Consider the following 144179-nt stretch of genomic DNA (forward strand, 5'->3'; position numbering starts at 1 on the left):
CTTGTGTATGTGTGTTGTAAACAGTTCCTATGGCTTGAACCTCTTGGGTGGCATTTTTACAGAAAATAATCAGAAATAATACCAATGGGTGTTAGTGGGCTCAGCTTACAGGCAATGAGATCTAGTTTCCATATTTCTAGCCTCACTTGTCTTCCTTAGGTGACAGGCCCTGGCTGCACTGAGCAAAGAGCCAGGTTGCCCTGCTGAGGGCAGAGCCAGAGTCAATCTTCAGGAGCAGGTTTGCAGGAATGAACGCTGCAAGATGATGGGAAGAAAGGGCTTAGAAGGGAACAGATTTAGGTTAAAGTTAGGGAAACCAAGAAAAACTGCAAGAGTCCAAAGGCACCTCTGAGCTATTTTGGAAAAGTGAGAATATCAATCTTTGGGTAGAATAATTCCCTGTCCCTGCCCTTCTGTTTTCTCAGCACTGATGGACTCAGCTAATTTCTTTGCTAGAAGAACAGGAACTCATGTTTCCAGTCACTCGCAGCATCATTTGTAAGTTTCCTTATGCATGCTTCCAACTGGTTTGATGCATTGTTGCTCTTCCTAAAACTAAGTTCTGACTATTCAAATTCCTTCACCTAATTCAGATTTCAGTACTGAGAGGGATGTGGGGGGAAGGGGGGAAAAGGGGAACTGCCACAGCAAATAAATACTAGGTAAGGGATTTTACCTTTCCCTGCTAAATAAATCAAAAAGTTTGTCTGTTATTGTCAGTGTCACTTTAAATGGAGTGACTTGTCCTATCACCTGTGAGCAGCTTAGCTACTTGGAGGATGGGGTAGGCAACGTCACGACTGAGGGTGTGTCACAAAGTCCCTCAAACAAAGTCCCACATTACTAGGTTTTAGTCAACACTTTCCTCTAAATTCTCAGACAACTTCCCCCCCTTCCATGCCTTTCTCTAAATATGGGTGAGGGGGAGACAGGGAAAGATGGTGAGAGCAAACACCACAAATTTAAAATCTTGATTTTGTTTCATTTATTTAAATAAATATAAATATAAATTTTATATAAAACTATTCACATACAAAGGGACTTCAGCAACTTGAATTCCAATCTCTCCCCAGGCAAATTTTCAGAAAGCGAGACCTACAGGGTTTAATTTTCTAAATTATTTGCAATTCAATACTTTCATTTAAAAAACAACAACAGAAAATAACCAAGAAACCCCGCATTCTTCTTAGGTTCTGAAAGACAGTAGGGAAGGGGAAACGACATGCGCTTTCAAAAACCCCCATACAGTGTTAAACCAACTGTGGTTTTTTTCCTCTGTTATATGACGAGGTTGAGTTGAATCTAGATTATTTACATTAAAAAACAAAACAAAAACAAAGACCTATAACTTCGAGTGGAGCTTCAAACAAATAGATCAAAGAGACTTGCAGGGTCAGGCCGGGCATATTCGCCCGGAGAATGCTCAGCTCCGTCCTTCTGCAGATGGGACCACAGAATGGGCAAGGATTTGGGCCCCTGGGTGCAGGCTTATTGGTGTTGTGGGGGCTGCCAGGAGCGTGTGGTGAGAGGGAGGCGGCCCTCCCTCATAAGGGAGAAATCTCCTTGTCATCGTTGGCTGAGGCCGGCGACAAGGAGTCCTCATCCTCAGAGCGCGCGTAGTGCGCCTGGCTGCCGACACACTTGCAGCCCGCGTGACTGTTCCTCTGTGTACCCTTCCCTTCTTTCTTATGCTTCACCCGGCGGTTCTGAAACCAGATTTTCACCTGCTTCTCTGACAGGTTCAGGTATGTCGCGATTTCGATCCTCCGGAGTCGAGACAGGTACATGTTGGAGGAGAATTCCCGCTCCAGCTCCAGGAGCTGCGTGCTGGTGAACGCCGTCCTCATCCTCTTGCCATTGGGTACCTGGCTGGCGTCCGAGCCCCCTGCAGACCGGCCAAGAGAGGGCAGAGAGGTAATTCTCGGGCGAGGTGTTCCCACCCTACGTGCTATCCCTTGGAAAGGACGCCTCTCCAGGACCCACCCGCGAAGCTCAAACAAACACCTGTATCCATCCCTCACTCTTTCCCATTTCATGGCACTTCTTCACTCAGCGGGGAAGGACAGAGAAGCCCACAGCAAGTGAAGGCCTTTGATGTGTGAGATGTAAAGTCAGAGGCTTAAAGAGGGGTGGAGGCTTGCATTGTCCGGTCGTCTCCCTTCAAGCCTAGCAGAGAGGCAGGCAAGCTTGGCCAAAGGCATCGAAATGCTTTAGCTAGCCCCGACGACGGAATGCCACACTTAAGTTCAAACATACCCACCCGGAACCTCAGCCAGTTTAGCCTTCGGTTTCTCAACCCTCAAGTTCGAGGTCCCAAAGGCCCCGATAGTACGCAAGCCTCAGACACCAGGTACCGGGAGTGCACGCACCAGCCTGCTTGGAGAGGCTCGAAAGCTAACTTTCACCTTCGTGGAACTTCTGGGGACGACTACACAGTTACACGAAAAGCCCCTCCTCCCACCCACCCCCCAACTCCCCAGGCTGCCACTTCCTCCACTGGAGGCGGAAAGTTTGCTCCTGGGAGCCGGGAAGGCGCGGCGCGTAGGTGCCCAGAGACCCCGCCCTACCCATGGTGAGGCAGTGGAATCTCCGCGGGTCCCCCACGTTGTAGGTGGTGGCGGCGCAGACAGGTGCGTGGTGCTGAGGGTGCCCCAAGGCCGCCGCGGCCGCCGCCGCGGCCGCCGCGGCCGCAGCAGCAGCGGCGGAGCCGGGCTGCTGGGGCTGATGGTGGTGATGGTGGTGCTGCGGCGGGTGGTGATGATGGTGCGCGTGGCTCACGCGTGGGCAAAACTGCGCGTCCCCGGGACCCGAAGAGAACTGACCCTTGAGCAGTGGCAGGGCCCCGGCGCCCCCCGGCGCCCCACCACCCCCGGCCCCTGCACTCCCGGTCCCTGAGCCCGCGCCGCCGGAGCCCGCGGGCCCGCGAGAGGAGTGCAGGTGCGAAGTGACGCAGAGTGGGCAAACGCAGAACGCGCCACTCTTGCGGGACGGGCAGCCGGGCCCAGATACAGACATCACCAGCGGGGACGGCATGCCCAGCGGGATGAAGAAATCTGGCCCGGGGTGCGGCTCAGGCAGCGAGGGCGCGGGCCGCGAGGAGTCCTTGATGATGAGCGAGTCGACATAGAAGGAGCGCGACATGTCGGGAGGGGTGGGTGGCTGGAGGGCCGGGCCGGCGGTGGCGCCCCCTCCCCTCTCCTGCTCTGAGCTCTGCCCCGGGCGCGGCGCGGACGCAGGCGGTCAAGCCCTCGGGGACGCGGAGGTGTTCGGCGTCTGGGCTGCGAACAAAGGGGTCCCTGGAGAGGGCTGGTCCTCACGTCCCCCGCCCGGCGCCCCGGCTCCGGGATTTTATAGCCCCCACCCCGGCACGTGATGCTGCGGAGTACCGCTCGGCTCAGGCTCCTCAGCAGCTCCCCACCCTCGGGATAGGCTGCCCGAGTCACAACAGAAGCGGCGAGGAGGGGCGGACGCGCGGCAGGGAAGAACTCGAAGGAGGGGGATGGGGGAGACTTTGCAAAGTGTAGGTTTTGTTAATTTCGCGGGGAGGCCGGCCTCCTCCCCCTCTTTCTCCACGCTTTCTCGAGAAATCAGAGCTGCATCCTCCATCCTACCCCTTTCCCTAGCCTGGGCCCCAGCCCAACTCTTCCCCACTCCCGGCAGAAAAGCGCACCAGGTGGGGACCTTGAGGCCTTTTTAATAGGGATGCCCAGTGCTCCCTGCTCCTCTGTACCAGCCGTGGCTGAAGCGCGCAAAAGTGTGAGGCCTGCTCTCCGGAGCACGATTGTCTGGCGGCGGACTGGCAGCGGCCCAGTCCCGCATGGTGGCTTGGACCATGGATACACACAGACACACACAGAGTCCCCCAGCATTTGGACTTGGCCAAAGTCATTCAGGTGGTTAGTTCGTGACGGATTCAGGGCGCAAGAGTGAGGCCTCCCAGCTAAGAACCTGCAGAGATTTTCATTCTAATGCTTGAGAAGCTCTAAAATGCCTTTGCACTTGGGGCTTTCCTGGGCCCACTCAGATCAAGGACACTTCCTTGTGCTCCTTTGTAATTGGCAGTGTACCTTTTGGCGGAGAGACACCCCAAAGAGTGTCCACTCTCCTTTCTCCAAGCCAATGCATTTCCAGGACAACCCTGCAAACTCCATCCCAATGATTTTGGTGAGAGAACCCAAACCCCAGCCCTCCTGGAGACCTGGCAGGCTTGGGGAAGGCCTTTGCTCTAGGTCCCGTGATTTTCTGCACCTTTATATTTTACAGACCTTGAGCATCTGGCAGGCTAACCAGGAAGCACTCTCCCCACCCCCGTGTACCCCTTTAAAAGCTGAAAGAGGTTGAAGGAATTTGAGCCACTCTAGGAATCCTGCCTCAGGATGGGAGAGGTGGCTTGGTAAAGGAAATCTGAGGGCCACAGGCTCCCGCAAAAGACTTGTGCATTAGTGGTTATGTGAGAGAAGGGGGCTGCCAAGATAGGGGCTATTGATCTTTGGGGAAGGTAAGGTGGTAGAGGTGACAGCTTTCTCTTTTTTGCCCCTGTGGAAAATCTGGTTGGAGCAGGGAGAGTGAGCAACCAACCGCTACAAGGCTGATCGTTTGTTCCAAAACAGCAGACTTCAGGCCTGAGTTCACAATGGTGTTAAGAAACTTGAGGACCGGACTCCCTCCACCTCTAAGAACCTAGTGCCTTAATCCTAGGGGAGCATCAGCTTCTCAGCTGGAGGCATGGCTATCTCTCTGTCTTCTGTCTGTCTCTCCTTTCCCCTTTTTCATCTCTGGGACCATTTCTTTTGCCTGCTAGAGAAGTGTAATTGGGTTGTAGGGACGCCCCGCTCTGGGGAGCCCAGGATTTATGGATGGCAATTAAAGTTTTATGAATTGCAGCTGAGGCTGGTTATTGAGCTATTTGAATGTGATTAGAATTCAATTAGAAAGCGGTTAGTGGACGGTAGGTCTCCAGAGTGTAAACAGACAGCTATTCCAGAAATGTGCTAATCCAACATCTTGTGACAACAATTAAGGAGTCTCAGGGCTTAACTCAGGGCAGCTCAGCTGTAACTACTTTTGTACCACAAGGTTTACCGATGCAGACATCACAGATGCTCAGCCTCGACCCTGCCTGCCTGCCTGCCCACCCTCGCTCGCGTGGGGAGAATGCTGGTAGTCCCGAATCATTCCAGCCCCAAGAAGAATGGAAGCTCAACCACTAAGAGATGCTTACAGCCTGGGTGTTTTTTTACAGGCCTAAATTGTCCAAACAGGTGACATGATTTCCCCACTTACTTTGCAAGTGTGTGTGTAATTTATATAATATATACTTATGAGTATTTATTCACTTTGCAAGTGCTCAAAGAAAGTAATAGTTTTTCCCTTTCCTTTTTCCTCTTCTGTATTGGGTAGAAGGTTATCTGAGGTCTGTTTTGGGCTTACAGTTCGGATCACTGTGTTCCCGGTGGTTCTGGGTATGCTCATGGGAAGAACTCCTATGCTAATGTGCTGGAATTTGTGCTTATGTGAGGACCATTTTACTTTAGAGAATCCTAATTATGAAGCTTGAGCAACTAATTTATGTCTCAGTATGGAAACATCCAATTGGAGTGCTAAGGAATTTTGAGAAAAGTGAGAGGCTCATGGGGTTACTGAGGGCTGCAAGGGGTGTGGTAGCTTGGGGCCAGACTTGAGGTGGAAAGCAGACCAAGTCTGAGAAACTTTGCCTATTACGAGAGGACTTGGTTAAATTGCTTGAACCATGGTGATAAGCACAGGGTGATGTATGGAAGTGTTAAGTAGGTATATTGTACGCCTAAAACTAATATAACATTGCATGTTAACTAAGTGGAATTAAAATAAAAACTTTAAAAATTTTTTTAAAAATAAATTGTTTGAGCCCCCCAAGAGCAAGAATTTTACGGTCACGTTCCAATTTGGTGGCTCTCCTCAGATTCTCCTCATTAATTCTCTTTGGATCTCTTAGTCTTTCTTTCTTTTCTCGACTCCAGCCCCATCTTCAGAAGTTGGCCCCACTGTGTGTTGCCACCCCCATTCCTGAAGGAAGCCTACCCTCCATGGCCCCGAGCAGCTGTGTGGCCTGCCTGCCCAGCCAGACCCTTCCTCAGGATAGCAGCTCTTCGAAACTGCTCAAAGCAGAAGGGGACCCCTGAGCAGCCTGTCAGTGTGCCCCCATGGTGCCCCCGCTGCCACGCAATTTTATTTCTCAGTGATTCTGTCCGATAAAATTTCATCGTCCATTAAGTAATCCCTGAAATGAGAGCTCTTATGAGCCTATAATGAGCTCTAATTGCCACGACTCGGGGAGCCACGTGGAAGGATTTATTCGGTATTAAGCAGTCGGGTACAGAGTACAGGCTGTTACCTAAGCCATTACTTTCATAATTCAAGGAGAAAATTAGTTCTTTTAAGGGGCAGGGGGATCCTTTGATTTCCTCCCTCTTGCTGGTATGACAGAGGATGGCTTTGTCTTCCTTGAGTGCGAGACAATGTCACAAATACGAAGGTAACAAAATTGCCCCCCCCACTCCCCCAACACTTACCAGTCAGGGCACCCCACCCTTACCCTCAAATGAGAAAAAAAAATCAAAGCAGTTCAGAGGTGCCACCTTCTTGCCCCTGGACTCTCCAGCTTGAGCCTGAGTAAGCAGTTTCCTCCTAGCTCAACCTTGAGATTCGATTCTTGGCTGTAGCTTTCAAGAGGTCTTCCAATACTTCCCCCATCCGGGATCACACCTGACCTGGACCCCACATTCCCCTCTTGTTTCTCACTCTATTTCCTTTCATGGACAAAGTCAGGGAAAGCAAAGAATGTGGACTTAGCGTTCCTTATTCCACAGGCCCTAGAGTTCTGACCTGTTGATGTGCTTAGCTGTTTCACCGGCTGTAACTCCCACTTCGCCCTTCCCTCTGCACACCCCCCCAAAGAGCCCCCCCATCCCGAGTCCTTTTTTCTCTCATTTTTAGCGTTTGCCCACACGGTTCTCCTGCCCCAAACGGAGGCTGCGAGCAGGGCGGGACAGCCCAGGAGTTGGCGGGGCGGCCTCGGATTTATTTGCTCCTCTTACATTGATTTCATATTAGTTTCCAAAGCGATGAATGATCTCAAAGCTGGGTTTTGTTAGCCGAACACAAACAGGAGACAGGACTTACTTGCCCCCAGCTCCCTTTAATGAGGTCATTATCAAAGCGTGAACAAGTCTATGAATGTTTTATTGAAAGCGCATCGTTAACTTGTATCCATCCTTTTCTCCGAGTGGCATTGTGATATTGCTGTCTGTGGCACATCTTACCCGATATAGCCCGAGATTTCCCCATTCTCTGTAACCAGGCAACCCTTTCTGAATACCCAAAAATTGAAAAGAACCGCTTAGTCTTCAAGAAAGTCCTCAATAATAGTGGAAAAGAACAAAGATCCAGGAGACAACAAAATGCCACAGGGGTGACTTTTCATGAGCAATTATCTCTCATTAATCAGAAGAACAGCTGCAATATTAATTTTCTCTCTTTCTTCCTCTCTTTTCACAGTCCCCAACATTTGAATAATCATAAATTTTGATTTTATGAAGGAGTCACATTTTCAGGGGCTGGAGGAAAGCAGCTACCTAGGTGAAGACAAGGAGAAAACGCTCTCGTTTTATTATTATTTTTTTTTTGGTTTGGGTAAAGCTGCCAACAAAGCAAAATGAAAAAAAAATAAAAATAAAAACAAGAGAGATATACTGGAGAAAATGGTCCTCCCCCTTTCTTCTAGATGGCGGCTTAGAATCGGGATTCTTTTCCCGCGCCGCCTCCTGACAACTCCCCCTCCCTCCCTTCCTTCCTCCCCCCTGCCCAGACCCTTTCCCCAGTTCTGCTCTGAACAGGGCGGAGGGAAACGTCCCCGGCGTCTGGCGTGGGAGTTTCAGCCGGGTTTCTGCCCGTTTAACTTGCAAACGTGAAGCCAAGCGTTGTCGATCTGACCAAAGAGACACTCTTTGGGCGTAACTCGCATTGTGGCCATCAAAAGCCCGCCAGCCTTGGATGAACTGAGACGTGCATTCAGCAGAAATGGGGCGCTCGCTCTCCTTTCAGGAGCCGGAGAGGCGATTGTTCGCAGAATGTGTAGTCAGGGTGGAAAACGAGGATCCCCAGATAAGGCTGTAACCTGCAAACCGGATTGGGGGGAGTTAAAAGAATCTCATTAAAGCCGATGCTGCAATTAGCAAATACACACTCTTAGAGAACCCAAGCCCCTCTTGAAAAGCCTTGAGTCGGGATGAAAGCGGGGCAGTTTGGAGTCAGTCCCCACATTCCTACGCTGGCAGAGTGAAGAGGGGCTCCGGCGCCCGGCTCTCGTGTCAGCTTCCCGAATATTACTTTGAACGCAGTGCAAGCGAGCCCGTTCAGCCTAGAGGGCAGGCGGCGGGCCTCGTGCTCACCCACCACCAAAAAATGGTCTTGCTTCTCCCTAGTGTTTATTCAGAGCGGATGGGCCTTTGAGAAACCTCAATTCGCCTTTGTGCTCACGACAGGCGCAAGAGTTCAATTGGGCCCTCGGAGAAGGGGGTGGGAGGAGGCTTCTGGGAAAGGAGCGAGGAGTCTGGCTCAGAATTTCGGGAACAACCGAGTCTCCGGACCCTCTGAACAGTTTTGATGACACCTAGTCCCTGCCACACAACCCCTCTGCTCCCCACATCCCCTTAATTAATATTCGCCCACCCCCAAATCCGTCAGCCTAACAGGGCTTCCCTCCCCCACCCTTAAAGCTCTCCTCTGTCATCAGAATAAAATTTATTGAGCGCCTACTCAGTGCCCAGCGTGTGCTAGGCCCGGCGGGGAGCACGCCTGAAAAGGCCAAGACTGTATCCAATAGAATATTGTTTCATTTCAGTAACAATGGCCTGAGGTGGGGAACAATTATCCGGATAATTGAAGCAAATGCTCCACCTCCCTCCCTCCCTCTCCAGATCCCTTGGCGCTGGCCTTTTTTTTTTTTTTTTTTTAACTACCTTTTTCAAAGTTGGTGGTTTTTGTTTGGTTAGGGAGGGTGTTGCTGAGAGCGATAGAGGAGGGCTGAATCATTCACACGCACGAATCCCCCACTTTCCTTGGCCTAAAGTTTGCTGAAAGCCCTGGCCTGAAATAGCTGCTTAGTAATGGAATTCAAGACAGTTTTTTTTTTTTGTCTTTTGCTTTTTTGTTTCTTATTTTTTTTTAAAGATTTTATTTATTTATTCGACTGAGATAGAGACAGCCAGCGAGAGAGGGAACACAAGCAGGGGGAGTGGGAGAGGAAGAAGCAGGCTCCTAGCGGAGGAGCCTGATGTGGGGCTCCATCCCAGAGCACTGGGATCACGCCCTGAGCCGAAGGCAGACACTTAACCGCTGTGCCACCCAGGCACCCCTGTTTTTGTTTCTTAAATGCTACCAAAAAGAGAGTGAACCTTTGTAATTTTTAGCGATCTAGCCTTTTGGTCAAACTTGGTCATCTACAAAAATCACCCAGACAGCGTTATAAAAGTATGGATGCCTTCAAGATTTTGATTTAATGGTGTGGGGCCCAAGCTTAAGAATTAAACAAAAATGCTTGCTGTGGTTCTGATGCAGGTGAGGGTTGAGAAATAATGGATAAATGCTACCCTGCTAATCCTGGAACCTGAAGAGAAGAACTTAACCTCTCTGAGCCTCACTCAGCAGTTGGTAGTTGGAAAGCATGTATGGTGCACCTACTGTATTTGGGGCTCCTGGCATACAGGGAATGCTGTTGCACAAGACAGTCCCTTGGGAGTTTCCAGTACGTTAAAAGGAATCAACAATTCAACTCAGTGGCAGTGAATCGCAAAAGGTCGAATGAGTATGAGAGAAACGCCCATTTGGCTCCAGGAGTGGGTAAAGCTGAAGTCTGAAGGTGACTTGCAGAATGAGTGGCAGTTGGCCTGGGAACGAGGGATGGGGAATGTGTTCCGGGCCACTGAAGGGAGCACACAAAAGCAGGGAAGACTTTCTCTTGGTTAATTGCAAGAACTGAAAGGAAGCCAGGGAGATTGGTGGAACAATCTTCAGTTTCTGAGCCTGTGAGATAGGAAAATGCCCGCCACCTTCCAGTCCTTGGGAGGAATTGAGGACTGCTTGGCGCCGGGCCTGGTGCCTGGTAAGAGCTGTTGGTGGCTCTGGGTTTTATTATTATCTGGGATCTGCAGGGCCATGTGCCCTTGAGGCCAGGGAATGAAGTATCAGAGCGCTAGGCTTCACAGAGGAAAACCAGGAAGCTGGAGCAATGGCCCAGTCGTCTCTCCGAGACAATGCACCTTTTCTGAGCTGAGTTTCTACTCCCAAGGCTCCTTCGCAGCTTGGCGCCCACACCCTGAAGGTGCCCAACCTGGGGTTTCTCTAGCCTTTGATTTCTGGATGAACCTGTCTCCTTCAGCAGCCCCATCAACCTGGGCCTGCCAGGGGAGTTTCCCCAGGCTCCACTCTCCACCCCGCTCAAAGGCCTGGCATTCTGGAAGCCCCTACTTGGGACTATGCCTTAAAATTTCAAAGCTCCTTTGGCCTGGAGAAATCTTCAAGCATTGCAGGTCTGTTTGGGGTTTTTTTTATTTTTAAAGTTTATTTATTTAGTAACCTCTAAACGGAATGTGGGGCTTGAAATCAGGGCTGGGAGATCAGGGGTTTGTGCTCCTCCAACGGAGCCAGCTGGGCGCCCCCTTTGCTGGTCTGTTTTGCACAGGAGGAAGCAGGTGCCATTCCAGTATGCCAATCTTCATAGCCACCATTTCTTTCCTGAGCTCCCCCATGTGCCTGGCTCTGAATGAGGAGACTTGCCCACATGACCTCATTTGCTCTGACAGATAAAACACATTATTATGGCTGTTTCTTGTAGGAGAATCCTCAGTCTTAATGAAGTTCAAAGACTTACAAGGTCAGACAACTAAAGATGGCAGAGCCAGGATTCAGATCCTGTCTATCTAATGCAGGGGTGTGGAGTTTTAGGCACTAGGTAAAACCATCTCTTAATGATACCAACATTTATTGAGCATCTATTATGTGCCAGGGTATGAAATAAGCTTTTTATTTTTTTAATTTTTTAAAATATTTTATTTATTTATTTGACAGAGAGAGAGACAGCGAGAGAGGGAACACAAGCAGTGGGAGAGGGAGAAGCAGGCTCTGCGCTGAGAGGGAGCCCAATGCGGGATTCAATCCCAGGACCCCAGGATCATGACAGGAGCCAAAGCCAAAGGCAGACGCTTAAGGACCGAGCCACCCAGGGGCCCCATGAATTAAGCTTCTTAATGTATCTTTAATTTTTCACAATGACCCTGTGAGGTAGGTACTTTTATTATTTACTCATTTGGCTTTTGTCCACTTCTTGGTTAGTATGGTTTTCCTATATATTAAAGATCACAAAGGCCAGTTTAATGTGGGGCACATTATGATGGGGCACAAATTGGCACTGGGATGAGGATAGGGAATGTGATTGTTTTTATGCCCCTACACCCTGAACATAGTTAAGTGCTGAAAGATATTTGAAGTGGGTAAAAGCAACAGCTTATTCCTTTACTTCAAAAGCCTTCATTGTAATCAGTACATAGGTCCACTGGTTGGTTGGGTACGCTCCCCTCCCCAGATGACTGCAAGCTGCACCTGGACAGAAACTGGGTCTGTTTTGTTTATTCACCGTCTGTGTCAAACACCCAGCCTAGAGCTGGCATATATTGGGAGATAAATATTTGTTGAATGACTTCCCATTTTACAGATAAGGAAACAGGCTCAGAGAGGCTATGCAATTTGCCCAAAGCACAGAGCTTCCAAGTGGCAGAGGAAGGATTCAAACCCAGGTCTTTCTCATACTAAAACCCTGCTCTTTCCACCCCAGCCCACAGGGACTGAACGGGGGAACCCGGGCTGCGCGGCTGGGGGCCGGTCCGAGGTCGGTCCTCACTCAACCCCAACCCCAGACGTGGGTGAAGCCGAGGGAGGCCGCTCCCTAGAGGGGATAAATAGACTCTGAGAGGGTGCGAGGCGCTCCCAGAGCGTCCGATGCTCCTGGCGCTTTCGCTGCGGGAGCTGGAGACCCACACCCTACCCCCTTCCTGGTGTTTTGTCTCTCCGGGTCCCGGTCTCTCCTTCTCCCTATTTCTCATTGGGAAACGAAGCGACTCTAAGGGATCGTACTGAACCCACAGCCCGAGAACACCGCGACCAGCAACGGCCCCAAAGACCTGCCATCCACGCTCTGCGATGTGTCCTCCCCACGACAGGTGCGCATGCGCGAGCGTGTGTGCCCGAGGGAGAATTTAGCATGTATCTGTGTGCGCCAGCGCGTGTGAAGTGTGCGTGAGCGTGAGAATGAGTACGTACGTGACCGTGGGACACGGGGTGTGTGCGAAGCGAGTGTATGTGTCGGCAAGTGTGTGAAGAGTGCGAATATGAGGAGTAGCACGTGCGTGTGTGTGTGTGTGTGTACCGGGGTAAGTGAAGCGTGTAGGTGTTTCAGAGCTTGAGTGGGGGCTGTAAGCTTGACTGTGTGAATGCAGGAGTGTGAATATATGAAGGGGCGAATGAGAGAGGCTGAGTGTGTGAGGGAGAGTGTGTGTGAACGGTATGCGTGTGAATGTGCGGGAGAAAGTGTGTGCTCCTGTGAGTCTATGCGTAGGTGTATGTGTAAGAACATGCGCGCCACGGTGTGTGTGAAGAGTAGGAGCGCGGGTGTGGGAGATCGAGCGCGTGAAGTTTGCCCGGGAGAGTGTGCGTGGCTGGGACGCGTGCGTGGGGCGTGGCTCCTGGAGCCCCACCTCCGCCGCTCACCCCCACCCACCCGGTGGGCGGCCGCAGCAGCCCGGCGCCTACCTCTCTCTGCGGAGCAGCGAGGTCCCTGAGAGAGGGAGGGAAAGAAGGAGGGGACAGGAGTGGCCCCTCACAGCGGAAACCTGCAAGTAAGTGGGGGGCGCTTTGGGGGCATCACCAGCATTCCCCTTTTTCACCTGTCCCCCAGTTTTCTTCACTCACCCCCTGGATCACCTTTCTGGCCATTTACCCAACAAGTACTTATGGAGTGCCCACAGTATAAGAGGCTCTGCTCTACACACTGGGAAAACCAGAAGAACAAGACAGCTTAGGTCACACTCATCAGGGAACTAACACGGGGCTTTCCGTTCATGAGTAACTGCTTTGCAAAATGCTGGTGTTATAAATTTTGGTCTCTGCCCTCAAGCAGAGGGGGCATGGAGAGCTTAGAAGACAGAATATGATAGCAACAAGACAGTGTGTTGGAATAAGTGCGAACGCATTCCATCTCCATCCAAACCACAACCCTTCCACTGTCCTCTTGAGCTTGGGCTTCAGGTTAGGCGGTCCTGGGTGTGAGTCACCCTCCTTGACAGTGGAAGTTATAATAGCACTCTTCTTATCGGGTGGCTGTGAGGGTTAAATGAGTTGTCATGACAACCCTTGGCGCAGTGCCTGGCACATGGTTAGCACTCAATATATACAAGCTACAGTGATGCTGATGCCTAAGAGTTGCTGGCCTGATGGAATGCTGTGGAGAAGGGGAGATGTGCTGTAGGTTTTTAAAAAAAGATTTATTTATTTATTTATTTGAGGAGGGAGGGGCAGAGGGAAAGGGATAGAGGCAGAGGGGGCTCCATCTCCCAACCCTGAGATCATGACCTGAGAGGAAATCAAGAGTCCTATGCTGAACCAACTGAACCACCCAGGCACCCAATGTGATGTAGGTTACACAGTTTGAGAGATTATCTACAGATTCAAATTAATTTGTATATATTTATATTATATTGCTCTGTAGTGTCAGGTTGTGAATATCAGATGCTTGGTCTTTATTCCTGAACCAATGTTACTACTAGTGCTGTTGTTAAGGGGAAATGAAAAAGTATTGAGGGGAGACAGCAAGAACCTACAAGAGCCAAACGTCCTTTCAGGCAGCCTTAGAAGCATTTTTAGTCCACCCATGTGCCTTTAAAGTGAAAGGGAATATTTTCACAGTGACACAAAATGCATGCTGTAATTTAACCTTGTGAGCGAAACTTCCAGTTAAGTATGACATAGGAAGTATGTTTCCTGATTAGCCATGTACCTCCCTGGAACAAGGTACTGTATAAACAATTACGGGACATGGTAGTTTTGTTTTGTTTTTAATGTCTGACTTACTAAGGTACTAAGGGATTTTGTTTTGTTTTGTTTTGTTTGTTTTGTTTTTAGTGTTCAACCTAGGACCACAAGATAATTTTGTTTTAAACTGAAAAGGGTATCTTTAAAGATTGAATTTCCTTATGGAGACTTTTTCAAGAAAAAAAAATATATTTAAAAAAATCTTGAAAAATATGAGAATTGTTTGCAGCATCTAGGCTCTCAAATTTAGCAGCTGAAAATGAATTTTGCCATTATTCAGCTGACGCAGCCATCTTATGTTACAATCAGAGAAACTGAGATCCAAAGAGTAGTGTTATAAGCGGTCAATCCCTTCCAGCAGTCACTAAGTAGGACCATCTTAATTTTGTTCCTCTGTCCGCTCTGTCCACACTTAGACATTTGTAGGAAGATGTCCTGGCAATTAAGAGGAGAAAACGGGGAGGATTTCCAGCTCCCTTCCAGACTGGCACATCCCTGTTTCTGGCAACTCTCTCTTCTGGGGTCTCAGACCCAAACCCTTGGAACCTTCCTCAAATCCTCTCTTTGTCTCTGTACATTTAATTTGTGGGGAAGGCTTGATGGCTCTATCTTTAAACATATCCAGAAACTGACCACTTACAACATCCCCACCGCTATCACACCGGTCCAAACCACACTCTGGTCTCCTGCAGAGCCTTCTGACTGGGTCCTTCTTCCCATCCTTGCCTCTACAATCCGTTCTCAATTTAGCAGCCAGAGGAAGCCTCTAAAAACAGAAGTCAGATTGGGTCAGAATAAGAACCAAAGACCTTACAATGGCCAAAAGTCCATCCATGGTCTTAACAGTGGCTGTCTCTCTGAACTTCTCTCCTCCTGTTGGCCTATTCACTCGCCCTGCTTTCCTTTCTTGTCTGACCCTCTCCTGCATTGGCCTTCCCCCCCCTGCTGAGAACTCTTCCCTACAAGTGCCCTTGTTTACCTTCATTGAGGTCTTCCCTCAAATGTCACTTGCTCACTCTTTTTAAAATTTCGAAGCCCCTACTGTGCCCTCTGCACTCCCAACCCCCTTACCATGTTTTATTTTGTTCTCCATAGCATTTACCATTTTCCAACATACTATATAATGTACGGAGTTTATGTGTTTATTGTCTGAATCCCCCTTTGAGAATGAAAACTCCTGGAGGATATTTATGTCCATAGAGTCACTAAGAACAGTGCCTGGCATAATAGTTGCTCAATAATATTCGATGAGGATTCACAAGAAGAAAGCCAGTGTTCTTGGTAGACGCCTGACCACAATTCTATCTTACCTCTACATAGCACTTTGGAGTTTACAAAGACTCTTAAATATGTTATGTCATTGGATGTGCACAGTTATATAAGCTGGATAGGACTTTTTTTTACTTGTTATTTCCACGATGAGATATTTAGAATTTAAAGAATGTGTCCAAATCAGATCCAGGACTGGGATCTAAATCAGAGTGTCATTTTTGGTAGTAGACAAGTTCTCTGTTCTAAACCTCTTGGCTAAATGAGGAAAATATAGGTTACTGGATTCACTGTGGATCCTTCTAAATTCTGGCCCTGGGATGAGGGCTGGGTCCTTCTTCCACTGCCTGCCTTTGGGATTATGTAGCTGTTCAATCCCCAGCTAAATAAATGATGTTTGGGGGAACATTCCACAATGGCCACATCCTCTTGTTTTTATAATTTGCACAGGGTTGAAAACAAGAGATATTGTCTTGTTGTTAGCTCAAGCTCATTTGGAGTCTGGCCTGAATCTCTTGACTTGGCTGGATGCCCTCCCTCATCTGACTGCTCTGGGCAAACCAACATACTGTCTTAGTCAGTGCATTACAGTTCCTTCCTCATGTTTGAGTTCTCTGTCAGTCCATCAGATTTAGCTGATGAGCTCACTGACTGAAAACTGATTGAGCAAGACAATGTCCCTTATTCTCTAGGCACACACAGCACCATTGTCTTCCACAGATACTAGTAATAATTGACATCCTCTTATGAGGACATTAATAGCTCAGGAGTCATTAATCAATAAATGCTGTTAGGGCAAGAATTTATCATACTGAACTACAAAGGTAGCAAAAAAAGTAATATGATTCAGAAAATAGATGTAAATATAAAATTACCAATTCTGAACAAATTTTTAAGATAACACTATTTCCGGGACACCTGGCTCACTCAGTTGGAAGAGCATTCAAGTCTTGATCTCGGGATCATGGGTTCGAGCCCCACTATGGATGTAGAGATTACTAAAAAAAAAAAAAAAAAAAACTAAAAAAAAAAGATAACACCATTTCCTCATGGATGTTCACATGTAGTAAAATGACAGTTACTTCCCTGTTATCTTTCAGATCCCATGAATTATTACTTTTTTATGTGAATGAGGAAAATTTCAACATTTTGAGACAAGAAAAGGAATAGAATTATTTGTTTATTGAAATATTAAATCAATGTTTGGTTATTCATGGATTAACCCATGCCATCTCCACTTAGAATGTAATACATGTCTCAGTTATACACGGTTTCTGTGTTCCAGGTGCTCTAAAGCAACAGAGATGTTAATTATAAATGCAGAAAGCATAGTTCAGAAAGGAGCAATGTCAGCCAAAGTTAACTGCATCATTGCTATTCTGCAGGGGGCTTTTTTTTTTTTTTTTTTTTTTTTTTTTACCTTGGGTGGTGGTGGCGGTGGTGGTGGTGGCAGTGGTGGTTGTTGTTGTTGTAGTTTGAAACTGAGCAAGTTAATGGAGTTCCAAACAATGTACCTAGTTCCAAACAATGACCATAATACCATGTATATTGGCCAGAGAATGACCCCTAGCCAGAGAAGTCTTTGTATTTTTAGTAGCCAACAAAAGACAAAGTGTATCGGACGAATGGCTACTTTTAAAGATAAGGCCTAGGTCATACTGTTAGACGAACTTCCAGAAATAGAGCTACAGTTGCTATCGAAATTCACCATTATTTATCAAGTGCCTGCATGTGCTGGACGCTGGGGTACAAAGATGACTAAAGCCTCATCACAGCCCTCAATGAATTCTAATAGGTGTGTCATAATGGAATGCAAGAATCTATGGAATCACGGAGGAGAGAGCCATTCTGTCTTCCAGCTGGCATCAGGGACCCTAGGATTGGGCCTTGAACTATTTATAGGATATATTCAGATTAAAAACAACACGACAACAACAATAGCACAACAGTGAGAGAAGAGACTTCTAGAAGGGTGCATGAGTGAGCACAGACCTGGAAGATACATTCTATGGAGGCGGGATGGCCACCTGCAGCAGGGAAAAACAGCAAGGGCTGCTTAGCAGCAGAAACAAAGGGTCTGAGTGGTTGGTGAAGGAGTAGGAGGTATTATTAGATGGATGGTCTTTGAGGCATGCTAAGTAGAAAATTGAAAAGATTATATTGAAATCATTATAAAGGATGGATTGGAAGAGAGAAAAATCAGAGGCAGTTAAAGTCTTAGAGTCAGTCACAAGACGATGAGGGTTACATTAATCAGTAGTGGTGGGAAAGGAGAGGAGAGGTGAGGATGAATTCAAGAGTGCCAGCAGCCCTCAGTTGCTCTTGGGTTGTGAGATGTGGGTACAGAAAGATAAATGAGTCAGTGGGGAGTTGGATTTGTGGCTCAGGGATCTGGGTTAGTGAGGGCACTGTTAACAAATATAGTGGTTACAGAAGATAACAAGTGTTTTATTGTTTCGGATGGGCTTGTGGATACAGTGGGGAAGAGGAAGAAGGTAAGGTTTTTGGTGTTAAGCATTTTGAGTTATAAGTACTGTCAGAAGAGCCAATGGGACATTTTTGATGTGTAATAGCAGTTGGAAATATCGATCTGAACTTCGGAAAAATTGGGGTTGGAAATAAACATGGCATCAGCCTATAGCATTAAAACATATATAATTGTTGGAACATCAAGGTGAGATGAAATTACTGAAGGCTGAGGTGATGGTTAGGATGGCCAAGCTCATTGTCTTGGCATAGTATCTTTCCAAGTAATTGGCACATAGTAGTTAACATATTTGTTAAATGCTGACTCTGTTCCAGAGTCTCACTTCCCTGCTCTGGGGACTTATCTAATCTCTTGGTCATTCTATCTAGAGGTAATCAAGTACCTACCACTTGGCAGTGGGACTGGAATACAGTGGATTTGGAAAACAAATCAAGGTTGGAAGGCAGCTTGGTGTGAATATAGGATCAGAGTTAAAAATAGCCTCCTTTAGGGGCACCTGGGTGGCTTAGTCAGTTAAGCATGATGCCTTGCTCAGGTCATGATGTTAGGGTCCTGGGAACAAGCCCCCACATGGGCTCCCTGCTCAGGAGGGAGCCTGCTTCTCCCTCTGCCCCTCCCCCACTCAAGCTCACACTATCTAATAAAAAAAAAAAAATCTTAAAAAATTTTTGAAATAGCCTCCTTTAGCCAACCAGGTGCCTTAGAAAGTTGGCCTGAGCACTCAGCCCCCATCCCATCCAACAGAAATAGGGTTATGTAGGGAAGTCCTGATGTCATATTCAGGTACCCTGCCCTGTTTTCATTCCAAAAGACTTCTTTTCCCATGCAGACCTTAGATATTTTCTGATAGATTCAACCTTATCTTCACAGGGCTTGCTGACATTTGAACATGCCAGGGATCCATCAAGTAGGGCAGCCAGATGTTTATAGCCTGGTTCTGGCTTATTAGCACAGTGTTGCTCAGACTCCCTGTCTGAGTCAGAATCCTAAGTGACTGTTCCAGGTCACAAGATGTTTGTGTTTCCCGAAGGATTTAAAGTGCTTGCAAAATGGTCTGTGATATCCGCCTCCAGAAGGAAGATTGCTCATCTTTGAGATCCTATGTAGATGGAAAAAATGAGGGACAAATGGCAAATCAATACAAAAAATCATTTACAGTGTCACCATTTATCATCAGCTGGAACTTGGTATTGGTCCTGTAATTTCCTGTCAGTTACCACATTACCTAACTGTCCTCATCCTATGATGTTCTGGATCAACCTCTCTGCTTCAACCAGGCAGACCTGCTTGTGATCATAGCACAGACAGCCCCCTATGTGGGACTTCTTACCCACACGTTTCTCCACTCAAAGTGCTTCTATCCTTTTCTCACTCATCCAGTTTTATCTTTAAAATGCTCATCAAGGGATTCCTAGGTGGCTCAGTCAGTTAAGAGTCTGCCTTCAGCTCAGGTCATAATCTCAGGGTCCTGGGATTGAGTCCTGCATTGGGCTCCTTGCTCAGCAGGGAGCCTGTTTCCCCCTCTGCCTGCTGTTCCCCCTGCTTGTGCTCTCTCTCTCTCTCAAATAAATAAATAAAATCTTTTAAAAAAATAAAATGCTCCTCAAAATGGTACCTTCTTCATATGACTTCTTCCTATGATAACAACTCAAATTATCCAGAATTCCTCAGTGTTTCCATATGCGCTAACTATAAGTTTTATCTCTATATAGTATATCCTATTTTTTTTAGGACTTATGAATACCCTTAATTTTTCCAGAGCAATATCTTATAGACTAGCCCTCAGCATCACCTACAAAGATCGTTGAGTTGAATGGACTATTCATCTAGTCAACTGGAAGTTTTTCGGGTGATGGGAATAATGATGACAATGATTCATTCACTGAGTGTTATAGCAGACACTGTATTAAGGATTTTGCCATGTTATTACATTTGATTGTCACAATAAAGAGTGAGGAGGAGATCATCCTCATTTTATAGATGGGAAAATAGAGGTTCAAAGAGGTTAAGTAGTTTGCTTGAGGTCACATGATTAGTAAAGAGCATAATCTGTATTCAAACCCCAGCCTTTGAGACTCTACAGTTCATAATCTTGCCATGTTTTCGGTGTCTGTTTTTTAAAGGACAAAAAATGATATTTTCTTCATCTCTTTCCATTCCTCCTTGTACAGGGCTGTGTCCTGAATGCTGTAATTAAATTTGAGGTTGCAGGAACACACGGATGCTAACTTCCTTCAGCGGGTGAGTGTTTTGGTAAGCATAGATGGGGAAGTAAAGGAAAGTAGGGTCTGCTTCAGCAACTGCAAAGCCAGACCTCATGGAGAATTGAAAAAAAACCCACTCCTCCTCCTGCCCATTTCCTCAGAAGGGGCTTACTTAGAGTTTTATGGATCCTCTTTCCCTGTGAGAACAAAGATTTCAGATAAAAGGCCCTTCATTAGAAACCAGTTCTTTCATTAATTCAACAAATATTTGAGTGCTTACAATATGTCAAGCACTCTTCAAGGCACCAGGGAAAAGTGGTGAGCATAACGGATAGATTTTGTCCTAATAGTGTTTCTGTTCTAACAGTCTTATATATATATTTTTTAAAGATTTTATTTATTTATTTGACAGAGAGAGACAGCCAGCAAGAGAGGGAACACAGGCAGGGGGAGTGGGAGAGGAAGAAGCAGGCTTCTAGCGGAGGAGCCTGATGTGGGGCTCGATCCCAGACCGCAGGGATCACGCCCTGAGCCAAAGGCAGATGCTTAACGACTGAGCCACCCAGGCGCCCCAACAGTCTTATATTTTTAATGATAATAATTTTCATGGTGCTGTTCTCTTCCTGATGCTTATTCTCTGGTTTGAAGACTTTCTCATTTTCAGGATTGTGCTTGAACTAAGAAGTGGGTAGAAGCCAGTATTTTTCAAATTTATTTATGGTGGGCACCTGTTAGTTGCTGCTTTTTTTTTTTTTTTTAAGATTTTATTTATTCATTTGACAGAGAGAGAGAGAGAGCACATGCAGGGGGAGCAGCAGGCAGAGGAAGAGGAGAGGGAGAAGCAGGCTCACCACTGAGCAGGGAGCCCAATGCAGGGCTCAATCCCAGGACCCTGGGATCACGACCTGAGCCGAAGGCAGCCGCTTAACCCTGGGATCATGACTGAGCCACCCAGGCGCCCCTGGAAAGGAAAGCTTTAACACTAATCTGGAAGAGAAAGTATACAGTAAAATTTCTAAGATTGTATGATTCAATGTCACATAGGAAAATGTGAAGATAAAAGCTAATAAATCACAAGAAGATCTCTTTAAGTTTGAGTGGACAGAAAACTGAAAGACAGGCTCAGTACAGATGAATATAGTTCGAACTATATTAATAAAGTTGTTTCTATGTTATTTTAATTAGGATCCAGAAACAAAAGGGGAATTAAAAAGAATTGTAGGACTATTCCCTAGTGGTATGAGCCTAACCTGGCTCAATTAAATCTGACTGAACTGCTTTGTTCAACATGACCATCAAAATGTTGTTTTTGATCATCTTAAGAACGAGAACAGAAAGTAATCTAAGCCTTCAGCAATGGCATTTATCAGAATGGCATTTGACATGTGTGTGATGATAGGGTCCTGAGCCATCTAACATTTGTAAGCTCATTTCAATAACCTGAAAAAGCCTCTACATTAGTGGGCACTAATTATAAAATCAACATGTGAGAAACATTACATTCATGGGTTGATTGGCATCGCTTATAGTCGATCTAAGATTATCATCTAAAGAGCTTTTGATTTTGGATTCATTTGCCAAGTTACATCGTTCCTGAAGCATCTCAAATCAGGCAGGACAGGGTAGAATCGCATGCTGATGCCACAGGGTGTAGATGGGTCCGAATGGCCCTGGTTCAGTCAACAGTCCTGCTCCAGTCATGAATGATCAGCTGCTCTGTGATACCAACAAGAAGGGTCACCTGCTCATGTGACACACCATAAATATCAGTTCCTCGTGGTTGGCAGTGGGGTGGCGGAGGGGTGCTGCGGGAATGAAGTTACAGGGATCTAACAGACTGCAGGCAGAATGAGATCTCGGAGCCAAAGTGGGATCACTTCTAAGGTGAACAGCAGCCACAACAGCCTTGCGAGGACATTTGGAGGACGTATCTCCTTGGGGACAAACCTCTCACAGGCTAATCACTAAGCTAACCTATGGCAAACTGATCTGTCTATTCCTTTGATGATACATGTATCGCCCTCTCAGTGAACCTCTTACAGATGATATGGGCTGTTCGTTTGAATCTCGGAGAACAATAAGTCAAGTTGACTGTTCTTTCCAGTGTGGCCATTGCATTTTTAAGTTGCCCGGCAGCTGTGCGGGTCTGAATGGGTGACCACTCATACACCCTTTCCACCTCTTTGCCGTATGACTTTACTCAGAAGGGCAAAGAGAGAGAAAACCCAGGAGAGAAATGGTTGCGGTATTTTCTTGTCTTTCTATGCGGCTTTATAAATGCTCAGAACATGATCTGGCATGATGAATTGTTTCTGTGATGGAGGCAGCTAGACAGGAACATTGTCTTCATTCTCTAGATAAGAGAATGGAAGGAAGATAATTTAGGGTAGGCTGATTACAATGCAGCATGAAAATGCATATCTACCGCTCTTTATTCTAGTATTCTATCCACCCTGATTGAAATAACACTGTCATCAATAATAACAACTAACACTTATTGAATACTTACCATTCTTTACGTATATTATCTCATTTAATCCTCCCAACTCTATGCAATGAGTGCTATAATTAGCTCCACTGCACAGATGAGGATAACAAGTATTAAGTCAACCCAGTTTCCTGTTTCTTAAATATCATCCTGGGAATGTTAAGCATTTGGGGAGGTAAATGAGCTTTTTTATAACCACTCAGCAGTTCCTCATTATACTGTGTAAAAACGGTTAGCCTCATTTTCTCATTAAGTTTGTATTTTTTCCTTCTTATTTATCTTCCCTTCCTGGTAGTGGACATTTACCCACAGAAACAAAAGGAGTCTTTCTTTGATCTTCACTGTATCTCAGCCTTTCAAGAGCCACTTGAGCTTGAGTAAGTCATTTACCCTGTTTCCTCTGAAATTTATAGAACGGAAATAATATCCCACTGTTTATTTCATTGGAGTGTTGGGAGGGTGAGAGGAGACACAAATGAAAGTGTTTTGTAAAATATTTAGCACTATGTAAACACTGATATAAATATTTTTTTCCTTGTAGATGGTCTTTTCTCTTTACCTCACTTTTCCCCTTATTTTTCTGAATAAAGACTGCATTCTTTTACATGTTCATATTTGAATGTCTTCCTGTGGTGCAATTAACTACAACAATAAAGATAATAGCAAGATTTCTGAAGAAATTCACTTACAACTATTTCATGCCTCCAGGTGTAAGTTATTTTCATGGTAGTAAGGTGCATTTCATTTTCTGAGCCTCCAGAAGAACTCACAGCTCATTACATCTTCTAAGGATACACTGGTATCTTTAAATACACCATGTACAGAGTTATTAGTTGATCTCCCAAGGCCTAAAATTGTTCTTGCATCTTCTTAAGTGCTTAATGTCACTAGGACCAACACAATACCTTGAATACTGAAGCCCTAAAGTTAATTTGAGAGGATTCTACCTTCAAAATTTAGTTCCGTATAAAAGTAACTCACATTTTAAGAAGAGGTTGAAACACAGTAGCCAATGACTAGAAAAGAAAGAAACTTCCAGGGGCGCCTGGGTGGCTCAGTCGGTGAAGTGTCTGCCTTCAGCTCAGGTCATGATCCCAGGGTTCTGGGATCCAGCCTTGTGTCAGACTTTCTGCTCAGCAGGGAGCCTGCTACTCCTTCTGCCTCTGCCTGCTGCTCCCTCTGCTTGTGCTCTCTCTCTCTCTCTGTCAAATAAATAAATAAAGTCTTAGAAAAAAAGAAACTTCGAAATCGTGAAGGTAAAAAGCAGACGTTCAGAGATAAAATGGTATGAGAAAATGTTAAAATGATATGAGAAAATATTAAAATGATATGAGAAAATATTATAAGAAAAAATTAGAATGTGAGTGAAAGCACACCATAGTAAAGCTAGTGCATATGTGTTGGGGTGGGTGAGCCGTGAGACAGAACACAGAGGCAGGCTGACTCCCACGTTCCCCATCCAAGTACTAACCAGGCCCGACCCTGCTTAGCTTCCGAGATTAGATGAGATCAGGCCCGTTCAGGGTGGTATGGCCGTAGACCCATGTTCCCATATGAAGCTGGGCGCTGGCTAACCTCAATCACGTGAGAAGTCCAGCCTGACTGTAACTACTAAATCCAAGTCTTCACCGTACCGTGTTCAAAGAAGTGTAGAAAACTTTTAACATTGGTGAGTAAGAAGGCCATTGGCTCCCAGTTAAGAGTTCCAAAAGGATGCAGAATAGATTATCATCACACCCATTCAGGAGCAGAAATTGGTCGTGCCCCAACTCTATGTAAAGTATGGCATTATGGCATCACTACATAGGCATAAAATAAAACAGCGTAACTAAAAAAGATACCAAAGAAACTTTGACAGATGGACACATACACACACACACACACATGCACGCATATCCCCAAAACCTTCAAAATTAATGGTTTGATCAATCTATTCAATCTATTTTTCTTTGTCTTCCTACCATTTCTTATGATATTCAGGGTCAAGAAGGAAGAGTGAGTTCCTGTTCCTTCTGACTTGGCTCTAGTAATCCTCTATTGCTACATAACTGAGTACCTCAAAACTTTGTGATTGAAAGAAGAATAAATAAATGCTGGCTATTTCTGGCAGTTTCTGTGGGTTAGGAATTGGTAAGCGGCTTAACTGGTTGTCTGACAGTTAGTTAGTTGGGGCTGTAGTTGGGCTGAAGGCTTGACTAGGGCTGGAGAAAATGCTTTTAGGATGGCTTAATTCACATGAGTGTCATGAGGCCTCAGTTTCTCTCCATGTGAGCCTCCCTACAGTGGGATTTGAGTGTCCTCATGACATGGCAGGTGACTTCCCTCAGGTGTGATTTAGGAGAATATGGATACTGCCATGTCTTTTACAACGTAGACTCAGAAGTCACATACTGTCACATTCACAAATCCTATTGGTCACACCAGTCAGCTCTGTTCAATGTGGGAGGGGACTACAGAAGGGGAATACCAGATGATGAGGCTCAGTAGGAATCATCTTGGAGGTTGGCTGTCACACTGGTCAAATCAGATTTTGAGCCCCCAATAATACAAAGGCTATTCACCAAACAAAGCTGTTAAGAGTCAGATACGGTCTCTGCAAAGAGTCAGGAACTTGAAACTACCTTCTTGAAGGAAAAATAGTTGAAGTAAATGGGCATGTTTAGCTCAAAGAAAAAAGATTTCAAGTGGGGATATCTTCACTTATTTGAAGGCGGGGATATCTTCACTTATTTGAAGGACTGTCACCTAGAGGAAGGAATAAACTTGTCTCCCTAGAGATTGGAATGAGACTTAACAGATGAAGATGTATTGAATGACTCTTAGAGTCCAGGTAATATTCAAGGAATTGGAAGAAAAAAAAAAGCCTAGACATAGTCTTAGACCTTAGAGAATGCAGTATTTAAAAACTGTGGAAGAACATCATCTTTTTGCATATGCTCAATATGCTATAGCTATTTAATGTAATTATTGAGATGTTCAGTAAAGAAGGAAACACCGCATGATTTAGACTGAAACAAAGTTTTGGAGCCAGTGTGGACAAGATGACTTCTGGGCTCCATTCTGGTTCTGTGACCCTATAATTTTAGGAGTAGTCTCCAGACACGTGTGAATTTAAAAGATGGCAGTGAAGAAAACCCAGTAGAACTTGTATGCCATATTTACAGCACTGCTTTAAATCAGGTGAGTAGCCATAGATATTATTCTAGGGTAATCTAAGAGAATCCATATGGACTTTACAGTTTTATTATAAAAATATTTGGGGGCATAGTAAATATGTATATACAGTGTGAAATCATCAAAGAAAAATGGAAGCAGGATGATTTCATATGTGTAGCCATCTATGTAATATTCATAAGGCACTAACAATATGCCAAGCACGGCTGTAGAAGAAAATAATCTGAGTATTTCTCCGCTGGTGTTCAAGACTGTAGAGCAAAGTGCTAAGATCATGGGATAAGGAAACATACTGTTTAGGCTCAAATCCTGGTTCTACCACTTTCTAGTTATGTGACCTTGGGCCAAGTTACCTAATTTTCTTTTGCCTCAGTTTGCATATATGTAAAATAGGGATGAAGATGGTACCTACATTATAAGGATGTCTGTGGGTTGATATGTGCAGAATTCCAGGAGAAAAATTTTCCACATTGCTTCCTTGGCCCATGGGCAGGGTTTTTCTGGTTTCTGCCTTGCAGCTCTTCTGGTTGAATGCTGTGCTCTTGCCTTAAACCTACCCAGGGCCAAGTCTCCTATCACAGCATGAGTGTTAGAACTCCTGCTTTAGCTCCTGAGAATTACTTCTGGTCCAATAACTCTCTCCCTACCCACTTCCCCCTCCCAGCTCCATGGTATAGGTTATGAGTCAATCACTCAAGCTTTAGGCTTCATTTTTTCTTCCGGCACTAGAACGTTTCTCCTCTCTTTTGAATTTAGTGCTTATTATATTACTATTTTTTTTAAAGAGACTATTTTTTAGAGCAGTGTTAGACTGTAAGAAAAATTGAGAAAAAATAGTCCAGACAGTTCCCTATACTCTCTATTTTCCCTATTATTCACATCTTCAGGTATGTTTGCTAAAATTAATGAACCAATATTGATACATTATTATTAACTAAAAAGTCCATAGTTCATTCAGATTTCTTTAGTTTTTACCTAATTTCCTTTTTCTGTTCCAGAATCCCATTCAGGATACCACATTACATTTAGTCACCATGTCTCCTGTGGCTCCTCTTGGCTGTGAGAGTTTCTCAGACTTTCCTTGTTTTTGATGACCTTGACAGTTGTCAGGAGTACTGTTCAGGTATTTTGCAGGATGTCTCACTATTGGAATTTGTCTAATGTTTTTCTCATGATTAGAGTGGGGTTATGGGTGTTTGGGAGAAGATCAGAAAGTTTAGGTGCCGTTTTCACCATATCATAACAAAGGTACCTACTATCAACATGATTGACAGCTGTTGATGTTGACCTTGATCACCTGGCTGCAGTAGTGTTTGTCAGGTGTCTTCACGGTGGTTAGTCTTCCTTACTTTCCATACCACACTCTTTGGAAGGAAGTGTCTCCACTCACTTAAGGAGTGGAGAGTTATGCTCTCCTTTATTACTGTTTTTTAGTGGTTAGATTTGATTTAGGATTTTTTAAAAAAGATTTTATTTGAGAGAGAGCATGCATGTGTGCACACGCGTGGGGGGGTGGGGGGGCAAAGGGAGAGGGAGGGGAGAGAATCCTGAAGCAGACTCCCCACTGAGTGCAGAGCTGACAAGGGGCTTGCTCTAAGGACCCTGAGATCGCAACCTGAGCCCAAACCAGGAGTCAGTCACTCAACTGACTGAGCCACCCAGGCGCCCCTATTTGATTTAGGATTTCTATGTGTTTGCAGAGCCAAGGGGTTCTGGATTGACTCTGTCAAATTGCTGGTTATAGATATTGATTGAGCCCTTCTCTAGGATCTAGCGGACACTCCCCTCTTTGGTTCCTATCTTGCATCATCTCTGCAGTGTCTCACATGGATGGTTACTACCTCCCTTTTCTTTCCTTTTTTTCACTTATAACACCATGCTGTCTCAGTTTGCCTCTTGCCACTTTGGCTATTTCCTCTCAATTTCCTTTGTCAGTCCCTCCTCCTCTCCCCATCTGGAATCAACTGAAATTCTTTCATCCTAGATCCTCTTATCTTCTCACTCTCCCCTAGGCAGTCTCACCTCTTCGCTTTTGAGCCATCTCAGCCCGCCTGCCCCTTCTCTCTTTCTTTCTCTTTCTTTCTTTCTTTCTTTCTTTCTTTCTTTCTTTCTTTCTTTCTTTCCTTCCTTCCTTCTTTCCTTCTTTCTTGTTTATGTATTTATTTATTTGAGAGAGAGAGAGAGAGAGAGAAGTGGGGAGAGGGGCAGAGGTAGAGGAGAGAATCTCAAGCAGAGTCCCCACTGAGTGCTGAGCCTGGCATGGGGCTCGATCCCATGACCCATGAGACCAGGACCTGAGCCAAAACCAAGAATCTGTTGCTCAACTGACTGGGCCACACAGGTGCCCCACCATCTTGGTCATTGCTATGGTTACTTTTATCATCTATTGGCTGATGGATCCCAACGTATTTATTTCCTGCCAAGACTTCTGATTTGAGACTCCTCCTCCACTTTTCTCCCTTTTCCGCTCTCTGTATTATCTGTCTATCCATTCATGCATGTACACATCTGTCCCTCTATCTGTCTAATATCTTTATGTTCTACTGGGCATCTCCATTGGGTGTCTCACATTCTACAAACTGAATCCATTATCCTCTCCTACAAACCCAGGAGATCTTTAGGTGTGGCTGAGCTCAGGGGACTCAAACATGATTATCAAGACAAAGTCATGTTTGCATCATCCCTTGGCCCTGCTTTCCTCAAGGTTGGCATCATTCCCAAGCATTTTCTACCATTGCAAGGACAATACAGCTCCTAGTAGATTCATAGAAAAGGAGATTTTCCCCATTCCCCATAGTTCTCTTAAAAGTCCTGGTACTGAATCTCATTGGCTCTATCTGAATCATGTGTCCATTCAAACCAAACACTGTGCCCCAAGGTTATCCCATGCTCTCTGATTTGCTAGCTTTAGACCATGAGCTTACTCTTGTAACTGGGGATATGGTCAGCTTAACCCAGTCACATGTACTGGGAGTGGGGGAGGTATGATTTCCCACAAATCATCTTGGGGATGTGCTGTTTTCAAAAGAAGTAGGGGATGCATTCTGGGTAGGTTGGATTACTGGTCCCATTTGGGAATTTTAAAATGCACTGACTTTCTTGGGCCCGCTGCCTGGCTTCATACCCTCAGTGTATCTCCTCTACTTTCAAGATGCACCTCAGACTCTTTACCAAGGCCTTCAAGTTTCCATCAACCTCCTTGACCCCATCTCAGTTTGGCTCTGCCTTCCTTACGATGGTCCAGCCACACTGGCTTTAGTTTGTACCTGATTTAGGTCATTCTCTTTTCTGCCTTAGAGTCTTGAAACATGGCTATAGACTGAATGTTTGTGTTTCCCCAAAATTCATAGGTTGAAATCTTAACCCTCAATGTGGTGGTACTGGGAGGTGGGGACTTTGGTAGATGATTAGGTCACGAGGGTGCAGAAATAAATTTCTGTTGTTTTTAAGTCTATGGTATTCTGTTACAGTGGCCCAGACTGTTGCTGTAAACATGCTGGTCCCACCACTTGGAGCTTTCTCTTCTCTTCTATTTCCCCATCCTCATAACTTTTGCTTCACTCATTAGCTTCAATGTCATTTCTCTAGAGAAGAGATTTCTGATTTCTCAGGGTGAGTTAGGACCATTAACTGTTCTCTCCCTATACTTCTCCACAGGACTGACTACAATTCTAATAGTTAATCATTTTTGTAATTACTGGTCAGCCCTCCACAATGGACTTTATGCTACATGAAGGCAGGGATTGTGTTTTGTTTAATATCTTATTGCTAAACCCTAGTCCCTGGCACAGAACATGGCACATAGGAGTAGTTCAGTGCATATTTGCTTAATGAAGGGATGAGTGAAAAAGTGAGAGTTTACATGCTGTCATAGTCAGATTGGGCTGTCATGACAAAATCCCATAGAGTGGGTGGCTTGAACAACAGAACAACAGAAGTTGATTTCTCACCGCTCTGGAGACTGGAAGTCCAAGATTAAAGGGCTGGCTTATTTGGCTCCTGGTGAGAGATAGCCTCCTGTCATTCAGGTGACAGTCTTTTTTCTGTATCCTCACACCAAGGGGAGAGTGGTGGGGAGAGCAAGCTCTTTGGTCTCTTCTTATAAAGGCACTAATCCCATCCTGAGGACCTACACTCATGACCTTATCCAAACCTAATTACCTCCAAAGACCCTACCTCCCAATACTATCATCACAATGGGGGTTAGTACTTCCACATATAAATTTGTTGGGGGACACAGTTCAGTCCATAGCATTACGTCATTTGATCTTTGATAACTTCATGACAGATTCTGTTTCAGGATGAAGAAAAGGAGGCTTAGAAAGTTGAATCTGCCCAAAGCCACTTAGCTAGGTAGTGATAGAACTTGGAAGTTTTCAAATCTAGGAATATCTGCCTTAAAATCAACTGAAGATCTGTTGCCTCATGAGGCTCCTGAGGCATTATCTTGTTTGGTTTTGAGCCATTTAGTCTGAAGGGAAATGTGATAGTGTGTGAAGCAGAAATGTAAAGGGGATCGCAAATGGAGAGGCATCTATGCAGTAGAGAGCAGGGGAACACCTGGACACTGAGGGAAAATATATTGAGAAAGGGGAGTTTGCCCCCAAGAAGAGACTGGGGCAGGAGTTTGACAAGAAACTGGACCCTGGAGGGTTGGGGGTGGAGTTTGGGATTATGATGTCAACTATCATCAGGGAAATATTTGACTCATCTTCTCTCATCCTCTCCGCCTCGTTCCCAGGTCCCACACCCTTTTGCTAGCTCTGACAGATTTTTCAGAGCACTAAAAGAAGAGCAAAATAGGAAGAACAAAAATAAGACAGCCCCCACCTTACACTGAGGCAGTGGGAGATACAAAGACCTCCCTGTTGAATAGATCTTAGAATAAGAACATTTCTCCCACACAGAACCAGTGTTAAGATAAAGGGTGACATTCTCACAGTCCTCAGAAGCCTAATTAACTCATGATGTTGTAGAGCTAGCGTGAGTAACAATATGTCTCAATTCAGAGAACATTGATTAGGCTCCTTTTCGGAAGCAGGAACTTAGGAAACTGCTGGGATGGAAGGAGCTGTGGGTGACTTCCTCTGCCCTCAGGAAGTTGTCATCTATGTGATGATTTAGACACTTTGGGGCATCAGTCCCTTACCTTGGCCACTGTTTCCACAGAAAGGTGAATTCTCAGTTATGGTGTGGGCCAGGCCTGGAACATACTGACCTTCCTTCCTCTTGTTCCCTTTTCTCACCCTCCCATTCGCAGCCACTCCTTCAACAGAGTGCAGCCACTGGCCTCTTGGTTCCTGCCAAGAAGGAAATTCAGGAGCTTAGCTTATGAGTGCACTGAAGTTGAAGCCCTGAGTTGACTATTAAATAGCCATTTGGCCATGAAAAAGTCACATAGCATCTCTGAAGGGAAGGAAGAAATTACATCCTCCTTGGTTACCTCATTGGGTTCTTGAGGATTATTAAATGATTTGTTATGTATGTGGTTTATAAACCATAAAGCATTACATAATGCAAACAACTGTGCTCATCTTCATAGAGCTGATGAGTGGGACGGGGCCTTAGACATCCCTTCTTGCTGCCCCACGGTTGCTGTGTGCCAGGCACTCTTCTAAGCGTTCCTTATATCTACAGAGCAGACTAGTGGGGGTAGGTACTTTCATCCTCATTTTACACATGAGGAACAGAGAGGTTAAGTGACTGTTCAGGGTCACATAGTAAGTGGCAGAGCTGAGATTCAAAGGCAGGCAGTCACGCTTCAGAGCCCATTGCTAACCACCAAGCTAAGCTGCCTTCTGTGTGCTTCATTAGTACCCTCCGTAAACTCCTCTGGGAGCACTTGACAGAATTATAATTGCTTACCTTAGTGATAAATAAACTACTAGATTAGAGGGACTGTATCTCATTCACACACACACACACACACACACACACACACACACACACACAGCCTGACACATAGTTAGAGCTCAGTAAATATTTGTTGGATGAAAAAATGAATAACTGTCCTCTGGGGAGATATACAGCAAGTCTGATACAACTACTGTGTTTTTCCTTTATCTTTTCTTGGCTAGCTACACTCATTTCCGTCAAGTATTTCCAATAGGAAAATGGTATTTCTTGCTGTCTTTATCGTCCTCTTTTGCATTTTCTCAAGTTCACCAGTGACCCATCTCAAGGGAAATGTCAGAATGTGAACACTGTACTTGGAGAAGAGTCTGACCGGCACTGGATCCAATATGGCTATCTTCTCCTGCCTCCACTGTGTATAATCATTATCCAGGACTCTCAGGAGCTCACTCCTGCCGCTGAACTTTCTGGATGTCTGGACAGTTTCTTGACTATGAAACTAACTACCCAAAGTGACCACTAGGCCTTTACTAGTGGTCTAGGTAGGTAAGTAGAATCCATCATACACTTCCTCCTCTCCCTTTCTCTTATCTCCCCTCCCCTTCCCTCCCTTCTCCACTCTTCCCTTTGGTGGGAGGAGCTGTAAGGAGGGAAAAGGGATTCCCTAAAGTCCTAATGGAAGAAAACAGGTTATGGTTGATGAGGGAGTTGGGGCAGAAAATTGCTTCTTTTAATCTGGAATTCAGAGAATGTGTCAATTTTGCTTCATGGCATGACTACAATGAGTTTTCTTATAAACAAATAGCATCCTTGGCTTCATGTATTGGACTATATTTAAGGGGATGATAAGACCACAAGGTTTGAATTTGGACATGTTTTGAAAATTCCTGTATTAAAGTGGACAAAAATATTTGCACTGTTTCTGTTGGGCTCCTCAAATTGGGAAAGTACTGACTCTGGTTCTCATCAAGACTAAAAAAACCTGACAAAAATCGAGATTCGATTATTAGATAAGTAGGCAGACACGCACTATAAATTCTCTATTCCAACCAGTGTTTTTATTTTTCGTTGTTTTGATTCGAGATTACTTTGGGTGACTAAGTGCTCCACTGGACACTCCGAGCTCCGTCCTTTGAGTCGGGGTCAACGCCTCCTGTCCTTAGAGCCATCCCTTGCGGAACGCCGACCCAATTGGTGCAGGGCGGGACCGCGCCGGTGGGAGCGCGCTCACGAGGCGGCGGCGGCGGGGGGAGTGGAGGAAGGAAGCAAGGCGCCCTGGGAGCGCGCGAGGCCTCACGTGCGCGCTCCCGCCCGCCAGCCTGCGCACACCAGCGCCCACGCGCCCGCCCGCACTCCCGGGAAGTCTCGCGATGCCGTAGCCGGCTGCTCCCGCTGCGGGTGGCTCTGGCTGTTGCTGTGGTTGCCTGAGTTGCTGCTGCGGCTGCGGCGGCGGCGGCGGCGGCAGCGGCGGCGGTACTGGTGGAGGTGTCGGCCCTTGGGCGGATGTTGACGTTGTGTTGTTGTTATTGCTGATGATAATGGCGGCGGTGGCGACGGCCGGGACCCCATCTCCTCTGTAGCCGGAGCTGAGGCAGCCAAGACCGATCTCCGCGGCCTCTGAGCCCGCGGCAGCGACTCCCCTCAGCCTCCGCCGCCTCGCCAGCCCGTATCCCGGTCCCACCCTCTGGAGTCAGGCCCCTTTGGGTAGGGGGCCTTGGAGGCTCAGGATGGCGGATTTCGACGAGATCTATGAGGAGGAAGAGGACGAGGAGCGGGCCCTGGAGGAGCAGCTGCTCAAGTACTCGCCGGACCCAGTGGTGGTCCGCGGCTCCGGTCACGTCACCGTGTAAGGCCCGGAGGAGGGGAGGGCGAGGACGGGAAGGTGCAGGGCTGGGGTGGGCCCCTCTCCCCCGTACTCCTGGAAAGCGCTCTAACCCCGGTGTCCGTCTTGTGTCGGGGCCTTTGGGAAGAGTAGGCGACCAGGAAGTGAGAACTTGCTTTAATTTAATTTGTTTCGGTCTCCGAAGTGGGGACAGACACTGCCCTTCCTCCGCCCCCCCCGCCCCCATACCCCCTTTAGCGGGCCCTTTAGGCCTGGGCTATGTGACGGATCCCAGGAGGGAGGGTTTTTCTTTAGGGTCTGCCCTTTGGGCCACCCCTTCAGCTTCGGGGTGGAAGTACACGTATTTATGAGGTGCCTCTCCCTTGTTTTCTCATCCAGTTACCCTGTGGTTCCTTCTCCTCATCTGTGCCTTTGAGCCTTTTAACATATGGCTCTGTGGCCAGATCTGGGCCATATGAGACCCCAGTGACAATTGGTAATGAGTGGTTCACTGTCGTTGTGCCTGTGCCTTTCTCACACACTCACAGGTCTTCCCAGTTCCTGCAGAGTTAATTTCTGCGGAAGTAATGCACGTTCCTGTAATTGTATATGATAAAAATGTATACATGAACCTATATTTGAGATATGCAGAATGATGAATGTTTACAACCAATTTTTTAAAAAGAAGTCTACGTGATGGACACACTCTGCTCAGGTTGCTGAGGATTCTGTGTAATCTAAGTTGCCTCTCGGCATGAACTCTGGGATGGTTTCTTCGTTTGATAAGCGTTCCTGTAAGTCTGATTTGCAACATTTAGAAGTCCAATATTATTCAAACAATAAGGAATGAGAGTTTTGTAAAAGGTTATGACTAATAAAGGAATGTGAAGACTTGAACCAAATAATGAGCTGTCCGGAAGCAGGAAGTTTTGTAATGTTTCTCTGAGAAGTCCAGAGTTCTGTACAACTTGAAGTATTTATATTCTTCATTTTGGATCTCTTGTTCAAATCCTAGATCAAACTTCCATGATTGTCAGGTATCTCCACACTTAACCTTTTTTAGTAAAATAAAAGGGCCAGCAAGTCTGAGACTGTCTGGAACAGTTTTCATTATACTTTTGGTGTAGGGTGAGTGGGATGTGCAGTGAATAACTTTTAGTGAAACCGTAAGACTTCTCATATGAGATTGTCAGCGAAATCCTTGGATTACTACGTGTTATGACCAGCCATATTGTTGTTTGGGTGTGCTTATGTAATGCTTTGATTTCTTTAGCACCTGTTTATGTTCAGGTGACTTATAGGGTAAAAGCACTGCATAATCACTGTCACAGAGCCATGGGAAGACAGTGGGATTTATCACAATAGCACTTACTTAGTGTTTTAACTGTCATTTCCAGCAGAATTAAGAGGTATCATGGATATTAAATCTCTCTTTAACATATATCACAGAACTTTGAGTCTCATAGGCTGCCATGTAATTTTTTAGTTTGACTCCTAGGACCTTTTTACCTTGTTTTAAACCTGAGGAGTATATGGGTGCTTAAAGAAGGGATTTTTCAAACTCTTTGATGCTGTCTCGCTACCTTTCCTCCTGCTGCGTTCCTCTCGTCAAAGAAAAGCTGGCAAAATTTTGTTATTTAAAAAGGTGCAGGTATAGTTGTAATGTTTCCTCTGTTTAAGGTAAAGAAAAACTAAGCACTTTGTTGGGTAAATAGAATATGTAATAGATGGAAGTGCTCAGAACTAAATAGGTGATTAGTAAATTTGATTGTAGAGAGGTTAACAGGGTGGGGAAGAATTATTAGTGGTTTTTAGTCCTTTTGCCCTTTAGAATTACCTGGAGAGATTAAAAAAACAAACAAAAGAACAAAAGATGGTGCCTTCTCCCCAGGCCAGGCCAGTTGAACACCAGGTATTCGAGGGAGGGCCCCAAGCAAGGATAGGTTTTGTTTTGTTTTGTTTTTTTTAGCAAGTCCCACAGGTGACTAATGTGTAGCCAGGGATGAAAACCACTATTCCAGAGTATGAGGAGGAATATGTGCCATCAGTAAGCAGTATGCCTTTCTACATGGGAGTTAATTCTGTGATCTCTGCCAATCACTTTACCTCTCTTTCCCATTACCTTGGTTCTAGGCTCTGGATTCAAATGTACCCTCTGCCACTTGGGTAAATTATTTATGCTCTTCAGTTAAGACAGGATTCATTATAGTCTTTAACTTTTAAGGTTATTAAGGATTAAATTAGATAATATATGCTAAGAATTCATCACAGTATGTGATACTGTGCTCAGTACGTATTAACCTTCATTAATAATCCTCCACACTTAGTGTTCCACTTTGAGAAGCATAAAGCACAATACTAAGAAATCAGAACTCCTTTCAGACCTAACAGTGATTGACTTTGTCCTGTTTTTCCATTTCTAAACATTTATGTATTTAAATTGCTATGTGAAATATTTTGATGAAAATTAGTAAGAATCTTTATTGAAAACCTGAACCTGTTTTGTGGTGACATAGATAAGTAGAGTAAGAGTAATACAAAACTTTTTTTTTTTTTATAATGATTTTTTATTATATTATGTTAGTCACCATACAGTACATCCCCGGTTTTCGATGTAAGGCTCGATGAATTACAAAACTTTTTTTTACATGACTCTGCCATGCATAATTCACAGGCATGCTATGACATTTGGTAGCCCAGTTAGTGCCTACAAAGATTTCTGAAATTGGTGCTTATGGGTTACTATAACTGTTGAGCATGTTCAGTTTTTCTTGCCTCTGAATGTAAATGGGAAGAACAAGTAAAAACAGTTATGGTAAAACTGCCACTGCTCCCACCCCACCTGTTTTTTTAAACTAAGGAGTTCTTTAGAGCAGTCTTTACTTACTGGTTTGGAAGTAAATGATAGTGCAGACTGAATCATCTGTAATCCAGATCAATCTTAAAAGATATAGATTCATCATTTATGTTTTTTATAGATTTCACTTTTGAGTAGACCTTTATAGTTTAATGTTTTTGCTCTTTTTTCCCTCCCTACTTCAGGCTATTGTATTATAGTATTACTCTTATTTTATTTTAGAAATCACTGTATTCTCATATAACATGATTTGGCATGTCATTATAGTGATGTGAGAAAGTAAGTTACTTTCCGTTTTCTACTACACAAGTAGGTCATTTTCGGGGCATAATCAGATTTGGGGGATATAAGGATATAATAATTTGTCTAAACAAAGTCTGCTTTAATGTGGTTTTTAATACAAATATTTTTATTTTAGTTATTTATTTTTAAAGTAGGCTCCATACCCAGTGTGGGGCCCAATGTGGGGTTTGAATTTACGACCCTGAGATCAAGACCTGAGCTGAGAACAAGAGTCAGACACTTAACCAACTGAGCCACCCAGGCACCTTGCAAATATTTTTATATTGACTGCAAATCCGACTTATATTTTGTACTTGCATCATGATCAGTATTCTTTTTTGACATCCTTCTGGTTGAGTTTAATAATTTTCTTCATTGTTAGATTTCATGTAGCAGTATGGAACAACGTGGCAGTTCCAACAGGGAGAGATACACAGAAGCATATTTTGAGGAAAAGTGGTATTTGAAGGAAGAGGGAAATAAGTTCCTATTATTGCTTAATATTTATGTACATGTGATTTAAAAGACTTGAGTTCAGACTTCAATTAAAAGTAGATTTCCTGTGTGTGTGTGTGTGTGTGAGTGTGTGTGTGAGTGTGAGTGTGTGTGTGAGAGAGAGACAGAGATAGAGCGAGAAAGGTGGGGAAGGGAGAGAGAGAGAGAGTCTTCTCATTATGTAATGTAGATGAGGGGAAAAGTGACTAATTTATTAGGTGGTGTAGGCTAGATTGGTTAATATTTTAAAATTATGAAGTTCTTTTTTTACCTCTCAGTAAATTTGTGCAAAATATAGTGATTGTTGTTGAAGACTGATTTTTCATAATGATGATAGTGCTAAAGGATGTTAATCTAAAAATTAGAATTTAAATCTAGTTTTTTAGGCCAGAATTCCCTAGCTGATCTATCACTATAACTGACATTATTTACTTCTGTATCACCTCATGCCCTCCTATATCACAGTCACACTTGGGGCTTTCCTAGGGCATAATCTTTGATTTCTAACTAAAGCCCCGACATACAGCCAAGTTATTTTGCTAAGGTTTGTTTCTAATAATGTTATTCTCTTTTAATTTCACTTAATTATTGTATCTTCGTGTACTCTCTTCTGAGGTATAATCTTCCTACCATCTCCACAAATAATTCCTCATCCTTCAGCACCAGTTTTTACCAATGGCTGTGGAACTCACTCTCTTTGCTTGTCTTCATCTCAGGTATGCTGTGGGAAAGTGAAAGATTTAGAAATGTGGCTTGAAATGAAAAGACTTGGAAACTTACTTTGGGGTACAATAAGATATTTGCATAGGAGATACCACAAGAACACCTTGACCTTTCAAATGGTAGATTTAATAAAAAAATGGTCTATCTTGAAATGTATCAGTACTTCAAGACTGCTACCAGATGCTGTACTTAGCAACGGGAAATCTGAATATGATTTGCCCAAATAACAGAATCACTTTGATTAAACAGTTTTTTTAACTTTACAGTTTTCACCTCCTTTCCCCCACCTAGCATGAAATATAAGGCATCTTCCATTTTTAAAGATTAAAGTTTTTATTTTGAGATATTTGAAGACCTTATTTTGATGTTTCTACATAAAGCTGTAAAGTTCTTTGAGGGCAGGAATTAACGTTTATTGGTCTTCTTTCTCCACTATTTAATACAGTGTCTGGAATATTATAAATCCTAAAATGTTCTCTAAATAAATGAGGTAATCACATACATCTTTGGATCTTGTCAGAATTGCCAAAGGAGTAACTGTTTTCCTCCCTTCCTCAACTTCCTATGGAAGGTAAACGATATTTTACAATAGAACTCTTACAAAATCATATTCAAAAAATAAATGGCTTCTCTTTTTTTTAAACAAAATTTTTAATTATTGGGAAATTGTAAAATTAAGACATTTTTTCCCCCAGAGATTTTTCTTATTCCTTATCATTGAAAGGAAATTAGTTTGTTTAAGATATAGCATTGAACATATCTTTTGATAATACAGAGAAAAAAGTGCTAAATAGGGGCACCTGGGTGGCTCAGTCGTTAAGCGTCTGCCTTCGGCTCAGGGCATGATCCCAGGGTCCTGGGATTGAGCCCCGCATTGGGCTTGCTACTCTTCTGGGAGCCTGCTTCTTCCTCTCCCACTCCCCCTGCTTGTGTTCCCTTTCTCGCTGGCTGTCTCTCTCTGTAAAATAAATAAAATCTTAAAAAAAAAAAAAGTGCTAGATAATTGGACCAACTACTAAAACTTCTCAGTGGGTAAACTTTCTTGAAGAAATGAGGAATGTGGTAGTAAGCTGAAGTTTCAAAATTTTAAATGGTGTATTTGAAGTTTGAAATTTACATGGTGTTTCAGTCCAAACAGTTCAGTGTTGGATTTCCTGTCTATTAACTGATGTAATATTGACCAGTGCTTAAAATTTTATGTGACTAGCTAAGTGGAATACAGGGACTAAATGGTGAAAAATAAGTTATATGAAATTATTTATGATGATAACTACTCAAATACTATTATTCTAAATAACATTACTCTGAATAATAGTATTTTCTTTAAAGAATAGTATTTTTTACTTTGAGAGCTGCTCTTAAACTCAAACTTGAGTTTATATTCCTAATAGGTTAAAGGCTCAATCTTATCTGTGTGTGGTTTTGCTTTCTAATCTATAAAGCTACTTAAGATTTTATTCTCAGTAAAATTAGGCTTTAAATATAACACGTAGCAACAGATACTTTTTAGTGTCCTTACTTCAGTATCTTCTGTGTAAGATTTTTTTGTGACTTTTCATAATTTGTTCAGAATCCATTTATAAAATCAGATCTTAAGCCAGACTTTCAGTGGTCAGGTAGTCTAGCTTAATCCCAGTGCAAGATTTCCTAAACTTGCCTGATTATCAGAATCACTAAGAACATTTTAAAAGATACACATTTTAGGTTCTTAGCTCTGACATCCCCAATCAGAATCTTTAAGAGTTTAGGAATTGTTATTTTTAATAAGAGCTTAGGAGATTCTCATATCATAGCAGACACATTTAGAAACAGTTGATGGTATGTGGAAGGAGTATGGTCTTTGTTGTTAAGCAGATTAGTTTTAATTCTCAGATACTTCCTAACTGTAACCATTAACCTTTCTGAGCTTTAGGTTTCTCATCTGCAAAAGGGATAATGTCTACCTCAGAGATAAGGTGTGGGAGTCAAAAATAATTTAATGTCATGGACCCACAGTAGACATTAAGCAAATTATTACTTATTACATATTTTGGTGTTCATCCTTAATGCACATTTTATGGCTAATCTTTACCATTTTCTTGGAAATCCATCTAAAAGGTAATGTGTGCTTTCCTGCTTTTAAACAAGACTGTGAGCATAATCAGAATTATTTGATTGAGTTGAAACATTTAATCAAAAGCAGATATTAATCGGGTTGGTACACAGTGATATTCTTAGGGGCCATTGAGGTATTTTGGGGTTTGACGATCTTCTCTAAATGGTACTTCCTTTTAAATTTCACATGTGTGAACTTTTCCTTCCTGTTTTACCTTCTTTCTATCTAATAGATGAACTGTAGGTTGGGAATGAGACAACCAACATTACTAGAACTACAAATAAAGTAAGAGCAGTTGGTTCTGAGTAGTGGACTTAGATGCTTGATTTTTAATACTTGAGTTTTAAGATATTTGTTTCCTCAGAGAATTTTTTGCTTAATCCTTCCTTACCAGTTGTCTTATTGAGGTTTCCTGGTAAGTAATATAACAAGCATTTATTACATTTTATGGGAGGTATTATTTGAGACATTAGGTATATAGTTATGAATAAAACATAGTTTTATTCAGACATAGTTACTCTGTCCTCACAGAACTTACGGTTAAAAGACAAATTATGTCTGAGTGAATTGCTTCAAAGGAGCCCAGTAGAGTGCTGTGACTGAAAATAATGTGATTAGGGAGAAGCTCTCTGAGGACTAACATTTAGGAATGATGGAAGGGTTCTGTGAAGAGCATCCCAGGTGTGGAAAACAGCAGTATAAATTTAGCTGGCTTGAGGAACTGAAAGCCTACTCGTGTGCTGTGGCCAGAATATAGTGAGTAAAGGGGATGGTGCCTTGACATGAGGTTGGTGAGCTTAGTGGGGGGTAGGAAAGGTTTGTAGAGGGATTAGAGTGCAAGGGGGGAGAGTAGTTAGGAGGCTGTTCAATGGTCTAGATGAGACATGTTCTTGGTGATGGTCTTTAGATAAAGATGTTTGACTTCTGTCTATTTAAGTCATCAAATTTCACAGCTTTCCTATGAGGTCTGGAAAGACAGCAGTGGCTGCTTGTGCCGTTTCTCTTTCCCCATTTCCATCTCATTCTTATTTCCATCTCATGTTTTTTATGTTTTTTGCTTTGGCTTTGTAAGGAGTGAGGTCAAAGAACTGTGGCTGTCCTTACTGTTGACTGGAGACTCGATGACATACCTGCATTTCCTGTTCTGCTACCACAGGGCAGTTAGCACGCAAGGGAACAGCGTGTGCCGGAAATGGAAAGGGGCTTTCCCACAAGATAGAGATTTTGAAGTGAGGAACTTTGTAAAGTCTTACCCTTTGGCTACAAGATGTGTGGTGTTTGACAATGATCTGTTTATTAGATTTGAGGAAAGGACTGTGCTTTTTAAGTCTTTACATTTAAAACTAAGTTGAATACACAAGGGCTGAAATTTTCTCTTGAAGGCCTAGAGAAATGATTTTTCTCCTTAAGCTCTTCTCCATCCTGCCATCTATGTAGGATCCTACCATCTAAGTAAACCTAAACTTATTTAGGTTAGAGTTGGTTGGACTTTGGGGTAACCTACCTTTGGTTGATTTGTTTGTTTTGATTGTGTGTGTGTATGTGTGTGTGCTTCCTGCAAGAGCTCCCTTTTTAATTCTCTTTGATCTTGTGTTGTAGTTTAGTGGAGTCCTTGGTTAGTCTGGTAAAGGAATTCCTGTGTACCCACCCTTCTTTTTCTCCCCTTTCTAAACTATTGTAAATGTCACTTGAAATTGATATTTTTGGGAGTTTATATTATAATCCAGTTCAACCATATATTACTTCTTAAATGAGCATAATTTATCTTTATTGCGTTGCTCATTAAGATTTCTGTAAGTGTGAAGAATATTCTAACGTAGTGTAAAATTAGATAGTTGAGTTAGATTAGTTGAATTCGTATATCATCAGAGGTTAAGACCATGAAGTTTAATCAGTATATATTTTCATAACTTCCATTGTTTAACAACATACATAATCATCTGTAAATACTTGAAAATATAGTCTTAATCATTGAAAATTAGTAAAATTCTAATGCTAGAATATTATAGAACTGTATGGTGATGAGGTATATGATAGAGTGAATTAATAAATGATTTAAATAGTTAAGTCTTTGATTTCACTAGTTTATTATTAAGATTGTATTTTCACAGAGCCAGATGAACGCATATAGTCAGAATTTGGTCACACGGTTAAAATTTTTAGACGTGTTCTGAGATTCAAAATTATGTCTCCAACTCCAGGGGTTCTGTGTCTTCTGGGTAAACACAGTACACTTTCAGTTCTAGCCCTTCTTCCTTGAGCCACATCAATACTCAGATGTATGTTGAGGCAGCCAGATGAATTTAAAGCGTGACTTTTATGAATTAATATCTGTTAATTTCTTCTATAGTTATACCTCCATCTCTCAAAATAGCTCAAAAGCTGATTCCATTGAGCTCAGAGTTCAACATTAGGAAATAAGTGCTGTCTTCACTTGTCATCTGCATAGCTGATGTTTTCAGTTTGAATCTGAAATTTCTAGTTCATGTTTATAGGTCTTGTCATATCTATAGGAGGATAAAATCCTGTGAGTCTAGATTTATACAGGTTGAGTGTCTCAGGATCCAAAATATCCAAAACTGATTTCATAATCTTTTCTCCAAGTCAGTTTCAGCTGCAGCCTTTTTATTCTGAGTTGATGGCTGATCTGGCATCCTATTTGCTTAGACTAAAAACATCTTCGACACCTCCTTAAAGTCTCTCTTTCTCTTTCACTGCATCCAGGCTGTCAAGAAATCATCCATTGGGGATGCCTGGGTGGCTCAGTCAGTTAACCGTCTGCCTCCGGCTCAGGTCATGATCCCAGAGTTCTGGGATCAAGTCCCGTGTCAGGCTCCTTACTCAGCAGGGAGCCTGCTTCTCCCTCTGCCCCCCTAGCCCCATTGGTGTACACTCTGACAAATACATAAATAAAATCTTAAAAAAGAGAAATCATCCTTTGGCTCTGCTTCAAAATGTATTCAGGATTTGGCCACTTTTTATCATCTTCGTTACTGGTGTGAGTTGTCACCATCTCTCTTCTGCTGTACATTTAATTTTCTTTTTCTTTCCTTCCTTTGCCTCTCAATCTTCACAGTCGTCTTAGTACGTCTCCCATAGTGATCCTTTTAAAACATAAATCAGACCCTGTCTTTTTTGTATCAGAGTTTTGGTACCTTTTAGTGGCCTACACAACCCTCTGTGATCTGACCCATTGTTACTTTTCTGACTTTTCTACTATTCTTTCTTTTTTTTCCTTAAATGATTTATTTATTCATTTATTTTAGATAGAGGGAGAGCAAGAGTGAGAGAGCACGAGCGCACAAGGTGGGGGAGGAGCAAAGGGAGAGAGAGGGAGAGAGAGAAATTCAAGCAGACTTCACACTGAGTGGGGAGCCTGAGGTGGAGCTGGATCCCAGGACCCTGAAATCATGACCTGAGTGGAAATCAAGTCAGATGCTCAACTGACTGAGCCATCCAGGCTCCCCTCTACTATTCTTTGATTTGTTTACCCCACTCTGGTCACACTAGCTTCCTTTCTGTTCTCCAGGCATGCTCCTGGCTTAGGGCTTTCGCACTGGCTGGTTCCACTTTCTGGAATATCCCCTCCAGATATCCAGATGGCCAGTTCATTCACCTTCAAATCTTTCACAGTTATTTTCTTTTTTCTTTTCACAATTGTCTTCTTAATGACCCCCCCCCCATTTAAAATTTAAACTCATTTATTTCCCCCTTACTTTTCTTTTTCATAATTGCTTTCTCAGAAAGTTGAGATGAGGCATACTTGGTAAAGAGTATGAACTTGACAACCTTCTCTTGAAAGGAGAAAAACGAAAACTTTTTGACAAGAATAAAGTTTTAAACTTTCTTCCTGTTCTACAGCAGCTGTCCTACCTATAAAATGTGAATTCAGAAAGCCTTGCTAGTTTGTTTTTTTTTTTCTTAAAAACTTCGGTACACCATTTGACCTTTGGGCTATAGATGACCCTGAGAGGCCAGTTTGTCTTACCTGAAGCAAATAAAGTCAGAAGGGAGATTTGTTTTCCTAAGACAACATACCTAATTGCTTTCTGAACCAGGATTAGAACTTGGGCATGTGTCTCTCCATTGTATTGTTCTTCCATCTTTACCACAATAACTTACTTGTGCTTTTCAGCCTTTGTCTCACTTGCCTGGATTTCTGGCCTGATGCTTGAATATATTAGCTTGTAGAGTTTGTAACTCTTAAGTTTTGCCTGGCTTTCCTAAATGTAGCACCTCCCTGGGTACTCTATTTCCTTTATGCCACCCCTGACCTTGAAGAGGTTGGCAAAAAGTTGGAAAATCTTTCACAGTTAACATTAGCCAATTTGATCCTTGGCTATTTTATTTGCTAAGCTGTTTGAAGGGGATATTTGGGAAGTCAGTGATATTGGGGCATTCTCTAATTTATCAAGTTATCCATAGTGGCTATTAAATGATATTGCCCACTTTACTAGAAGAATGATAACCATAATAAAAACACACCAGACATTTATGTTGTTTTATAATAATAAAAGCAGTCACAACATAACAGCATTTATGCCATTCACTGTTGGTGCTTTATTATATTATTTAATGAGTTAGGCACTATTATTGTCCCCAGTGTATGAATAAGGAAACTGAGGCTTAGAAAAGATAACTTGCTCGAAGTGACAGACACATCCAGTAACTGGCAGTGTCAGGATTTCATTCCAAGCAGTCTGGCTGGTCTAGATTCTGTTTGCTTAATTGCTGCTTTTATTTTATTCAACCAAAGCAATAAACTTATGCATTCTCTATATTATTCATCAACACAAACGTTTATAAATCCTATATATTTTAGGATTTTAGGTACAAATGTGAAAAGCTGAAAAACATTTTTCTAGATCCATGTGAGAATATTAACATTTATTTTGTACTAGTTTTAATTTTATAATTTGTTTGTTGGAAAAAGAACTTTTTCCCCCTCCAGTTCTCAAATATTTTCTCAATCTGGAAGTTTCTAGTTCAAGGAGATAAACGTTTTTTTTATGCTTACAGAGAAAGTTACTAGAGGCATTGTCCTATAGTAGAAATTGCCCCAGGCTTGGGTTCAGGAAAGTGGGGCTCTAGACTAGATCCTACATATTAAGTTACTTCTCTTAGGCATTAATTTTTTCATCTGTAAAATGAAATATTTGGACTAAATGATAACTTTTTTTCCAGCTCTCAGATTCTGAGATTCTACTGTTGTGAATTAGAAATTATTTTTTTCTCTTTAATTTCAAATTCTTCACAATATACCTATTATATATTTAAACTTACTTTAAAAATCCGAAAGAATGTATTCTACGGTACATATTGTAGATATTCAATATTTAAGGGTAGAATTATTTTGAAATCTAGGCTTGTCATTTGCATGTGTATTTCCTTGGTCTGATTTATTTATTTGTTTGTTTGTTTGTTGATTTGACAGAGAGAGAGATAGCCAGCGAGAGAGGGAATACAAGTAGGGGGAGTGGGAGAGGAAGAAGCAGGCTCCCAGTGGAGGAGCCTGATGCAGGGCTCGATCCCAGGATGCAGGGCTCGATCCCAGGATGCAGGGCTCGATCCCAGGATGCAGGGCTCCATCCCAGAACACCGGGATCATGCCCTGAGCCAAAGGCAGACGCTTAAACGACTGCGCCACCCAGGAGCCCCTCCTTGGTGTGATTTAAAAACAAAACCCCTTTGGTGTGCCTGGCTGGCTCAGTCAGTAGAGCATGTGACTCTTAATCTCGGGGTTATGAGGGCTTGAACTCTACACCCAACATGTAGAGATGACTTAAAAAATAAAATCTTTAAAAACAAAACAAAGCCTCTTTAATCATCTATTTTTTTTCTTTAGGTTTAATACTTCTCTTTTTTTAAAATAAGATTTTATTTATTTGTCAGAGAGAGAGAGAGAGAGAGAGCACAAGCAGGAGGAGCAGCAGACAGAGGGAGAAGCAAGCTCCTTGGCCCAATGGGGGACTCAGTCCCAGGACCCTGAGATCATGACCTGGGCCAAAGGCAGATGCTTAACCAACTGACCCACCCAGGCATCCCTCCTTTTTCTTTTCTTTTCTTTTTTTTTAAATCCTTTTTCAGGGTGCCTGGGTGGCTCAGTCGGTTTTCAGCTCAGGTCATGATCCTGGAGTCCCAGGATTGAGCCCTGCTTGATCTCCCTGCTCAGCAGAGAGTCTGCTTCTCCCTCTCTCTGCCCCTCACCATGCTCTAGTCTGCTTCTCCTTCTGCTCCTTTCCCCACTTGTGTTCTCTCTCAAATAAATACATAAAACCTTTAAAAAAAAATCCTTTTTCTAATTATAATGAAAAACAAAGATTATTTAAAAACTGGGAAGTAGTACATCTCAGTGAAGCAGAAAATAAACTGTCTATAATCACCAGGAGACTAAGATCATTTAATATTTTGGTGTACTTGTTTCTCATCCTTATTAAATTTTTCTTTCTAGGGATTTTTAAATAAGATTTTATTTATTTATTTGAGAGAGAGAGAGAGCAAGTGAGAGTGAGCAGGGGTGGGAGGAGTGGGGGAAGGAGCAGAGGGAGAGGGATAAGCAGTCTCCTTCGTGAGCGCAGTGCTTAGTTCAACAACCCCGAGATCACCACCTGAGCCAAAGTCAAGAGTTGGACACTTAACCAGCTGAGCCATCCAGGAGCCCCTGTTTAATTTAAAATAGCAATATATGTTATAGAAATTTTGGAAAACCTGGAAATATAGAAAATGAAATATCACCCATAAGCTTATTGCCTGTGATTAACCATGATTAATATTTTGATGGATTAACTTTTTAAATTTTTCTCTGCATATATGTAAATATTTTTTTTTTAATTGAGACCATACTTACTCTGAATTATACATTTTTCATTTAACATATTGGGAGCATATGCCAATATCATCATGAGTTCTTAAAGTATGAAATATAAGGCTCTATTAGATTTCAAAGAATAGAACCACTCAGAGGACCTTACGCTGTGGAAGTTTATTATAAGAATGGACACTAAGGAAGACAGGAAGATTTGCATTTTGTACAGCCAGGCTTCAGAGAGCCTGGAATATTATTGTTTTTGGATATAGTGTGGTCTGGTTATGAAGTTATTGTTATTTTTCTCAACGGCATGTGTCCTTTGCTCCCTGATCTAGTGGTCTGTCACAGTGACTTACCTACTTTCAGTTCCAGTTTTTGCTGTTGCAATGTGAACTGGCAGACTGCTTTTCTCCTCTGTCTCATAGTGTCTGCTTACTATTGGTTTCAGCTTATTCTTTATTTCTACTTATTCCTGGCTTTACTGTATCTTGGCTTTAGTTTAAGCTTCATGTTACCAACTATTGTCTCCTATTTAGATACCCCACTTGCTGCCAAACTTAAAAAAAAAAAAAGACAACATTCCCCAAAACTGGAACTAAGGTAGTATCAAAACTAAGTAATCTATGTCACATCAAAACTGTTAAGATGATATCTTGCAGTTACATTAACAAATAACGAAGTGTGCCTTTTCTTATACATTTAATAAAATAAGATGATCATCTTAAAACTTTATGTCAGTATTGCTTTGGTTGGCCTAGAATTAAATAACAAAATCTCTCTCAATAAAGTAAATCTTTAAAAAAAATAAAGTTTGCAAACTAATAATATATGAGATATATATACTACATAAAAAGCCTGGCAGAAATCAAAGACATTGCAAAAGAGGTATTTGCTGTATCCTGTGCCAAATAAGACTTTCCCCACTCTAATACTCAAGCTCTTTGCTGGGAGAAAGCATGCCCTAAGGAGGACTTGCTGAAAATAGTTGTTTTCAACTACTCTGTTGAAGGTTTCATCAGTAAAGAAATGTAGATTAAAGTCTTCATTGTAGTAGTTTGAATAATGAATGGAAGGTGAGAAAAACATAGTTCATGTGAGGACTCTTTCAAGATACTGGATGCAGAAGGAAAAGAGGTGGATACTCTCGTACATTAAGAGAGAAGAAAATAGAGGTTCGTATTCTTAGGCTGGGTAGACTTAGGCAGGTTTGTAGGCTATGTGTAAGGAGCCGCTGCTACCCTTAGAAATACTTGTTTGCAGTGTTGGCTATTGGCTGGTGTTTGGGAACTTAGACTTTAGGATGGTCCCCAGTATTCCCAAAATTTATAGGAACAGTTCACTGAGCCTAAACTGTTGAACAATGTGGTTTATATTGAACACCTGCTTTCCTTCTGGGACTCTGGAATTTTGGTATATGCTAAGTAGAGGGTGCATGTTTACCAGTTCCTGATAAAAGCCTTGGGCACTGAGTCTCTAATGAGCATTCCCGGTAGACAGTATTATGTACATATTGTCAAAACTAGTTGCTGCAGGAATTAAGCACATCCTTTTGTCTTCACTCTTACAAGAGACTCTTAAAAGCTTGCTCTTGGTTTCTTCTGGACTTTGCCTTATGTGCCTTCTCCTTTTGCTGATTTTGCTTTGTATCCTTTTGCTGTGGGTACAACTATATACTGAGTCATGTGAGCCCTCCTAGTGAATCATCAAACCTGAGGATAGTGTTGTGGACCTCCAGCACAGAGGGAGTGACCCCGAAGGCTGAAAATGGTGGTTGAGATTTGGAACAGTGTGATAGAAATAGAAATCATGGGCATCAGAGGGTGGGAGGGGTAGAGGGAAAAGCAGACTCCCCCCTGGGCAGAGAGCCCAATGTGGGACTCTATCCCAGGACCCTGGGATCATGACTTGAGCTGAAGGCAGACACTTAACCGACTGAGCTACCCAGGCCCCCTGAGCCTCTTACTATTTTTTAAAAAATAAAGCAAGATTGTCACTTCAGGGAAAACAACTGATAGCATTTGTTGTCAATAATGAAATTCTAGCTTTCAGATGAAAATTAGAATTTTGGAAAAATTGTATCTGTCACCATGAACATGACAGCTGCCCATACTTAAAAGACCTTTCTGATGAGATAAGTGGTTGTATCAATGAATGTGATGATTCTAATATCATACAATGAAGTGTGTCTAACATTTTGAAGATCTGAATAACTTAGTTTACTAATATATTCAAGGGCCAAATGTATGAAGTTAAAAATCAGGTATAGGTAAAACCATTCAAAATGCAAGATACACCAATGGAATTTAACAAAGTATTAAAAATTCATTGATGTAGTTTCAGTTTCCTCCTTGAAATAAACAGTTAAGACACTATCACTTGTCGAGTTTTGGTATATTATCAAGAATGATATACACAGGGGCGCCTGGGTGGCACAGTCGTTAAGCGTCTGCCTTCGGCTCAGGGTGTGATCCCACCGTTCTGGGATCGAGCCCCACATCAGGCTCCTCCCCTGGGAGCCTGCTTCTTCCTCTCCCACTCCCCCTGCTTGTATTCCCTCTCTCGCTGGCTGTCTCTGTCAAATAAATAAATAAAATCTTGAAGAAAAAAAAAGAATGATATACACCAATTTCCAACTTTGTATCTGGTGAGGCCTAATTTTCCTTATAAAATCAACCAAAGAGCATATTGCAGCAGATGGAATGCACAAAGAGATGTGAGAATCCAGCTGCCTTTCATTGTCAGACATTAAGAAGGTGTGGAAATATAAAACAATACTTTTCTAAAATTGTTTGGTTTGAAAAAGTTATTTCTTATAAAAATGTTATATTTGTTAGCATATACTGGGCTCATTTATGAATAACTTTTTTTAAGACTTATTTTTATTAGAGAGAGAGAGTCAGCTTGGGCAAGTGGGGGGAGAAGGGGCAGAGGGAGAAGAGAATCCCAAGGAGCCCCACACAAAGCTCAGTGTCACGACCCTGACATAACCACCTGAGCCGAAACTAAGAGTCGGTTGCTTAACTGACTGCGCCACCCAGGCGCCCCAATGAATCAGTTTTAAAAATGTTTTAGGTGTCTCGGTTCTAATGTCTAATCCAAAATATTGGTAAATATAAACCACATAAACTTAAGTTTATTGAGTTCCTCAAGGATGTAAGAGAGCAAAAAGGTCCTTATGCCAAATTTGAATACCCCTGTAGGACAGAACTATATTCCAAATGGAGATGAAGAAAGGGTGCCTGCCTATCATGGCGCATTCTGATTACTGGCAGAATTCTGCCAGTAATCACGAGTACTTGGTTTGAGTATTGAATGTCCTGTTTAGAGATTTTATTTTTTTAAAGATTTTATTTATTTATTTGACAGCATAAGCAAGGGGAGCAGCAGAAGGAGAGGGAGAAGCAGGCTCCCCACTGAGCAGAGGGCCTGACACAGGGACCCCGGGATCATGACCTGAGCTGAAGGCAGATGCTTAACCGACTGAGCCACCCAGGTGCCCCGTTGTTTAGAGATTTTGAAAGAGAAAGAGTACCGTTGGGATTCACTCCTGTGGGCTGGGGAGACTTCAGGGACTTTGAGTGCAGCATTATCTTGACACTTGTTACAGGTATTCTTGTTCAGTGGATGGGGGAATGAAAAAATCATTAGCACCAAATTAATGGCTGGTAGAAAAGCTAAGCATTCTCATATAGTGATAATCTTGTCACTAGGTAATCTTTCTTGGGACATTTTTTGGGGAGTGAGATGAAGGAAGAGGTAGGTTTACTGTCTGTTCCTAAAATACAGCTTAACAAAAAAGTATGACTGGAAGAGGAACTGAATGAATGTCCATGGAACGTAAGTTCTTACTCGGAAGAATAATTAGCCTGATTTAAAAGAGCCCTGACCTGCAGGAGCAAGAGGGCAATTAATTAGCTGGTTGTGCTCCCTGGGTAAAGAATCAACACTCAGTCACAGGGCCGATAAGTAAATATTCAGGCTCTAAAAAGAAAGGAAGTTGGGTTTAAGCTCATCTTGGACTGCTCCCTTCAACTTAGCATATTACATGGCAGCAAACTATAGTTATTTAATAAAATAATTTAATATGTGTTAAATGTCTTAATGGCTGGGATGAAAGGGGAAGACTTTTCTAGTTAGACTTGGAGGGGGGCTCCTGGGTGGCTTGGTTAAGTGTCAGACTCTTCTTTTCGGCTCAGGTCATGATCTCAGGGTCATGAGACGGAGCCCCATGTTGGACTTTGCGTTGGGCATGGAGTCAGCTTAAGATTCTTTTCCTCTGCCCTGCCCCCCCCCCCCCCCGCTTTGCATGCATGTGTTCTTTTTCTCTTAAAAAAAAAAAAAACAGGTGCCTGGGTGGCTCAGTCGTTAGGCGTCTGCCTTTGCCTCAGGTCACGATCCCAGGGTCCTGGGATCAGCCCTGCATCGGGCTCCCTGCTCAGCTGGGAGCCTGTTTCTCCCTTACCCTCTGCCCTTCCCCCTCCCCCCCATTCTCTCTCTCTCTGTCAAATAAATAAATTCTTTAAAAAAATAAACATGGTTGAAATGGAAACTTCATTGAAAGAGAATAGCTTCAGACCAGTGGAGATAATACTTCAAGAGATGGAAATTTATAATTTATAGTCAGTAAACATCTGTTGATTATCCTCCTTCCCTAAGGGAAATAGATGAAAAGGAGGTACATTATCTAGAGACCTCACAGAGAGCTGTCACCTAGCATTTCACACCACTTCCTCATTCCAGGAGTTTTGAGGTTGGACGTGAGTTATCTCTTAGGGCAAGGAGAACCATATTGTGGTGAGGCCTATAGACAGAAAATGGATTTAATGGAGTCTGTCAGTCTTAGAATGGCATTAATGCCAGAATTATGTAGAACAGTAACAGTTGCAGGTATATGTTTAGTATGAGAAGAACTTTGGCTTGGACTTAGGTAGTTGCGTTGTAATCTTTTCTGTAAATAGTATCCATTATTTATAAAGACAGATTAATGTCATTCAGTGCTGCTATAAAATAATGTATGAAATGGCTTAAGATGATGATAAAATGGTCTCCAGTGTCACCATCCACATGTATGGAAGTCTAGATAATGATGCAGACCATAACCTGACCACTGAAGTGTTTTGTTTGCCTTGCACAGTATTTCAAAGATGGGAAATTTTGCATAGAAGTCTGGTTTCCCAACTCCTCTTAGAGAAAATCATACAATCTCTCAGACGTGGGCCTGCGTCTAATATGACAGTAATCAGCTGAATCTGACCCATGACGCGTTCCCCTCATTCTGTATACCCTCCACTTGGCTAGTCTCCACCATTCCTTACTGCTTGCACACAGCTCATGTTACTCGATTTCCCTGTTTAGCTGTACTGATGGTTGAATTAGAAACCCCTGACCAGCCCTGCTGTTTCATGCAGAATATCTCAGGAGAGCCATCTTACTAGTGCAAGCTACCTAAAGTGCAGAACTGTATTTATAGGGGTGGTTAAGACCGTGAATCTGAAGGGTTCTCATCATAGAAAAAAAAAATTTGAGGAGATGGATGTTAACTAAACTTATTGTGGTAATCATTTCAGAATATATACATGTATCAAATCATTATGTTGTATACCTTAAACTAATACAGTGTTAAATGTCAAGTATATCTCAATAAAACAAAATTCGGCTTCAGGATCCAATAAAAGTCGTATTGAAGTATCTCAATTTGTATTTCTAGATGCAATCTACCATTACGAATGTGTCCATGAGTATTTTATTCTTTTCTAATAACTTATCCAAGAGTCAAGTGCCCAGTCAATCCTCATGATTTTTGCAGACATTTAAAAGCTTAAAGATATTAAAATGTACTACGTCAGTTCCATTTCTTTGGGAGTTCATCTAGCAAGTGTTGTAGTACTTCTGAGTTTTAAGTGGGCAGGCAGCTGACACATTGTTCCAGGTGTTTTAGCATTCTGTGGCTGTAACAACAGTGTGCATAGGCAGGTCCAGAAAATGCTAACTGATCAACTTGCATTCTTAGACATGTTAACTGCTTTATTGAGTGTTAACACGTGCTCTTAACCTAAAGAATAATCAATAGCGGAGATCGTAGCTTTCTAGTACTTAGTTGGAAGAATCTCAGTAATTTTTACAAAACTGAATAGTTGTATTTTCCACTACATTAATATTTTGCTTACAAACAGAGCCCCAAAGAAGTAATTTCTTTGTGTATTCTCAGCCTCTTATACAAAAGTTTTGATTCAGCTGCTAAAATTGCTTGTTACATTTCATAAATTGCTGATTTCAGTGTTTTTGTGTCTCAAAATTCCATTGTTACTTTGTATATCAAGTTGCATCTATTTACTTGACCTCTGATTAAGTTAAATGGTTTTTTTCCCACAATGACATGTAATAACATATTTTTCTTCTTTTTTAAAAAATAGATTTGGACTGAGCAACAAATTTGAATCAGAATTCCCTTCTTCATTAACTGGAAAAGTGAGTGTTATCATTTCCTTGGGTACTGTTTATATACTTCAAAAGTGAAGTCTTTTCCTAACAAATTACAGAAACAGTTATGCTAATAAGACATGTTTATTGACATTAATATTGCAGTGTTGTTATTTCTTAAAATTTTCTTTAGGTAGCTCCTGAAGAATTTAAAGCCAGCATCAACAGAGTTAACAGTTGTCTGAAGAAGAACCTTCCTGTTAATGTACGCTGGCTGCTTTGTGGCTGCCTTTGTTGCTGCTGCACATTAGGTTGCAGTATGTGGCCAGTTATTTGCCTCAGTAAAAGAGTAAGTTGAATTAATACATTTTAATTTTAATTTAGAAGTAGACAAGCAAGTCTTGCATTTGTCTTGGGTTTTTGTTTTTGTTTTTGTTTTGAATGCGTCACACCATGCTGAATACTATAAAAAATGATCTGATCCAATAGAGGAGTGATTAAGTAAATTACAGTATGTCCACATGCTGTTATATTAAATTTAATTATAAATTTCATTCATAATTTTTATGACCTAGGAGATTACCTAAGAATAGACTAGAATACAGCATTCTCTCTCTATATATACATTCATGGTGGTATAGCATAGTGATTGAGAATGCTGGGTTCAGGTCTACCACTTATCTCTGTGACTCTAGGCAAGTTTCCTCACCTCTTTAATCTCTAGTTGAGTGATCTGTAAAATGGCAGTATTCACCTACCTGCTTGAATAGGATTGTTGTAAGTATAAAATGAAGTAGTGTTTGTAAAGCTGTTAGCTAAATGGTTCAAAGTGTCTGATTGACATTGACTAATAGCAGTATTATTAATATGTAAGGTAGTACCCATAGAAGAAATAACATGGGTACAGTATTTATTTCTAATTGGTAATATTATGGGGAATTCTTGTTTCTTTTTAAGAAAATGTTTCTTTTCTTCTATACTTTACAAGTTTTCTGAAATGAGTACATAGTGATTCTGTAATCAGGAAAAATGATCTGAAGAGTCATAATTTTGACTGCTTATAATGAAAAATTTCTAAGATATGGGTGGAGATAAGGCAAATTGTTATAGATGGAACACATTACATTTTTGTTAAAGTTTTAAAAAATTAATGATAACTATATATATAAAAATGAAATACTGTTGAAACTGATTTGTGTGGCTACATTTCATTTTGTCATCAAATAATGGTAGGAAATACCAAAAAGCAAATTCTGTTTGTCCCTTAATTTCTGTTGTAAAATAAGCAGTATATTCCTACTGAAAAAAATTTTTAACTAATAACATTTTATTGATAAAAAGGAAATAATGCCTTTATAATAGAATTAATTTTGTAATATTTACTGTAATATTTGTAATATTTATTTTTTCTCCAAGAATATTTCTTCTTTTTATCGCCCATATTTCTGACCAGATCATCTTCAGACCACAGAATTTTTTTTTTTCCCCCTAATTTTCAGTTGTCCCTTGATGCACAATTGAATCTGCAGCTCTTGGAGTTTAGGTCCTCTCACTCCCGCCTACTCTTTGGGCATTTTCATTGTTTAAATGACTGCTGTCTCAGGGCGCTTAGGTGGCTCAGTTAGTTAAGCATCTGCTTTCTGCTCAGGTCATGATATTGGGGGGGGGGGTCCCTGCTCAGTGGGGAGCCTGCTTCTCCCTCTCCCTCTGTCCCTCCCCTGTACTTGTGCTCGCTCTCTCTCAAGAGAATAAAAAAAATAAAATAAATGACTGCTGTATCCCATTTGGTTGGCAATTTGTTTTTTTTTTTTTTAAGATTTTATTTATTTATTTGACAGAGAGACAGTCAGCGGGAGAGGGAACACAAGCAGGGGGAGTGGGAGAGGAGGAAGCAGGCTCCCAGTGGAGGAGCCCGAATGGGGCTCGATCCCAGGACTCTGGGATCATGCCCTGAGCCGAAGGCAGACGCTTAATGACTGAGCCACCCAAGCGCCCCGGCTATTTGCTATTGTGTAACACAAGGAATCATAAAAATTTTATTTTAGGAATCTGTGTGATATAGTTTTTTTGAGGTTTTGAGATCCTTTGTGTTTTACTTTTTTTTTTTTTTGAAGATTTGTGTATTTATTTGTTTATTTAGAGAGCCAGCAGGGGGAGGGGTAAAGGGAGAGGAAGAGAGAGAATCTCAAGCAAATTCCCTGCTAAGCACAGAGCCTACTGTGGGGCTCGATCCCACGATCGTGAGATTACGACCTGAGCCGAAATCAAGAATCTGATGCTGAACCGACTGAGCCACCCAGGCGCCCCTGTTTTTTACTTTTTAAATGAGAAAACAAGATACTGCACTGTGTGCACAGCATAGGATTTAGAAAACAAAACTCAACTTCCTACTCTTCTCCATTCATTTTTAGCAACATAAGGTCATTTTTCAGATGATTTCATTAAATTCCTTTTTATTTGAGTCATAGAATAGATTGATTTTTTTAGGCTATTTTCATCTGTGGTTTCGGAAAGTACATTTCATTTAACGATGTAGTATTAGGTCTAAGGTCTCTCTTTGTATGTATATGATTTAATTTTATATGGACTTTACTATCTAGTGAGTGCAAACGAATATGGTTACTGTTCAGATAAAAAGCTGTGCATTTCCGTGTCTTGGGTGTAAACTATTCTATACCCATGGAGAGAGTGACACTTCTTGCGTCTATATGAAGGTGTTAGAGACCCTGAAAAGAGTGGTGCTGTGTACGATGGGAACAGGATAATTTAGAGTAGGGCTTTTTAACTTGTTGTCATGGATCCTTTTGGTGTTCCAGGGAAGTCTATGAACCCTTGATAAAGTTATCAAAGTACTAAAACCCCTCAGTTAGGGGTGCCTGGGTGGCCCAGTAGGTTAAGTGTCTGCCGTCAGCTCGGGTCATGATCTCAGGGTCCTGGGATCGAGCCCCAGCTGGGGATCCCTGCTCAGTGGGGAGCCTGCTTTTCCTTCTCCCTCTCCCTCTGTGCTCGCTCTCCCTCTCTTGCTCTCTCTCAAATAAATAAAATCTTAAAGAATAAGACCCCTCAGATATATTATTTATAAATGTTTATTAATGTATACAAAGTAAGATAGCGGAGAATCTATGGTAATGTGTTGTGATAGGAAAAATCTGATTTCTATGAGTGATAGAGATACAGGTCCTGTTTAGTCTACCACAGTTAGTTGCATGCATTCATAACCTAAGGAAACTATACCACATTTCAGTTAGAGGTTAGTGTAAATAAAGATGAATTTTTGTTTTATCCACTTCCATGGATTCCTAGAATTTTATCTAGGTATTCCATGTTAAGAATAAGAACCCTTGATTGAGAGGTACTAGTATAAATAAAGGCTAAAACCCTGCCTGATTCTTAGCCTCTGAACTTTTCCTTTGTCCTCATTTGTGATGTGGAATATGGTTGCAGTTGTCTCAGATTCTTAAGACAAATCAGGACCAACGGCATACTTCATATGCAGCTCAGCATTTTCACCTTCATGACATTATTCAGTAATTTGGGTAACTTGATTTCTGCCTTAAGTTTGAAATCCATCTCCAACTGAGTGTCCCTTTTTATGAACTGACTTTGTTCTGGAGACATTGTTTTTAAATCTGTATTATTATTATTGTTATTCCTTCCAAGTTGCCTTTCCTTTTTAAAAAAAATTGCCATAACCTGTTTTTGAAAATTATTATACAGCAAAATTCACTTTTTGGTGTATAGTTTTATGATTTTTGACAAATGCATACAGTTGTGTAACTATCACCACAGCCAAGATATATTACTATTCTCTCCAAAAAAAAACTTCCTTGTGCTGTCCTTTGTAGTCCTACACTTTTCAGCTCTTAAATCCTGACAACCCTGATCTGTTTGTCTTTTCTAGCTTGTTATGTAAATGGAACTATACAGTATATGTAGCCTTTTGAGTCTAGCTTTTTCCATTTAGCTAGTACATTTGAGAGTCATCTGTTTTGTTGCATGTATCAATAGTTTATTCTTTTTTTCTTTTTTTTTTTGCTGAGTAGTTTTCCATTGTATGGATGTGTCATAATTTGTTTATCCACTCACCAACTGAAGAAGGACATTGGGTAGTTTCCAGTTTTGATGATTTTGAATAAAGATGCTGTAAATGGGGGCACCTGGGTGGCTCAGTCATTAAGCATCTGCCTTCAGCTTGGGTTGTGGTCCCAGCGTCCTGGGATCTAGCCCTGCGTTGGGCTCCCTGCTCAGCAGAGGCCTTGTTTCTCCCTCTGCTTGCTGCTCCCCCTACTTGTGCTTGCTCTCTCTGTCATATAAATAAAATCTTAAAAAAAAAAAAAAAGATGCTATAAATGTTCACATGTACGTTTTTCTGTGAACCTAAGTTTTTACTTTTATGAGTTGGGTTGCTGGATCCTGTAGTAACTGTGTGGTTAATTTTATAGGAAACTTCCAAATTGTTTTCCCAAGTGGCTCTACCATTTTACATTCCAGCCAGCAATATAGGAGAGTGCAAGTTGTTCAGCATCTTTGCCAGGACTTGGTGGTGTTAGTTTAAGAAATTTTAGTCATTCTCATAGATGTGGTGGCATCTCATTCTGGTTTTAATTCACACTACCCTCATGACTAACCATATTGAGCACCTTGCCATTTGTAAAACCTCTTTGTTAAAGTGTTTATTCAAATATTTTGCCTATTATTAAATAGTGTATTGTTGAGCTTTGAGAGTTCTTTATATGTTCTGAATATAAGTCCCTTGTCAGCTATATAATCAACTATATTTTTCCAGTCTGTAGCTTGTCTTTTTTTCTCTTAATGTCTGTGGCAGAGCAAAATTTGATTTTGATGAAGTCTCATTTACCAGTTTTTAAAAAATGGATTGTGTGTTTGTATGTTATATCTAAGGATTCTTTGCTTAAACCAAGATCACAGACTTTTTCTCCTATGATCTCTTCTGCATTTACTTTCAGATCTGTGACCCATTTTGAGTCAATTTTTGTATAGGTGTGAGGCACAGGTCAGAGTTCATTTCTTTGCATAGGACTATGAGTTTTCTAGCACCATGTGTTGAAAAGACTGTTTTTTCCTCATTAAATTGCCTTTGTACATTGACAAAAGTCAGTCAACCATATTTATGTGGATCTATTTCTAAACTCTATGTATGTATTTCTTTGTGGATCTATTTCTAAACTCTATGTATGTATTTCTTTGTGCTTAGTGCTATTGTTAATGGTATTGTTTTCTAAATTTTGATTTCCAGTTCATTGCTAGTACATAACAAGTACAATTGATTTTTATATATTCACTTTGTATTCTGTGACCTTTCCAAATTCACTTATTAAATTGTTTTTGTAAATTCCACAGGATGTTCTGTGTAGATAATAACCATGTTGTCTGAGAGTCGTGATAGTTTTATTTCTTAGTTTCTAATCTGCATACCTTTTATTTATTTTTCTCTTTTTTTCCACTGGGCAAGACTTCCAGTAAAATGTTGAGTAGGAGTGATGAGAGTGGACTCATTGCTTCAGTCCTGATTTTCTCTATTGTTTTTCTGTTTTCAATTTCATTGATTTTTGCTCTTATTTTTATTATTTCTTCTTCTTGTTTTGGATTTCATTTACTATTTTTTAGTTTCTTAAAATCAACGCAGAAGATATTGATGTGAGAGTTTTCTTTTTTATATGCTGATATAAGCATATAAGCTAAAATTGTTCTCTAAAGCACTGCTTTGACTGCATTCCATATTTTACTTTCACTAAGTTAAAAATGTGTTATGATTTTCCCTGAGACTTCCTCTTTGATTATGTGTTATTAAGAAGTGTGTTATTTAACCTCCAAATATTTAGGAATTTTCCAGACACCTTTGTGTTACTGATATCTAGTTTAATTTTGTTGTCAGGGAGTATACTTTGTGTGATTTCATTTTTTAAAATGTGTTGTTTTATTTTATGGTCTCAAGTATAGTGTGTTTTGTTAATGACATCTTACAATTTTTGTTTTTATTTTTGCAGCTTTATTGAGATGTAATTAACGTACAATAAACTGCACATATTTAAAGTGCCATTTGATGAGTTTTGTCATATAACTAACACCTGTATACATGTGTATGTCAAAATAGTGAACATCTTCATCACCCCCAAAAGTTTCCTTATGTCTCTTCCTCCCCACCCCTTCCAGGCAACTGCTGATCTGCTTTCTGGCAGTATAGATTAGTTTGTATTTTCTAGAGTTTTATATAAATGGAACTACACAATACGTATTCTTTTTTGTTTCTTTTACTCATGATTATTTTGAGATTCATCCATGTTGTTGGATCAATGGTATTCATTCCCTTTAATGCTGAGTAATGTTTTATTTTATGGATATACCACATTTATTTATTTGATTGCCATTTGTGTTTCCAGTTTTTGTCTATATAAATAAAGCTGCATGACTGTTCTTGTTCAAGTCTTTTTGTAGGCATATACTTTCTTTTCTCTTGAGTAAAAATTTCTAGGAATAGAGTAGTTTAATCATATAGTGTATATGTGTTTAACTTTTTAAGGAACTGAGAAACTAATTGCCAAAGTGGTGCTATTACTTTACATTTCTACCAGCAGTAAATGAGAGAGTCTCTTCTGCTGTATTGACCACATTTAGTATGGTTAGTCTTTTTAATTTTAGTCATCCTAATAGGAGTGTAGTGTTATCATTATGGTTTTAATTTGTATTTCCTTAATAGTACATGATCTTGAGCATGTTTTCATGTTTATTTAACACTTGTGGATGTTCTTTGTTGAAGTGTTCCAACTTTTTGCCTGTTTTTTTAATTGAGTTGTTTCTTTGTTGTTGAGTTTTGAGAATTGTTTGTATATTATGGGTACAAGTGTATGCTTTAAGATCTCCCAATTAGTGATTTGACTTTTCATCCCCTAACAATTCTTTCAAAAGCAGAAATTTCTAATTTTAATAAAATCCAGTTTGTTCATTTTTCCTTTTATGGATTGTGCTGTTAATGTTATACCTAATAACCCTTCCTAAGCCTAAATACAAAGATTTTTTCACTGTGTTTACTCTAGAATTTTTATAGTTCCACGTTTTACTTTTAGGTCTAAGATTCATTCTGAGTTAAAATTTTTATATGGTGCAGTGTATCGATTGAAGTTAATTATTTATTTATTTATTTTTTTGTGTATAGATACCCAGTTGTTCATTCACATTTGTTATAAAGGCTATTCTTTCTTCACTGAATTGCCTTTGTACTTCTGTTGGAAATCAGATGCCATATGTGTCTGTTTCTAAACTCTGTTCTGTTCTGTTGATGTGTTTATTTTGATGCAAAATACCACACTGTCTTGAGTATTGTAGCTTTATAATTACATCTTATAATTGGATAGTGTTAGCTCCCCAACTTCATACTCCTTTTTCAAAGTTGTTTTGCTTTTTTTTTTTTTTTTTAAGATTTTATTTATTTATTCGATGGAGAGAGAGACGGCCAGCGAGAGAGGGAACACAAGCAGGGGGAGTGGGAGAGGAAGAAGCAGGCTCCCAGCAGAGGAGCCTGATGTGGGGCTCGATCCCAGGACTCTGGGATCACACCCTGAGCCAAAGGCAGATGCTTAACAACTGAGCCACCCAGGCGCCCCTCAAAGTTGTTTTGCTTTTTACATTGTTTGTATTCCATATAGATTTTAGAATCAGCTTGTCAGTTTCTACAAAGAAAATCCTGTTGGAATTTTAGTTTGGATTGCACTGAGTCTATGTATCAATTTTGGGATATTGATATCTTAAAAATATTTAGTCTTTTGACCCATGAAATAGTGTCTTACTCCATTTACTTAAGTCTTCAACATTTTTTTCCTGAGCAATGTTTTAAGTTTTGAGTGGACATGTCTTGCATATCTTTATATGGTTTTATACTCGGGTATTATTTTTTATGCAATTTCAAATGGTACATATTTTTATTTTTTATTTATTTAAAAAAATTTTTTAACGATTTTATTTGTTTATTTTGACAGAGACGGGGAGAGAGCACAAGCAGGAGGGGAGTGGAGGCAGAGGGAGAGGGAGAAGCAGGTTCCCAGCTGAGCAAGGAGCCCCATGTGGGGACCCTGGGATCATGACCTGAGGCAAAGGCATATGGTTCACTGACTAAGCCACCCAGGCACCACTATTTTTAAAATTTTTAATTAAGTTTTAAATTTTAATTCCAGTATAATTAACATACATATTGTATTAGTTTCAGGTATACAATATAGTGATTCCCCAATTCTGTACATTATCAGTGCTCATCATAAGTGTACTCTTTAATCCCCGTCATCTGTTTCACCCCCCCCCCACCCCGCTGGTAACCATCAGTTTGTTGTCTATAGTTAAGAATCTGTTTCTTGGTTTCTCTCTCTCGCTCTCTCTCTCTTTTTTTTTTTTGGCCTTTGCTCCTTTGTTTTGTTTCTTAAATTCCACATATGAGTGAAGTCATATGGTATTTGTCTTTCTCTGAGTTACTTTGCTTAGCATTACATTTACATTCTCTAACTCCATCCATGTTGTTGCAGATGGCAAGATTTCGTTCTTTTTTATGGCTGAGTAATATCCCGTTGTGTGTGTGTGAGAGAGAGAGAGTCAGTGTGTATGTGAGTGTATACCACATCTTCTTTATCCCTTCATATCGATGGACACTTGGGCTGCTTCCATAATTTGGCTATTGTAAATAGTGCTGCAGTAAACATAAGGGTGCATATACCCCTTTGAATTAGTGTTTTGGTATTTTTTTGGGTAAATACACAGTAGTGTGATTATTTGATCGTAGGATAGTTCTATTTTTAACTTTACGAGGAACCCCAGACTGTTTGATGGAGTGGCTGTACAGATTTGCATTCCCACCAGTAGTGCATGAGGGTTCCTTTTTCTCCACCTTCCCACCAGCGCTTGTTGTTTCTTAAGTTTTTGATCTTAGCCATTCTGACAGGTGTGAGGTGATATCTCATGTAGTTTTGATTTGCATTTCCCTGATAATAAGTGATGGTGAGTATCTTTTTATGTGTCTCTTGGCCATTTGTATGTGTGTATTCTTTGGAGAAATGTCTGTTCATGTCTTTTTTAATTGGATTATTTGTTCTTTGGGTATTGAATTGTGTACGTTTTTAATATATTTTGGGTACTCTTTATTGGATATGTCATTTCCAAATATCTTCTACCATACAGTGTGTTGCCTGTTAGTTTTGTTGATTGTTGCCTTCACTGCGCAGAAACTTTTTATGTTAATGTAGTCCCAATAGTTTATTTTTGCTTTTATTTCCCTTGCCTCGGAAGATGTATATAGAAAACTGTTGCTACAGTCAGTGTCAGAGAAATTACTGCTTGTGCTCTTCCTAGGATTTTTATGGTTTCAGGTCTTAACATTTAGGTCTTTAATAAATTTCAAGTTTATATTTTTGTGTATGGTAGAAGAAAGTGGTCTAGTCTCATTCTTTTGCATGTAGCCATCCAGTTTTCCCAGCACCATTATTGAAGAGACTGTCTTTTTTCCATTGTATATCCTTTTCTTCTTTGTTGAAGATTAATTGGTCATATAATTGTGGGTTTATTTCTGGATTTTCTATGCTGTTCCATTGATCTGTGTGTCTGTTTTGAGCCAGTACCTTCCTGTCTTGATCACTACAGCTTTGTAATATAACTTGAAGTCTGGAATTGTGTATAAATAGTATATATTTTAAAATTTTCAATTATTTTTTCTTGCTAGGGTATAGTTTTGCTAAACTCAACCTTTTCCATTAACTTATTTGTGGAGTATTGAATTTCTTTATAGACAGTCATATCATCAACAATGAAGACAATATTGCTTTCCTTTGTAATATAGATGTTTTGTTGTTGCTTTTCGTCATTGCACTGACTAGAATCTCCAGAAAAACATTGATGAGAAGTAGTGAGAACAGATATTCTTATTTTACTCCTGATCTAGGAAAAATGAATTTACATTTTCTTCATTTTTTTATCATCTTAATTGTAGGGTTTTTAAATTTTAAGGATTTTATTTATTTATTTGAGAGAGAGTGTGCATAAGCAGGGAGGAGGGGCAGCAGGAGAGAGAGAAGCAGACTCCCTCAATGTCAGGACCCAGGTGGGGCTCGATCCCAGGACCCTGGGATCATGACTTAAGCTGAAAGCAGATACTTAACCAACTAAGCCACCCAGGCGCCCCAATTGTAGGGCTTTTGTAAATTTTTTTTGTTTGTTTTTGTTTTTGTTTTTAAATCAGCTTGAGGAAGTTTTATTCTACTAGTTTGCAGAAAGTTTTTATCCAGAATACATGTTGGATTTTGTCAAATGCGTTTTCTTCTTCTTTAGAGAGATTTTAAAATTAGAAATATGTTGAATTACATTGATTGATGTTAAACCAACCTTGCATTCCTGGAATGAAGCCCACCTGGTTGGTCATGTCTATTTCTCTTTTGATATTTCTGTTGCATTTGATAGAATATAACTTTGTTTAGAAGTTTTATATCTAGGGCCCTCTGGCTGGGTCAGTTGGTAGAGTGCGTAACTCTTGATCTCAGGGTCAGGAGTTCAAGCCTCACATTGGGTGTGGTGCCTACTTTTAATTAATTACAAAAATTTTACATCTATGTTCATGAGGGATATTTTTCTGTAGTCTTTTCTTGTAATATCTGATTTTAGCATCAGGGTAATGATAGCCTCATAAAATGAGTTGGGAAGTGTTATTTCCCTTCATTTTCCTGGAAGAGTTTGTGCAGAATATTCATTGTTTTAGCCTTAAATTTTGGAGAAGCCATTTGGGACTGGAAGGTTTTTTGTTGGAAGAGTTTAAACTACAAATTCAATTTCTTTGATAGACATGGGACTTTTCAGGACATCTGTTTTATCTTGGTTGAGCTTAATAGTTTCTGTTTCTCAAGGAAGTTGTCCATTTTATTGTAGTTGTTTATAATAAGCATAATATATACTAATTACCTTTTTACCTTTTGTAAAGTCTCTAGTGATCATTACTTTTCTTATTCCTGAAATTGTTAGTTTATCTTTCCTTTGTCTCTCTTTTTTTTTCCTGGCCACTTTCGCTGGAGGTTTATCAATTTTATTAATCAACTCAAGAGACCAGCTTTTGGTTTCATTGTCTATTTCTATTGATTTTATGTTTATATTTCATTGGTTTTAGTTTGACTTTTATTATTTCTTCTTTGAGTTTAACTTTTTTTTTTTCTAGTTTCTTAAGGTGGAAACAAAGGTCATAAGTTTGAGACTTTTCTTCTGGTGTTTAGTATTATAAATTTCCCTTTTCTTCTGGTGTTTAGTATTATGATTTTCCTTTCTGAATACTACATTCTTTGTATTCCCCAAATTTTGATATGTTGTGTTTTAATTTTCATTTAGTTCATTTTGCTTTTATATTTCTCTTTTGATTTCGTCTGTGACCAATGCATTATTTAGAAGTATTTTATTTAGCTTTTAGATATTTGGGGGACTTCATAGAGATCTTTTTGTTATTTATTTGTAAATTTACAAATTAAATAAAAAATTAACAGTGTGGTTAGATAACACTGTTTTGAATCCTTATAAATGTTTTAAGGATTGTTTTATTCCAAAATATGAGCTATCTTGATAAATTAATTGATTATTGTGCACTTGAATATATTCATCTGTTATTGGGTGGAGTGTTTTATAAATGTCAATTATGTCAGGTTTGTTGATATGTTTAGATCATCTGTATTCTCACTGATTTTCTGACTCTTCTATCAATTATCAAGAGAGTAGTATTAAAATCTCTGACTATAATTATGTAATTGTGGGTTTGTCTATTACAGTTTTTGTTTTATGTATTGTGACACTGTAATTAGGTGCATAAACTTTCAGGTTTTTTTTTTTTAAAGATTTTATTTATTTATCTGACAGAGATAGAGATAGCCAGCGAGAGAGGGAACACAAGCAGGGGGAGTGGGAGAGGAAGAAGCAGGCTCATAGCGGAGGAGCCTGATGTGGGGCTCGATCCCACAACGCCGGGATTGCGCCCTGAGCCGAAGGCATGCGCTTAACCGCTATGCCACCCAGGCGCCCCTAGTTTCAGGTTTTATATCTACTTTGTGGGTTGACCTGTATCATTATGAAATTGACCTTTTTTTTTTTTTTTTAAAGATTTTATTTATTTATTTGACAGAGAGAGAGACTGCCAGTGAGAGAGGGAACACAAGCAGGGGGAGTGGGAGAGGAAGAAGCAGGCTTCTAGCGGAGCATGGAGCCCGATGCGGGGCTCGATCCCAGGGACCTGGGATCACGCCCTGAGCCGAAGGCAGACGCTCAACGACTGAGCCACCCAGGCGCCCCTGAAATTGACCTCCTTTATCTTCAGTATTTTTTTTTTTGAAAAGTACTTTATCTAATATTAATTTAGTCATTTCTACTTTCTTTTGATTACTATTCATGTTGCATATATTTTTTTCATGTTTTTGCTTTTAACATATTTGTGCCTTTATTTAAAGTTCATTTCTTGGGGCGCCTGGGTGGCTCAGGTTAAGCATCAGCATCAGGTCTTGATCTCAGGGTCATGACTTCAAGCCTGGCATTGGGCTCCATGCAGAGCTTGGAGCCTACTTAAAAATAAATAAATAAAGTTCGTTTCTTATGGCAGTGTTGGATCTTGCTTTTTCATTCAATCTGTCAGTCTCTGCATTTTAGGGATTTTGGACTGTTTACATTTATTGTGCCAAATTTAAAATTTCATTTTACTATTTGTTTTTTTTCTACATCAGTTTTTCATTTCCATTCTCATTTTCTATCTTTTTATTTTTCTGAATAATAATTTATTGAGGTGAAATTTGCATAACAGAAATTAACCATTATAAAGTAAGCAATTTAGGGGCACCTGGGTGGCACAGCAGTTAAGCGTTTGCCTTCGGCTCAGGGCGTGATCCCAGCTTTATGGGATCAAGCCCCACACCAGGCTCCTCCGCTAGGAGCCTGCTTCTTCCTCTCCCATTCCCCCTGCTTGTGTTCCCTCTCTCGCTGGCTGTCTCTATCTCTGTCAAATAAATAAATAAATAAATAAAATCTTAAAAAAAAAAATAAAGTAAGCAATTTAGTAGCAATTTAGTACATTCACAGTGTTGTACAATTATCATCTCTATCTAGTTCCGAAACATTTTCATCACTCCAAAGTAGAACTCCTTAACCAGTAAGCATTTTCTCTTCATTACCTTCTCCCTCCAGCCCTGGCAACCATCATTCTGGGTTTAGTCTCTATGGATTTATCCATTTTGGATATTTCATATAAACGGAAACACAATGTATGGGCTTTTGTGTCTGGCTTCTTTTACTCAGGATAGTGTTTTTGAGGTTCATCCATGTGTCAATACTTCATTCTCTTTTATGGATAGATAATATTCCATTGTATGTATATACCACGATTTGTTTATCCATTCATCCATTGATGGACTTTTGGACTATTTTCACCCAAAAGGTGATTAGTGCTTCTGTGAACATGGGTGTACATGTATTTGATACTTATTTCCAGTTCTTTTGGGTATATACTTAGAAGTGTGGGATCATAAGGTAATTTTATGTTTAACTTCTTTTTATTTTATATATATATATTTTTTTACAAAGTTGTTCTAAAGATTTATTTATTTATTTATTTATTTGAGATAGAGACAGTGAGAGAGAGCACAAGCGGGGAGCCTGACACAGGGCTCGATGCCAGGACCCTGAGACCATGACCTGAGCCAAAGGCAGATGCTTAACCAACTAACCCATCCAGGCTCCCCATTATTTTATCTTGCTTTTTTTAGAGAGAGGTGGGAAGGGGCAGAGGGAGAACAAGAGGGAAAATCTTAAGCAGGCTCCATGCCCAGTGTGGAGCCCAAGACAGGGCTCGGTCTCAAGACCCTGAGATTATGACCTGAGCTGAAATCAAGAGTCAGACACTTACCGACTGTGTTACCCAGGCTCCCCTCTATGTTTAACTTCTTGGGGAACCATTGCAGCATTTAGTCTAGGGCTAATTATTCCCTACCAGTGAGGCAAGACTATCTTGGATACTTTTTAAAAAAAATTTTTTTAAAGATTTTATTCATTTACATATTAGAGAGAGTGCAAACAGGGGTGGTGGGGAGGGGGAAGGGATGAGCAGACTCCCCACTGAGCATGGTGCAGGGCTCGTGGGGGCCTATCTCAGGACCCTGAAACCATGACCTGGGGCTAAATGAAGTGTCAGACACTCAAAGGACTGAGCCACCCAGGCGCCCCTATCCTGATTAGTCTTTTTAATGGCCTGTGAATTGTGATATTTTCTAGTGTGACTGATGGAAAGAAGCAATTTGCTGATCTTTGTGAGCTTTGGGCATTGTTACCTCTGATCCTTTCTAGTAGTTTTTTTTGCTCCTCCTCTGATAGTTCCTTTACCTGCATGCATTCCTCAGTACTCACCTTAATACTTAGTAGGGACTGCCTGCAGATCTTTGCAGTTCATTCTCTGTGTAGCATTCTCCTCTCTGGTACTCTGTTCTGTGGCTTCTAGCTGCCCTGGTCTCCCCAGACTCAGCTTTGTCTCCTTAACTTAGGGAGTCCCCAGGCTTTGTCTGGGCTCTTTCCATTTGCTGTGGCCTGGCAGCTCTCTTATATCCATAAACTTGGGAAATCATGGGTCCTGTCTCATTTTTTTCTGATCTCTCAGGAATCAGTGTCTTTTGTTGTTTATTGTCCATTGTCTTTAAAACAGTTTCATGTCTTGCCCCTCCCTCCCTTTTTTGTCGTGTCAGGCCAGAGGGTAAATCTGGTACCTGGTGCAGTATCTTTGCTGAAAATGAAAGTCTGAATGTTCTCTTTTTATAGAAGCATTCTTGACACGTAAGTACTACTCTAGATGCTGGGGATAGAAAGATGTATATTAATGCTCTACTCAGATGGCATGTAGTCTGTTTGGACAATTGGCTGAGTGCAGAGGTAGTTTAAGTTTGTAAGTACTTGTCATATTTTTCGTGAAGTACCTCTAGTAGCAAAGACAATAAATATGTGTCCTTAGGGCCTAGAAATATGAAATGGCCTCCTATAATCACAAAACATATTTGAAGTCTTGTCTTATACTCATTTGAACTGCTCATTCTATTATATAACATATATTTGTTTTAATAGAAAATGTTTAAAATGACTTATCAAGTCAATACTATTAGAAAAGGAGCATACCCGTCTTCCGAAAATGCAGGTTTCAGCTGCCATTTCTTTATGCTGCCGGTGTGCCATTCTCTGGAAATTACTTACTCATTAATTCAACTAATACATGGTTCCTCTTATGGATTTAAAAGGTAGACAGAAGGCAATGAGATGATTACAAATAGTGATAAGTACTTGGAAAACAATAAAACAGGAAACTTCAACCTTTTAGTAGGTTCCTTGTAAATGCCTGAAGAGCTTCCAAGTGAATAAAATGCTTCAGCTTCATTAAATAGATATTATGACATTTTCTTTGCAAAAGCTTATTTTTGTTTATAGATTTGCTTATACTTTGCCCCTTGATTGTGCCCTAATTATAGTATTAAGGTTTAGAAAATTGATGTCCGAGTAAGTGAACTTTTTATGACTTGTATGTGCTTTCAGCTTGGCTGGTTTTTTTGAGGAAACAAGTTTCATATTTTACTGTGTTGTGTTATAGTATTTTTGTTTTGATTTGTCTTTCATATTGAAGTAACTACTAGTTTTAGTTTTCTGAGTTTTTGTACATATATCCTATCCCAACTTTAGTGACTTTATAGACTTTGTATATGCTCTCGGCCATTATCCTTTTTGACTGAAAACCTAAGTTGTTGACTGTTCAGTACAACTTCTTAAACTTGTAGTTGTCTTGCCTCTTTTTAGTGCTTTATCTCTCTTACATTTGATGACCAGAATTATGTGGTTTTCTGAAAGTGCTCTCTATATGGATTTATTGTAAATATTGTATATTTCCATTCCCTTTATACTCTTTTATTTGTATTTAGTCTTATATCAGGGATCATTTGCTTAGGAATAAGAAAATAGGCTGCAACGTGGGGTACCTGGACTTTGGTGTTTGGAAAGTGGAACTTACTCTGAGTAAACTTCAGTTTTCACCTGTCTAGAATGGTGTGAATCTCTTACAGTGTTATTTTAAGAATTAGAGCAAGTGCATATAAAATACTTAGTATAGTATTTTGCCTGTAGTAGGTGCTTAGTTCATGGCAGTTGCTATTATTATTTTTTTATTCTTCCTAGTTTTTGTCTTGCTAACTGCTGTATCCCCAGTGCCTCTCACAGTGCCTCACATCTACTTTGTGTTCAATAAATATTTGCTGAATGAATATACTCTTTGGCTTTTGAAACCCTTGAGTAGTAAGATCATAAGATTTCAGAAGATATAGTTCTTACTGTTTAAAACAAGATTCCTAAGTAAATAAAAGTGTTTTGTCTTTTAGAGTAAATAACAGACATTTTTTCCTACAGGGACAATGTGGTAAAGTGTAATAGGTAGTAAATCACTGTTTGAAGCGGGGTGAACTTGAGTGAATCACTTAAAAACCTCTCTGAGCCTAGAGTTTTTCTACCCCCTACTCTTCTTTTTCTTTTAATCTGAGAAAAAGAGAGGCTAACTGACCTCTCAGGTACTTTACAGCTCTGAAAAATCTGTAATCCTTTGAATATTGAGAGCTGTGTTGGTCTGTAAAAACATTTGTATTTCTAAGCTTTTTTTTTTTTTTTTAAAGATTTTATTTATTTATTTGACAGAGATAGAAACAGCCAGTGAGAGAGGGAACACAAGCAGGGGGAGTGGGAGAGGAAGAAGCAGGCTCATAGCAGAGGAGCCTGATGTGGGGCTCGATCCCGTAACGCTGGAATCACGCCCTGAGCCGAAGGCAGACGCTCAACCGCTGTGCCACCCAGGCGCCCCTTGTATTTCTAAGCTTTAACGAAGTTTTCAGTGTTGATTTTTATTTCAAATCTAAAGAATTAACATTTTAGTAAAAATTTTAGTTTTGTTTGTTTTGTTTTGCTTTGCTTCTCATAGTTTTTTTTTTAAAGATTTTATTTTTAAGTAATCTTTACACCCAACGTGGGGTTTGAACTCACAACCCCAAGATCAAAAGTTGCATGCTCCACTGACTGAGCCGTCCAGGCATTCCAAGTTCTGTTTTGTTTTGTTTTCTTAAGATAATTGCTATTTAGTTTTTGAAACTTTGAAGGGTCTGTATCCAGTCTAACTGCATTTCTCTCACTTTAAATTTAGTATGCTTAGATTCACTTTTGGATATCTTTTCTCTCAACCCCAGTTTAGTTATCTAATAATTGTTAGTTACTTTCCTTGGGACGTTGTAGGAGTTGAAAATCCAAATGGGAGAGGTCAGGAGTAGAGTTTTTGAGTGAGAATGTGTAGTCTTTTAAGACTTAAGGAAATTCAAGGGAAAGTCAACCTGGGGGAATCGTATTAGGAAACTACAAATATTTGTATATGGGAGAAATTTGAAATATAGTTACTCAGTTATACTGATGGTATTGAAAGTTACCCACAACTTTCAGATTTCTAATTTACTCTGTGTTTGCAATTTAGTGTTTGTAGTTGGTAACCAAATCATAAAATGAGAATGGCATTGAACAATGTTTGGATGAAGAATTAGATAAACAAAAATGCCTTTAACATATTGCAGATAATGAAACAGAGCAAAATAAAACCATCTCTTTGTAAAGTTTATTTTAAACTTTTTTAGTAATCTCTACACCCAATGTGGGCCTTGTACTTACAATCTTGAGATCAAGAGTTGCGTGCTCTTCTGACTGAGCCAGCCAGGCACCCCCAAACTTAAAAACATCTTAATGAAATTTTATTAAGGGGAATCCTCAAAAATTTCTGGTGAACAAGGGATGATGAATGAAATGTGTTCTTATGACAGCCATTATTATTAATTGAAGATGTAGAAAATCAGTGCTAACTTTTTTTTCTTTTTTAGAATGCTATCCAATTTGCTTTGTTTCTATAAATATAACAAATATTTATAAGGGCTTTCATGTGGTCAGCAATGTTCTTAGTCTTCAGTATCTTTTTTTTCTTGACCTTATATGCCCTTGTTACAGAGGTTTTTCAGGAAGCTGATCTTTGTTGTGAAGGAAGGTTTAATGCTGTTCTAATGTACAGTGATAGACTTGGCAATATAAAATATGATTTACAGAAATTTTTGTCCTATAAACCAGAAGAAACGAACTTGAATTATACGTTTGTATATTTAAATTAGAAACATCTTAATGTTATATTTTTTAAAAAAACTTTCATATTATAGTAGATACTTGACCTTTACCCCTTTTTAAATGTAATTTAAAGTATTAACATTTGGTTTATAAATCACTCTAAATTGCTAAATTCCTGATATTTGCATAAATGAAAATATTTTGCTAAGATGCAAAATCTGTAGTAATATGTAATGGAATAATAGACGCCAAGGAACAAATGAAGAGAAAAATAATTATAGGTATCCCCTGCTTCTTGAAAGTTCACATTATGACCACTTCAGTTTTATAAAAGATATGTATTATTACCTGTCTTTGTTAACTGCAGGAGGATTTTCGCTTTTAGGAAGAAAAGCAGAAAGCAAAAATAGCATTTATTGTGTGTTTTGCAGCAGCTGTTATAGAGGTAGCATGCACCTTGAGCATCAAGAGTGGCCCCACCAAACTTCTTCCTCAGAACTACACACTCAACATCTCAGCATCAAGCCACCATAGCTTTGAACTGTGTCTGTGAACATCTGTGTTATATCTCTTATTTATTTTGTACATTTGTTAGCAAGATGTGTCCTAGGGTATCAGAAAAGCCTAAGAGGTTATTTTTTGGGTCTGGGAAAACTCAAAAAATTTTCTGTATAAATTATAATTGCTTCTTTATGCTTCTGTTTCAGTTTATGAAAGGTTTTATTAAGAACTCTCTTGGATAGGGGTGCCTGGGTGGCTCAGTTGGTTAAGCATCTGACTCTTGATTTCGGCTCAAGTCATGATCCTTAGGGTGATGAGATCAAGCCCTAGCTGATCTCTCTCTCCCTCTTCCCTACCTCGTTCCTGCTCGTGCACACACTCAATCTCTCCTTAAAAAAAAAAAAAGAAGAAGAACACTCTTGGATAGCTGGGGAAACCTGTATTATACACCTGCTGTTAGCAAAGCATTTCATATGCATCATTCTTTGGGTTTTTTGTCTCCTTTTTTATTGAAGTATGATTGACATAAAAAAAAAGATGTACATATTCGTGTATACAACTGGATAAGTTGGAGCTAAGTATACACCTGTGAAATTGTCACCATAAACAATACCATGAACTGACCGTCACCTCTAATAATTTCTTCCTTCCCTCCCTCTTGTGTGTGTGTATTTGTGTATATGGTAAGAACTTTTAATGTAAGATCTATTCCATACATTCTCTTTTTTATCCAGCTTTGAGATATAATTGACATGTATAAATTTAAGATATACATGATGATTTGATATATACATATATTGGGAAACCCATACATCCTCTTTTAATTTAATCTTTACTGCAGTCTTATGTGGTAAATATTACAATATCTAATAATTATTGAATGCTCACTATATGCCAGGGATTGGCTTAATCAGTTTACTTGCACCGTGCCATTTAATTTTCCCTAAATTCCAAGAGTAGATGTTCATATTATTCCTCCTTTAAGGATGAGAAAACTGAGGCTCAGAAGTTAAGTGGTCCATTGGAAGCCGCACAGTCCTAAAGCTAAGCCACAACTAGAATTGCAGGCTTACAGCTCCAAATCTCATACTTTTTTTTTTTTCATTCTCCGATAAGAATACAAAATCAAGCTTTTAAAAGTTACTTATTATAATTTGATTTTATAACTAGAAGCAGGGAGATTGTAGAGATTTGAAAGGAATTTAAAAGATCATTATTTCACAAGTTAGGAAATGAAGGCCCATAGAATGTTATAATTTACCTAAGTTTATCTGGTTGATTTATAAATGGTAATAATGTTTAAGCATTTATATCAGCTTTTATAATACTATAGTTTTTCAGCAAATTTATGTTTCCAATTTTTTTCCCTAATATTTAAATAAATTTGTATTTCTTGAAGATACAGAATCTTAGGTAAGGAAGAGTGCTGTAAAGCAGATAAAATGGACACAGGAGAAATGAACATTTTAATCAAATTTTATACAGAGGTCCAGTTGGACAACTAAGAGTTGATATAGTGCTTCTGGTTCTATTTTACTTTTATAAGAACAAATAAAAATCAACATACCAGGGGCGCCTGGGTGGCACAGCGGTTAAGTGTCTGCCGTCGGCTCAGGGCGTGATCCCGGCATTATGGGATCGGGCCCCACATCAGGCTCCTCCGCTATGAGCCTGCTTCTTCCTCTCCAACTCCCCCTGCTTGTGTTCCCTCTCTCGCTGGCTGTCTCTATTTCTGTCGAATAAATAAATAAAATCTTAAAAAAAAAAAAAATCAACATACCTGTCTTTGAAAAATTATGTATGAGGTTCTTGCTTACTAACAAATAGGTATACATGATTTCTGGTAAAGTATTTTTTCCCCCCTAATATTACATCGTTCCTTGAAACTTGTATATTTACTCTTGGAGAGATTGAGAATGTGATGTAATGAGTTGGTGCAACGTAGGCAGGAGAGGGACTCTCAGAGTTGGGTTTTCTATGTCCAGCCCTAGGTGTTGAGTCTGTGGGTTGTTGCCCCTTTCTTGGTATCTCCCATATTGTAAAGTGTAGGATAAAGAAATAGGTGTAACCTCTTTGAAATGTTATCTCAGTAGCTTTGGAAAAGGATGTAAAAGATTTCACATTATGAGGAATATACTTGTTATTTCATTTTAAAGAATACTTGAGGCTTGAAGCTTAGAAAACTGATTCTTAGATAAACTAAACAAACTATGGCCATTAGTGTGAAGAGTGCTGATAATTAGTTTTTAATTGAAATAGAAACATGTTACTAAATTCTCATCATAAAAGAAGATAATCAAAAAAGTGTAAATTTTAAGCCTTAAATGTGCAGGGGTGGCACTGGGACTTTAAAGAAAGATGTGTTAGACAACTTAGAAAACGTATTTTTGCCAAGAGCTGGCTGACATTCAATTCTCTTTGAATATTTAGAGCATAGTGGTGGTGTGGTTTGTAGAAAAAATTGCTTTGCCTGTCTTCTTTAGTGTCCAGTCTACTGTTAGCCATCCAGTGAGTTCTTAATTTCAGACACTATATTTTTAAATTTTAGAATGTCCTTTTGATGTTTTTAGAGAGTCCAGTTCTCTTTGAAATCTTCTTTTCGGGCATATTTGTCCGTCTTTTCCTTTTATTTCATTGAACATATTAACCATAGTTAATTTAAAGTCCTATCAGCTAACACCAATACTTGGATTATTCATGGATCTGTTTAAACTCTGGGTTTTTTCTTTTTCATTATTCGTCACATTTTCCTGCCTTTTATAGTTGTTTATTTTATGCTAGATGTTATACACAAAATGAGAAGCTCCAGATGAAATCTTCCATAGTCAGGGGTCTTATCTTTTCTCTATTAGGCAGATGGGGTGAGGAGAATGATCACTTCGGTCTAATCAAAGATTGAGCTGGGTTGGCATGAGTTACAAGTTTAGTAAGATTCAGTTCACCTTCAGATTTGTCCCTTTTTCTTGGGTATGGTCCTTCTTAGATTCTTGATTGAGGTTTGGCAGGTCTTTTTCTCCTAAAAGTTGTACCCTCAGGATATTTTGAGTTTGGCTTTTTAGCCTTCCGTCTCCTGCAGGTTCAAGTGTCTTTCAAGTGTTGGATTGCTGCAGATCTTTCTCCCTCCGGCAGAATTTTGTCTCCTAAGCCCTGGGAGACTGTGAGTAATTTTTCTCTGCCTTTCTGGCATGGTCCCCGACCCTTCCATGCTGCCCTAGAACTCAGTAATGTCTCTAGGGAGAACTGGCTTTGCGTTATTTAGGGCACATCTAATTTCCAATCCATTGAGCCAGCATGCACAACCTGCAAAAGCTTTGTTGATTTCCCTTTCCCCCTATTGAGTTCTGCTGATTGTTGCCAAGTCTGATCCTCAGCCCACCCTTAGAATCAACAAACAGAGAAAATGGCCAGTAATCATCAAATGATTTAGGAAGGGCTCTTTTCTTCCCTGGATTTTATTTCATCTGTTCCATGTTGTTTTCAGAATTTTATGATGTTTTAAAAATAATGGGTTTTTTTTTTCTTCTTCAGTTTTTCCATTTCTATTGGTAGTAGAGTGTTGGCTTGACACCAGCTACTACATCCTACTCAGAAGTGTAAGTCTCCAACTACTTTCACTTGATGTAAAGAAATATGCTGTTCTTTGCATGATTGAAGGAAAAGAATTAGATGATTGTTTTTGTCTTGTTTTTTAACATTTTATTTGAAATTTTTTTCAAATTCAGATGCAAGTAGAAATAGTTATCCAAAGTGGAAAGAACATTGGTTTTAGGGATGCCTGGGTGGCTTAGTTGGTTAAGTGTCTGCCTTCTGCTCAGGTCATGATCCCAGGGTCTTGTGATCGAGTCCTGCATCTGGCTCCTTGCTCAGTGGGGAGCCTGCTTCTCCCTCTGCCTGCCCCTCCCCCTGCTTGGGTGCTCTCGTTCTCTCTCTCTCTCTCTCTCTCTCTCACAAACAAATAAATAAAACCTTAAAAAAAAAAAAAAAACATTGGCTTTAAAGTTTGGAGATCTGAGCTTGAATCCTGTCATTCCCCTGAATGGTATATACAACCTTGGGCAAACTATTTAAATTCTGTAAGCCTGTGTACTTAATGTATAATATAGAAATACACCTCAGATCATGAGGCAAAGTATAAAAAATAAAAGATTTTGGATGAATCTAATTGACACTGAAGACTAGAGTAGAATGGGTATTTTTCAGACCCTAGAATCACAGAATATTAGAGGTGGAAAAAATTTAGTTTTAGAGTAAGTTGGATTGTCAAGGCCAAAAGCCTCGTTAGTGGCTTACTTTTTGCATGTGATAGATGTGTTATTTGACAAGTTACAGGTTCTTTACAAATTCATAACTCTTGGTGTATAATAGAAAGAGCATTATATTGAAGGCTGTACAATCCTGGTTTCACATCCTAGCTCTACCTGCTTCTAGTGCAGCTTTAAGTTTCTTTTACCCCTTTAAGCTGTAGTTTTCATAGGTAAAATGAAAGTAAATCAGGATGCCTAATAGATGCTTTGTGAATATTAAGTAAGGTAACAAAGGGAAGACACCTATCATTGGGTGTGAAGATCAATAGATACTGTTCCTTACCCCTTTTTGTTTCTCTAGTCCATTATAATCACTTAGCAAGAGACTTTTCCCCTTACCTGTTGATCCTAACCAGTGTTTCATTCCTGTGTAATTATGTAGTTTTTAAAAATCCCTGATAATAGTACCTTGATTATATTAGCTTAGTGAAATTCATTTGTCAAAATCCCTGATAGTAATACTGTTGATTATATTAGCTTAGTGAAATTCACTTGTCTTACGAACAGTTTTTCTAATCTTCTGATGTCAGTTAAAACTCAGTTTTAGGGGGCGCCTGGGTGGCACAGCGGTTGGGTGTCTGCCTTCGGCTCAGGGCGTGATCCCAGCGTTATGGGATCGAGTCCCACATCGGGCTCCTCTGCTATGAGCCTGCTTCTTCCTCTCCCACTCCCCCTGCTTGTGTTCCCTCTCTTGCTGGCTGTCTCTATCTCTGTCAAATAAATAAATAAAATCTTTAAAGAAAAACAAACAAACTAAGTTTTAGTTTTTAAAAACATTTATTTGAGAATAGTGGACACAAAATAAGTGCAGTTTTGTTTTTTGAGATGATGTCAGTATTTACTGAAATGTTATCAGAGGTTAGTGGATGACTTCCTTAAAATCATGTGCAACATTTTATGTATTTATGTATATGTACCTTTTTCATCATTCACCGAGTAGTCCGAGTTACCTGAAAAAGTTAAGAACCACTAGCCTATGTCAAACTTTGGATGAAATTGTATTTAAGCATACTTTACTTAAGATTAGTTATAGTTTTGATACAGAAAATATCTGCAGTTGCTTAGCTTATCTTCACCTGAGAATATTGCTTTTGACAAACAGTATTAAAAATTGTTCTAATGATACTTTGGTGGATGTTTTAGTTTATCATAGGTTATTTAAAAGTTAATGTTCACATAAAATTTTTTAAAGGAGCCTTTAAGTACAGGAAGGGAATTTGTTTAAACATCCTTTTGAGGAATCTGATCATACTCTAGTTTGTTTTTTTGCTGAATCCAGATTTTTCATGTTTCACAATACTGGGGTATGCTGTTTAATTTTCTGCACATCACTGCAATATAAGACTTACATTAATCCAGAAGAAACAGGTGAATCATGTAATTTTCTCTTGTTAAAATAATTCATTTAAAATTTTATGTGGTTTCCTTCCAATGACTTATAACTAGAAACATTTTTGTGTCCCTTATTTCAGCAATTTGAATTTGTACAGATGTCAAAAGAAAGTATAGTTCTTACTTGAAAATACTTAAAATACTTTAAAAAATGAGATTATGCATATATTTAAAGCATTGTTCTAGTTAAAGCTTAATGCATTATAAAATTTAGGAGTTTAAAATTAAAACTTGTTTTAAAAAAGAAGTTGAGCATTTGAAATTGCTCGTTGACATTATGATGTATGAATAAATCTCATTCAAATAAAGTTTGAGTTTATTGAGTTAAATATTTTAAGTTTAAATAGCTGAACTTTTATAGTTATTAGTATTAGCGAGATATTCTATTTATACATCTTGTATAAATATGTTTTAGCATCTTTATGTTTTCAAGACTGATAAGAATGCCGTTTCCTTGGGAAAAATTCAGAGAAATTTTGTTAACATGGACATTTAACATTTTTTCCTTTGGCTTTAAAGTACTTTAAAATTCATGAGATTTTCATTGATTTTTATTAGCAACTTCTAGAAAAACACTTTTGAAAAACCACTTTTCAAACAATTGATTGTGATAAATGAATCATTGGTAATGAGTATACTATTAAGTAATAGTGGTAACAAAGTAGGAATAATACACTCAAGGTTTTCTAAATGATTTCTTGTTGCCTTGAATGACTTATTTATATCTAATGACATGTAATTTGCTTATATGGAATAGTAATTTATTCCTTAGAAAGTCATGATATTTAGGAAAAAAATGGCAATAATGCTTCATAATAAGTCAAATTTGAATTTTCAAGAAATCCTAATTTTCGGTTGCACTAACTTAACTTTCTAAGTGCGTTATAGATATTTTACTGTTGTAAGCTCACTTTAGATGCCTCTTTGGAAGTTGATAGGAACATGGCATACCTAATGTAAATTTTTTATTAATCATTATTTAATTAGCCATTTTGTGAATTATCCAGGCCATTTTACATCTATTAAGGTTTTCATGTTTTCACTTATTTCCACAATTCTGTCAAAAAATTAAAAGGAATCAAGGGCAATAGAAATAGAAGCCAAGATTTCTATCCTTCTATTACTACTACTTGTTACTTAAAAGTCTGTTTAATATGTAAGTTTATTTAGAAATTGAAATGTTTTCGAATCTCTGTTATTTTTACTTTAACGTTGCCAAATGGCTATATTAGAGTTACTTCACCTGTGAGAAAACTATAATTAGCAAGGTGTTGGAGAAATGTGTGAAAAAAAGTTAAAGTGAGCTCTGTGATAAGCAAGATAGGTGGGAGTCCAGATTCTTGGGGCTGTCCCCTTCCAGACCAGGTTAATGTCATTACATTATTTTCTTAAAAACTTACTTTGTTTGCATGGTGTGAGTTGGTGGTCTTGGTCCTTTTAATTAAGAATTCATGATAAAATTAGATTTCTTGTTGATCATCTTATGCTGCAGGACTGAGGATTCATTGGTAAAGAACCACTAACCTGTCCTCTCACCCCCAGGGTGTGAACACTGAAAAGGATTAAGGCCCACTGTAGGGAAGCTAGCACTGAAGCCTGCACTGCCCTTTCCCCTGTTCTTTTCAGTTAAATAGAAGATTTTTAGTTCCCATGACTATCAATCTGGTGCTTTTCACAAGTACCAAATTCTTTTAGGAAAATTAAGATGACTTATTTTTAGAAATCCACTGGCCTAGAATACTGAAAGATGATTTTTTTTTTTTTTTTTGGTATTTTGTGTTGACAGGCCCTGTACGTACTAATTTTTTTCTGATGCATATTAGTTTGCTTTAATTTATATTGAATTTGGTGATTGATACAAACTTTTAAAAATCATGAACAGATTTTTATATGGTTAGGTTTGCTTGTCTCGTAGTAATTAATAGAGTTTGTCAGTGTTGAATCTTAAATTTCTTTAGAAATAGCTATCTAACAACCCTGTGGACATAAACTCTTAACTTTTATTTCTAGATGACTGCAATTATAAGGTGCTTTCTTTTCATGTTGAAAGACTTTTACACAGTTTTTATAAATGCTGAGGTGTCATATATTTTTTCAGTATTTGCTAAATTGGTATTGTATTTAAGCTTGAAAATATATTTTGATTTTTTTAGCTAAAATAATTGCAGAGTATTAAACATTCTTGGTAGTTAAAGCTTTTTTTTTTCCATTTAATTTGAGCTTTTGTTGTTACTAACAAATAATTTGTGTCACAGTTTTTCTTTTTCTTTCTTTTCTTTTCTTTTCTTTTTCTTTTTCTTTCCTTTTTTAAATGACTGCTAGAATCTATATACTTGTCACCTTAGTGTCCTAGAAATGTTCCACTTACATCAAGGGTTCCTTTCTCGTTTTGTATGTTCTCACCTGCTCCTCACTGTAAATCATTGAGATGTCAAGTGCAGTGATTAATTAAGCTGCACGTGCAAGTGCTTTTTTTTCACCTGTCAAGCAGGAAAGAAGCCTTATCGCAAGATTAGATGCTGCTAATTCACAGCTTTTTCTCCAGACTGTCAAGTATGTAGAAATATTTTATATTTAGATGCTTATTCAGAATATTGCATATCAGGGTTTGTTTTGTTTTGAGTTCTTAAATATTGTAAGATACAATTATTATACCTAACCCTATCATTAAACTCCTAATTAGAGGCAAAGAGTAAATTCAGAATTCCTACATAAATATTTTGGAAGTTAAGGTTTATACTTTGTAATTACCTTTTATCCAAAAACTGCTAGTTGACTTAAGTTATTTAAAGTAACTATTTTCAAGTATCTAAATTGATTTTGTATGTATCATATACACCATGAGATCCATTCTTATATAGCGTAAGTTTAAATTTGTGATGAAATATGATGATGGTAACTACACTTTTTTCTTTGAGTAATGAATATTCGCTGAATGTAATGTTAAGCTTTTACTTTTTATACATTGATACAAAACCTTGGACTTGGATAGCTTGTTCTCCCCACCCTAGTTATTTCATTCTCCACCCCCCTTTTTAAACATCAGTAAAAGTAAAACCTCAAATTGTATAGTGATCTTAATCTATTATTAAAAAGTCCTAGAAAGGAATATTACAAGGTAGATTCAGGTTTTGAATCGGTTTTGCCATTGGTTTAGCAGCGGGTGGGCAGGCAGATGCCTGCTCAGAGTAGAACCTATTGCCATTTTTCACCATTGATAGAGTAGCCTTTCAGAGTCAATGAGCTCTGTCAATGTGAGCTTGTCAAGGCTACAACTTCATAGACCTGAGAGGCGGTTTGAGAGGTCAGCCCTTTTCAGGTTCGCTGTGATGCAAATGAACTTTAATGCTTAAACAACTATTGGAATTTTTATGTCTGCTCCTTGTTCTTTTTTCTTCACAAAGTCATTGACGAGACATTCAGTGCTTTTTAAATTGGAAGTTGCATTGTGCTAAAGACCTAGTACAGATTTACGGAGGGCTGAAAGCAGTTAGATCATGTTCTTTTCATGGTGCGATTAGAATCAAATCGATTTCCCTACAGCCTTCAGCATTCAGATGGCAATTTTAACAAAGCTTGGGGGCTAGACAAGGGACAAAACGACTGAACTGAATGTTAATTACACTCTGCAGCCTTATTTTCTTTTGATTTGGGGCTGACTGGCAACTAAATTAACAAAAAGTGTGACCATAACTGCTGCCCTATTTTCATTTAAAAGGAGAGCTGCCTCTAAAAGGCTATCTTTACAAAGAAACAAGTGAGGTCTGCTGATCATTGTTAACAAGGGCACTTTTTTTCCTTTAAAATTCTGGCCAAAAAAAAACTGTTCAAAAAAAGTAATGTGATAAATTAGTCATTGGCGTATTATTGCTCAGAGTTAGGTGATATTCTGATTTTTATGACATAAGCTTGGAAAATGGTAATAGTGGGTAATTCATTGGTAGTTATGAATTATAATTGGCACCTATGTGACTAGTGTATCTTTAGTACGTACAGCATGCTAAAAGGTAATATGGTAACTTAGATTACAGTAGATACTTTAAAGCAATATTAACCATTTTTTATGTAACATTGAACTATTAAAAACCAGCTTGATCCTAACAATTTTTCACCTCTCTCATCCTTGCTTGACATGCAAATTTTCATATTTGATTATTAGTACTCATTTAGTTGTGCACGTTAATAGTGTTAGATGCTTTTTTCCTTCCCTTGCGTGGAAGCTGCAGCTGCACCAAGTTGCAGTTGATTCTTGTGGCAACACTGTCCCTTTTGCACCTGCAGCTGTGTCAGTCTCATCCTAACACCTGGCGTCATGAATTATCCTTTCCTTTATTCATACTTCCAGGCAAGATACATTTCATGCTGCATAGTAGATACTGCAAAAATCAAGTGAACTAAAACATAAATTTCTCAGTCGATTCCTTTAACAATAGTATTGATTTAAGCGTTTTAGTATCATTTTTGTTAGTTTATATGCAATATTTCCCTTTGTTTGAAAATCTTTATATGTGGAATAATTAATAAGTAGGCTTTTAAATTTGGGTGTTATTTCTAAGTATGTGAAAATTTGTTTTGATAGCTAGTTGATTTTTAATTAATTTTTAATTATTTTCTTTTTTGTTTTACCCTAAAGTCATTTGTATTTTGTTAACTAATATTTAAACAGCTTGTTTAAAAATATGTATGAAGGAACTTTTATCATTATTTAAGTACTGCAAAAATATTTTTGAAAGAAGTGGGGATTAAAATTTATATCATTTGGTAGATGGCATTAACTTTTTATTCTTATTTTTATTTAGTTTTTTGACATTAGCTTTTTAAAAGGCTTTGATAGTTTCATATCAGAGGCTAGTAAGTTTGAAACAGTTAAAAAACATACAGTGCTGAAGAATAAAACCGTATCTTTATTAAAATAGAGTACCATTTCTGCTCAGGGTACTATTTAGTACTAAAATGTTGAAAGTGTTACAGACCACCATGTACTCACTCAGTCACTGTCTTCTACCTCTCGAGATCCTTTTCACACAAAAAACAGCTGCAAAACAAAGTTTTTCTAAAACCAGTCAAGAGTAAACTTTTTTCTCATTTGTCTTCCAGACACGAAGATCGATTGAGAAGTTATTAGAATGGGAAAACAATAGGTTATACCACAAGGTGAGTACCACAGGGAGCAGCTTCGTACTGTTGGGGTCTGAATTGCACAGTATGGAAACAGATGCTTTTGTTGAACTAAAAATATGAAAGGTGGACAAATGGGTTAGTTTGTGTGCTGCAATAAAATAGAGCTCATTTTTCTTCTTTTACTCTCCTACTTGTCTAGCTGTGCTTGCACTGGAGACTGAGCAAAAGGAAATGTGAAACGAATAACATGATGGAATATGTAAGTTAAAGGGCTGTTTTGTGAGTTTCTCTATTAAATGATCATTTATTTTGCTTCTGATCTTATTCTTTCCATGATTATTAATCAGCAAAGGTGTCAGGAGCTTAATCTCCTGAGCGCAGGGATTTTCTACGGTTCACAGATGCATGGTTTCATGTGCAAGACTGATTTATAAAGTTATGAATGACTTGAAAACAAGGCTTCACTGTGTTCTGAAAAATAATAAATTAATTGCCAAGATAAAATAGCCTGAACGTGTGTTGATGGAGTGTGAAATTTTAGATGCTGTATAAAGAATAACCACAACTTTGGTTACGCAGCAAGTCAGATATGGCTTTTTTATATAATGCTAATCAAGTTTCCAAGTATGGAAGAAAACCTTTCAGCCAAGCCGTTGGAGCTTAAGAAACCTTTAGCCTTTATAGATTTTAACTGCCCATACCTCAGTGGCCTTTAAAGAATCTTTCAAAATGTTATTAGAATATTGTTTTATAAAGATTATCTTGAAAGTAAAGCAGGAGATGAGATGTTGCTCATCCTGTATTCTTTAAAAGATACCTAATTGGCACATGAATACAGTGAATTTTAGAGTTTATTCAGTATGGGAGTTAATTTACTGACTCCTTGATTTACTTGAACAATTTTTCTCCTTTTGAAAAGTTCAGAATACTGCAGAAAATCATGAATTTTTATTTATTCTCCCTTGAGCTTGGGTGTTTTGTTTTAAATATGGAAAGGTTATTATATTAAAAGAAAAAGATCTGTGGAAGAGTTAATTGTTGAAAATGAAAGTCATAGTCTTTGTGAAGTAACCAGGCACACTTCTGGCAGATTTTGTCTATTCTCCGAAACAATATAGCCATCGTAGATAGTATATGTATGTGTGTGCATGTGTGTGAGAGTGTGTGTGAACAAGAGATTGATTAAAACAGTGCTTAAATAGTTGGAAATTATCATAAAATCTTTTTTCTCTATAACATTTTCCCTTTCTTTCATTATCAGTCAAATCCCATTTCTAGCCTTAAACATAAAAGGTATCTTAAAAATGTCTTTTTTCATAGAACAGCTTTATTCAGTGAATCAGAGAACGTAGATTTTATCATTATCTATTATATCAAACATGTTAATTTATGATGATGAGAAAGACACTTGATACGTTTTTTTATTTAAAAAAGCATATTCAAAGAACTTGTTTTGAGATTGACCTATGAAAATGCTAGTCTTATGCTTTCATCATAGATGGTAAGAGTTTATACATTTGGGGGAGGGATGATTTAAAGGATTTTGTGAAAAAAATACTTGCTATATTTATGAACCCAAATACTGATACATTTCTAAATTTACTTTGGAAAGGAAAACATGAAAGTTATTTCCAATGCTGTTATTTCCAGATAGAACTATAAGAACGTCATTCATTCATTCATAAGATGCACTCAAATATTCATGTTTATTTTTATGACATTCTTTATCAATCAGAAATAAAATAATTTAACCATCCAAAACATTCTGAACTATGTACTTTGTTTGTAAAATAGTTTAATTTATCATGAATTTTTAGATAAATACTTTTCCTAAAGCCATTTTATTTTGTATACCATCATAGAAGATATCTAGAAGAGTTGTCCAAAAGGAAAGGAACATACAGGGGTGCCTGGCTGGCTCAGTTCGTGGAGCATGTGACTGTTGATCTTGGGATTGTGGGTTTGAGCCCCACATTGGGTATAAAGATTACTTAAAAATACAAATCTTTTTTTTAAAGGAAAAACATACAAAAATTGCTACAAAAATGTATTTTTTCTAAATTTTCTCAGAGTATGTATATCTGTGATAGTTGGGTGGGAGAATAACATAATATCAAAATTTCTCTAAGAAATAATGTTCAAAAGTTAAGATAGCAAAACAGAAGAAGAGTGCTTCATTTTTCTAATGAATTGGGGCCCTTTTTACCATGTGTTTCTCTTTGACCTCAACTGTTCTTTAACTTACAGAAATTTCACTTGTTGGTTAGAGGGAAATGATTCTCCTTCATTATATTTTGAACATGGGGGACAATCTAGAAAAAATACCAACTTGATACCAACTTTTCTTTTATTCAGATACAGTAGAATAGTGTGATTTAGAAAAAATAAGACAAGTGGCCAGTTTCTATGTGTGACTTCTGATGGAAAAGAGGTTGTAGGATATAGTCTTTAAAAAATAGTCAAAGATAGCCTTTATTTTGCATTAGGTAGTAAACACTGTAAAATGTAATGCCTACACCTAAGACCTGAAATTTATAAAAACTGTCTGATGAGGACATGTTTGAAATACAGAAGTGTCCATCGAATGTTGACTCATTAAGTAGTTTAAACATCAAATCTCAGGTAGTTTAATCATCAAATTTTAGAGCTGCGATGAATTTTGTCATATAGTCCAGTCCCTTTATTTATTATATGAGGAAACTGAGAAACAGGGGAATCCTGCTCAAATAAAAATCTCTAGGAAGCTAGTGAACATTTTGTCAGCAAATACCAGGTCAGAAGAGTGTCAAAGGGTGGCACCGAAGGCTTAGTACAGGATAACTAAAGTAGGAGAGAAATAGTTTTGAGCTGTGTGTAGAAGAGCCTTCTTTATTGAGGGAGGTCAAAAGTCAGGAGAATTGAAGAGTGAAAATGAAAGTTTCTGGCCATTTGGCTAAATGTAGAAGAGTGTCCAAACCTGGAGGTTATATCAGAATAAGTTTCTGAAAGAAAAATGAGGAGTTCACCAAACTTGGAAGCTGTTCAGATAATGTTTTGCTTAGCATCAGTTTCATACAGAGTTGGAACAAGGGAAAGAATTGATTGTCGTTTAAGGCAACTCAGGTTTGGAATAAAAATTAGCTCTGGTCAACTTGTGCTTTTCTGTGTTAATGTGCTTTGTTTTTATTGGTTTTCCTTTAGTTTCATAGTAAAAGGTCTTTTGGAACAAATTTAATCTTTAATATTGCTGACCTAAGAAGAAAAGAGTTTTTTTTAAAAAATTAAAGAGATAAAGGACCCTTTATCAAGAGATTACATATCATGGTAGGGTAAAGTGAGAGCAGATCTGGAACCTAAAGACCCATGGAATTGGGTGAGATAAAAAGGAGGAAGGCGGAAGAAATAAACATTGGGTTGGTTATAATCATATGGTGCAGTAGAAAGGGCAAGGCTTTGGAGTTAAGGTGGTCCTGTGTTCGGATATTGACTCCGCAGTGTGTGGGGTTACGCTCCCTTGGATCATCAGTGTCCTCGTCTGTAAAATGAGGGTGATAATACTTACCTCATGCAGAAGTTGTTAGGATTAAATAGATCCACAGAATATGAGACGCTTGGCATGTAGTCAGTTCAAGAAATGCTAGCTCTGGCTGCCTTCCTCATTCATCCCTGCATGCATTCTCCTTCAGGGGCACTATCAAAATTGCTGTCAGTGATGGAATAGAACTGAAATTTTTTAAAGATAAAAATTTATTTAAATCTTTTTAAAACTTTTTTTTTCTCCTTCTACAGGTCATCCTCATAGAATTTTTACCAAAGACACCGATTTTTCGACCAGATTAGCATTTACTTTATTTATAGAGACTTTCCAAGTATGTTGTCTTTCCAATGGTGCCTTGCTTGGTGCTCTCCTGGTGGTGACATAACATTGGTTCTACAGAATCGTGTGGTGTTTTTTTCTGTTTTTGTTTTTTTAAATAACCGCATGTTCTAAGTGTGCATTTTTGTCAAACTTTGCAAGTTATTTCATACAGATGTTTAATACTTAAGTTATTGTGCTCTTTTCTGTTATGTATTCTGATTTTCAAGGATTACTTTTTTGTATTATCAAAAAAATACATTTGAAATTAGCATAAAAAGTGGCCAGCCTTTTTTATTTTATCACCAAGGTACACACAATCCTTTATTTATTAATTCCGTAATATAGAAGAACACTTTTTGTAAGGCTCTACTTATCTATTCTAGCAAGCACACTCTTTGTATTATTTTTCTTCCTTTTAAAATTTAAAATAGTTATTATTTTAAAATAGTAAGTTTTCTTTAATAGCTTTTTGGAACCTAACATATCCTTTCCCATACAATTCCTAATGCTCTGTTTACAGCAGAAATATCTGTAACATTATGAAGACCTATCAAAAATTTTTGAAAGTATTTCTGTCTTCAGAGGTAGTAAGGCAAGATTAAATTATTTTTATTAGAATAGACAAATAATGAATGGTATGCATGCACCTAATGGTTACTAGAGCTCAGGATCACAAAATATAGTAGCATTACAATCTGTGTATATTTTTGATCAAAATGATAATAATGGCCTTACTTGCGTTATTTTTTATTGTTTATCAAATCTTATATAGAAAAGTATGGAAGTACTCCTTTTAAAAATTTCTAAGGAAAATATTTCTCCCAATCTAACGTAATTGTAGAATGGATATATGTTTCTGAAAGGTTTTTGAGAGAAAGCACAAGTTCTAGAATTAAAGTAAGCTGGTGTTTAATACCCCATTGATATTTAGAACAGATTATTACTAGGAAATGGAGGACATATTTAGTACTGTTTTTATCCACTAGTTTGCTTTTGGTCCAGTTATGTATACTTTTTTGATTGAGAATGTGACATATAAGTTTGAATCAGATTAGCTCGTTTCTTTTAAATATATACAAACATACATATTTTTTTTCCTTCCTTTTGTTGTACATATCTCCATGCATTTTAAAACTTTCTAAATTTCTGAATGGCCTATGTGTAAATTTTTGTTTTTATAGACCTGAAATTATACAAGTTTTAATGTATGTCAAGAACTTGTTCCATACAACTGTGGTATCTAGCAATAATGTGAATAACTTTTGAAATTATATAAACTATGCTTACTAATTTGTATTAAGAATTGGTACCACTATACAATATCTTTTCTCCTTGTATTAAATCTTTTAAATACCAGTTTCATTAATTTATATACCTGTATTTTTTAAAAGTATTTCTCTGTACTTCTCCAAAGTACTGTAATTCTATATAAATTTGAATAGTTGAATTCTAGTATCTTAAATCCTATATCCTATATTGGACATTAGGAACTGTCTTAAAAACTAGGGTGTTTTTGTTTTTGTTTTTGTTTTTTCGCCTGAGAATTATTTGTTTCCATTGCCCCCCAAAACACTTAACAACTTGAATTCATAAACCACTTTTCCTATGAAGAGCTCAAAGTACAAATAATTCAAACACTTCTCGCTTTATTGACCTTGTGTCCAGGGTGTGTCCTACCACCTTAAAGTAGTGGAACTAAAAGGTAATGCTGTTACAAGGACTAATATTCCTACGTGGTTTCAGTGTGAAAAATTATTGTCTGGAGAAGGCTAAATCTGCCTCAGGATTCAGAAAAAGCAGAGAAATCTAACTGTGTAGACTCTGCAACACAGTGTTCTGTACCTAAAATTCTGTAAATTTATAGAATTCTGTATTGATCAGCTTTATAGGAGGAACTGTACCTATTTAGACATAATTTTTTTCTCCTATTACTAATCTTCTGGAAATTTTAATTTAAAAATTATTCCCATAAGGATATTTTAATGTAAGATAATTTTCACAGATGATAGTATTTAGGTATAGGAATCCTTTTAAAGCTTTTCTGATTTTGAGAGGCATGTCAGTTGCTTTAAGGTTCCTTAGAAATGTGCACTCTTACATTTCTGATGTGTATATAGAAAAGAACCATGAGTGCTTAATATGTGGCATTACCATTAGCCAGTTATGCCTTGAGCAGTTAGATTTCCATGTTTGGGCTTTTATTAGTAGCCCCCAGTAAGCCCTCTGGCTTATCCTTTCTTGGTTCATGAGTCTAAGTGCCCATGTTACTGGAAATTAGAAGTGTCAGAGATGCCTATGTTGTATGAACATTAGTCCAAAGGAGATATTTAAAATGATAATTGTTCTTCAGTTCCTGTTTTCTGACTTAAAGTTTGTGAGACATGAACCATAGGTACTTTTAAAACTGGCCAAGAAAAGGTATTATTGGCAGAAAATCTCACATATAGATTTTACATAGGCTTAGTGAATAACTTCTGATCTTTATTTATATGTTACTGGCATTTTACAGGTAGTCCATCATTCTTATGTAGAAACATTTACTTTGTAAAGCTGCTTATGTTTTAATACACTACTGTTATATATCTGAGTTAAAATATATATTCTAGAACCTAAAGACTGTAAGTAAAACTCAAGTGACACGTTTAGCTTCTAAGGAAGATACTGGCCCTGCTCACAAGAGGGTCACCTTACCTATATAAAATGGTCATCAGATGCTTAAGACTCTTTAATGACTAGGTTCCATTCATTTGAAATATAAATGTGTAATTTTGGCCTAAAATCAAGAAATGTTTAAGCCTTTACTAGTAAGCAATAATTTCCTTTTTTTTTTTTTTTTAAAGATTTTATTTATTTATTTGACAGAGACAGCCAGTGAGAGAGGGAACACAGGCTCGGGGAGTGGGAGAGGAAGAAGCAGGCTTCCAGCGGAGGAGCCCGATGTGGGGCTCGATCCCATAACGCCGGGATCACGCCCTGAGCCGAAGGCAGACGCTTAACGACTGAGCCACCCAGACGCCCCAATAATTTCCTTTTCTTACTAGAAAAACTGCTTTTATAATTGAACGATTTTAAATCAGGAAGAACTACAGCTTTCTCCATGGATGTGTTTTCAGTGTTATTTGTAGACAATTTCTGATTGCTTCTCTATATTAGTAGACACAGGCAAACTGTGTAAAACTTTGACAATGTTCCATATCAATCTTGGGTTATGAAAGAATGATATTAATAGTAACATGTACAGCTGGGTCTACAGTTGCATGTGTTCAAACTACAGTAGTCTTACATAACATTATGTACATAGACCATTTTAACTTTTCTGGTATTCTGCTTCACAATATAACGTTCAGCTGCATGCCTGATTTTCACTGTAAATATTTGCTTTGGCTCAAGTATTGGTCAGTAGTACTAAATCAGAAGTACAATCTGTTTAAAACTGTCTTTGACTGAATTCCAACATCTAGTCCTGGACCCTCTTTCCTTATCCTATCCTCCTGAAGCAGTGTGGGTCCTGTTGCTGCCCTCCTGATGTCTTAGAGTCTTCATCCAGATGGGGACACAGTTCATATTATCTTGTTTTCCTTCCCCAGAGCTCATAGTACAAATGGTAGTAATTCTTTTTGCATTCTTAGCTAGGTGTTTAGAAGGCCAATTAAAGTGAGTTAGTCACATTAAGTGATTAATGGGTGACACTCAATTCTGCTAAGGTGGTACTTGCGTTTTAAAAGTTTCTTAACTTAAATTTCCCGTTGGAGCAGTGGTACAATTGGTATTTTCCTTTTCAACAGACCCTATCAGTCCAGACTTTGCAAGGAAAGAATAATAGGATGGTTGCATGTGGGGCTTCTCAAACTACAATTTCTGAAGAAAGCTGATTTATATCTAGTATTATGGCAGAAAGAATAGGCTCAAAGCCAATCCTAAACCAAACTATTAGTTATCCCATAATAGCTGTGTTAAGTATATTTTAGATATAATAGTCAACTTTATGTTATTTTTAGGAACATACCTTTTATATAAGTTGAGATGTGAAGGTGATTTGTCTTTAAAACTTGAGTTATTATCTCGTTCTGTACTTTTACAGAGATTTTTAGATTGTAATATAAGAGAAGCCTAAATTCTGTTTATGTGATTAGTCATAATTCTGTGTACTAGGGAGCAATATTCCCCTTCCTCTAACAATGGTAAATTGAAACAACAGAGGTTGTTCGTAGCCTTAATAGACAATACCGAAAATAGAAATTCAGAATGCTAATCCTGATATTGAAGTTATTTCTGATGTTCTGCAGAATCATCAAATGACTTAGCTTCTTTGCATTTATCTTTTTCCATGAAAGGAAGATACTATGACTACCTCATATTTTTAAGTCATTTGTTTTGCTGTTACTAAGTCCTATATAAAAGTAGAAATGAATGAGTAGCTTTTTTGACTTATTTACAGAGTCAGCAGAAACCGGAGTTACTATCAAATTTTGCATTTTTTAAAAAAGATTTTATTTATTTATTTGACAGAGGGAGAGACAGCCAGCGAGAGAGGGAACACAAGCAGAGGGAGTGGGAGAGGAAGAAGCAGGCTCCCAGTGGAGGAGCCTGATGCGGGGCTCGATCCCAGGGATCCGGGATCGCACCCTGAGCCAAAGGCAGACGCTCAACGACTGAGCCACCCAGGCGCCCCCAAATTTTGCATTTAAAATTAAAGCGAGTACTCCCTATATATATTTATAGTAATGATTTGCATGATTAAAAATCACATAGACTTTAAATATAATACTTGAGAAAAGTTTCTTTCTAACAAGACCCTTTAAGATATAGTTACATTTCAGATACTTAAGCAAAATCACGCCCCCCCCCCCTAAATAACATCTCTACTTCATAAATATGGTGCTCTGAATTTGAGAGTTAACTTTTTTTCTCTTTATGAAGGATAGATATCGTATATCGCTTTCTCAGCTTGTTATCTCAGAAATATTTCAATAAACTAACCATACCAGGCATTCTTAATTTTGGCAGATAAGCCAAAATTGTTGTGCCTATTTTTAAAGAAAGTCAGCCAGCCTTTAAGAGAAGACAAGTAACAGATCAGTGTTTTGGCTACTCTCTTGGACTGTAATACATTCTCAAACTGCAGATTTCCTCTCCTGTTATATCTCCTGCTGGTTCGTAATTTAGTATAACTGGTTCTAGTTCTTTCTTGACATAAATACTATACAAATTTAAAATGTTCTAGAAGGAACTAGCATTCTATTCCCTCAAGAAACCTTTTGCACTAATAAAAGACCACTTCCTTCTTTCTCTTCTAGTAGCGGCTTATTTAATTAGGCAATTATAATAATCTCATTGCATTGCCATGAAGTCTTCATAAACAGGAGTTTGTTTTAACTGAAATTATCAAAGCTCTTTTAAAGTCTCTATTTCTTTTTACATTTGTTGGAGCTAATGAATGACATTTTGTCCTCAGAAGAGTTAAGCATTATGAAGCTGGCAGTAGAAGCAAGGTAGACATGATTGGAAAGCAGTGTGCTGAAATCTGCTGGCTCAGAGAAGTCACTACATTGTTATCCTACACTTTGGTTTACAAGGGGCAAAATTATGCAATGGTGGGGAATTGCACAGAGCTTTATGCTTCCTTTTATATATTCTTTATGTATTACAATGGAACTTATTTTTTTTAAAGAAAAAATATTGTTCTAGATAGTGTTTTCCTCTGCTATCATGTCCTTTGAGAAGAGGAGGCTACCTTGAATAAAATATTCTTTTATTTATCGTTTATAATGTAAGTGTGACAGTTTTTTAAAAAACACTAAGAGGATTTTAGGAATTTATTCCTATATCCTTAATAAGCATGGAGTAGTTTTCAAATAAAATAATCAGAAACTTGTGGGTGAGCAGTTGTACAGACCCAAGATCAGGGTCCCTATAATGTTTTCAGGTAATTCTAGTTACATTCAGGTAAGTCTAGTAACATTTTAAAAAAATGAAAATAACTTTGGTAAAATACACAGTTGAATTTTAAAGGTATATATATATCATATTTTTCTTTCATTATTAAGAAACACCATTGTCAAACATCTATTTGTGTTAAAACAAGATTCTTTTGGGTGGGGAGTAGATAAAAATTTGTTGGCCTTCATAATTGTGAAGAAATACGTAGCTGGATTATATTTAAGGTGGTGTGGTTTTTGGTCTCACGTTTGCAGTATATTTAGTCTTATAAAATTAAATCTTAATTGAAACGGATTTCTAATTTGAACTAGGGGACTTTTTTTTTTTTTTTTTTTTTTTTTTTTTACTTTGCTTGCTTGCTTTGTTTTGGCTAGTTGAGTTTTTGTTGTGAAGTGAGTTGCTTGTAATGTGTGACTTCAGTACACGATTCTGTGCTTAAAATGTGGGCTAACTTACAGCATTTGGTCTTTAAAGACTATATATTAAATAAAATTTTAAACCAATTTAGGTGAAGTTGGAAAAGAGAGCCTGGTACTTAGAGATCAAATCACTTTAAAAGAAATTGGCCAAACTGATGATGTCGAAAGACCACATGAATGAATACACACACAAATACTTCTTCTGTAGATATGATCTGTACAAACATCTGGGAATAAAATAATTAACATTATGAATATGAGTTTAGGGACCATACGTAATAAACTTTTGGATTTATGTGTTCATTAAACTTGCACATAGTTAGGAAAAATAGAAAAAAGGTACAACTTATATCTTTTTTTCTCCAAAGATCTTATTTAAGTTGTCCCTAAATTTTAAAAGCCAATACAGCTTTTTCAATAGGGTTCTCAATTATCTTATTTAGGTTTAGCATTGGTTTTTAAGCTTTCAGGGGAGGCAGAAATAATTTTAATCACTAACCCTGTAAATACACATATTTAGCAGTATTTAACATTTATCTGTTGTATTGTTTCAAATAACTACTTGTCATACACACTTTTACTTTTTGTTTTACTTGATTGACCCAGATTTTAGTGCAAACCTTTAAGAAATATTCCACATATTGGCAAAAAATACATGTACGTGCATGCACACACATGCACACACTTCATTCTAAGACAAATTGTAACTCCGTTTATGTTAGGCAGTAAAGATGCTTTCACCCCCATCACCTGGATTGCTTTAGTTAAAATGCAAAAGGACAATTCTGTTTGAAACATTTAAAAATTAAGAGGGAAATTTTGTGTTTGTGGATTGTTTCCTCAAATCATCTCAATATTGTAGTTTTAAAAGAATTGATTCCTTTTTTTCTGAATTCCTGTTCTTTCATTCACTTCTTTTTTCCATTCTGACGAGAAAAATATGAGAGTTCTCAGAAGTGTATTCAGTTTCCTTTTTCACAAATGGAGACCTAAGCAAAAATGCCATTACTGCTGGCAGGCGTTACTATCTTAGAACCCAGCACAGAAAGCCTAAAAAAGATAGCCCAACCTTTTGTACCTACAGTCTTAGATATTGTTAGATAGCCATTCAATTTTCTTTGCATTGTGTGTGAGATGAATATTTCTTGAGACTTTTTTGTTTGCTTTACTAAAGAAATCAAGGAAGAAAAAAAAAAAAAACCTCAAAAAACAAAACAAACAAAAAACACCCTGTAACTCATGTGAAGCATGCAGGGTGTTGTAATTTCAGTTTGCAAAGTGGTGTGATACAATGTTGCTGAGCCAAAAGCACACGATAGATTTAATGTAGCCAATTGTGTACTTTTGAAAAAAAGAGTAACTGTTCCCTGTGAGTTAATTTTGGATTTTTTCAAAATCTCTCTTTTAGGCTTTGTGCTGGATTCTTCCAGACAAATGCGTATTCCATGTGGGCCACTGTTCTGCTAAATGCTCTCAGTTCTCCTTTTGCAATCAAGATTATGTTGCTAAGGAGATTTTGCTTTTATTGGTGCCATTGATTTGTGTTAATACGTTTTGAATACCTCTCCGTATTCTTCCGTAGACAAGGCCAAAAGAAAAACTTCCCCGAGTTTCCCAATTTACATTACAAATGGAGCGGTGGTGTAATGAAGCCGATATAAAGTGGGCAGTTGAAAGGGAACTAAAGAAGGGCACTCAAGTGAGAAATGAAGAAATGTGCCGAGTGTAGTCTGTGGGCTGCCTTCGGTCCAGCTGCAGGAACTGGCTCTGGCCAGAGGTAGAGTGAGTGAGCACCTCCCTCTGCAAAGACCACCCACTTTTTGGAGCCCAGGCTGCATACCATAGATGACCTCATTGACTAACATGGAGCCCTTAAAAAAGTGAGAAACTCTTTTCTCGGGTGGCAAAGACAAGGTTCTCTCTCACCCCCAAATCTCCTTTTGAATTCTTCCCAGGGCGTGACTGAGGCTATGGTTTCTATACCTTATGACCTTATATGGTCATGTTCCTTAAAGGAAGCCCTAGGGATGAACCAGTTCTTTTGGTTGTGAGGATTAGCATATTCAAATTTGTTATTGGTAATGTCACTAGGTGTGAAGGATGTTAACTAGATTTTCAAATTGAAGATTTTAGTTATATGCTCCTTACTTGGTATCCTATTCTAGACTTCAAAGACTCTTCACTGTAAAACTCACATATTCTGTCTGAGTGGAAGGAGAATGCAAGTACACAGGCCTTGACCCAGTGACGTGATTGCTTCGGTGGCAGTACCTACCTTTGTGGCACTACCAAACAGACACTTTCAGTGGTTTACATTATTCTGGCAGTTGCTGCTATTGATGCATATGGCTTTGTTTTTTAATCAGCACAAATACTGCACTCATATAACTTGAAAAAATTTTAGACATTCTAAATTAGAAATGGAAACTATAAAGAAAAGTTGCTGCACAAGTCTGAGCAAATTTAAAATTGATCACAAGGGAAGTATCTCGTGTTAAAAGGACAAGCCTTCATTATTTGGAGACAAGAAATGACTGTTTCTGTCAAAACAATTATATCAGTAAAAACTCTAGTACTTCTTTAATGTTGAATGATCTGGGCAAGAAGCATAAGTTCCAAAGGTATTCTGCTACCAGTGGGAAATACGAAATTTATAAAAAACATCTGAGAAGGAAATCCTTAATTCCTGTATTTATAGTACCTTTTCATTAGATGTTTTTCCCAAAAGATACTTGTCAACTACTGTGCTTCATATATAAAATTGCAATTTCCAGACTAAATCTGGTAAGAATTTTTGTCTTACATTCCAAAGTCCTGGTATACCCATATTTCTGGGTGTTTTTTTCCCCCCTGTAATATTTTTAAAGCTTTTAAAATTAATTACCTATAGCTTAAAGACTAAAGTTGAAAAACACAGGGATGAATTTCTATCTTCCGTCTGGCAAATCTGTCTTTGTCAGTGGTTTCTATATTAATGCTACCATTCTTCCATGCTATAATCCTAACATTGAGAATAAGAGTGAGGAAAATGGGTAAGAATTAATTATAAGTGAAAGGTAGTGAGAAACAGTATTTTTATATTATGTATAGAGAGCCCCCCCCCCAAATTGGTATTAATCCATTAAAAGTGACTTTTACATTACTTTAAACTTCAGAATTCATATACTTGGACAGCCTGACCTGAAGAGGTAAACTTTGTGAAATTATTTTCCACATATAGGTAAAATTTACCAGAAATATTCTAAGATTTATAAGCTGATAAACCAGCTCTTCATAGTCTTGTGTGTGTAATATGCTACTACCTGCTGGAAGGTAGGTTTGTAAAGGAATGCAAGTGTAAGAACTCAGCCACTCTGGCTTGAATGACTAGTATTTGTTCTGTATACTGCTTAGGGCAAAGATGAGTTAGGTTATTTATAAATGCATGGCATGCTTGTAAATACTATCAAAATCATTGACAGGATGGAAAAAGAGCTTGGAAGAAAGGATGTGTGTAGAAAAGCACTTACCTTCTTTTCCAATTCTGTCGGTAGTGGGTCTTGCTCTTTAGCCATCCCCACATCTATTGTTTAAAAATGTGGGATTTCAAAGCTGGAAGAACCCCGAAGGTGTCCTATGGGAATATGCATTAGAATCAACTGGGGAGTGTTTTTGTTTTTTCAAATATACATGATTATACCCCCACCCACATTAGAATTGGGAGGAGAGGAAAGGAGAGCATGTTTATTTTGAAAAATGTTCTGGTTACGATAAGATACCTTCCCTTCCCATACTAACCTTACAACGACCTAGGAAGTTTGTCACTTGTCTGCACTCCTAGGTGGTTAGTGACAGTACCAGGACTAAAACCCCAGCTGTATGATCTCTAGTTCACAAATGTGGGGTCTTTCCTGCAATAAATGCTATAAATAGAGTCTTTTTTGCAAACTTAGCGATTAAAAAAAATCCTGAAAGTAATTATTTTACTTCCAGAAAGCATTTGAAAGAGTATCACCTAAAGTGAATTGTTGGACCAAAAAATTCCCCAAATTTCTTATCTCCAGAAATGAGAAAATTTAGCTCTATCTACTGCCCAACCTGAGAACTGTGACTTAGATGTTTAATTATTTATTGCTGGTCCGTGTGAAAACATTTAGAATGGCTGGCAGCCTACCAGGGCCTGAGTTAAACATTCTACGGCCTGACTAGACTGCTGGGTAGCCAACTTCACATCAAATTAAACACATTCTCTTCATGATGAATAGCTTGGAACCCAAAAACTTGATTTTGTTACAAAAAATGCAAGGGGTGTGTTGTTTTCTAAATTAAAATTATTTTATGTTTTACTGCCACCATTCCGATTGTGATTGTCAAGTGTATTTTCTTTGGTGGTGGTGAGATGGAAGAGAAATGGACAATGAGGGACTTTCGGTACTAATAAAATGAAAAAAGGACTCCAACAAGGTTGGACACAATGTAGCCTAGAGATGAACATTCATGAATTTTGTATTGAAAAAATTTACATTTCATTAACATTTTAAATTACAAAGGCAGGTCTACAAATACTGATTTGTATGTGTGTGTTCTCATTGCATTTTCCAAGCAAACAGTGAATATTGTAATGCTAACTTAACTATATCCTGTTTCCTTACCATTAATTTCCCTTTTTATTTTAAACTGAGAGCTAACTGTAATGTGTAGCAACATGAATTTCAGTGCGCCCGACTTTACATTTTCCATAGATTGTGCGCATAAACTCCATGTAGTGTTCCCTTATGTAACAAATGCGTGGGGATAATGAAGTGTGGTCTGGGCATCATTGTAGTAAACCAGTTCCCCACAGACTTGCCGCTCCAGTTCTACATCCGCATGGATAGAAATCAACAGTCTCGATAATGAGTGACAATATAAAAATGGAATGTTTGACAATTAATATTCACTAGAGATTAGTATTATTCAACCTCAGTTTGTCGTTCTTTGAACCATTTTATCCTTTGGGAAGTTCTGTGAAGTTACAAGGCATTTGAAAGGGTTGTGGAGGAAATAGTGGCTGGCTGATGTAATGAATGGAAATGTTGGAACTAAGAACTCTATGCTCAAGGAGCCGGCTGTCCAGCGGGCTGCCAGTTGAGGATAATTGACAGGCAGGTGCCTGAGAAATGACAGGAAAGGCCCAGTTTTAGTTATTGGCATCAGTAATAATAGCATTATGGCTCTGGGCCGAGATTGCAGAAGAAAATTATGTATCATATGAATTTAAAGTGTGTTAACTGTTAAGTTGCAGGAAGTTAACCGTGTCTAAAATTGTATTAACTGACAGAAAGCCCTTTAACCAGAATCACTGACTTAAGAACTTGTTCTTGCGTAGTTTGGAAATTTAGCAGTTTAAAAAAAGTATAAGTTTTAGGGGTGCCTGGGTGGCTCAGTCGTTAAGCGTCTGCCTTCAGCTCAGGGCGTGATCCTGGCGTTCTGGGATCGAGCCCCACGTCAGGCTCCTCTGCTGGAAGCCTGCTTCTTCCTCTCCCACTCCCCCTGCTTGTGTTCCTCTCTCACTGGCTGTCTCTCTGTCAAATGAATAAATAAAATCTTTAAAAAAGTATAAGTTTTAGATACATTTTTGATAAAACTGTAAACTTTAAAAATCACAGAATTTTAAAGACTTTTATGAATGCTTTTCCTCTGAATGTTTGGAGCACTCTCAGAAACTTAACATAGTTTGGAGTTCTCTTCTTGAAGAAGCGGCCATCAGTGTAGATACAGCCTTTTGATATTGTAGGATTACTGAACTCTGACAGTTGTCTTTCTTAACTGTCTTCTTCCAGCAGTATGGAGCCCCTATCACTGTGCTTCAATGTGTTATAACTGAATACCACATTTTCAGACATGATGGGTTAACTTGAATTTCTTGGTTATCTCTGTGATTCCTCCATTAAGCTACTGATTTACTCATCAAAATTGCATTCTTGGAATGAATTTGTATTAAGACCACAAATGAAATATATTAAATCATTCAAAATCAACTGGAGAATGTTTTAAGGAAGATGAAGTACAGAAGCTGGCAATGTTGAAACCTAGATACTTAAATAGTATGTTAAAATTTGTTCAAAGTATGCTTTTGGGTGATATCTAAATTAATGGGGGGAATACTGAAATAGTTTAAAACAGACAGAATAAGGTAAAAAATGATTTTTTAAAATAATTCAAGCGTTGACCAGAGATGGTAGTAGTTCTGCCTTGAGATAACATTTAGATTTCAGAATTTGAGTTTTATTTTCATGTTTGTTTTGAGAAAATGCTTATTTTGCTTTCTTCAACATGAAAAGGTTTAAGGCTTTGAACTTCTTGAAACTGCCAGATACAATTGTTGAAGTTGAAAACAAATCTGAGGGAATGTCAAAAATAACTCAGATAAGGTGGAATTTACTATTTCAGTGAATCCATCTACTCACAGAGTTGCCTTTCGAAGGTCTCTGTTTCTCAATAACAAAAGAGGGAAACAAACTTTACAAGTGTATTATTGTCATCTTAATGCCTCCTTAAGCGTGTTTTCTTTAACTCCAATTTTAACAATTTAAAAATAGGTGATTACTGAATCTTTTTTCTTAAAGCAAAGGCGTCCAGCTCAATATGTTAAATCTGCTTTTAAAAGCTGCCCTGTTAGTATACTTTTCCTCATAGGATTGTCCATTACACTTAAGTAGATGGTACAAGTTGTCTCAGTTATCTCACACTACCTGTATGACTTTGTTACTTCCAACAACTATAGCTTCAGCTCTAAAGAATACCTTCATCATCTTTTTTTTTTTTGCATCAGTTCAAAATTCAGAAGGGACAAAAGTTACTAGTTTTCATTCTCTTTAGTTTGCTTCCATAAAGTAATCCTTATATTGTGAAGTTTGGTTTTGTTATTAGTATTTCTTTTCGTACTAGTTACCAGAGAGATTTATTATTACAGTGTCCCCAAATCATGTAAGTTGTGGCCTGGAATAGCAGATGAAGACATCCTTTAAAAAAGTGTATTGAGGGTGGCTTAGTTGGTTAAACATCTGCCTTCAGCTCAGGTCATGATCCCAGGGTCCTGGGATTGAGCCTCGAGTCCTACTCCCTTCTCAGCTGGGAGTCTGTTTCTCCTTCTCCCTCTGTCTCCTTCTCCCCTTATGTGCTCTCGCGCTCTCTCTCTCTCAGATAAATGAAATCTTAAAGTACATTTAAAAAAAAATATCGAAGGGTGCTTCTAAGAGATGACCCTGCTGTAACTGAAACACCTGTTGAACTTCCCTTCCTGAGTGAGATTAAAAAAAAAAAAAAATCCAACTACAGTAGACGTACGGAAAGTAGTCTGAAAACCAATTGCCCCTCACCGTGGCTAATTCACAGTTACTAAACGATAAATGTAGGTTCGCAGGTAACAGAGCTAGAAATATGTTGCTAATGAAATTGAATTGTTCTCCTTAATAGAGTCATACTTTAAATTGGTTTGGTGGAGAAAGGGTTCAAACAATGTATTAAGCTTGGCCCGTCCCCAGACATTGTAGCAAGGGCAGCGGATATTAAAGGAAATCACATCTCTCTGCTTTGAAGAGTTGAGGCTGGAGGAGTAAGCATGTAATGTGATCGGTTAACAGCCAAGGGAATGGCATGGCATTGCAGGGCTACCCAAGAGCAGCCCATTTTGTATTGGGTGGGAAGTTCAGGGAAGTCTGCAGGAGAGAGAATAAAGGTGATTTTGAAGGATCATTCGAAACTTAATGGACATTGGGAATACACGGACATTGGGAATGGACTGGGAATACAGGGAACAAATAGTTGCCAGAGGGGATGGAGGTGGGGGGATGGGCAAAATGGGTGAAGGGTAGTGGGAGGTACAGGCTTCCAGTTAAGGAATGTTTAAGTCACTGCAATGAAAGATCCAGCACATAAGATGAAGTCAGTGGTATTGTAGTGATGTTGTATGGTGACAGATGGTAGCTACACTTGCGAACAACGTAGCATCGCAGACTGGGGCGCCTGGGTGGCTCAGTCATTAAGTGTCTGCCTTCGGCTCAGGTCGTGATCCCAGAGTTCTGGGATCCAGCCCCACGTCAGGCTCTTCCACTGGGAGCCTGCTTCTTCCTCTCCCACTCCCCCTGCTTGTGTTCCCTCTCTCGCTGGCTGTCTCTCTCAAATAAAATCTTAAAAAAACCCAAAAAACAACAACAAAAAAAATAGCATCGCAGACAGAGTTGTGGAATCACTACATTGTGCCCCTGGAACTAATACAGCATTGTATCAATGACAGACACACACTGCCAACAACAGAAGTGGGTTCTCCATGACAAACAGGGGAAAATAGGGGAAAATGGTCTGGTATGTAGTAATTCTATGTTAAATGAATAAATTATCACGAAGCATCAAGGGAAGGCCAGAAAAGGAAGAAGGGACATGTGTATCATGCTGAAATTTTAATTCCAACCTGAAGCTACTGAAGGATTTTTTGGAAAATGAGTGGATCTGATCAATCCGTCATTGATAATCTTCATTCTGACCCTGAAACCAGCCAAACAAGTTCCATTGTTAATGTCTTAACTTGTAAAGCTAACAGGTCATAATTCCTTAGTTCAACAACTCATTATTCTAGCAGTAAGACCAGATAATAGGTAAGATAGAAGGAAGGGAGGTGTAGAAAAATGGTTTTGCCTTTTAACTGAAAGACTAGCTTTCTAACAATTTTGGATAATTATCTGGGAACTTATCAAGGAATCTCTGGAATCAAACCTGGAATCTAATTCTGACATCACTTTGTAGCTGTGTGACCTTGGGGATGTTACCTGACAGCTCTGTGTCTCGTGTGTAAAATAGATTTATAATACCACCTGTTTCAAAAAATAGCTGTGACAAATAACATAATGCATATGTTCCGCTGATAATGCCACCCAACCAAAAACCACCAGCACGAGTAGGATTTGGACAAAATGGGGTTTGTTGCTTGTTGAAACCAGAGGACATTCAGTGGGGAATCAGGTATTTCAGACAGCACTGAAAGGACTTTATTATAGGATTCGGACTTAGGTGATTTGGAAGGGTTCAGGGAAGCAAGAGTTTGCTCTGGATTTAGATTCTCTCAGGAAGTGAGATAATTTTATGATTGGATCTGTTTTAGAAGGTGGGAAGAATGAAGCAGAGTTAAAGCTATAACCGGTAAAAAGCAGCACTGACTAGTATTGGGGGAGAGGGAGGATGTTTGGAATGTGTGCTTTGCACTGTGGCTTTTTTTTTTTTTTTTTTTTGGTCCATCCTTAGACAAAATTATGAAGAGGCATTATCTGTTTGTCTCATTTCCTCAGGGTCACAGAGCGACCTTGCCTAACAGTGCGGGTGTGTGAGATTCAGTATATGTTCAACAGGAGTACACCAAGGCCTGGCTGACGGTAACAAGCCAGCCTCCCCATGCCAGGGGCTGCTTTTCCCTCTTTCGTCACTTAGCACAATGCCTGACCTAAAGTTCAAGTTTAAAAAATATTTCTTAAGGAATTGTAACATTGAGCCCAACTCTCAAAAATGCATTCTGTATCTAGCAGAGTGGCCAGTTGGGTTTATTTTTGGCATTAATGCAATAGTGTTTTCCAACTCTGTTGGCCTCTTCTGTGTGAATAGATTTTTCTTAAGTTTTGGATTTTTACCTTGAGTTAGTGTTTTTCATACTTGGAAAGGATAAATCAGAATGTTAAACTTCTGATTCTTTGAACATTTTTACAAAAGTTTAACTGAAAGTTCAAAAAATTGAATCCCAACATCTCTGTTTTATGCAAGTATAACACTTTATAGTGTTTACCATGACCGAACTTAAATAGTAAGTGTAGTTATTTGTATGATATCTGTGTTGCCAGATATGCTGCCAGAGCAGGTCCCTGTTGGCCTTGTTATTTTATCTCTAGCACTTGGTACAGGGCCTGGTGCAGCCTGAGCATGGAAGAAATGGTGGTTGAGTCACTGAAGGAGGGAAAGAACCCCTGCTTGGAAAGCGGAACTGAAACTAACACGCGTTGTGTGGTTACTCATTGCCAGGTGCGATTTTAGACACTCCACAAAAGTTGCAATGAAATCCTGGACATAAAGGATGATTTCTCTATTCTGCCAAGGACGCTTTGACTCTCGCTGAAGAAACTTGCTCTTCTAGGAGGTGATTAAGCTTGATTTCAGATCTGTGTTATTCATCAAACATTTAATAAACATTCGTATTGCACGGGGAATTCAACTTATCAGAGCCTGTCATTAGCATCTGCTGCCTTGTAATTACAGCAGCTCCTTCATCTGCTCTCCCTCTGTCAGAGTCACCCTGGAGTCTCAGTGTGTTTTAAACATAGCTGTCCCCAACTGTGCTTACACCTAGCCGCTGAATGCAGCTGGAGAAAAACCTACAACCGTGCTAATTTCATTTTTAGCTCATTCCCACAAATGTCAAATATTAATACCTGTGTTCTCTTCCTGTCCAAACTTACTTTACCATACCTTCACTTCCCTCTTAAGTGTTCAGCACAGGCTCTCTCTGACTACTGGGTCTTTTCATCAGCATACAAACATTCTCTTCCCTTCCCATCTCTAAACAAAATAAAACCCTCCCGGACCTCATATCCCTTTCACCCCTCACAGAGAGCTCTCAAAAGCTTCCTTACTGTAGGTTAGATAGCCAGATGCCAATTTAACATTTCTCTGCTTGAATAACAAAGGCAATTCACACTTGAAATGGCCAAAGCAGGACTCCTGGTTTTCTCCCTGTGAAAGCGATTCTTTCTTCAGTCTTCTTTCCCATGTCAGTATGTTGCTTCTCTTTTCACTCAGATACTCGAGACAACCCAGGAGTTGTCATTCCCCCTCCATTCCCCTACTCCCCATACACTAGCTCAGAAATACATCCTCCATCCTTGAGTCTCTTCCCATATCATTGCTTTCATGTTTGTCTAAGCTTCCATTATGTTCTGTCAGTTCTTACCAGAATTGTTGCTCTTTACGAGTTTTCCAACTTCCTCTGTCATCTGGTCCTGGCCTACACTTCACCTTCAGTTCCTCCTTCCCAGCACCTGGTCTCACCTACTTCCAGGCTGGGTACGTGGTCTTTCTGAGTAGAATGACTAACTTTTCTTGTCATTCAGGCCTCAGCACCAACGTCTTCATCAGTGAAACCTTTCCCAACCACTGAATCTGAATCAGCCCCTCTAGCCAGTCGCTACCCTACTTGTATTTCCTTGATGACACTTTGCAGTGTCTGCATTTATCATATTTATATTTTTGTCATTTGGTATGTCTTCTATTCGATTTTCAGCCCCATGAAATTGGGGACATTGGCCAATTTAAATCCCAGCACTATAAATTCCCAGCACCAAGAACATTGCCTGACCCATGGTAAGTGCTCAAGAAATATTTGTTGAATGAATAAGTAAATTTTGTAGCCATATTTGTTTTAATATATAGCTGGCATTACCCCACAACTTTTGACCCTAGGAAATGTGCCTTGTTTCTCCCATTGCTCTGTGTGTCTGTGGCATCATTACCTCCTTCCTTACTTTGAGAAGCTTGGCCACTCCTAACCAGCCACTGTTAAATGATAGTCTCCAAACCCCTTCAGAATGAAAAGAAGGGCAATGGGATCTTTGAGCAGACATCCGTGAGGAAACTCATCAGTAGATTACCAATGTAGCCCAAACAAGAAATAGAGACACTGTCATAAAAATCTCTCACACACTCGAGTATTGGGCTTGACCCTTGATTTAAATAAAGTAGTGTACTTCCCTGATGTGGCTGATAAAAGGTAATAGTATTATGTGATGTGAAGAGAGATGAGACAAAGGCTGGAGTTTACTTTGAAAATATGTAAATCTCTGACAGGTCATGACTTTAGACCACACACATAGGACCACGTCCTATGAGAAAAAACACAGGAAAGAAAAACAGCATCAACATTTCTATCCTTTTTGTGTTTGCCCAAAATAGAGTTTAAAGGGTAGTCACAAGAGTGCAATGCTTTTTTCCAACCACAGACTAATCTTTCCTGGAATTGTAGAAAGTTTTGTCTTTTTTTTTTTTTCATTTTTCAAATGAATGAAACGATGAAACTTAGTCTTCATTAATCCAAATTTATGTCCTGATCTAAGAATGTGTGTGTGTGCTGAGTAAACTTTACTAGGCATTTACAAGTGGAAAGCAGAGTGTGATTACCAGTCTTACATATTTACCTCATCTCTTTTCTCTTACGCAGAACTTGTTTTCGAATATGGGAACTTGTCTATATCCTGAGATAGTTAATCTTAGCAAACAGAGAGCACATGGCCTAAATTAAAGTTTAGCAGCTCATGAATTAAGATTTGTCTCAATGTGATCTGCTACCATGCTCACTTTTACTGTTGAGTTTTACTAGATTTCTGCTTCCTTACCTGTGGAAGGGGGTAGTGTTCTAGTCATTATTGTTAGGGTATGAAGCAAATGGTACCAACGCAGACTAGAAAAACTTTAAAAACTGGCCATTTGTAATTTGGTCTACTCCCTTGATTGTTATCTGTATGCAAATGACATTAAAAACATTTGGAATTTTACTGTGAGTTCAGAGAAAGTTTTTGCTAAATAGGTTAGAAGTTGGGGTCATTCCAGAAAACACAAGGGACAGACATGAACAATTAGTCATGAGATTTTAATGACAATGAAACTTTTTTACTTTAAATACCTGTTTAATTAAATACCTATTTAAATACTTTAAATAGATCTGTTTTCCTTCTTTTCTCTGTTGCCCATTAGTAGTGATTAGAATATACCAAAGGGAAATTTAAAATAATCCTGAGTGTCACTATTACCTATCGCTGTGATTATTAGTGGAGTTAGCACTATTTACCAAGTCCTACTTGCTAAATGATGGCTTAGTCAGAGCTGCACGAGACCTGTTTTGCCTGTGGCCTGGGCTGTTGCTGTTTCTTCCAACGCCAGTTGCACACCGTCATTATGTGACGCTAATTCGACAAGTTCTGGTCCTTATTTTGCACTCATTCCAACAAACCCAGCCACTATGGCCCTTAATAACGTCATTGTCCATCAGTCTGTCAGAGTGACTGCCTTTAGGGCTCTCTGCTGTGTGCCATGTCCATTGGGCACTGTGAGAGCCACCAAAGAACAGAGGCCATTTATGGCTCTGTTGAGGGAAAGTCAAACTCAGAGGGATGACTCAGGGACGAGGGCATAGCACGGCACAGAAAAACATTCTCTCTTTCAGTAATGAAAAAAAAAAGCGCATGGTATCAAGGCTTTTCCCGAAAGGACTGATGCACACTGAAAGATAATACACAGGTCTGAAGAGTAAATTTTGAGGGGGTAAGGGAACCCCCAGCCCTGCTCTCCTTTATCTAGTGACAAGTTGCAGGGCATTGCTGGAAGTGAGGAACAGGGGTGAGATGGGGGGGTGGGGGAGGTGTTGACTTATTTTTCTAACTTACACAGCAATTTTAAATGGAACAGATAGAATGGAACAAATGAGCCAAATCAAATATTTTTTTTCTTTTTTGCAATGAGGCAGGTATACATTAAAAAAAATTAAAATCAACCTGGAGTTCTCGAAAACAAGGAAACATTAGGAGGAAATGAGGCAGGGAGGGCATAAGAGAAAAGGGGTGACACCTTTCCCTTTAGGGTAACAACGAGGGCTACTATTTTTTCCTGGAAACGCAGACTATCCAGGCAAGGCTGTGCGACTCGGGGTCCACGACTGACATGCAAGAGGCAGAGGAGCGTGGAAGGTCAGGGAAGCCGCAGGGCACACTTATGTACATTCTGGACGCTTCATCTTGCCAGCTTCTGCGTCCCTCCTCTCTGAAAGCCCCTTCGCTGTGGGTGCAGAGAGAGCAAAGGGGAAGGAGGAGAGGGTGCAGGAGGGGAGGGCCTTCCTCAAATACCTGCTTGTGGCATTGTCCTCAGCGCACCAAGAGAACTCTGCACAGGGCGATCCTATTAGAAGGGAGAACAAGTACCTATTGTTTAGGCTTAAATAGCTCTAAGTGTTTCTTCTAGAGATAATTAATTTAATTAAAGTAGTCCCTGAAGCCAAACTGAGCTTCACCGTGAGCAGTACGCAATTTCCTTCCGAATTCCAGCACAGGCTGTTCAGAACGGGCAAGCTATCAACCACGTGACTTGGTAGCCGCACTGGGCCCGGCCCCCGCAGACTTGCCTTTTTGACTCTGCTGGGAATGGAGGCCTGAGGACAGGGGCTAGACCGGAGGCTCTTCCTGGGCTGAGGATAGGGCCATTAGTTCTGATGGAGTTAAAGGAACGATCATCACTCATCTGTGGATTTAGTTCCAAAAAATGATGGTGGCATTTTTTCCCTCTTGGTGGCTTAAGGGAGGAACTCGGCCTCCTGATTGCTTCCCCGTCACCAGTGCTCAGTACAGCCTCAGGAGGTCGGTGCTCAAGAAATACACATTGGATGAATGAATTCAGAAATGCAGGAAAAGCAGTACCGTTGGTTGGTTTTTTGGCCTAGCATCTTCTGGAGTATGGAAGTCCATAGAGCAGCGTTTGATCTTAGGTTGAAAACTACCAACAGTCGTGTGCCCCCAAGGGGACAAAAGATGGTGGCTCTGGATGGTGGTTTATTTTTGGCAGATGGAATTCAACATGTGCTCCAAACCCTGAGGCAGGCCCAACGTAGGAAGGCCACATAGCAGGGCAATTTAGCAGTCAGACTATGGAGTCAGAAAGACTGGGTTCCTCGCCCTCCCCTTTTTGTGGTGTGACCATGGGCACATTTTTAAAACCTCTCTCAGCCTGGTTCTTCATCTATAAAATAAGGATAATGTAAAACCTCGCTCCTAAGGTTATTGTGAAGTTTACTAGAATACTGTATTCATTCAACATGTACTAAACACCTACTATGTGCCTGGCATTGTTGTGGGTGTCGGGATGCCTCAGTGAATGGGATGATGCTCCTTGTCTTTGTGACGCTTGCAGTCTAGCAAGGGCAGAGGGGTGGGAGGCAAACGAAACATCATCCACACGATGAAATCAGTATATGCTATGTTAGAGTTCTCCGTGCTAACAGGAGTGCAGGGTATGAGTTCTGAAGGCAGAGCTGGGGGATCTGGGAGGTGGGAGTGGGTTGCAATTCTATGTAGTGTAGACAAAGGTAGACAGGGTAAACCTCACTGAAAAGGTGATGCTTGAACAAAGTTCTGAAGTTAGTGTGGAAGTAAACCGTGTGGATATCAGGAGACAAAATGTTCTAGGCAAAGGGAAGAAACAGTACAAAGGCCAGAGGGCAGGAGTACGGCAGGCATGTTGGAGAGCGAAGAGCAGAGACGCTAGTGTGGCTGGGAGGGTGAGAAGTGACTGCAGAACAGCTAGGACCTTTAGGCTAACATCAGCACCCACAGTGAAATGGGGAGCCTGACCGTTATTTTAAAGGATCACTGGTGGGGGTTGGGGAAGGGACGTGGCTGCAGGGGGGCTAATAGGTTTGTGTGCTGATGATCCAGTTGTATAATGGTCCAGGTGAGTGAACATTGCTGATGCCCGAAAGAGGAGAGAACACTGCCAGAAGGATGTGCTTGGGTAGCGAGAGGGATCGGCTCTGGGTGGGTGCACAGGGATTCTATGGCAACAGGTAAAGGGCAGAGATGTGGGTGCAGACGCTGGTAGTGGGTGGATATGGGGGTGGGAGTCTGTGGACATTTGCTTCTGGTTCTCTCTAATTTCTTAGAGAAGTAGGAAGCACAGTGACCAGCCAAGAGCAGGTCGGGAGAAGGGAGTATGAACTTGTCGAGAAGAACAGGAGAGTGAATGGACCTTGGAAACACACCGTGAAATGGCAGGCAACGTGAAGGGCCACCTAAGAGTTAATGATCGTGAACTCAAAATGAGGCCTGTCAGCACAGTTGAGTTTTTCACGAGACACATTCAGCAGTTCTGAGATAGGCAGAGGCGTGGGTTTTGCCAGGCTTGCGGTTTTGCTAAGCAAGCGTGACAAAGCGAGAGGGGCCAGGGATTTCAGGGGTTCTGAAGTGAGTAATTACAACATGATAATTAAAGAATTTAAGCTGGGTAGGGAGAGAAGCTAGGGCCTCAGGTAAAAAGGGGGGAAGGATCAATGGATTGGAGGAATTGGGGGACTAGAAAGAGTGAGCTGGAAAGACAGGAGGTGGGGTCAGCATGGAATCTGTCAAATTAAAATTATGAAAATGCATCTAAAATCTTAGGACCATATCTGGTGCAAAGCAAATGCTCGGTAATTGATAGCTGTTGCTAGGAGTTTATGATACCTTGTCCCAAACTGTCAAGACCAAATATGTTTTATAAACCAGAATTCCCCAGATTGTATAAAGGCTGGGCATTTACAGCTCCGTGGAGGTATTGGAAAGCTTTCCATAGTCAAACACATTGGTATTTCTTTAGTGAAATGTATAAATATTCCCGTTAAGTGGGATATATAGCCTCATGTTAGCTTAGGCCGGGTTTTGCTACTTAATAGGTTTGGGCGCTGAGGGGCGCCTGGGGGGCTCAGTTGGTTAAGCATCACCCTGTTGATTTCGGCTCAGGTCATGATCTCAGGGTTGTGAGACTGAGCCTCCCGTCAGGCCCTGCACTCAGCACGGAGTCTGCATGAGATTCTCTCCCTCTCCCTCTGCCCCACCTCTAAAATAAATAAATAAAATAAATCATTAAAAAAAATAACTTTTGTTTTTAAGAGCCTTTGATTTTTCAGACAGGAGAAGGTGAACCTATAGTGCTGTTTTACTATGAGCTGTGAATTTAGGGGAAATCACTTCATTTCTCTAGATATGAGTTCTTTCAGTGTAAAAAGAGGACTTTGAGTCTGAAAAATTTTGGACTTACTCTCTAGCTCAACATTCTATGATTTTTTTGATACCCTTTGCCAAATACTAAAAAAATTGTCTTACTAATAAATTCTCCATAAGACAATTAGATAAAGAGGCTAGGCCCAAGTTTTGTATTAATAAATGAACATATATCAGTTGGTTATTATAGTCCTGCTTAAACTGTTCAGATCAGAAGAATTTAGAAACTCTCCCTTCCATAATGCAAGGCTAAGAAAAATATAAGTCGGGAACAGGCAATGGTGCATCTATCAAATTTGGTGAAACCTCACTAGTCAGATAAAGTTAGCAGGTCAGGCTGGATTCATACAAAGTTTTAATAAAAGTACTTATGAAATGCTGCATTGTGTAATTAAATTCAAGTTTATTTTTATAATGGTTAAGTGTTTCCCAGTAGATGTTAAGGCACGGCTTGCTCTGATGACTAGATGAGGCTGATTTTTAATTTAATGCATAACATCATTTGCATATAGTGTACTTAACAAAATGTTGAAAGAAAAAAAAATGTGCCCTTGAAATAGATTAAGTACATTCTCTGCTTTCAGGCCCTCTACTCATTAACTTAGCAAATTCTTCCTTTGTAGGTGCAGCAAAGGTAAATGTCAGCCCAGCATCGTCCAATTATCACACATTCCCTGGGGGAACATTCCAGTATGGAATTCACATTCTGGAAGTGAGCACAATTACACAGAATGGAGCAACACTCCAAATGCTAAGAAATAGAATGTTCTGCATTTCTTTCCTTTCTGTAAATAGTTCTTTTCTGTAAATAATGCTAATATATACCTGTTCCAAACTAAAAAGTCCCCAGGGACTGGGTCAAGTATATTTACAGCACAGATGGTGCTGCTGAGAGTCTCGCCACGTATCCAATTGCATTGCCACTTGGCTTTGAGTTTGATTCAACAGTTTCTTCAAACTTCTCTTACACAATGGCTTTCCTCCTTCAGGATGCTCTTACCACCCTTTCCTTCCTTTTTGCTTAGCTCAGTTGCTACTCATTCTCTAATACTTGGCTTAAGTGGTAACTGGTTAGGGACTCCTGCCCCCACCACCAGCCCCATTCCCAAGACTAGGGTGGGTATCCTTCCTAAGTGCTCCTATGGGAACCCCGGATGTTCCTTACTGTGGTGCGCAACTACTTTAGTGCCCAAGTCTCTCACCAGGCCATCAAGAGGGGAGGGACTGTGTCTGTTTTCTACCACATGGCTTCTTCAGGGCCTACGCACCTTAGGCTAACTAAAGGTTACGTTTATAACTTTTTTTTTTTTAATTTATTTGACAGAGATAGACACAGCCAGCGAGAGAGGGAACACGAGCAGGGGGAGTGGGAGAGGAAGAAGCAGGCTCCCAGCGGAGGAACCTGATGTGGGGCTCGATCCCAGAACACCGGGATCACGCCCTGAGCTGAGGGCAGACGCTTAACGACTGTGCTACCCAGGCGCCCCCTAAAGGTTACGTTTATAGTTCCAGAGGTAGGCCTTTGAACTGCAAACCCAGGAATGGATAAAACAAAGCAAGCTTTGGGGTGCCTGGGTGGCACAGTTGGTTAAGTCCCTGACTCTTGGTTTCAGCTCAGGTCATGATCTCAGGGTTGTGATCTAAGGGTCGTGAGATCGAGCCCCACATCCAGTTCTACACTCAGTGTGGAGTCTGCTTAACATTCCCTCTCCCTCTCCCTCTGTCCTTACCCCCCTTTCCCATGCTCTCTCTCTCTCAAATAAATACATACATCTTAAACAAAAAACAAAAACCAAAGCAAGCTTTAATCCCATTCTGCTCTTCTAGAGGAAAAGAAAGGAGCTGGATCCCTGGCTGGAGAGAGAAGTTAAGAATGACATTTCCTCACCACGCCAGGCAGGGACATGCATGTTGATACCAGAGGAAGGTGGGGATGTTCTTGCCCCTGATCAGTCCCTAGGGAAACAAGATCCTTCATCTGGTCAGAGAGATAGCCCTTGCCCCAAGAGGCCTCAGCAGATAAAAGAGGAAAAGAAAGAAAAGATAAAGAGTCAAAGTTCAAGGCATTCATTCAATAATATAACAAATATTTTCCAAGTCCCTATGCCAAGCACTGTGGGGTAGTGCCTCTTTAGGGGGGCCCAGGGCAAACTCTTCTGGGGACCTGTACTTCCTAAGCAAAGACTTCAGGGACTCAGATCAAGTAAGACAACTACCTGGCCTTATTTATGGGGTCACCTGTGTACATCCTTGATTCTTATTAACAAATAACAATTAACATTGTTTTTGGTTTTTTTTTTAAGATTTTTTATTTATTCATTTGAGAGGCAGAGCTAGAGCAGGCGGGAAGGGCAGAGGGAGAGGGAGAAGCAGGCTCCCTGTTGAGCAGGGAGCCCGATGATGCAGGGCTTGATCCCAGGATCCTGAGATCATGACCTGAGCCGAAGGTAGGCATTTAACCGACTGAGCCACCTGGGCACCCCCCACGCACACACTTTTAAAGACACATCATTCCTCTGCACACAGCGAGACAAGCACTAACCATACTCTGACATTTTAAACATCATGTTTACTCCTAAACTCACACCACTAGATCACAATGAAATCCCATCAGACAGCATTCTGTGTAAAGCTCAGAGGCTTCAACCGGTTCAGAGGACTGGCTGGTGACTAGAGAAAGAAAGCGCGGTTATAAAATGATAGTTGCTTAGAGGGTCCGGGCCCCCAGAAGAGGATGTCCTGGGGTACCTCACCTAGAGACTATCACATCGTGTTTGCAATAGGTGCTCAGTAAATATCTGTGGTACTCCTGAATGAATGCTGTCAAAACTGAATCTGTATCTTTTTCCCGATCTTTCTTTAACGTTTTTCCCTGGGTCAGGCATGATGAGTTCATAGCGGCACCTGGAGAGTTCAAACCACCCCTCCCCCACTCCGCCCCAGCAGCTCTGATCGTTTTTCTCCTGAGTGGTGGAGCTGGACCGTGGAGACTTGCTACTCAAACTGTGGTCCCCAGGCCACAGGGTCAGCCTCGCCTGGGAGCTTCTTTGAAGTGCAGAATCTCAGGTCCTGGCCCAGGACACCAGACCACAATCCGCATTTTAACAAATCCGCGGACTTTTTTTTTTTTTTTTTTAATTTGAGTCGAGTCGAGCCACAGTGTTACATTAGTTTCAGGTGTACAGAGTGTTCCATTAGCTTCAGGTGTACGCAGCGTGATTGGACGCTCCACGCATTGTGCCCTGCTCACCACTAGCCAGGGTCAGTCCTGTTACATCCCTGTTACCGTGTCACCGCTCTGTTCCTTGCGCTGTGCCTAATCCCCAGAGGACTGTTACACTGACTCCGACTTAAGAAACACCAGCCTAGAACGTCAAAGGAGGACGAGAACTTAAACCTCACATGAAGATTACCAGGAAGAGAGCTCAAAGGAGAGCAGAAAGGGCGGTGTTGAAGGGGGAACCCAAGCAGAAAGAAGGGAAGGCAGCCGTCCAGGACAGGAGAACCAGTAGCGACGTGTGGGTGATGCGAGGCCCGAGGTGGGACTCCGAGAGAGGAAGCGGGGCCGAGACCCGCTGCAAGCATCAAGCCAGGGTTTGGTGGGTCCCGGCTTCGGGCCCAGAAGAGGGTTAGACTCCAACATCCTTGGAACTCAAGTTTTGGCTCACTTATCTACTGTCCTCTAACAAACCACCGTGTGTTTTCGTGGCTTAACACAGCAACTCTTTTTATTTCCTCACTGAGGCCGGGCTCGGCGGGGGCGGCTCGTCTCTGCCCCACGAGGTGCGGGCCGGGCTCGCTCACGTGTCTGCGGGCAGCCGCACATGGGGGCGGGGGGGGGGGTGTCCCGGACGGCCTTGCTGGCCTCCCGCGTCTGTTGGCCGGAACAACGGGCAGAGCTGGGCCTCGCTCTCCGTGAAGTGTCTCACCCTCAAGGAGCGGAGGCGGATTGTGTTCACCCGGCAGCAGTGTTCTAAAAAGGCTGGAGCCGAAGCTTCCAGCCTCTGAGGTCAAACTTGGAAGTCACTTCTGCTACATTCTAGCAAAGTTAGTCACAAGGCGGCCTGGTAGCTTCGAAGAGTGTCTGACTAGCGACCAGACCGTCCGTAGGAGCTCTCGGACCCGGGGCAAGTTACTGTAACTTTTCGGAGCCTCAGCGTCCTCATCCCTCAAAACGTAAGTACCGATGCCTTTCTCCTAGGTTGTATCATATGAGACATTAGCTCTTGTGACTGGCGTGTAATTAGCCCGCGGTAAATAGTGACTTCTTCTTAACGCGTAGCTGAAATCTGCGTCCTTCCTCTCGGAAGCCTCTTTCCAACTCCACACAGCGAGGGCTTTGAAGGGGACTCAACTATTAGATTCTCGCGGCAGGTTTGAAAAGGGGCAGAGGAAAGACGTGGGGTGTGTGTCGGGTGTGTGAGAGAGAAGCAGAAAATGAGCCGAGCACTGCTGACTGACAAAAGCGAGAGGAGGCTTTAGTGAGGGGAAACTACGTGTCTCCGTGCACAATTTCTAGAACCTGGGGGCCAGCTGGACCGTTCGGTGAGTACCGTCCACTCCCAGGCTCGGTGTGCAGGGCGGGGTCTGAAGACCGGCAGCGCCGGCGCGACCCGAGGTCGTGAGACGTGAGGAGCGCGGGCCTCAGCCAGACCTCCTGCGCCGCAGGCTGCGCGTGAGCCGCGTCCTAGGTCGCGGTCACCTGCACGCTCAGGCCTGACAGCAGCGTTAACAAGAGCCACTTTCCACCCGGCTGGGTCGGCCGCGGCTGACCTCGGGTGGAGCCCTGCGGGAGCTCACGGGCACCTTCTGTCTGACGGGCGCCTCGCGAGGACAGGAAAAGCGCGCGTCGCCCCTCCCGCGTCTCGGGGGCTGAGGTGGCTCATGTGAAGGGAAACGCTTCGGTGTGGGGCCGTCACTCTGCTCTAGGCAGAGCCAGACGAAGGCAAGGGACATAGGCAGAATGTTATAAAAATGTCATTTAGATATTTATAAGAGTCGCGGCCTGCTCAGCCTGGAAGAATAAGAACATTCAGAATAGAATCAGGCATGAGTCCGTTATTCTAGCCAATAAAGGGATCAGCAATGGGCAGGATCTGAAGTGCAGATACACCAGGTAATGCTGTATCTTCTTTAACAATGTATGTATGTATGTATGTATGTATGTATTTATTTATTTATTTATTTATTTATTTAAAAGATTTGATTTATTTATTTAACAGAGACACAGCCAGCGAGAGAGGGAACACAAGCAGGGGGAGTGGGAGAGGAAGAAGCAGGCTCCTAGCCGAGGAGCCTGATGCGGGGCTCGATCCCAGAACGCCGGGATCACGCCCTGAGCCGAAGGCAGACGCTTAATGACTGAGCCACCCAGGCGCCCCATAAAAATTTATTTATTTTATATATATATTTTTAGAGAGAGGGCACACAAGCAGAGGGAGTGGAGGGGCAGAGGGAGAGGGAGTGAGAATCTTAAGCAGGCTCCATGCCCAGCATAGAGTCCAACCTGGGGCTTGATCTCATAAACCTGAGATCATGACCTGAGCCGAAATCAAGAGTCGGATGTTTAACCGACTGAGCCACCCAGGTGCCCCAGGTAATGAATGATACATCTTAAAACTGGGAGAGACCAACACCCTCTAAAGGGCATGGACTTGGAGTTGCTTTTGCTATGGTAATCAGAACAAGAGTGCGCTGTGTTATTGGCCATTGTCAACGGGAGAATAAAATCTCATACTGTGGCCAGAAACCTCTTGCCAATATGAATGTTCATTCCACTAATGGGGTGACTTTCACTCGTTTGGGATGGTGTAACTGTTTTCTTAATTGAAATTTTTTTTTTTTTTTTTTTTTTGAGAGACAGTGTGAGCAGGGGAAGGAGCAGAGGGAGAGGGAGAGAGAGAATCTCAAGCACTACCCCCCCGCTGAGCTCAGCACAGATGTAGGGCTTGGATCTCACGACCCTGACATCATGACTTGAGCCAAAACCCAGAGTCGGATGCCCAACCGACTGAGCCACCCAGGTGCCCCTTTAATGGAATTTTTAATGCTGTTAAGATTTAGAGTTAACCAGAGACACGGTGACCTTGATCAGATCTACAGAATTATCATTTTTGTGTAAGTTCAGGAAGAGAGGGGGTTTTTGTTTTGTTTTTCTTTTTTTTTTAGGAAGAGAGTTTTATAATCTTAAGTATGCTGTGTGTTGTTTGGTATTTTAAGTATTTTGTAAGGGAGGATTTGGCCTGTTAGAGAATTGCAATCCCAACCTGAAGAGTGTAATTTCTAACTGTTAGTTGAAACGTGTAAAGAGACCTTTTTCGAATGCTTAAGAGAACTTGAGATTCACTGCGGTTATATTTTGCTAGAGTCATGTAAGCGCTTAAGAACATTTTGTTTGTTAGAAGCATTTGAAGTGCTAAAAATAATCCAATATATTAAATATATAGTAGAGCTTGAATTTCTGATGGAATTTAATTAATTGAGTTTGTAAATGAGACTGTTTAGGAGAATTTACTTTCTGTAACTTTAGTTGACGGAATTTAAATCCCCTTGAAACTGAGGGTTAAATTTTTCTCCATTTATAAATAGAATCATAAGGTTTCTACACTGAACTTTATGGTCTAAGGAAAACTAGTTTCAGAATTAGTTAAAATTTATTCCTCTAATAAGTTTCATATTAATTTAAAAACTCAAGGTATCTGCAAATGGTCTTCATTATGCTCTTAAAGCTTCTATTAAGAACGCCAAAAACTCATGTTGACATAAATAATTCAAAACCGTCACCAGCACATGGTGAGTTTAGACATTTTAAAGCCAAGGGCATTTTTTTTTTTTTTAGTGTTTTTTTGGTTTTTGTTTTTTGGTATTTTGTTTTTGTTGTTAGTGTGTTTGTTTTTTGGTGAGTGTGGAACACTCCTCTTGCACCAAGACTTTCAAAGGTAGAGCCTTCAGATTCCCTGGGGAAAGGCTCCCACGGATGCCATCTGTAGATAACTGGCCCGCAGATCACACGTGTGGCCTCTAGGGTGGTTCCTCCACAGTCACTGCCACCACCAAGCAATTCCCGAAAGCCCCCTCTGCTTCGCGCCCAGAAACCCATGACAGGCAGAAGAGGAAAGGTCCCCATTGAGCCAAAGGCTGAAGTTCTTCCATGGCTTCTGCTGGTCTGTGCCGTTCCTTAGAGTCACACAGTTTGCTTACTTTCCCCTCTCAAAAAACCCAGAGCTCAAGTCTGTATTCCAAATTGCAAATGGTTTAGAAAATTCCGTTTCTCTGTTGGCTCTTCTGAGGGCTTGGGGAAAAGAAAGAGAAAGGAAGGAAGGAAGGAAAGAAGGAAGGAAGGATGAGAGAGAGAGAGAAAGAAAGAAAAGAAAAGAAAGAAAGAATAAACAGCATCAACCTTTCCTACAGAAATCACTATACCCCTGAGGGCTCGATAAATCCAGCTGGCCTACTAATGGAGGTTCCCTGGAAACTGGTCTCCCCAAGCCCTGTTGGGTGCTTGCTGTGGGCAAGCCTGTGCCTTTCTCTGCCTTCGTGAAGAATTTGAGTGAAGGAGAGAAGGAACCTGAGAGGAACAGGATATTTTTTTCTTCATCCAGAGTGGTCAAAGGCAAGCTCCTCAGGCTTCTGTTTCTAAATCAGTGGTGCAGAATCTTTGTTACCTTGTTACGTAACTTTATGTAACAATAGGTCTTTACTTTGTTCCGTCCCCTCTGCCCTCCTTTCTGACCCTGTCCTAGTGCCTCCTCCAGGATCTTTTTTTTTTTTTTTTTTTTTTTTTTTTAATCACAGAACACTGGATTTGGTGTGTTCTTATTTAGGTCCCCCCCCCCCCGCCACACCCACCTCGGCCTTGAACACCTCAGAGCAAAGCTTGTGTTTTATTCACCCCATATTCCCCTGTGGCTCCTTCCAGAGCAATTGGCACATTCGAAGTGCTCACAAGCTGTTTGTGTAGTGAACAAATGAATGAGCTGTAATAGCCCCTGATTACATTAGAAATGTTTACAGAAAGAAATATGGAAAGACTGTTTTCTCAGTTTGCTTCAAGTTCTGACTTCTTTTTTCTACTTTAAATTTCAAGTGTAAGATTAACCCTAACTTCATGGCTGTAGTGCATTATTAAATATGGGCATGTTTTATAGGTATGGTTTGCTTTTCATTATCTGCACTGGGGGAGAGGGAGTCCTAGAACTTAGCCACAATAGGTCTCAGAGACTGTGTAGCTGGCTAATAATAATCATCATATCTATTATTTAGTAAGCAGTTACTGTATGCAGGGTATTGTGCTAAGTACTGTATACGCATTGTCTCATTTAATGACTGAAGCAGCACTCAAAGGAGGTTTTATTCTTCTCACGTTACTCATTGAGGACCCAGCCTCCAAGAGGTTACATAACTTGCCCTGGGTGGCAAAGATCTTTCAGATATTTTTATATGTGACTTTGATCACAGCACATTTATTTTTCTAATACATTTTATTTAGGAGTTCAAGCTAAAATGGAAATCACTTTATATTTTTAGAAAAGAGAGATTGATGATGGCATTTGATTGGCATTGATGGAAGTGGATCCGAAGTAGTTGAAGCCGGCAGGAGAGTAAATACAGTTTCAGGTTAGGCGTTGGATCTTTTTAAGAATATTTTGAATGCCCCATGGGGGCAGCACACTGTTCGGGCTATGTGCGTGGGTGGGGAAAGCTCTGAAGTGACTCAGGGTATGATTCTGCCTTTCAAAGAGCCGATTAGCTAACAGTGGGGACATCCCGATTGCCAACAACAGCAACACAGGGTGAGCGGGTTGAGCCCCGAGAAAAGAACAGATGAAGTGCTAAGGTTGCCATCAAGGGAGACATCACTGGTGGCCAGAGGCATCGGGGGACTTCAGAAAAAGGGACACAGAAGGGAGCCTCGAAGGATGTAGATTCTGGTTTGGAGGTGATGGGGGAGGAGGGGCAAAGGGGCGCCCTCCCAGTGGAGAGAAGAGCAGAAGCAGATGCATGTGTGAAACAAGGCAGCGAGTCCGTGGAGTGCCCACCAGTACACGGCCAGCAACTGCCCCTGTGCTCCCCATTACCACCCTGTTTTCCCCCTCGCTCTTCACTCCCACCCTGCCTCTAGCTCATATGCACGTTCAAGGTGAGACAAAAGTCTTCCCTTCATCCTGCATCGCATTGTGGGTCTTTCTTTCCTACCCCAGTCTGTAGAAAGTCTCTTTGCAGTCCCCATGCTCTCGGGCTCTGCTCATCTCCGGACCATCCCAGTTGTGCTCATGGCCTGGCTCTTCCCGATCGGGAGCCCCACCTCTACCCCCAGAAAGGGGGAGCTCTGGCTAGGATGCCGCCTCGCATTGTCCGTTCCAGGAACTCAAGGCCTGTCTCGTAAGTGGCATTGTGGCTAATGTCCTTCCCGAAAACTGGACTTTCCACTGGCTTCTGGAGCATCGCTCTTCTTTGCTGCCTCTTCTTTCTGGCTTTAAAGAGCGGTGGCTTAGTCCACGTGAGCTGCTGTAAAAGAAACACCAGAGACAGGGTGGTTTAAACAACCGCAGTTGTTTCTGGAGCCTGGGAAATCCAAGATCAGGGCTTGGGCAAACTCAGAGTCTGGTGAAGGCCGCCTTCCTGGTGCATGGACGGCCATCTTCCCGTGTGTCCTCGCTTGGCAGAAGTGGGGAGGGAGCCCTTGGGGGGTTCTCTTCCATGAGGGCCTCCTGACCTGATCACCTCCCAAAGGCCTCTCCTCATAAAACCATCACTTTGGAGATCAGCATGGCAACATACGAATTTGGGGGTGGGGGGGCACAGACATTTGGTCCAGAACGAGTGGTATTCTTTTACCTTCGTTTCAAACCCGTGTTTAGTCTCCCAGTCCACAGTCCCTGAGTGATTTTATTGAATCCCCTGGGTACAACCACTACCTCCTTTCACCTAAGTACAGAAGAGCTCTCCTGATACCCACCGAATCTCTACTTCTGGAACTCCCTTGGAGCACCAGGCACCTGCATGCCTGTAATGCCCTCTCCTGACAGCTCTGCACCGCTGTCCCACAGCCCCCGGCCCCGGCGCGCCCAATGGCACAGAGCAACTCTCCCCGCGTCCCCTGGTCCATCCTGCTACTGAATTCCCCACCTTTACTAATGGTACCGTTTGTCACCACGGGTCCAAGCAGGCAATCCAGCCCCTGTCCCCTACGTCCAGTTGGTGTCTCGTCAGAGCTCCGTCCTGACCCTCCCCGGGGCCTGTTTCTCGTCCACGCTCACTGCCAGGCAGCCTCAGCCTCTCCTACTCTGACGACCCCAACAGCCTCCTAAGATTTCCCCTCTCAGCCTCTTCGAACTCCTGCTGGAGGAGTGCATCACCCCCCCTTCACCAGTGCGGTCTGACTCTTCTCCATCAGGTGGCAGACGAAGGCTGGGCCCCTTAGAAGGGCGTTTGAGGCTCTCTCTTCTCTGGCGCCAGCCTCCTCTGCCTTCTCTCCTCCGAAGCCACAGTGAGTTCTCGTTCTGACTGCTTTCAGTCGCCTCTCAGCCCTCTTGTGTGTTCTTTTGTTGATTGCCTGCATTTGCCTCCTGTCCCCCTAGAAAACCTAAACATGCCCGAGGCCTCCAGGCAGAGTGGGTGCTCTCAGACTGCGAGAAGCTCCTGCAGGGTCCAGGTTCGGACCTTATATCGCTCCTCCTTACATCAAGGGCTGGCGCAGAGAGGCCCTAGGAAATGTCAACAGAGGAGTGAAGAGTTAACACTCAGCTCTCTTCCCTAATCCTCCAAGCTACAAGCCTCCAGGAAGAATTTGCTTGTCTATTCATTGCAAGATTCCTACTCAGGGGTAGGTTTCCTGGGATCTAAGACTCACTTTTTCCTCCTGCTAGATTCCTCCCTGGGGCTTGGCATGAGGGAAGTGAGTTCACTCCTGGTGGGAACAAGGAGGCCATTTAGGGGCCTCCCGCCCGCATTCTGCAGCCTCTCCGGGCTCAGGATCTCTGCGGTGCTAAGGCTCAAGGAGCTGGCTGCTCTATGTCCCCCACCCCACCCCCCTGCCCCGGCATTAGAAAATGAAACTGGGAAGCAGACTTTCTTTGAAATGTCATGTCTGTAGGTGATCTGCCACCTTGCGAAGAGATCGCTATTGTTACACAACATCATTCATGATCGCAGCCTTCCGGAGGATTAAACTGTTATCGATCTTCCATTTTTAAGAACGCTTTTGACTTGCCACATAAAATAACAAATTTACAACATGACAGAAGCCAAATAAAAGATTAGTGGGATTAAATGAAAACCACCACCCATTAATTTAATCTAGGCTAAAAACTGCAAAATGGTTACTAATACTTATCATAATTACAATGACATTAAGGCGCCTTTTTGGGTTGTTTTTGTTTCTTTGTAAATGGGATTTAAGTAACATACCCTACGAAGATGATAAATGTAACTGCATGACGACCAGGTGCAAGGATTCTGTTTGTGTGGCATGAACAGGGCTGCTAATCCCTCACTCGCTCTTTTCTGTTCGGCAGCTCAACATTTCCTGGTGTGCCCTGTAATAACAGACAGCTGTCCTGTCAGCTCCACTGAAAAATGAGATAATAAGGCAGCAAATGATGTCCTTTATATCCCGATCTACCACTTCCTGCAGTTTGCTTCTCAAATGCTTTAAGTAACAAGGATCTGGGCAATTTTCACACTGTTTCTTCTTCTAAAAAAGTTTGTCCAAATTCTTGGTGAATGTCATTTCCCTTTGGGACACTGGGTGGAAAAAGAGGCAGCCTGCTTCATTGCACCCAGACAGAAGGCTTCCAAAAACCCTCTGAATGGGGTCTGTGGGTGGAAATCCTGCATCAGAAGCCAGTGAGGTGATCCGAGCTGTAATCGTGTCTGGAGGGGTGGTGTGGCTCCCTGAGAAGACAACCGCTGGGGACCTTTCTGTTGCACTGCTGGGATAATTGGTCCTTTTAGAAGCAGCAAGAGCCTGCCCTGTCCTGCGGCTCTTGAATAAGGCTTCCCAGAGGCCTCCTGGCTGAGAACACTGCAACGGGGTGGGTAGGATGGGCTCACCTTGGGGAGCTCAGGCGCTATCCAATGTGTGAGATTTGAGGCATCCTGGATGTGTCTCTCCCACATTTGACAGAAAAGGGAAGTTGAGGCTCTAGGTCAGAGGGTAGAATTGGACCTTGAACCCTGGCTTTCTGATGGCCAGTCTGGTGCTGGTGCCTTTTCCAAAGATGAGGGAGTGTTTCTTGACGTTCTTGACAATCCACACTGACCCAAGATAGAGTGTAAATTCTAATAATCCGGAAGGTTAATGTTCAGAGAACATGTATTTTAGAATATGGGTCAGTCGCTCAATTATCATTCATTCATTTATGCATTCATTCACGCATCGCTCCCTGGGTAGGGACGAGAGAGACAGATCCGTCTCTTGCTGACCTGCCGCACGCAGTGGTGTCTTAGGAGGTGGCAATAGCCAGAGAGACACATTCCAAACATCCTGGACGCGGGTTGTGTGTTCCGGTTGGAGGGAGGCGAACGGTCTGAATGAATCCGTAGTAAACTCCTCTTACACAGCCCGAGGGAGAAGTACTTGCTTCACTCCATCAATTTATTCCAACTGGACAGACTCTGTTTGCCCTGTGGGAGAAGGATCCCACTTCTTGGACAAAGTTCGATTCTACTTTTGCTGCGCTTTACTGGAATCAGCCCCGACGGCTGCAGGGCGGGGACTGCTCTGGGGGCTGGAACACGGAGCCCACTGTTGACCAGGGAGGCCTGTGCAGCCACCCAGATTTCGAGGTCAATCGAGGCAGGCAGGGCGGCTGCTGGGCAGGCCTTTGTCTTGCGGGGACCCCAGGTGGGGCGCAGCCTGGGCCCAGTCTGTTCTGCCGGGGAGGTGTCCTCTGGGGAAAGGAGGAATTCCGTAGGTGGCCAAGGAGTTCTGCTGGTTTCCATATGATCCCTGTGCTCACTGCCCTGTCTTGGAAAGTCTGTGGTCAAGGTGAGGTCTCTGCAATGGAGAACTTCCTATTGTGATCTGTTAGCACTGCTGACCCACCGTTGCTGACAGAAAAAAGCACCATTTACTCATTCAGAAGTACTTCTCTCTAGCCTCCTCCCCTCCCCCAATGTTTCCCCTTCCATTCCTATTCCTAGGAAGGAATTACATATCTAATAGTTATTGCACACTATGAGTTCAACTGCTTTACAAGTATTAACTCACGGAGTCCTCATAACAGCACAAGAAGGTATTGCTGCTGGTGCCCTCATTTTACAGATGGGCAGACTGAGGCTCAGAGGGTTGAGTGACTTACCCAAAGTCACACTTGTGGTAACTGGAAGGAATTGTGGTTCAAATCCAGGAAGTCTGGCTTCAAAGTTTCTTCCTATAACTCCTCTAGGAGTAGATGATGGAATCATCCAAAATCTTCTAGAAATGTGCTGTCCAATACAGTAGCCACTAGCTGCAGGTAGCTGTTTAAATTAGCATCTAAATTAATTAAAATTAAATAAATAAATATTTATTTCCTCAGTAGCACTGGTCACATGTGAAGAGCTCAACAGCCGTTATAGTGACTGCTATATTGGACAGCACAGGTAGAGAACGTTTCCATCATTGCCACAAGCGCTGATAGACGGTGCTGCTCTAGAATATCCCTCACTTCCTGTAACTTTGTTCTGCTTAACAAAGACCAAGGGCAATAACAAAAGCAAAGGTCATCTGTTAAATGCGCAGTAAATGAAATGTAACTTTTGAAGATTTTTCTTGTAATATACATACAGAAAAAAAATGTCTTCTTGGAAAGATGATTCTAATTCAGTAAGCGAAAAAGAAATTGAATACTGAAAGTATATAAACTAGAATATGTTTTTGTTAAAATGCACACACACACACGCACACACATGCATGCACTTAGAAAGAAACACCTGGGAAGGACACACCACACTTTGTGGACGGTGGTTATATTTCTTGCAAAGTATGGGAGGGGATGATGTGTGGGTAGGTAGGGGTAGATTTCCTTTTATAGTTTCATTAAGAGAAAAATTTTTTTACAACATTTATTACTTGCTTTGATGATGGAAAAGATTTCTAGAAAAAAAATCATTGAATGATAAAAAGATAGGGAAAGTGCTTTGTAAAATATTCTGACTTGATGTTTGGACAATGTGGTCTCCATGGTCATAATTTTAAAAGTGCTATCCCACCCTGAGGACAGTTGCATTTTGAGAGAAGAGAAATTCTATGGCTAAAGACGAAAACTATGAGGAGAGAACGTTAGGTGTTGGGAACTGAACAGAACCCAGGAGAGAACAGGAGTCCCTTCCTCATGCTTGGGACCCCAGTGCTTGGCCCCCTGCCCTGTTCTCTAGAATCCAGCTGCACTCTGGATCCCCTATGACCATCCAGAGCACCCTTGGTCACGGGCTCCTTCGGCTTGTCTGGGGAAGTGCAGGAGTAGAGAGGGTGAAAGGCATGTCTGGAGCAGTGGACGCAGAGGGGAGGTGTGGAGAGAAGGCCCCGGTGCTGCTTCAGACCCAGCCACAGAGCTGGCGACGCTCCAGTCAGGACCTGCGCTGCCCCTTGGCCACCCCACCCTTGTCATCCCTCTGAGGCCAGAGCCCCTCAGCACTGAGCTCCCCCGGAGGGCAGGACGGGCCCTCACTGTCTCGGCTGAGCACCTGGCCTCACCCTCCCCTCTGCTTACCCCCCTGCCCTTTCTGTGGGCTTTTCTCTTTTCCAAAATGAAAAAAACCCCAACCCCACCACACACACACACACACACACACACACACACACACACACACACACACACTTTAACATTTGCTACACATTGTTGCAAATCAATTGAAAAAGAAAAGGAAGAAGGAGGGAAATGTGCCCGGTGGTCCGTTCTCTTCAGGCTGGAGCTTGAGTGTGGCCTCGCTCCCGTGGACCAGGCCCTTCGTGGCAGCGCCTGCGCTCTGTCTCCCCGTGGAGTGGCAGCTGCACTCTTGGTCTCGCGGCAACGGCCGCGTGAGACTCCTCAGAAGGGCCCCTGGGAGGACGAGGCCGCATCCACAGACACATAGAGAGCGGGGCGCCCGCTGTGTGGGCTGAGCGCTGACAACAGGCGCCAGCGCCGGCCTGGGGAGTTGACTTGGTCCTGCCGGCGCCCTGGTGGCCGAGGGAGCCGTCCCCTCCTGTCTCCCCGCCCGTGTGGCAGACGGCCCGCGTGGTCAGCGGAGGGGGAGGCTAAGGGCTGGTCACTGGCGCAGCCTTTCAGCATGTAGCGCTTTTGTGGTTTATGGCTTCTGTCGAGGGATTGAAAGGTCTGGGGTTCAAACTCTCAGGGTCTCCAGGGAAAAGGGAAGCACTCTTGGTAAGAAAACATTCCTAGCAGCGCATCCCGAAGGATGCTTTTGCGAGGCCCTAACTCTCGACCTTTGTGTGAGAAAGCGTGTCACTGAGTAGAAGGCGTCTGACCCCCGGTCCCCAGTTACAAATTCCTCCCTGGACTCAGCTGCACGAGCTGCTCTGCTGGGAGCTGCCGAGGCCCATGCGGAGGCCCCCGAGGGAGGCTGAGGGAGGCCAGGCCCCGGGGGCGTCCCTGGCTCGGGGGAGGCTGCACTGAGAGGCCTTTCAGTGCTTTTCTGTGAGAAATGTGTGTCCGGGATGTGGAGTTCGGAATACGTGGCGTCTGAGAACAGTGAATGGTGGGGAGGAAAGCCTCCTTTTTATCCCGTGAATTTAAATGCAAAGAAAAGAAATTCACCACAACTTCACAGAGAAATACAGTGAAAAGAGACTCCATGTCACCTTGAAACACCTTTCCCTCCAGGAAAGCAAAACTTTCAGCTAACATTTGAGCTCCTCAAATCCTCGCAATTCACTTAAACAATCTTGGGAAGTGAATTACCTGGTATCACTGCTTAAAAATAAACACGGATTCTCGTCTTAGGCTGTGTGCACTAAGGATTAAGAGGAACCTTTGCCAGACATCTGTATTCACAGCAGTCTCCTGGTGTCATTCGTATCTATTTTTGCCCATGTTATCAGGCTCCAGTTCCAGTCAGGAGGATTCTGGAAGGGTAGAAACAGTGCAGACTAAATCAGCCAAAGCAAGATTTCCCTCTGTTGGTGACTGAATCAAACCCTCTACCATCTGCTGGAGTAGGAGGAGTAAGGGCTCCGGTGTAAGCCCCTGCCCAGCCAGCTCTGCCCCAGACCAAGCTCGCTGCTTGGGACTCCATGTAAAACTCTGCGTCAATGCTTTTTAGTGAAATTATTCACTACTTAGGAGCCCCTTTCAAGAGTTTTCTATTCATCAAGAATCTGTTCAGGGTGAAGAAATCCCCTAAGTTATAGGACAGTTAAAAAAAAAAATTCAGGTAGAATTATTCTGGAGCTTCTTTTTTTCTCTTAGTTTCTGGAACATCACATCCAATCCTAAAGGGGCCATCAAATTCAAGGCTTGTCAGTGAGAATTTTTGGCCATGTCCATACAAAGGTTAGAAAGTAAAGATCTTGAAAAATGTTTCCACATACTTTCATCGTAACTCTTTGCAAGAATCATGCGTGAGGCCTCTGCAAGAAGTTTCCAGTCACAGTTGTTAGGGGGAGGAAGTGTTTAGAGGTAGACCCAGTACCAAGGGCAGCCCGTTTTATTCCAGGCAGGTATGTCTCATAAAATCACTGTAAGCAAGGCTTAGGGAACACTGTTGCTCCTGGGGGAAATGCAGTTAGCTTCCTTCGAGCTTCTGGACCAACATCTTCATCAGTCCGTCAGTGCATAACCTTGTGGCATGTGTGTTTCCGTTTAAGAGCACCTTACTGAGTATATAGTTGATTCCTTTAGCTTGCACCCCTGGCCAACCCCGCTGTAACTCATGCCTGAAGGAAGCTTCTCCAACACACGTGTTTGCTTCCTAAGGGACGTTGCAGCCTGTGTGCACTTGGGGCCACGGGGCCGCACGTCATCGGCACCATGTTGGGGGCCATTAAACAGTGACATCCCAATAAAAAGCACACAAAACAGGGAACTAGGTAGACCAGGAAGAGGACACTTGTTTACAGCATGAGAGCTGGAACAAGAAGGCAGAGTCGTTCAGCCTCCGCTGGGAACGCGTCTGCTGAGTGGCTCAAGATTTTCTCTACTCGGCGCATGTCTGGGAGCAACCACGAAATTCCTGCCAAGTCCTGGTTTTGGGGTCACCAGTGAATTTTAGCGGGTAGACAAACTCACAAGTACAGAATCGGTGAATAATGCAGATTGTGCATCCTTCAGGGTAAGATTTCATTAACCTGGTTCCTGTCCCACCGTCTTTCCCTGACATTCTAAATTCAGCATCTGCTAGTTTGCCTAGAAAAAGGCAACAACCTCTGGGAAGGGAAACAAATTGTGTTATTTTGGTCATTTGTATCTTATGAATTTGTCAGCTTCCTTGCTGGGGAGGACCTGAGCGCACATTGGAAAGGGCCGTGCTTGGGGAGCTGATGTGGGTAGTCGATGTGAATAGGGGGTGGGGCAGAACTCTAGTCATGGGGAGAGCAACTGGATAGGCTGGTGCGCTAATGTGAGAGTGGGTCTTCCCTGTCCCTGAAGGACGGGAGACCTAGAAGTCCACCCTTCCACGGCTAAAGCACACCCCACCCTCTCAACAATTTGCCAGGATTCAGCTGCACCTAGCTTTGCCCCCCGTCAGCCAGAACCATTCTCCCCAAAGGCAGCTGATTTGCTCGCTTATGAAAACACTTCCTGCTTGTCACGGGGGCTGGAAAGGTCTGTTCCGAGACACATGTGCTCTGGTATGACCCCCGAGGCCTTGCCCCATTGAAGTCAATCAGAGCTTTCCCACCGTGCAGGGTGCTGGCTGGGTTGGATCTGAGCAAGCAAGTGGAGGGTGGATGAGTCCCCCCTCCGACTCACAACCTGGACCCTGAATCCTTTGTCCTTGCTGGTGAGGCCGGCTGCCTTCCTCACCCTGGCTTGGACCGCAGCTTTGCGAACTGTCGGCTCCTTGGCCTCCGGCTAGACTTCTTGGCTTCTATCCCTGACTTGTGATTGACCTCTGCCCTCAGAATTCTCCGTGGTCCTGTCCTGATTTTCCAGTTTCCTGACCTTTTGCTTGGCTTTGCAACCCTCGGCTTGTCTGCTTGGCAGCTTGGCAGCTTCCTTACAAAGCTAAGTCCTGCTGGCGTTACACCCTCCCCACCTTCAGCGTGGGGCTCAGAAGGTTCAAGTCCCTCTCTGGGGAGGGGTCTGGATCCCAGGCCCACCACAGAGGGTTCTGCCACATGGGTTAGACCGAGGAGGAACCTAGACTTGGGCACTAGAAATCTTGCTGGAGGCAGCTGAGGAATTGGCTTCCTGACGTGCCGAGCAGGCAGGCTGAGTCCCAGGTGTTTCACGTGCTTCTGGGCCGGCGATAATCAGGGCATGTGAGAGCCAGAAGTGACTCTGTATTCCCTCATGTCGAGGGTGAAGCAAGAGCAACAACCACAGAATCCGAGACGTGGGCTCGCCCCGAGGATGCAGCCGCTAAGTAGCAGGGATGGGACCGGAACCCGGGTTACTGATCCAAATTCGTTAGACTCTGTGGCTTCTCCTATTTAGCTGAAGGGGGCACATGAGAAAAGGAAGGTTAATTACATGGCTTATAATAATCCAAGTTCAAGAGCAGATAATAGAAACTAGCTGGTTTAAGAAGAAAGGGATTTTGGGGCCCTTGGGTGGCTCAGATGGTTAAGCGTCTGCCTTTGGCTCAGATCTTGATCTCGGGGTCCTGGGATGGAGCCCCACATCGGGCTCCCGGCTCAGAGGGGAGTCTGCTTCTCCCTCTCTCTCTGTCCCTCCCCCTCACACATGTGCGCTCTCTCTTTCTCAGATGAATAAACAAAATCTTAAAAAAAAAAAAAGAAGAAGAAGAAGAAGAAAGGGATTTCATAAGGGGATTGGGTGCTTTCAGTGTTGCTGGAAGGGCTGGAGGGGTGGCCAGAGACTGGCCTCTGGGAAGGGCTCCCAGAAGGGCATTATAGAAGTGGCCCGTGGAAGGAAATGACTTCTCTGCCTTAATCTGGAGATTCAGGAAGTTGCCATCCCAGCCAGGGGGACCAGGACCCCCTGTTCTGACTCGGCGAGTAGACCATGCAACTCTTGATCTCCGGGTTGTGAGTTCAAGCTTCATGATGGGTGTAGGGATTCTTTTAAATAAACAAACAAACAAATAAATGAAATGAAATGAAATAAAATCACCTTAAAAAATAAGTAATAAATAAAATGTTAGCCATGAACTTCATGCAGGTTTACAGTTTGCTTATCTTGAACTATTTTCAGTTCAGTTTCATATATACTCAACGTAAGCGTTTAATCTTCTTCAGCCTTGTCAAATTTTGGGGTGTGGTTAACTCTAAAATTGTGTGACTAAAAAAATAGAGGTTTCTGAAGTAGTGCTCCAATTATTATTTTTTTCTTTTTTTTTTAAAAGATAGGCTATACACCCAGCATGGAGCCCAGTGTGGGGCTTGAAATCATGGTCCTGAGATCAAGACCCAGGCTGAGATTAGGAGTTGGACGCTCAACCGACTAAGCCACCCAGGGGCCCCAGTAGGGCTTCAATTATTAACAAATTGAAATAAATTTTAGAAATGATCTTATCCTTCTCCATTTTACAGGGGGGAAGCTGAGGGCCAGAGAAGTTAAGAGGACTTGCCTCAAATGAAACCATTAACTAGACTCAAAACCTGAACTAGAACCACTCTCATGCTTTTTCCCACACTAATAACTGAAAAGAGAGCTGATGAGGGTTGAATCTCCAATTTTGCAAAATATTACCAAAAAATGAAGCCAGTTCCAATTTCTTTTTAATCCACTCTGCTTTGTAAATACTTACGGATTGGGGGAGGGGGAATCCTCTCGTTATTGTAAAGGAAAAAACGATAACATGATAAAGGACGTCTCAAACAGCTGTTGACATTCTATAAAGAAGTGCGGTATCAGAGGCACTCCTCTTAGGAAAAGGGGCAAGGTGGAGATGCCTCACTGGATATGATATAATAGACATTGCCAAAATAATTTAACATTGTTCTGGAAGTCCTAGCTAACTCATTGAGCAAGAAAACAAAACAAAACAAAAAAATGGAGTGTGACTGTCAGTAGGAAACAAACGAAATTATCATTATTTGCACATTTCTAGTATTATGTATACTCTGTAACTGTCTGCCAAGAAAACACAAAAGAATCCATTGAAAAACTACAGTATAAAATAAGAATAGTGAAACGGCCAGTTACCAAACACGTATTTAAAAAATTAACTTCTTCCTTTCATATCAGTAAGAATGAATTAGCAATTATAATACAAAAATAAAATCCTATTCTTAACATCAACACAAATTGTAAATTACCCAGACATAGCAAGTAATGTGCCGTACCGACAAGAAGGAAAGTAGATACTTTATGAAGGGACTTGTTGGAGGCTTGAATAAATGAAAAACATACTTCGTCCCTAGAGGGAAAAACTCATAATGTAAAGATGTCAATTCTCTCCAAAGTAATAAATCCCTTTAATGCATCTCCAATAAAATCCCAAGAAAAGGAGTCTACAGGGATTTAGACAAGATGATTCTAAAATTCACCTGGAAGAATAAATAAGTGAAAACCCACAAAACAATATGGCATTTTTCTTGTGGGTAGATACAAATTAAGTTAAAGTTTTAAAACATGGACTGAAGGCTCCATGTCAAGTTCATGTCGTTGATTCCCTCTAGGGTGGGAGGAAGGGGGGGGGCCAGGGACTTTGAATCAATCTGCTACATTTTATACATTTTCTTAAGACACATGTCTGAAGCAACTATGCTAAAATATTATCTTCATCAATAATATGTGTTAGGTGATGTTGTATTATTTCCTGCAATTTTCTGTTTTTATTTTATTTTTTCCAAAAAAAAAAAAAAAGGAATGAAGGGGATATGGGATCTACACTGCAAGATATTTTGAATTCTCAGTAATTAAAAGAGTATAATTTGGGGGCATCTGGGGGGCTCAGTGGGTTAAGCCTCTGCCTTCGGCTCGGGTCATGATCCTTGGGTCCTGAGATCAAGACCCATGTCAGGATCCCTGCTCAATGGGGAGTCTGCTTCTCCCTCTGCCTGCTTCTCCCCCTGCTTGTGTTCTCTCTCTCTGTCAAATAAATAAATAAATCTCAAAAAAAAAAAAGTATTTTTATACAAGTAAGTCAATGACACTGAAAAGAAACAGATCCAAGGGGAGGAGGTGTCTCAAATCAGTGAGGGAACCAACAGACGTTCTTAATGATGGTCAAGCCATCATTCATCTGATTTGTTTTCCAGAGAGGTTTAAAAAAAGTAAAAAACTGAGAGGTGCCCGACTGGCTCAGTCAGTGGAATATGTGACTCTTGATCTCAGGGTTGTGAGTTCAAGCCCCAGTTTGGGTATAGATATTAATAGATAATAAAAATAAAAATATTTTTATTTATAAAAATAAAATCTTAAAAAAAGTAAAAGTAAAAAATTAAACTACAAAAGAGCAAGAAGAAAATACTATTGTCTATCTGATTTCAGGATAGAAAGGTCAAAATCTCTTCGTGACTTTTTCCCACCCCTGGGCCCTTTGCACAGGCTGTTTCCTATGCCCAGAAACCTCTTCTCTTCACTCTTTTTTTTTTTTTTAAGATTTTATTTATTTATTTGAGAGAGAGAGAGAGCGCAAGCAGGGCAAGTGGGAGAGGGAGAAGCCTCCCTGCTGAGCAGGGAGCCGGACACGGGGCTTGATCCCAGGACCCCAGGATCATGACCTGAGCTGAAGGCAGTTGCTTAACCAACTAAGCCACCCAGGTGCCCCTCTTCTCTTCACTCGTGCATCTGTTCCCCAAAAAGTCTACCCTGCTGTCCCTCATTGTTGACACCCTGCATTATGGCTCTCTTGGCACCATGAACTTCTCCTTTATGTCACTGCTGCTTTTGCGATTTTGCATTTGTTTGTGTGACTGACAAATCATCTGTCTCCCAGTAGAAAGCCAGCTTCGTGAAGATATGCTTTGCCTGTTTCGTTTGTTCAAAAGTAGAATGCTTAGCCTATGGTGTGTGACACATTGTAGGGGTTGGATAAATATTTGTTGAATGAAGGAACGAATGAATTGGAGCCCATTTTCCTGTGTGCCATACACATGAAGATCTTTGTAATCTGTCATTTTGGGCCCCTCACCTTTTACACGTTTAGACCATCAGCGGTCGTGCTATTTGTGTGGCTGCATGTTGGGGACAAGGAACAAACAACTTTTTGGCTTACCTTTTTAGACATCGGATTCTAGACCCGACAACCTCCAAAGCCACTGAAAAGCCCATTTTGCCCTAAATCTAGAAGAGGGAACCAGCTTATCTGTGGGACTGTGAACTTATCGCTGGGTTTGTCTTTCTTCTCCAGTGAGTCCTTCCTACTGGCAGGGATATCATCCCCAGAGATGGTGAAATTAAAGTCTCATAGTCAGAGAGGACGACAGTGTCTCTCCAGATGGGCCTCCCTGGGCTTTGGGACCACAGCCAGAAACACAGCTCTGGCCAGTCCGTCTCATAACACTCTTTCCTGTGGAAGTGACCAGATGTCCCGTTCTCCAACTTCTGCCTGTGTGTGGTCTCCCTAGGTTTTTAATCTTTTTGGCAAATGCATTCAGAAATATAGTTTAGAGAACGAGATGATGATTCATAATCACATATTCATACTAGAGTATATATAGGACCTGAGCACATAACACATGTTTACAGAGGGGCAGCCCCTTGAGAGGAGATAGCCAAGGGAAGTCTCAGGTCAGTGCATGCCTGTCTGGGCAGGGCTGCATTGTCAGAAGCTCGAGAAGGAAGTACAACTTCATGCTCCCAAGGAGGAAGGGGTGGTGGTTCTCTGTGACTTGCACGGTCATTTAACCAGCTCACTGTCCTTCATCCCACTGTGCCTCAGCCGCAGAGTTAATTAAGACTGTGTGGTCTTGAACCCAGGTGTCCACTAACTATGGTCTCTAGATTGAATCACACTTATTGCCCTACTATTTTTAAGACATGAGCAGTCCCCCCAATCCATGATTTCACTCTCTGTGGTCTCAGTTACCTGCAGTCAAACCGTGGTCCTAAGCAGATGAGACTGCTTGTGACTTACCAGCGGAAGGTAAGTAGTAGCCTAACACTAGGCCTACGTCCGTCAGTCACCTCGCTTCATCTCATCACATAAGCATTGTATCGTCTCACGTCACCACCAGAAAAAGGATGAGTACCGTACAGTAAGATACTTGGAGAGAGGGGGAGAGATAGACCACATTTACATAACTTTTATTACAGTTCATTGTTATAATTGTCTATGTTATTAGTCGTTATTGTTATTAATCTCTTCTTGTGCCTAATTTGTAAATTGAGCTTTATCCTCGGTATGTGTGCGTAGGGAAAACAGTATGCATAGGGACTATCTGTGGTTTCAGACATCCACTAGGGGTCTTGGAAGGAATCTCCTGCAAATAAGAGGGGACTACTGTATGTGGCTGCTTTTGAGGCCCAAATATAGAGAAGCTTTGTGGTTTCCTATGTTTTCTTCATGTTTTAAATCAAGGACTTAAAAATACACAATTATTGTCGTGTTTGAAGGGGGTTTCATGACTTTTTGAGCTACGTCAAAGCTGTTTGCTAACACCAAAAAGTGCAAGGAGTCATTGATCTAGATGCCATGATTTCACTGACTGAAACTGCTTTCCCACCACCTATCATCATTCACGAATCAGAGGCAGTTCCCGCAGGAAGAGCCCACCCACCGGTCTTGAGGTGTGCTAACCAGCAGAGCCACCATTGCCGAATGCTCGCCAGGCACTATGCTGCACAGAAATTCTCCCATTTACTCTTCATGACAGTGCTGTGAAGTGTTATCGTTCCTTTTACAGATGGGAACTCTGAGGATGGAGTTACTGACCCAAAGTCAAGCTGTTAGTAGTTGATGGGTCTGAGATATCATACCTCTAACTGTCACCTCTCTAACTCTCCCCTTTCATTCGGGTCCGTAGGCACTGTGCTTGGCACTAGGGACTTGCCCGCTTAGAAATGGACTTGCTGGGCCAAAGAATATGTCCATTTTCATCTTGCATAGGAGTGGCTCAGGACCTAGGAGGAGGTGATATTTCAGTGGGAGTCTGCAGATAGGGAAAAAGCCAATGTCCTGATTCAAAGACCATCAGGCGGAAAGTATTCTCTTACTTGTGTGAGAGTCAGGCTTTCTGTTCTATTCTGGCCTTGATCTGATGGAATAAAATCCTGATTTTGATCTCACATTGGTACTTATGAGGACTGATCACCAAATATAATGTTTCTGATTTGGGGGCACGTAGTAAGAACATAATTCTTGGCTCTCCCCCTCTAGGTTGGCTGGGCCATGTGACCAGTTCAAGGTCAAGCTTTTAATTGTTGTTTGGAGACCCTCCAGAGCTCTTCTCCCTTCTCCCACCATTCCAGATAGTAGGTGCTTCATCATCTGTCTTCCGAGAGAACTCATGACAGATATATAGTCCTGTCATGGACATAAAGTACAAGCAAGAGACAGACTGGTGCCATTTAAACCCCTGGAATCTTGGGGGTTTATTTGTTATTGCAAAATGACATTGACTGTCCTGCCTGTCCATGCATACTCTTTGGAGAGGACCCCTGGGGAGACTGCTTTCCAGAAAGCCTCCCAGTCCCTCTAGGGAGAGCCACTGTGTGTGCACGGAAACTCCCTGTCCTATGCCCATTCTATGTCATTTTATGGGAGTACTTATGGAGACAGTCTACCTCACTCTTTCTGTTTTCCAAATGGCCAATTCAAAGTCAGAATCTTGCAAAAATAAGTTTTGAACCACAAGTTTTAATGACAAAGTTCCGTGAAACATTTAAGATTGTTCTAGAAAATCCAACCTCACCTAATCCAGAATGACACGTACTCACATGGCTGCTGCAACAAGTTACCAAAAAGGAAAAAAAAATTGAATCACGAAACATCTCGGAACAGTTATTAAATAGTATCTAGTCCCTAATGGCAAATTCATTTTCATTTAATAACAAGTTATTGTGAAGTATAATGAAAAATAGAGTGGCATGCAAAATAAGCTGGCCTCTGTTTTCATTGACATCGTGCCAGTTTCTTGGGTGCAGTGTTACAATCCTATCCATCTTCATAAAGCCCTCCTTGGAAAGCATTATTGAACAGCGGGAAGGATCAGTGGATGACAGCTTCATTAGTCATGACTAGGTAATCCTGGCCAATTTCTCCTGGGAATTATTAACACATTCCTAAACACCCCTTGGTTGATGGCATCCAAAGAAGAAGAGGAGGAGATCAGTTGTAAGATCTTGGATGTTATCCAAATCCAGCTACAAGCGACCCCATGAAGGTCACAGGGCAGTCACTCTTTGCACAGAGCTCTCTGAAAGCTTCTGGGAAATGGGACTTTCCTAGCCAGTGGGGACGAGACCTGAAAACTCTTGCCCATTGCTGAAGACCTAGAGGAGAGAAAATATTGGAATGCCGCCCGCGTGGTAGACAAATTGAAGTGGTCTCATTGGGTAAACGGGTGGATTAACCCCAAATGTATTCTTGTCTCTGACTAAAAAACAGGAGCTCCAAGAGGGCGTCTTTGTGAGCCCGGTAAATGCACAATAAACACCAGAATCCAACAGGTTCCTGCGAATCCTGGCAGCCAGGTATCCCACGTCTGCCAAAGATTACCTAATCTCCCCCGAGCTTGATCACTTAGCCCAGAGGCTTGAAAGACAACGTGGCGGCTGCCAGTCAAGATTTCCCATGTTTTTGTGACTTCTCTGGTGACACTGGCTTCTCAGTTGCTTGGTGAGTCAGCTGGGTGGGGTTTTGAGGGGTGTTAGCAGAAACGTGGTTTATTCTGCAGGTCGACGGTTTTAACTCTGGGCAAAAACCTTGGGCTAGTAGCGTTTTTCAAGCTCTTGGGTTGCTTCACGGTGTAGCTCAAGGGCTTCTGGACTGGGGGGGAGACCAGAGCTCACACCTTCGCCTGGCCACTTACCAGCTGTGAGACCTTGGGCAACTTCCTTACCCCTCTCAGACTTAGTTTCCTCATCTGCAAAACAGGGGTGATGATATCTGTCTCATAGGGTTTGTGAGGATTAATCGACACAATTAGGTAAAGCACTTGACAGAGTGCCTTGCTAAATGTGTCTTCCATTACATGTATAGATGTAAGCTTTGTCCTGCTTCAAAAGCAAACCAGAAATAACCAGAAAAGGAAAATCGGCACGAGTTGTTCATATTATCCTGCCCACTACCCCCAACTAAATTATAAGCTCTTGTTTTCATTTATTTTGAAGAGAAAAGCAGAGATGGCCAAAAAATCATGACTAATATCTGTGGGTCACAGTTGAATTTTTACGTCATCACTATTGTTGTCCCTCTTTCCCAGATGAGGAAACTGAGGTGTAGGAAAGTAAGTTGCCCAAAGTCACACAGGCCATAAGTTTTGGAGTTGGGTTTGGAAACAAAACATCTGCCTGCATTCGCTGTGTCCTTCACTGTCACTGCTGTGTCCATGAGTCTTTGGTGATTTGGACTGAATCTACTACAGAACTCCTATTGAAACAACAAGCTTCCTAAGGTCATGCACGTGTTTACAAATTGCTATCCTGGCATGGACTCCCTGCTACTCTCTGCAAAGCTGAAGCCTATCCAGACTCAAGCTCTGGATCCTTCGGGACGTCTCCCTGGATCCCTTCTCTCTGCTCTCTCCATAGCGCTGGCCTGAGCCTTTCCACCACCCACTCAGAGCACAACTCAGTCATTAATGGCTCCTGAGAAGATGAGAGCGAGAAGCAGAGAAAACAGCAGGTCAAAGAAGAGAAAGGGCTGGGGACAAAAAGGGAAAAGAACAAGACAAGGAAGAACTGAAGTGTGGTCACAGTCTCAAGGTGGATTTCATTTTTAAGTATTCTATATCATAAAGTCTGACTATTTATTGTCTGAACTCCCTCCCCTCCCCCCGCTGCCTCTGGCTTTTGTGAAACAGAGTGATGTGTGTTTTTTTGGGGTTTTTTTGTTTTTGTTTTTTTGCTTTAGCCAGCGTGGAAAAACCTTGTTTTTAGTGACTCCTGACACCAGCTGATTTTGTAGCAATGACAATTGTTGAAATTCAATTGAAAATTTAAATATTTTTTGCATTTTCTTTAAAATCAAGTTAAGAGTATCTTTTGTTTTTGGTTTGACATTTGGAGGCTGTTCTGGTTATCTATTTTCTGTAAAAGAAAAAAAAAGTTGAAAATTTTAAATCCAACTAGAATTTAATACCAATTATGATCAATTTGGTAAATACTTATAAAAGGCTTCCTACTTGCCTGGTACTGTGCCAGGCCATGGACACAGGAACGAATAAAAGATCTCCTCTGTCTTATAGAGCCTCTAGTCTGGTGGGGGCTTTCAGGACTTGTGGGGAGCCTGTTGGAGAATCTCTTGGAGAGTCTGTTGAAGTCGCCTGCCTGGGCCCTACTCTGGGACAGCCTGACTCACTAGGTGATTCTAATGCATCCCAATGTTCCAGACACACTGGTTGAGAGCAGGTGTCATTTGTGCCAATCACAAAACCCAGCTTTAGAGAATTAGACCTTCTTGGGACCCAGAGATCCCATAGCTACCAGCTGAACACATTTGGCTCCTCAAAGTCCAGGCAGGCGTCACCCTAACTGGGGTGACACGGATGAGCTGGGCAGGAGATAGATTGGTTTCCTATCATGGCCGATGAAGAGTGGAGTATTCCTGTTAAAAATTCTGGAAGCCCAGAATTAACCTTGGGTCACAGGAAAACATCTTAATTTTAGAGTTTTTAAAATCAGAGAAATAGGATTGCAAGAAGCATATTCTTTGCCCATCTTGCCTCGTGATTTGCATAAGAATGAGACCAGGCTTGTCTTCTTAAATCAGCCTTTTACATTTCTCTGGAAATGCCAAATATAAGTTCGTAAGTGATCTGATAACTCAGAATACATTCTTGTGCTTCTAAAGAAGCAAAGTGCCAATGGAGAAATATTCCCTAAATTCCAGTTGTTTCCCCGTCCACGGCTTCAAATTTCTATAAACTGTTTATCTGATAATATTCCTGTTCCGACTTATTTTTTTTCCCCTCTAAAAGAAAACAAAAGCAACGAATCAAATAACTGACTATTTCTAAGTGAGTTGGGTGAAATCACCACACTGAGTTTTACTTTATACAATGTAAACTGGGCCCATCTGAAAAACAAGAGCAAGATTGTGCAACAGTAGAGGTTCATGGGTATTGGGATGATTGGAACCGTTTTTACAGCGTACTGAGTAATTTATAGAGAAGCTGCTTGGTGACGACTTCACACTGTGCTTGAACTTACTCTTTCAACCAACCGTGTTGGGTGCTGACTGGGAGCACTTCCCTTATCGCAGTGGCATCAGTGTTGTTTTCCTCCATAGAACGCCAGCTCCTCGAGGCAGGATACAGATTATGTCTTTTTCTTATCTCCCTGGAAAAGAGGGGCCAGGGAGGTGGGAAGCGATGAGAGGGAAGGAGGTGGGGTGTAGGAGAAACGGCTCGAGCCCTCCAGGTTAACGCAGCGTGCTCTTAGCTCGATACAGATGCAGGTCCGTGAAGCTGGCTGGAGAGCTGGGCGTGAATCTATAAGTACAAAAGAATGAAATATACAATAATGTGAGCATCACCAAGGGAAGGCAAGAATTATTCAATAAATGGTTTTGTATACAAAGATTAAAAAACTAGGGAAAAAGTGCTTCGGATTCATACTTTGAACCACATCCTGAAATGAATTTAACCTGGCCCTTGTTAATTGTTCCTTAAGTTTCTCTCTTTCCATGCGTGCCAGCGTTCAGAATCGCACTCAGGCCCCACGCTGAACTAATGGGTCCGCAGTACGGCTGCTTTATTACCAGGGCACAAGACCCCAGGGCGACAGCCCTGAGGCCGACCTGGGAACAAACCCAGCTGACTTCTAGAGTTGATGTGATATTTGGGGAAGGGACACTTTGCAAATCTACTAGACATCAATTTATGGGAAACCAAAAGAGGGTCATCACGTTTGTGATCTGAAAGGAAAGGGGGCATTTGGGAACCCCAACCTACTCCATTTCTGTAGCTTCTAAGAGAGCACCCGCCATAGAGTTAGTGCTGAGTAAATATCTGTGGATTACATGACACTCGTGTCTTGGTGCTTTACTGGGCAGACGGGAGAGCCGATGATTGCCTGAGCCCAGAGCTCCTTTAAGTATAAAGAATCTTCACACTCGAGGTCTTCCTGGGAACATTTCTTCCATATTCAAGAGGAGCACAACGGAAGCCTCAACAGAGCGTATGACATGGCCAAATATCACCTCTCATGGGAGGGTTGGGGCTGGACCTCCCTTCCTCACGCTGGTTGATCAGGCATTTGCCAGGGTTTGCTTCCTGTGTCTACCCAGAAAACTTTGTTTCTAGCCAGTTCCCCATTTGCTCACCTCGCCCTCCCCTGGAGCGTAAAGCCAGCGTTCTTGGATCCTTGTGTTGGAGCGAGGTGGATGGTGGACACATGTGTGCCAAATGCCTGTAGCGTTGGTCGATCCTGGCTCGGGAGTCTTTATTTGCTGGTTGGAACAGGGAGAGGGGGCTGAAAAGAAGTTCAATTCTCATTCTTTAGTGATGTGTAAGTGTATTGCCATTGGCTCCTACGAGGTAGCTCTAAGCCAGTGATGAAAAACTGTTTGCCTTGGCGGGGGAGCACATTTTGCACGCACATAGATGCGTGTCTTACTTTTGGCAGACTACAGAAGCTTGTGGCTGCGGGGCGTCCTATTCCCGTCTAGTGAATCCTAGCTCCTACACGAAGTTTTCTTGACAACTTCAGACCACGCTGATTTATCCAAGATCTCAGCTCTTGTTGCAATTATCATCCTCAGTACAGTCAGGGAAGATATTTCTGTAAAGCAAAAGAAGCTTAGGCTTCAAGACTTGTTCGTCATGAGGGCCAATGCCAATGATGTGGTCTTGCGTGGGTTCACACGGCCACATGCTTTGGGGGAAGTTGCAAAAGTGATATTGTAACTGCAAGAGGCTGAGGATGTGGTCTCCTCCACTTGGCTTCCCCCTCCATCCGTTCTTCCTTGAGGAGTTTGAGTCAGTGGACGGACCCTGAGCATCTGGGGGACTCTAGCTAAAGGAGAAGTTGAGTGGGAGATGGATTTGTTTTGGGTTCAATGGATCTATTCATATGGCTCATCCTTACTTCTAGGTTAGCTATTCTAGGGTAAGAAAGACTTCCAGGAACATTCCTGATGTCCTCAGAGCATACTGATCTGGCATCGTGGCATCCTCGTGTTATACTGCAATATAAATGTGTCCCACCCTGCCTGACACTGGAAGTGTGTGGGTAGTGAGAAGAAGAAGAGTCAAAATGTGCAGAAACAGAAGCTAGTCTGAGGAATGTTCTTTTAATCACCAGAGGCACAAAATTAGAAGTGGAATATTTGGGTCTCATTGATGACTAGTCAAGACAGAAACTATCATCAGGGAAATCACCATACCTATGCAATCAGCGGGCGCCGTACTGCCATTGCTTTTTTTTTTTTTTTTTATTAATAATGATTTTTTATTATATTATGTTAGTCACCATACAGTACATCCCCGGTTTTCGATGTAAGGCTCGATGATTCATTAGTTGTGTATAACACCCAGTGCACCATGCAATATGTGCCCTCCTTACTACCCATCACCGGTCTATCCCATTCCCACACCCCCCTCCCCTCTGTAGCCCTCAGTTTGTTTCTCATAGTCCATAGTCTTTCATGTTTCTAAAATGAGAATTGATGCAAAATAGAATTGACCAGAGTTCTTGTGTCAGTAAGCCACAAAACTGTAGCAAGACTATGAACTGTGAAGTAGCATTTTTATGCATACCAAATTGCACTTTTACGCCTCCCCACGTATTGGAGTAGTCGTAGCATCTGAGACAGCTTGCATGATGAAGCCTGGCAATTACAGAAAAAAAATGACGTTCAAAAGCACTAAAATCACAGCGAGGCAACCTAAGTGCTCCTGTGATAAAACTCCACACATATTCACCCATAAGTTATTGTACATAGTTTAAGGGTAATTTGATTAAACAATTGTGGGGCTCAATCTGATATAATGATATTTTAAGATGCATTTAAATTACTTTCTCTTCTCCCCATGAAAATGATATTTGTAAAATTGTTGTCAAATGAAGAGATCATTATACAAAGAGTATGCAACCGAAAGAGAAAAAAAACCAGGAGAAAGAGTATAATAGAGGTATAGTATAGAATTTTTCCATAGTTTTGTTATGTTTGTGGTGTTTGTCACCTTCTAAAAATTTCTAATTTGTTGTGATTTCTTTTTTCAATTGAAATACTTGAATCTGCCCTTAGCCACAATTGAGCAACTGTACCTGGCTCTTTGCGGGGCTGTGGGAAGAGTTTGGGGCTTAGAACTGCATCTGACGAGCTGTGCTCATTATATGCCAGTTTTATCGGGAAAATGAGCGCGTTACCATTTTATTTTAGTTAGTAGTAGTATATTGCTCTCCCTTCCCCGCAAGAATGTAAGCTTGCTGCGTTTGGGTACGAAGAGAAATCCTCTTTCCCAGCTTCTCCCGGTTCCTCAGAAATGTGAGGACGAGAGCGCCCTCTAGCTGCACTATGTGTAGTGGTTCCACCCACCCCCAGGCTGTTAGCTGATGGTCCTGTTCTGGTTCAACCGATCTTACCAGATTTGTCAGAATACGGGGGCGGCTGTGGTGTGACAGAAATTGAGAATCAACACATCAGGAGACACCCCTGAGAAGCTAGAGATATGTCAGAAATGGAGATACCCTCTGAGATGGGATGGGATGATGTCCATGGGAAAATAGGATAGCGTGGGATTCGTACAAAGCCTCCAAGAGCACAGAGTCAATGTGGTCTCTGCATTCCACGGAAACAGCACCGGCAGTGTTGCTAAAATGGTCTTCCCCCAAGGCCTGCTGATAATGGGGAAAAGGGAGTGCATCTCCCCACGATAGCACAGCACCACTATTACCTATAAGAGGCACGGCAAACAAACAAACAAAAAAGACCAGATAATAAAAGATCAAAGGAGGAAGAGATTTTTTTCAAGGAAGATTATTTGGGTATACACCTTCTTATCTTAAAAGATTCTCCCTAGGAAACAAATACTGATAGATGAAATCAATCCCAGGCTGTGGAATGGAGTACACAATAGTCACCCAGACCTCCCCCTGAATTCACAACCTGATATTGAATGAAAAAAGCCCATTTCAGAAGAGTATGAACCCAATTTTGTTAAAAAAAAAATATAAGTGCCCAAGACAAGAAAAAAGAATGAAAAATAGTAAAATATAAACTACTTCTTCAGGAGAATGCAGTTATGAGAAAAACTTTTGTTCCTTTGTGCTGTTGTGGAATCCTTCCCCCCAGTTAAAATAAATACGTATCATTTCTATAATTAGAAAAACACCTGCTTAAAACAGTTCCTTAGATATGCACTTTTAATTTAATGTAGTTCTTTGCATTCTTATTCCTACAATTAAAAAAATTATTTGGTCTAGTATTAAATTGTAATTACAGGAGTTTAAAAACAACTTGCCTCCCAAAAGTATTTATATGCTCCCAAAATGCAGTATAATGCTCCGCATATACTAGAATCAATTCCCGTAAATCAAAACTCTTGACTGGCCTGTTAGCCCATGAATAAAAAGTGTTTCTAGAGTATGAAAACCAAAACCCACAAAAGATAAGATAGTTAAAATTTGATAATGTAAAAATTTAAACTTCTGTTCCAGAAAGCCTACCATAAGGAAAGTTGCAAAATAATCCAGTGGGGAAAAAATCTTTGCAACATATATGACAAAGGAATTGAGGCCCATTACTTAAAAAGAGCTTCAACAAATCAATGAGAAACCTTTTTCTAACAGGTAGATGAGTGTAGAACAGGCAATTCACTAAAGAAATTCATGTAGCTATGAAAAATACCAACCTTAAAAGTAATTTTAAAATGAAAATTTAAAAAATGCGATGTAAGTTTTTATCTAGCAGATTGACAAAGAATAAAAAGAGTGACACTTATTATTGGCTAAGATGTGGGTAAATATATATCTCATACATTGCTGGTGAAAAACATATATTATCATGAATTCTTTTTTGGAGAAGAATTTGGCAAAAACTTTCAAATTTATAGTAAGTACTTGACTCATCAATTTCCTACAGAATTTCCTATAGAAATTCTTGAACAAATTCCCAAAGGTATATGTAAAAAGATGTTTATAGTTTGGTTTGTTAGAGCAAAAAAAAAAAAAAAAAAAAAAGGAAACTCAAAGTCCACCAACATGGAACTGCTTTATCTCCAGTGTCTAGCACCCTATTTGGTACATAGCAGGTGCACAATAATTACTTACTAAATGGTTACATCAGTTTTTCAGATGTTAAACAGAATGAGATACTAAGTGGAGAAATATCTGAAAGAGGAAGACAGAACAGGGAAAAAGTGGCAGATCTGTCTGTATTTTATCCATCTGTCCATCTGACGTGGCTGTTAGAAATGGAAGCATATTCAAACTCTTTATAGTAGCTGTTAACTAAAGGTGGGAGGGAACACGGGACACTAGTAATAACTGTGTTATGCACTTGTGTTTTCTTTGAAGTTTTTACAAATTTGTGCTACTTCTATAATTACAAAAAAAAATTCTCTCATTAAAAATAATAAGAAGAACTACACCAGGTCCTTGTAAAGCTTTCCTACCAGCCCCTTTCCCCATCAGAATAGTCACCTAATTACCTCGACTGTTTTTAAACTCCTTACCTGGAGTATATTTTCCTTTTCCTTGTCTGTTTTAGCTCAGACTTGGGGGCTGGACATAACTTCATCAGTCCCAGCAGCTGCATGGCCGTGAAATAAAGGGCTGCCTCCCCGCCCCGGGCTCCTAAGACAAACTAAGACAAAGTGTGGTAAGAGCCCCATCTCACTGCAGCCAAATAGCCAGTGTCTGTGGCTTTCCTTCCTGCCTCCTCCCTGGCGCAGCAGTCCCCCTGTAGGGCTGGGCAAAGATCCACGGCCAAGACCTCCAGGACCTGGTGGGTTAGAGTGACAGTGTGGCCGGATGGAGGGTAGACTTTGATAACCGCCCACCCAGGGGGCCATCAAGTGGAGGTGGTTTGCATCTGGAGTGGGGGCGCTCCCAGTGTTCCCAGTGCAGGTGAGAGTGGGGAGGTGCGCTGGGCCCTGGAGGGATCTGACGGGACCTGACCTGACCTGAGGGTAAGGCCAAGGCCGGCAGGAGCACGGTCTTGCTTCCACTTGACCCCGCCCACAAGCTGTGCTGGCCTGAGGGCCCCCCTGTTGGCCTGTGCCCCTCGGGGTTCTCATCCCAGGATATCTGGTCTCAACAGAGGCTTCCCTGCCTTCCCTCAACACCCCCAAAGCCTGGGACTTGCTGCGCCTCACTCAGGTACCACAGGCTTCTTGTTTTTCTGGCTCGTTCTTAGTTAACGCGTTTGGTGGTTGTTAGAAATAATTCCTTGGAGACTCAGAAAGCTGCACCCCTCTAAAATAACAGACTACCTCT

General features: G+C 40.9%; 2 protein-coding genes across 3 annotated transcripts; one reads left to right on the forward strand and one right to left on the reverse strand.

The window, feature by feature from the left end:
• Positions 1-1050: 1050 nt before the first annotated feature.
• On the reverse strand, positions 1051-3339 carry GSX2 (GS homeobox 2). The gene is made up of 2 exons (XM_045816038.2): positions 2568-3339; positions 1051-1885 (listed from the first exon to the last, which is right to left on the reverse strand). The coding sequence occupies exons 1-2, from the start codon at positions 3139-3141 to the stop codon at positions 1545-1547; spliced, it is 915 nt and encodes a 304-aa protein (XP_045671994.1). The 5' UTR covers positions 3142-3339; the 3' UTR covers positions 1051-1544.
• Positions 3340-32950: 29611 nt separating this feature from the next.
• Positions 32951-89864, forward strand: CHIC2 (cysteine rich hydrophobic domain 2). 2 transcript variants are annotated; one of them, XM_045816040.2, is made up of 7 exons: positions 33312-33443; positions 34105-37769; positions 53093-53147; positions 53293-53448; positions 82565-82621; positions 82788-82847; positions 86357-89864. In XM_045816040.2, exons 2-7 carry the CDS (start codon positions 37729-37731, stop codon positions 86405-86407), a joined length of 420 nt encoding a protein of 139 aa, XP_045671996.1. In that variant the 5' UTR covers positions 33312-33443; positions 34105-37728; the 3' UTR covers positions 86408-89864. The 2 variants fall into 2 exon arrangements, with proteins under 2 accessions (XP_045671995.1, XP_045671996.1); XM_045816039.2 differs by lacking the exon at positions 34105-37769 and having other exon boundaries at positions 32951-33443.
• The last annotated feature ends 54315 nt before the right edge of the window (positions 89865-144179 follow it).

The sequence above is a fragment of the Ursus americanus genome, chromosome 8, assembly GCF_024610735.1.
Source record: "Ursus americanus isolate L20-20 chromosome 8, mUrsAme1.1.p, whole genome shotgun sequence".
NCBI lineage: Eukaryota > Metazoa > Chordata > Mammalia > Carnivora > Ursidae > Ursus > Ursus americanus.

Coding starts and splice junctions, on each gene's coding strand:
- GSX2 (XM_045816038.2), bottom strand. CDS start 3,141: ATGTCGCGCTCCTTCTATGTCGACTCGCTCATCATCAAGGACTCCTCG. Junction 1,886..2,567: donor ATTCCACTGCCTCACCATGG/GTAGGGCGGGGT, acceptor GCCGGTCTGCAG/GGGGCTCGGACGCCAGCCAG.
- CHIC2 (XM_045816039.2), top strand. CDS start 33,325: ATGGCGGATTTCGACGAGATCTATGAGGAGGAAGAGGACGAGGAGCGG. Junction 33,444..53,092: donor GGCTCCGGTCACGTCACCGT/GTAAGGCCCGGA, acceptor TTTAAAAAATAG/ATTTGGACTGAGCAACAAAT. Junction 82,848..86,356: donor CGAATAACATGATGGAATAT/GTAAGTTAAAGG, acceptor CTCCTTCTACAG/GTCATCCTCATAGAATTTTT.